Genomic DNA, 117415 nt, shown 5'->3' on the forward strand with positions numbered 1-117415 from the left:
TGGTCCACTACCTGCAAATACAGCAATAAGTCACAGTGGTGACACATCTAACATAGTAAACACACTATATGTGACAGATTTGTGTGATATTTCTGCAGGATCATCAGTAAGACCAAATTCACTTTAAAGGTGAATAATAAAAACATACTCAGCTCAATACAAAAAATCTGAGTACATCTGACAGCTACAGACCAAACCTAACACAGAGGGAACACCACTGGTGACAATCACCAGTGTGGAGCTTTAACAAAAAGCATGGCAAATCCTCAACGAAGTCAGAGTAGCAACAATAACTCCAATAATTCACCAAAGCCCAGTCACAATCAATATCACCTGGTTTTATCCAAGCATTATTAAGGTACAACTCACCATTACCAACAGGAGACCTGGAGCAAATTCCACAGAAAATGTTGTCAAGGACCACAAGTCTCAGTGACAAGGCCATATTATTTTGTAAAATACCTACCCAGTACCAAACAGATAGCCCAAAATACTACTAAAGATCAATACGACTTGTTTTTTCTGGTGACCATATTTGGATTTAAGGGCACAGCTGAAAAGGATATCTTCACTTGGACTTACCACGCCCTAAAGCATACACTGCTTCATCATCTATTTTAACGTCAATGGGACCATAATTGACTAAATGAACATCATAGTGTTTTGAAGAAGACCACAAACTTATAAGACAACTGTTCAACCGAGGTACTGAATCAAGTGAGAAGTAGGGTCTTTTTCTCATAAGCTTACAAACAATCCCACTTCTTTTTTAATGGCCCCTTAAATGCAGGTTAAAGGGGCTTCTGCATTTGCTTCACTTTTAAGGCCGGAATGCTGCGCCCATATTTTTTTTCAAATGTAAAATTAATGGTCTCTCTTGCTAGAAGATTTTGGCAAAAGGTCACACCAGAGCAGCGCTTGTGCAAATCAGAGGGGTATTTGAGACAAACAAAGAAGCACCTGGGGGGCACTTGGACTTTGAGGTGGTTTAATTTGAGGCTTGCACTTGAGTGGTCCAAGTGCCCCTCTGCTGTGAGGTGAAGCATACCCTGGTTAAATGAATGGTTTTACATTTGCACTTGCTCACCCAGAGCAGAAAAGGCAAGAGGCAGTTATCCTCCGAGTAACATTTCAAAGTATTATGCTATAGATTTAACCATAGTAATAAGAACCAACCACAGTTGAAACCAAGACGATAGTCCATCTGTCCTGCATCTGTCCCCATACTGTTCCATGTACCCGCAGATAATCCAAAATAAAGCAGTAAAAACTGGTGCACGGACTCCCATTTTACATCAGCAGTCATTACATCTCATTGTAATGGCACTCATGGTCATATGACAACAACTTGCACTGAAATGCATTCATACAGCAATGAGCAATCATCACAACAGCAGTGTTGTGGGTAACGCGTTACAAAGTAATGCGTTAGAGTACTCTAATTACTTTTTTCGTGTAACGTGTAACGTAACGCGTTAGATTCGTGTGTCAAGCAATCAGTAACTTCGTTATTTTCTTTAAAAAGTAATCCGTTATTTTAAGAATTTCTCCGGATAAGGAAAGGAAAATCCCGACTGCAGCCTGCTTTTTGTCAGACAGTACTGTGCCACCTGCGGATGTGTCAGCGGAGGCGCAGCGCTGTGATGCGTCTGTGCCCTGCTGCTGACCTACGTTACCTGTGTGTGTGTGTGTGTGTGTGTGTGTGAGTGTTTTCGAAACCCCGGCTAGATGGCAGAGAGGACAGCTTTTGCATCGTGGAAGTACGCACATTATTTGCAATTCGCCAGCGAAAAATGCACACTCTGCGTTGGTGAAAAGCTTCTGTCGACTGCAAAAAATTCCACTTCAAATTTAAAAAAACAAAAAAGGCTAGATGACTGATGTTATTTTTCATTGTCACGACTTCTCGGTGCATTTAAAGGAGGCTGTGTGTGTGTCAGTTAAGTTGCAGCATGTGCGAGGCGCTGCAAACGGCTTTTAATTTTTGGTAACGCATTAGTACTCTAACGCTGTAACGTAACTGATTACTTTTAATTGATGGTAACGTTGTAACCTAATTAACTACTTTCCAAAGTAACTATACCCAACACTGCACAGCAGATAACAACAAAAGAAGCACAACTAACCACTGACACACTACACACACGCACACACACACACAGTGTGTTCCCGATGGCTCTTAACTAAAACAAACACGTGTACTTTCAAACAGCACTTGTTGATGTAAGCCGCCCCCCTGTACAGCCATAATAATGAATGATAAATCAATTTAAATCAATGTTTCATCCCTAAATGTAATTATTCCATATTTTGTTTCATGGGTAAGATATGTATGTATTTTTATAGTGTATATCCTGCATTATTGTACGCACTTCTTTTAATATAGAAAGCAGTTAGGACTGGTAGTTTCTTGAACGCCTCTCTTCTACTTCTGCTAGACAGACTGACATAATGTTACCAGCCATACCTCCTACAAAAAGGAAATGCATGTGTTTTTCATGTCAGACCTTGACAACACTGACAGGCCAATATCCATTCACATTACCCCTTACCATACTTCTTATTTCCTCTTTTCTCCATCTCCTGAGCATTTTGTTCCAGAATTGCCTCCCTGCCCTTTGCTTGACTCATCTGAAAAAAACCTTATGTGCTACTGCTGTACCATCCTTATCCTTCCTCATTCCCTCCACTGTGTTATTCCTTTTCTGTCCCTTGCTCTTTTCTGGCATTAGTTGCTCAGCAACATCAAGTGATATTTGGTGGAAAAGAAAAAAACAGATTAGAAGAAGCAGCACATTCAATGTGAGGGGTCTTTTGTCATTCTGCAGAGCCAGTGGGTCTGAAAAAAAGTACTTAAATCATTGAGTGGACCTATGCTTATGCAGTCACTTTCTGACTAAGTTTTTATATGGGCAGTTTTAAAATATAACAGATTATATTTAAAGTGGAGCTATTTAATAGTTTCTGACCATGTGTGGTGCTGATTTTTTAAAGAAAACCTATAATGTTTTTATTTTTTATTTATTTTTTATTTTTTTCCTTTCTTGGGGCGTGTTATATAATACTAGTGCATTGCCCGTAGGCTGTGTTTGAAGGTGGGACGTCAGGGATATAATTGGCTGTTTTTGATTATACCATTATATGTCACCTTAAAAACTATTTACCTTGCCTTACTTGGTGTAATTATTTTTAGCACAACCTCACATGTGTGACTGTACAGTTATTTTTTCATTTTAAGGTACTATATTAACACTATGGACCTAAAATCACAAAATAACATAAAATCAGAGTAGAAAAAGCAGGCTATGACAAATATGTTTAATGGACCAATTGCATTAGTTATAATGCAAATATAAATTGTTGTTTCCTAAATTGGTTCATAAGTTTTTGAAATTTACAAAGCTATGTGTAACTATTTACATTTAAATGCAGGCAATGCCTCAGGCTCAGCTCATTCCTGCCTGTTCCACATTCAGCCGTCTCCTCCTTGGTTTGCCTCACAACACGACTCCACTACTCACTAAACACACTACACCAAACACTACATAACACACTAACTATACACTCCAAACACGCTGTATGTCACAAATCTCTCAACTCTCAAAACTCACTATCTCTGTCGCTGTCTCCAACACATCACTGCTGCTGTCAATCATCCGCCGATGTCCCTCCCACATCTTCCTGTTCCTCAACAACCAAACTTGCTGCTTGGACACTTTCGTGACAAAAGCACATTTTTACTGTTTCTTCCTGCACCAGACACAAAGCAAACGTAACGGCAATATTCGCGAAAAAGCGTGTTGGACATTATTTACCCTAAATCCGGTTTTGGACGTGCCGGTGCGCCCGCTCCGTCAACTCGGTAGGTAACGTTAGGCCGTGTGGGTCGGCTAGCGGCTAGCAGCTAGCTACACACAATCATCCACAGATTCCGATTCCGATGGACTTGTTTAATCTCATTATAATCCACAACAGTCAGTTTAGATGAACAGAACAGAACAGAATGGGACCGAACAGCCGGCAAAATCCCGGTCCAGCTCGCGCCGCTGCAGGTATAAATCCGCTTGTGACAAAAGCACATTTTTACTGTTTCTTCCTGCACCAGACACAAAGCAAACGTAACGGCAATGTTCGCGAAAAGGCGTGTTGGACATTATTTACCCTAAATCCGGTTTTGGACGTGCCAGTGCGTCCGCTCCGTCGACTCGGGTGGTGGGCCGTGTAGCTAGCGCTAGCTAGCGGCTAGCGCTAGCTACACACAAACATCCACAGATTCCGATCCCACTTTGTTGTCCGCGCGTCTCCGGATCTCCTCAGACCCGAACAGACTTGGACTTGTTTAATCTCATTAATCCACAACAGTCAGTTTAGATGCACAGAACGGAACCGAACCACCGGCAAAATCCTGGTCCAGCTCGCGCCGCTGCAGGTATAAATCCGCTTGTTTTTTTAAGGTATGTCGTGGGCTTGAACTCTGCAGTGATTGGCTCTGGTGCGCACGTGGCCACGGTGTGCAGTGGTTGGCTCTGGTGCCCATGTGACTGTGGTGGCTCCGGTGGACAATGCTTGCAGAATTTGTAAAGCATTTATGAAATAATTTATTCACGCTATCATTGCAGTCCAAGCAAATGCTTATTGCACACCACTGAACCACACAGCAGCCATGTTGAAAGTCTCAGGTCAGTCTGATCCTGATCCGCAGAGATATTTGAGGAACACACACACACACACACACACACACACACACACACACACACACACACAGACAGACAGAGATTCTTTGTATTATAGATAGATAAGGACTTGTGCAAGTGAAAAGTCGTGAAAGTCAAAAAGGTCAAAACTTGCACAAACAGAAGCTCCTCTTGCCCGCAGAAAACGCTGCTCCTGAAGTAACACCTCGTCAGCTGTCCTCTTGACGTCACACTTTGTCAGCATGTCAAACATTTGTATAATCTATAACTAGTGGCTAGTTTTGCACACAAAAATGAATTAAGCAAAGCTGCTCTGTTGTTGATAGTGGTACTGATTTAGGTGTGTGCCTGCTGACCAATTAGTGCAGACTGGGCTTTTTTTTAAATACTCAAAAAGTGTCTTGCGAGGTTTGTTAGACCTTGATGGCCCTGCCCACTTACACAGGTGTTTTCACCTCTGGCTAATTAAACCTGCTCAGGTTGAAGCTGGGTGGAAATACGCTGCAATTATGTGATGATTCCAGACTCCGTGGACTACCAACTTTAATTGCTCGCCCTGTGCAGCAGGCTAAAGAATAAAAAATACCATGTCTCCCAGGATAATTAACAACACATAGTAATACACACATGTTTCACATAGATTGTTCCCATATGGAAAAGGAACTATGCTGTCTCTGTCAACATGCTGTGAAAATAACATGTCTTCACAACCCACTGATAAAAAAAAATGAAACATTATACCTGCTGCCTTATATGCTGCCAGCATTTCATCTCAGCAGTGGCACCCTTGCATGGCAAAATTTAGGAATGTCGTTGGAGGCGCAATTTGTTCCTTTCTAACAGATGCAACAAAATGTACAGGAGAGTCAGAGTTCCAAGTCCAGCACAGTTTATACTGGCCTGCACAGTTCTGAGAAGTCTAATAACCTGAAGACAACCAAAATCTCTGATGTAGGTGACCATGGCCTTGAAGGATTAACACAATATGATCCTTTCGGAGAGGGCTGTTTTTGAATTTCAGTGTCACTTAATAATGGCTGAATCCCATTTAGCTGTGTCAGTTTCAGGGCCTTGCTGACATGCTGTTGACAGTAAGCCATTCATTTCAGCATTCTTGTCTGCACTTTCTCTTTTGTGACATGCCAAAATGTCTCCTTGTGAAATTGTTTTTCAGGGATCAAGGTGTTTTAATAAGTTGAATTTAAATCTGTCTTGGTTTACATAGAGACTGACAAGATACCTGTCATTAAAAATTATGTTTTTTGAGTTAACTATTTGAAAATGTCAGACTGTCAGGAAATATTTGTCAATAAGAGATTTAGTCCCATGTAGAGCAAACTGAGGTTCATCTTTTAATACCGCTGACCAAATATATAATTTTTGGAAATATTGTGGAGCACTACTTTTCTCCAATGTGCTCAGCTAATTACAATGTACAGTGCACCAATTAGCTCTTATATAATTGCCTCTTGAATGCTGGAAGTTGAGTGGCCTCTGGAGGATGACGCCTCCTTTGTTTGAACCAAATATGGATCTCTTTATCATCCCCTACAATGCAATATGCCTTTGCTTATTAGTCACAGTTGATATCTAAGAAAGGACTGGCCACATTTTAATCTGACTGGGGAGCTTAATGCATTCTTCCTTTGCATCTGACACTTACAAGATTATGCTAATCTAGCCAAAGAGTTAGAGCAATTAACTGAAAACCAAACAAGCATTTTCTACTTTAAGCTACTGTAATGAATTTCTGTGTATGTCTGGGAGGAAAAGGCAGGATTCTCCCTCTAGATTTCCTGAAAAATAAATACTGAACCACAATAGAATGCACATAAATATAGTAGTTACATCAGAATAACTACTGTGAAAAGATGCACGGTAGATTGCACAAACAAAAATACGTTTTGAGTTAATGCTTTAATTATTAGCAATTATTTATTTATTTTATAAGAGTTTTGTCATTTGCTTGGTAAAAATCACAGTCCTGTTGCTAGTTGATCTTAGCTGCATGGCCAACTGTTGTACAAAAAATTTTAACATAGTGTAAAATATGTCATCAGGAAGAGTTATAATTCAAACAGAAAGGAAGTGTACATTCAAAAACACATTAAAATGTGCTCAGGTTAGATTTAGGCACTTTAATATCTTGGTTAGGGTGAGAAAAAGATCATGTTTTGGCTTAAAAAACCTGTTTTGTGTCACAATGTCACAAGGTCTTGTCAAAAACACCTGTTTTTTGTAGTCACGGTATTTCCCCAAGGTCCAAATATCCAGTGGTATAACACTTACAAATGTTGAAGTGCAGCCTTGAACTGTGGTCACTGGCTTGGCATCCCTCTTATCTTGCCTATAACCCCACCACCGTCCCCTCCACATACCAATATGACAGTAAGGTCATAAACATGTTATCTGAATGTGATATGATACGTTTTGTGGAAATGTCAATATGCTACGTAGGCCTTTGAAAGGGACCGATGTGTATATACTGTAAATGCTGAATAAGGGTGCTTAGGCTGAAGTGTTATAATTACCATTACTTATAATTCAAGTTCAATGAGCACAAGTTTAGCCTTTCAGTGGTACCCCGTGGGTTTTATCTTGTTCAGAATGTCCACACAGAGAAATCTGCATAATGTGCACTCAACCAGTCAACCTGAGATGACCCTGTCAATGTGCCCCCACACGATGAGGGCAAGCATGCTGTGGGGGTTCTGACATAACCAGGGCATGAGGGATGGCTTTGTCCACACATTTGACACTGGATGAACGAGGTGTTAATAGCATGACAATGCATTCCATCAGCGGTGGTGCTGAGTCATAATAGACTGAATACAGCAAATGTAAGAGGCTTGTCTACAGGCTTGTCTTGTTTCTATCTTCTCTCTATTCTGGTATGTCCTCTCTTCAGGTCACTTATCTAGCCATCTTGCTGTTTTTCCTCTATTTGACATGATACGGTATACAGTATGCTGCAGAGCTGTACGGCCAAACAATCTTACTGCCTCCTTGCATGACCAAGAAGACTTGAGGAAATGTCAGCTTGCCGATGTTGAACTACAAATACCACAATAATTCTCTGTGCATTATAAAATGCAGCAAAAGACCATCATTTTTTAGCTATAAAAATTTGAATATTGAAGCTACTTATAGCCTTCAATGACATCTCTGAATAACTATAATCCAATATTGGCCAAATACATCAGTCGGATATATTAGGCATCCAATTTTCGCCTCCAATGCAATGCAACTTAAGCATCCTCAGAAACATCAGAATCCAGTAATAACCACCTCTCCTCCGCCAAAACTCTCATTTACTTGTTTTCTGCTATTACCAGCCCTCCAACTCTCCCAAGCTCCACTTTTAATCAAAAACTGGATACGACAAGTTGATGCCTAATTTGTGGGGACTGTTGAAAGTCACTCTTAGAAAACAGAGGAAATCATCCACGGAAGTAGAAGCAGATAGAAAAAGGCTACAACAGCTACAAACTACTCCATAATTTCATCCCAAAATGACTCTTGGAATATATTGATCATCACACGCTGATCAAATCTAAAAGCCGAAGGTTATTCAAGGGTAGTTGTTTCCATTGTAGCTCCAGCAATATTTTCCGCTGCTGATAATGATATTTGCGGGATCTGATAAAACTCGCCCCATCTTCATATGGAGATTAAGGATGGAGCCGTTGAGAGGTCAACGAGGTGAACATTAAATTGTTATTAACAGCAACTCTTCATGTTAATCGTCAGCTCTCATCCATGTTGAATATTCTACTCTAGTGGTAATTCGCTGAATAGATGCTCTGACTGTGTTGTTTTGTGGTTTGAGGGAAAATGTAATCGTTTTTAAAGTGGATGGCAGTTGCTTTTTGTCATCCTCTCCAAAACCAAACAAAACCAACAAGAGCAAAAGTGTAAGGAATGGATCTGTCACTGTGTTGATCTGACATAATCGGCAAATGACAGCTTTTGCAATTTACTACTAAATCCAGCAGGAGCCTTATATGACTTGGAAGGTCAGGGGCATTTATTCTACAAAATTCAGAGCGAGAGGTTGCATGGAGAAAGACAAAATGATCTAAAAATCCACTGTGTAATGATATTTCTCCTACCTGGAAGCCTCAGTTTTTTTAAAAAAATACTAAGCTAGCTACCTAGTGCATTCTTATCATGAACCTAACTCTATGTTGCTTTGCTAGCTGGCTACAGTTGAATATGCCAGTGGAAGTTTATGTTTCACTTGAAAAAATAGACTGTCGCTGTCAAAAACTGACCGGCCTGCTTTTGCCTGCCTCTGAAATCAATCCCCCACTGTTTATGAAATCTATTAAGAAGAGTAAACACCCAGAGCCACGCCTGCCTTCACTCGCTAGCTCACGGCTAGTGTACAATAAGGTATTCTGGCCACTTGGAGCGATTTGCCTGCAGTCAAATTTGCACGAACGAACACAAATAATCTTGGGAGGACACTCACTTCGCCTTCTGTGTGGAAAAAAAAGCATTAGCTTAGCTTGTTAGCGGGAGATAGGGTGGTAGCCAGGAGCTCTAGGATGCAGTTTCTCAGTACCCAGTTATCATTATTTTTCTTCGCCCTCCAAAGCACGCCAGACCAGGTGTCAAACTTGGTTGCGAAGGATAGAGCATGCAGTACCTTTGGTTTCCCGGTTATTTCATGGCTTCAATAGCACACATTCTTTCAGAGTGTGTCAAGTGCGTGTGTGTGTGTGTAAAGGTGAGGGTCAGTTCATTCTCTAAAAAAGCCCAGAGGAAAGAAGAGCCGCGACTCCCTCTTTGACCAAGCCGCACAGATGTAAAATTACCCCAGAAATGTGTCATTAAAATGTCAGCTCGGCTGGCTTGTGGTCAAATACACAATAACAGTCCATTTTATCTCTGCAGCTGAGGAACTCTCGGTTCACCACTGTCCCTGAGTGTTTAATTTCCTCTCTCAATGGGAAACTGCCTCCCTAGTTTTTAAAATCTAAATGCTGAAATATTCTCTGCTTATGGCCGGAGTCTTCATTAACTGGAGTTTATTGTCGATAAATACAGTTACAGGCAGGGGTAGAGGGCTGTGCCTGTCTTTATAGCCATCTTTAGCCAACATTGGCTTAAGTGATGAGACTGTTACATGAAATTCACAAAGTGCAAATGAGCTCGGTGTGCTTTGGAAATTTCTATGGACATAAAAGGTTCCTCCTCAAACTCAAAAGAAGGAATAAAAATATCTCTACATTAAAGACCGTTCAGGAGTTTTTTTTTGTTTTTTTGGTGTCATGTACTGTAGTGTACTGAAGCTGAGTGAGGATGATACGCATTATGGGGATTTCAAATGACAAAAAACACACTGTAAGTCTTGGGCAAATTGTTTCTCTGACAGTACCACCATCTCATACAATGCAAAGTCATAGTGGGTTACAGCAGGCGACCAAACTCCCAGAGTGTGTACTGGATGTATCAAACCCCATATACATTAGAGCATAGTGTACAATCAGGCAGCATGCAATCCAAAACACACTGTGCTGCCTTGGTGGGCTTTTTCAACTCAAAGGATTAGACCACTGATGTGTGACATCATCAATTTTCAGCTCAAATAAGGAATTTAGCTCAAATAAGTATTTCATCGCCTGGTCAAATAGATGTGCAAAACAGTTGCCTCTAACCACGTCTGGTTGCTTGTACCAACTGTTCAGTGTAAATTCTATGGATTTAATATGGATTGTTAATGTGAGTCAGATGACTGTGAGCTGGTTTTGAAGCCGCAGAGCGAAGCTGCAGTGTAATAGTGTACTTTTGAGCATGTTGTTATTTCAGATTTCGATGCCGAGGCAACCTGTTCTGCAGATCAACACAATTTCAGCCACAAAAAAGCATGTTGCAATGTGAAATAGAAAGTCTCATCATTTTCAGAAAGTGGGAAAACTAAAGAGGGTTTGGACATAATGTAATAGCTGCGAAATGATGACAGCTCTTTGCAGGTGTATAGTTGATTTCCAAATGAAAATGCCAATCTTTCAGGTAGAATACTTTCCCTCACTGAGTGTGACAGGACTTCAGATGGCTGTGATGTGAATAAGGCTGTAGGGGAGATGAGGGCTAAATATCAGATCCATCAGAAGCAGGTCGATAGGTGTAACCTTGTGTAGAACATTCTCCGCAACTTGTCTCGGAGGGAACAAATTTCTCATCACTGTGACAACAGAGGAGCATCCTTTTAGGAGAGAACTGCGGATGGGATGTATTCCTTTTAGATTTTACGGCTCCCCTTATTGGTGTCAGCCATCCGGTGTTTGAAGGATTTGAAATAAAAGTTAGGGATTTAAAGCACATTTGAAAGTACAAGTGGCAAAATTAACTCAGTAAAAAAAGTCATCATGATCTAATTATAGATACAGTAAATTATAAGATTACTAACACTGATGCATCAATGCAAAAAGAGATGGAGCCAGTTTAAACCATCTTAGTTTAGTACAGTGGTGAACAACGTAGGAATGAGACTTTCGTCATATGCACGTAATTGCCTGACAGCAATTTTGCTTGTGATTAGCTCTGCTCATAGAGATGAGCTGACATGTCATCTGGCAACAATTATAAACCATTTTTTCACATATGCAAATTGAAAATGCCCATGAAAAACACGTGGATGAAAACACAAATTAACTCAACCACCATCAAGAGTGCATGCATTTAGTTGACCATAAGCACTGTAGAGCTGGTAAATAAAATCATCCCTGTGGCTGACAAGTGATGGAACTTGAACATTTGAGACAGATGATGTCAGCAGCGCAGTGTGACGATATTTAAATAACAAGTAGTAGGGTTTTAGACAGCGACGGTGACTATAATGGATAAGCACTGAGCCGGAGAAATTAAATGAGTACCTAAGGGTTTTGTTGAAAAAACAAAAAACAGAACTGTTACCAAACCGACCAGAATTGAGTTTCACTGCTCATAAAGTATTTGCTAATTAAATCCTGGCTTTATCTTGTCTAACAAACAAACACTGAGAGAAAAGGTAAATGAAAGACTGGACTAATACACACATGCACACACACTGTACACACATAGGGATAATTGCCCAGCCAACTAACCACAGCATTTTCAGAGGATTAATTATTCACAGAATCAATTATACAGCCAGTCGCACAGAGACAAGCAAGGTCTGCTTCAAAGTCCATCAGCCTTCACTCATCATAATTTTGCTTAAAATACACCCACACAAGGCAGGTGCCAGTTAAACCAAAGCCGCGTTAGTAATTTATTATTAAGAGAGTGACTTTAGGCTTCTTGTTTTAGCAGGATGCAGCTATTCTCCATCATCAGATGTGTCTCACATAATCCTTATTCAAACATAATTAATTAAATATGAGACCTATCCCCTCCTTGTGTTGCCCCTTCATCCTCCACTACATTCATTTTCTTGAGGTCTACTCCTACCCTTTCAAGTAAAGAAATGGCTTTTGGAAAGTCAAGCTCTTAAATGTTTTAACAGGTGCTGCCAAGATCTATTCTGCAGTGTCTTCCCCACCCTGTGAGATTTGCCTCCCTTGTCCTTGGCTGGTAAACACAATCTTCGCGCTTGTCCCTTACCTGCTATTTAAGAGCGCACCGGCTCACTACCTCCCGGGATATGCACCAGAATTTATTGGCAGGGAGGTCAGGGAGCCCGCTGTCCTGTTCGGGATTCATTGCCACGCACGGCTACGATACCTCATGCACAGGATGGGAGAGTGCAGAACAGGGCTCATCTGAACTTATTTAAATGAGAGCGCGTCTTTGAAGCATTGCATGTGGTGAGCTTTGTTATGGGTCCCAGCGGAGCAACTGTTGACGATCTCTCAGGTTTTCTAACGAGGGGAGCTTTGGCATGTGCCTTAGGGCTTGTTCACAATCACTTGGTGTGCCCCTCTGATCACTCTCTCGGCTTCTTTATCTCTCCTTTTTAAATATGGCCTTGAAGTGCACTTGAGGATTTCGAAAGGAAAACACAGAACAAGAGTATATACACCAGGTACTGGTCCAGGGCTACCTCAGGACTGCCATTTTGTCCTCTGGATCATTAAGAGGAGTCTGAGGTTTGTCTCTGAGGAGGTTCTGAGAGTGACTGATGCCTGGAGTCTGATCCACTCTGATTGGTCTCACATGCCTCTTTCCTGACAGTCCCCATCTATCACATGATTGTCACCACAGGGACCGGGATATTAATATAGCTGCCTGATGATGTACTGCAGGAAGACATTGTACAAATGATGAACAATCAGGGAACCATTATTGCATAAATATAATAAAAAGTATGCCTGTGGCTTCGTCTCTTAAAGGAATAGTTCAACGTTTAAGATAAGACTCTTAATCTGTCACCGGGAATTTTGTCCAAGGGTTAGATGAGAAGTATGACATCACTGTCATGCCGTTCTATTGAAAATGAGCTATAGTTAGGAAGCAGTCAGCTTAGCCAAGCATAAACACCTCATATGGGGAGAAACAGTTGATTTGGCTCCGTCAAAACCAACACATAAAGCTCCCTAATTAAAATGCATCTTGTTTGTTTAATCTTTACAATAATCTAAGTGTGAAAATGACTAGGCTTGATTTTTTGGTGGTAGTGTAATGTCAGCAGAGGCTCCACAAAGTCACTGAACCCCGCCAAGACATGGTCGAGTAAATATGAAGCTAATGGTAGCAGCCGATTAGCTCAGTGTAGCACAAAGGCCGGAAGGCTGTCTCACACAGTCCTACTGGCAGTCCTCACTGTCATTTCTTCATCTTACATTTGGAAAGATAGCGTATAAGTAGTCCCCAAAAAGGTCAAACTGTTCCTTCAAAGGTTTAAGTACTTTTATCACTGCAGTCACTACAAGAAGCTGAGTGCCCAAAATAATAGGCGCAAAGGGTCATGAGGTAAACTAAATAAGCCAATCAGATCAGCAATTATCTGAACGACAGTCCATGTCGAGGGATACCAAAAAAGACTGTCTCTAAAAAGACATTTCGTGTTGCACAATTTCCTTTACACACTAACTTGTCAAAATCATTGGCTTACGTCATGTTATTCTGTGAAGACTATGAGTCATGCAGCATCATTACAACCCCAGGGCTCTATTGCACCTGTGGATATCAGTGAAATGTGCCACCTTTGTAATATGCAGTTAAAGTATCCAGCTACAACAAAGAACCGACACCACAAAAGCAATTTATTTTGGATGATTATGCACGAGTGAGACCAATTTGGGTAAGGTGACAAATTGCAAAAATGTGATGGATATACAGTGTTCTGCATATTGTAAAGCATGAAAATGCACATAGCCTATGTGATGTAAGTCTACACAACATAACTGATTCGAGTAGTGTTGGTGCCTAACACTAACCAAACTGTGACCATTTCACTTGATATGTACTTGTGTACAGTAAATCTGAATTAATCTCTCCACTTCCTCATAAGTAATGGTTGGTTTGTGTTTATCTGAAGGGTTGTGGTATTTTATTTTCACTTGAAACAAATACAGCCTTACATATCAGGTGGCTGATGTAATGATAGGGAAATTGTTTTTTGGCGAAATGGCATATCCACTTAAATCCTTGGAAACCCTTTTTTGTTTGACATCTTTTTCCTCTGTTTTGCCGCTGCCCGGCCCTGGAATGTTATGAGAATTTTAAGCAGGCAATGACGGCACTTTTCACAGCAACTTCACGTTTCTGTGTCCTGTTCAGAAGTTGTCTGGAAACTTTGCAAGGGTTTTCTGAAAAAGGCAAATACATAACTGCAAGATCTGCTTTTGATTCACCTTATTGGAGCCTTGCTCTTCTACGACTCTGAACCGGAGGCATAGACAGCTGGAACAGCAGCAATTCCATGCGGACTCAGAGCAGAGACGCGCCACTGACTTATGCACATGCAGTTGTCAACCATTATGAAAGCTATTTCAGCTCCCTACAGTAGCGGATCAGCCCCTGCATCTCTTCTGTAGACAATACAGTAGCATCAAGCCGCTGGGCCTGCTAATTAACTGAATCGCAAAAATAGCTCAGAGCATTTTTCATCCATACTCAGTTTACTAAGAACGGTAACAGTGGTTGGGAATTGTTCCCTTGGGGTTCCCAGTCCAGAGTATTGAGCAGATTTCCCAGCTTCCCTTCTGAGGACTGCATGGAGCTGAGAGCCAGGATCCTGCTTTAAAATGATTGCCACTCGATCCTTTTTTGTGCTGACGGAGCACTCTGCCTGCATGTTTAATGCACTGCTTTGGGGTTGGTGGGTCATATAGGAATAGTAAAAATGAAGTGTGCGCGTTGTGTTAACCCATCTGTCATGTAGAGATGATCCCTGCTGTATACATTCTGGAGCAACCCTGAAGAGGAATCCATCTTTGAAGCATATGTATATGGATCATTTGAAAGTTGGTACAGGGACACATGCACATCAGTGCATTTATGTGGGGATCATATTGTTTTTAATCATGCCCCTTCACTGGCGACAAATGTCTCCAGAGGCATTATGCTTCCGAGTTGTCCCTCCACCCAGCTTCACCCACCTAGAAAAATGGCTGTATAGGTCGTCTGTTCAAGCAGCCTACTGTGACCTGTTTTGATGTTAGTTGTTGGTGGCGACCTCCAGTGGCTGTAGAAATTATGAGAGGAGCAAAGGAGGAAATCGGGTGACTTAGAACAACAAGAGTGACAGTCTTGAGGCCGGTGGTTGGGACAAACAAGCACAGAACTTTCACTATGGACACCGCTGTTTAAGTCCTGTACAAAGTCAAAAGTCATCAGTGAGTTTTTTCAACTTACATCACATACGTCTCTTTTCCATTACTTATATAGCTTGTTTATTTTAGCCCACGATCATTTCCTAAGCCTAACCAAGTATGTCTGGTCTGGTTTGCCTGTCACGAGTGTTCATCAACTGTCTGTATGTTGTAGTTGTGTGTAGTCATGTGACATTTTGGGGATCATCAGCAGTTGTCTTATACAATTGTTTTAGCTATGAGGATGTATTTTGGTCTGTTTTCTGACAGGGAATTGCTTTAGATTCATGTCCACTTGGACTCAAGGATGAACTGATTAGATTTTGGTGGCCAAAGATGAAAGGTCAAGGTCACTGTGACCTATGTATGTCCGATTCTCGTGAACAGGAATACCTGGAGGGAATTTCATTACATCTGGAACGAAAAACCACTTGTACTCAAGGATGAACAATGACATTTTGGCTCAATGATGTACAAATGTCACATAAATGTCTAATTGGATGAAACGATGAAGTGGTTATATATTTAAATATCCAAAACAACTTCACATCAACTTCACTGACATCATATTGTTCCATAAAAAACTTTTCTGGCCATTCGTCAACACCATACTCAGGAACAGAAGGGCATGTTGTGATCATATTTCACATTTGGTTGAATGAATTGGAGAAACTAATCTTGGATGCCCACTTTGAAACCATGTGGTGGACCCCCCACGTTTTAGAATTCGTTGCTTCTTTGCAGCAACAGCACGAGCTGATGAGTTTCAGTTAATTGTTGTAGCACCATGTGACGAAGCTCTCTGTCAGTCCTCTGCAAATACAGTCTCTAAATGTAGAGAGCATGTTTCTCACTGGAAATGATTCACTGAGGCAATCCATGTCAGTTCAGTAATAACTTCATTTTCTCCCCCCAAAAGATACACTTAATCCTAATTCCTGGACAGACATGCGTGTAAACTGCAACTTGACTGGGGTGGAGCCGTTCAACCGCAAGGAGGTTATTCTATTTTCCAAAGCCAGTGTTTTTTATAAGAAATCCACTTCCCTCTGGGCACTCTTGGATTAGCTCTGGTCAGCAGCATTACAATTTAACTTTGGTCCAGTTTGCCACTAGAAAGTGTCATTTGTACTAGAGCCAGAAAGCCTCCACTCATCTCGTTTACCTCATTTGAACCAGAGGAGCGTTTGCAGCAGTCGGCCAATCAGAGCCCCCTGTTCTCCTGCTCCGACGCTGACAGCTCCCAGTCTTCAAAATGTATTCAATTAAAGCCCTTTTAACTAAATTGCATTTATTTGTGGAGCGTCATGAAGAACATTATTCTTGTTCTACTTGAAAACAAAATTATGATAATTGAGTCATACAAAACATTTAATTAATTTTCCAATACACTCTCCTGGTGTGACTCAGTAAGCCATCAAACCCCAACATTAAACGCCTCGGGCTGTGTGTATTTGCTGCTGATATTCAGGCCTCTTTTCAGCCTCTCTTTATCACAAATTGCAAATGGCCAGAATTACCTCTTGGAAAAAAAATGGCAATAAAATGCTAAAACGCTAATAATATCATAGACAAATAGAGTCTGAGTCATTCTGTCGTTGGTGGAGTGTGGCAGAAGGTGATTTTTTTCAGTTAGACTTCAAATATTAAACCTGAAAGAAAAGACCTAACAAGCGAAGAACATCTTCTTGCTGCAGAATGTAAATTATTAATCTGTTTTTACCGCTGTAAGCACACCCACACCCACTCAACAAAGAGCTATGAAGGTGTTCCCTTTCTGTCTGTCTGTCAGACTCCACCCAAAAACTCAGATGTATAGACAAAGTTAAAGGTTTCGTGGGTCCAGACCTTTGAATCTGTCAAATCCACCAAGCTGACGGATTCGTCTGGAACTGTGACATGAAAAACCTTTTCCTCCTCTGTAAAAGCAGACGATCCAATGTCGAGCTGCCAGTTGTGCACCAGCACCAAGGAGGAGTGATAACAGCAACGGTTGTAGCTTTTACATAGATGGCGTGTCCTCTTTATATTACTCGACTTTGTTGCTTGTCCTACTCTGCTGTGATCCAGTGTGTTGGCATGGTTACGCATCAGTGTTGTCTTAAATCGATGTTAGATTCAGGTGGATTCATTCGGCTCTAGTGATGGAAAATTCAAACACGCCTCCCCCGTGGAAACCAGTGAGAGTGGAGGCAAATGCTTGTCTGCAGATGGAAACAGAGAGTAACAAGTTGACAGTTTAGCTCAGTCAGGACAGAAAGGTACTGTCGAGGGTGATTCAAATCACCCATCATTCATTCCAATCTATGCTGCAGCGGGGATATGATGGTGAGATGATCTGTCTGCATAGAACCCAAAGGATAAAAAAAAACACAACAGCCTCCCCAGCAACCTGTTCATCCTGCTGCCATCTGGCAAAAGATACATAAGTATCCAGTGCTGAGCCACCAGACTGGCCTGGGCTACTATATTGTAATTTTGCATCTTGATGTACTGTACAAATCAGTATTACAAGACAGGACAGGCTGGGGCCAGCTTCAGTAGATAATGTCTGCTGCGCAATATATAAATGTCTATGATTAATACTGTTAACGAATATTACACGGTTAAAACCAAATTCTTAAAATCTATAAGTACTGCAGACACTTTGGTCTGGACTAAAGTGTCTCAACAACCATAAGTTAGATTGCAATGATTGATATTAATGTTCTCCACTTGATGAATCAAGTCAAGTGACTGTTTTTTTAGTGTTTTGTATGAGATTTTTGTACGAGCTGCGTTTCTCTACTGACGCATTTTCAGTCGCCGAACACGATCGAACTTGATTTTATCCCCATTGTTGTGTACAATGCTTTTGTTAAATCAACTTTGACCTGAGACGCTTTCTGTGAGAAAAGGCCTCGTTAAGTACTTTGTCTCAAGGTGATGTGAGGCGAGTTTGATTGTTCCTTGCTGGGAAGAAAAGCTGCTCTTGTCGTTAGATGAGTATCTCAACTACACTTAAAGCCCACTGTGACTGTTAGGTCACGGTGTGATCCCTGGAGTGCTGCGCAATCCCCTTCACATCCTCTGATCCAGAGGAAAAGAGGTGCAGCCTGGATAGCTGTGACTGGGAGTGTTGCTGAGGACTAAATGGTCCATGGGAAAGACGTCCTTGTCATTGTCTACATCATGGACACTCAGCTAAAACAAACAGTCATCGGTTACAGTCAGTAAAACAGAGCACTGTAAGGTCATGCAAGAGGTGGAGAACTTGAAAATAAATGAATTGCTTGTAAAGGTGCAAAAACTTTTGACTAGCCCTCTTGTCGAACGAGTCACTGAGATCTGGACGGTAGACATTAAGGTGAAGCAAAGCTGAGGTGCAGCGAGGGTGAAGAGGATAGATACTGGAGAGTCTTAAGGACAACCAAATGAAATCTCTTCAGAGTGGAGTTTGTTTGATGTGGGTTTCTGCCACGAGACATTTGAGTGTAGTGTCTTTCAAGTTGCACATCCCCTCTTTGTCGCTAACCAGCTATTGTTGTGTCTCTGCACCCAATTTCCCAGCAATGATTGGTCTGATGATCAGTTTGACAATTTCTTTCCATCAGTTTTCCTGCTCACAAAGGCTAGTGTCTGTCAGTGGCACTCTTTTTCTGTTCGGTTCGGAGGGTTTCGCTTATGGAAGGACCTACCGCGCAGTATTTGGTTAGCAAACGCTGAGGCTCTTACAATGGATATACTTCAAGTCGCTATTGTGTTTTTTCATCCGGTGATCGAGAATAGCAAAACTGACACTTATTTATATGATAATGTAGGAGATTATTGTTGCGATCTTCCACAACAATTCAAAGAAGTTTGATTGCTTCATTTAAATGAGCCGTGCATTGTGAATATGTAAAAAGAGCTATTAAAGATGCAAGTAATCTCCTGAGACAAACACTGTTAAAGGACTCAAAAAGCAGGCTGAAAGTAACATGAGTGTGGAGCGGAATTTGCTTCCGAAGCCACGGGGGAACATTTCTTGATTGTTTTCCTGGAGTGTGTGCTGTTCCACATGAGTATTCTCTTTGGTAGCTTCTCTACAAAGACCCCCACTCCAAAGAAAGAAAGATAAAACGAAAATACAAAGTCCATTTTCTTTGCTGCATAGCACGGACTTGTCAGTTGTTATTATGTGAATTTCTTTTTGCACTCTTGGAAGAGAAAATAAAAGGTTCAGCGGTGGTCAATCCTTTGAAGTGACACAGGCCATCGCTAACATTTGTTTCAAGGAGGCTCAGGAGGGCTGAATACTAATTAGGTTTTTTTTCCCTCATAATTTCAAGGAGAGAAGAGGAGTTGCAGAGGTTTGCAGCGATCTGGCTGAAACAATCTACACCAGAATCATAATTAGAAATACTGCGGATACTTTCAGGATGAATTCAATTATAGTTTTAAGATAAAGGGGCAGAAATGAAAACTTTAAGCAATAGTTTGGCATTTGGGGAAATCTGCTTATTTAATTCCTGGCCAGTTACCCTTTAATTTCTTTTTAATTTATCCTGAAAGTTTATTTACAAGATTATGTTACAACTGTGCAGATAGTCTTCAACCAGGTAATGCAAATCCCTTTCCCTCCCCTGAATTGAATGAATAAAAAACATCTGTCCTCCTGATCTTCCTTGTAAAGATTGTTAGCAATAGTCTGTGTTACTCTGAAGGACAGACCACAGGTTAACCTGGAAAGAACCAGAAACCTGAACCAAGAAACATTCGAGTGCGAAACCTGCTGTAGAAATGCTATTTGTTTGTTTTAACATCAGCTTTTCTTCAGACGAAACAAACAAGATGTAATATGTTAATTGGTCACATCAGTCTGGTGAACAGGTCTTGTTGCCGGAGCCAGACTAGGTGTCATTTCCAGTGTTTCTGCTAATCACAGCTAACAGGCTGATGCCTCCAGGTTCAGATTTACTGTATCTTATCACCTCTGTGTGACTTTGCATGTCTGAGAACAAGGTTCAACTCACACTTCCATTCCTGCACTTAGATGCAGACAGTTAACAACCTCTTTTCCACACCAAGCCAAACAAAACTGTCATACAGTTTTTCTGTGTAGAAAAAACTTAAGACTTGGGGGTAAATTAAGTCATTCTGAGTCAAATGGAAGAATCTCAGACAGCTCGGTAGCTGAAAAACAAACAAAAAACCCTAACATTTGTCATACAAGATTAAGACTAAGATTACTGTGCTAAAATCTCTTCCTACTGTATTGAAGCTTTTTTATCCTTTTTGAATAATAAACCTGGATATTTCCCTCTATCTGATTGAAAAAAACACTTTCAATCGGTTGTGTGTGTGTTTGTGTGCCCCTTGAACAGGCAAACACTCACTACACTCAGATCCAGTGAAATGTCCGTAGCTAATCTGTCTCAGAGGAACACAGCAATAAGAAGCCATACTGGAAAATGTATTTATGCATGTAATCTTTTTCATTCTTCCTATGACAAACCAAATGAGATATCTTATTCACATTTCCATTCATGTACTCAGAATGAAAGGAAATTATTGTAAGATGGTACTTTATTGGTTTCAAGAGAGATGGAATTGCACCAGCCCAGAGTCTTAGTCAAATTAACATAGCTTTGATTTAAAGCATCTGACATTTACAGTAGTTAGATCTACTCCAAAGTCATCTAACACAAACCATTGAGACATTCAGCTCACTGTTGTTTAGAATCCAGTTTTTAATATTTAAATGAACTATAAAAAGCACATTAAAACATTTTCTCATTTTAGTTACAAAAATGGGTCACCTAAAGGGCTTCTCATTGCATTCACAGAAGGATTTGAACAGTGGATGTTTAACAGTTATCGTATTTCTCTCTTAAAAAAAATCCCCACCCAAAATATATAAACTTAATTGCTTAACCAAGGTATATACAGGGCATAACATCCTTGCATCGTACAGGTTATCAAGAAAGTTTGAGGTATACAACCGAAATAAAAAGCCTGTCAGGAAACAAAACAGAGAAAAAAAACAACAAATAGAATTAAATAAAGGAAAAATGAATGCCAGGATTGCTTCCTACTAGCACAGGATCACAACATTAGTGGGAGATGTTGCCGTATACGTGTTGGTGTGATACTTCCAGTTGGTTCACCTACGGTCACAAGGGCAAAACAGCAAATAACCTCAAGCTTTGGACTGTCAATATATACAAAGGGCATACAGTCTAATTTAGCAATAGAGAATTGTTTGAATGCTCACTTTATTTGTGTCATGACAGGTACACAGCATGTGTTCAACAAAATAAAATACCAGAATTATAAATTTATTTGATTGAATGATGTCTTTAACTTACACTGTATGTCTAACCAACATTGAAACATGAGAGCTGGAAGCAGAATCTGATACACATGCAAGTTTTGAAAGTGGATTCAGAAATAACAGTATTGTACAAAATAATAATTACAGTTTTTTTTTTTATAATTATCAAAATACACCTTCTTTCTTAGCACCTCTTTATACTTTTTGTGTTTTTTGAACAAGCACCATTGTAGTCGTTTTCATACAGCACCTGGAGTATCCAGAGAGGAGGCCTGTGTCCCCTCATGTCTCCTGACCCCCTCTCTTGGTTACCTCCGATTCACCCTCCTCTGCCACACCTTCAAATGTCCTTCACCTTTGCTCCGTAACGTGGTTAAGTCATGTGGTTCGAGCCCTACAAGGGCAACAAGTATTTTCCTGGGTTACACGTACATACATGGAAAGACATGTTTGCTACACCATCTCTTATTCAAAACTTGCATGTGGCATAGAAAAGGGTGGGGAGCTAGAAATGGGGTTTGGTGGTACCCAAAACGTCTCAACTTGACTTTCTTTGCTGGCCCCATCAAGTCCTTTTTTTTCGTTTTTACTTAGCCAAGGAAGCAGACGGGCCCAACTTCAAACCCAAACTTCTGGTTAGGGTCCCCAAAGTCAGTCAACATGACATCGATGATTGGAACCTGATCGATTTTGGGAGTATTTATCTCCATCACAGTCTTTCCATAGCCCTTTCTCGTCTGCAATAAGGGAGACACAGAGATGCAGAGGAACCAATTAGACAAGAAAACACCAGAAAAATAAACACAAACACATCTTGCTCTCCAGATTAAAAAAAAAAAGCAGACTTGTTTGATCCAACAAAGTCACATCATCATTATTTTAATAGTTTTAAAAATCATACTGGAATCATAACATCTGTCAAAAAAATAAAATGATTTTTTACAATATCATGCAGCCCTATTTTTGTCATGTTTATAACTGTAAAAAGGCTTTTACTGTGTGTTCATCATCATAAGGCCAGTTTCATTTCCTTGGCCGGACCTGCTTGGAAAACTTTGATAATGTGTGCCTGAGAGAGTTGTGACAGTCATCGGCTGTCATCAGCTACACTCATAGCTTTCCACTCTTCTTTGTTTAACAACTAACTGTATTTCTTTTCAGTAGTAATTGTTGTATTGAGTGCCAAATGGATGAGAAATTGATTATAACCACTCAAAGTCTGATAGTTAGGTTAGTATAGGTTTTCTTACTAGTGGTAGAAAGTTAACTCATCCAAAACATGTTACTTGAAAGACAAGTTCAAGAGCCAGCACTAGAACGTCTCCATAACAGTCATTTTGAGTGGTGCCAATGCTTACCGCACATCCATCTGAGAGGGCCTTGATGTAAGGGTTATTGTCGTAGGACATCTCCTCATCGTTGGCGCCCAGGAAGCGCAGTGCCTTGTCATAGCTGTCGCTGGTGGCGTCATGCCACGCCACAGACTGGTGGCAGCTGTAGGTGAAGTTTTGCCTGGCTGAGGCTGTCAGTAGTCTGAGGAAGGTCATCTGTACCATGTTTATTGAGTTTCCATCTGCGTCAACATAGGAAAGCTGTTGTTGGGGCAAACAGAGAGACAGAGAGGTCAATGTAAAGAAGCAAACATGAGTCTACATTTTCAATTCACAGTTGCACTTCTGTTAGAAATGTAAGAAAGAAAGAATACATAAAATAATAAAAACTTCCAGTAATAACCAGAGTCTGTTTACAGTTCTTCGATAGACAAACAAAGATAACAGACAATGCTCATGTTTGAGCTCCCATAACCAGATCAATAACCAAACTTGTATTTACATGAACAGTTGGCTGCATTACTGAAAAATAAAGCAAGATGAAGATACTTTGACTTTCTGGTACAGGATGTATGAATTTCTGAATAGGTTTAAGATAAATTCATAACAGTTTGGGGTGAAAGAATTACATAAATAATATGAAGACTAGAGTTTGTAAATGCTGAAGGAATTTAAAAGAAATCTATCTTACAGATACAACTGATCTAACTAGTTTCCTTGGACATTAAGAGTAGTAGAAGTATAAGAAATTGGCTGATCTATAAATACCAGTTAGACAGAGGTTTTCCATTTGATACACAGTTACCATTGCTGCCTATTAACCAATCTAAATTACAAAGCAGCGTTTACAGTGCTGGCAAAAATGAAATGCTGATTAAAGCTTCTGATGTGCAGGCAGAAAAAAAAATCAGATTCCATACATAACTGTACAATCTCTGTGTTGTCTGTGTTCTCTTATATCTTAGTTTAATATATAAATATATTCTGAGAGTTAATTTCAACTTCATGTTTCTTTTTTAAAACAAAATAAACTACAGGACTGTACAGAACACATTTGACCCTGACGAGAACTTTGTGTGAACCCTTCCTAAAACGTGCATTACCAGGAGGTGTACTGTACTTTTAATCCCACATTCTATGACAGTCAGGCTTTTAAGTCTGCATCTGTCGAAGTATGACACCAGTTTGATGGAGCAAGACAAGCTTGTTTCTTTTATTTCTGACTACAAGAAACAGAAGCTGATGTTTACTGAGGGAATTTTTTACTGTTCAAGGGCAGAGTGAGAACTACTGGAATGCTAAATTCTGAGGCATTCTGCTTGAATTCTCCATAATGTTTTATTGATGCTTGCTTCTTTATATGGAATCGTCTAAGAATTGCAATGTTGTGACAAAGAAAATGAAGCACTAGTTCAAAAGGAGTGAGATTATTTAACTAAAAGTTAATCATACTTGTGATAAAAGAATATCCATTGCACTTTGAATTCTCTCTGCTCTGTCGTCTCTACAAATGAATGCTAACTCATTTGTGTAGCCTGGGATGTTTTTATGAGGAGCAACTTTGGGTCACTGCCTCACAATTTTATGGGTAATGCTGCTATTTGAGGCTATTAGCAGCTTGAGTCTCTGTACAGGTGCAGAGGAGAATGCAGAAAAATAGGAAAGATGAAAAAATCCATTTAGTGCAGCACTATAGACTTACTATTTTACCACGCTTAAATTCACTGAACCATGACCCAGGGGCTTCTTTTGGCCATGAGGATATTCTGACCTGTGGAAAACAAACAGAGCGTATTAACAGCAGATATTATCATGGGCAGTATTTTCTGTTATAAATCATGGAATGAACATAAAAAAAAAAACTTGTTGTAGACAGCACTGCCTCAAGGGTGGCATCAAAGTTTATCATCTGGGAGCAGAAGATAAACTTGTTTGTTATTTTAATATCTTTGAAATATCGTTTTCAAAAACTTCATACATTCAAATCATTAAATTCCATTTGCCTTTTGGTGGTTTTCCTGTTGTTTGCACAAAATTGAATATCAAATCTGTACAAGCTGAGCCCTGAAGCAAACCAAATGGCTTCTCCTGGCATCTTCGGCCCAGTGCTGTGCTGTTTGTTGATGTATTGCTCTGACATGATGGCTTAATATTTGATGAGAAATGATGATTACAAAGAGGGAGTTATGAATCTCGTGGGTACAAATCCAAAGCCACTTACTCCATTGGACTTCTTATCCGGATAGATGCAGGTTTCGCCCTCGGCGGTGAAGTTACAGTATACTTTGAAGGAATCTCCTGAGCAGCCTTGGTTTGGATCAATGTAGTATTCGCCTAAGGAGAGCAAAGCAAACTCAAACATCCTGTTTAACTTATGTCCACAGAAAATGGCTCAAAGTGTGCAAGAATCCTTCATCCGACTGTAAGTGAAACTCAGCTTTATGGTAACTTACTTACTTTTCATATACATGTCATTTTCTTTCAGCACTCCTGATCTGATTCAACTTACCATCAGGGAACTCTGGGTGACAGAGCTGCAGATCTTTGCATGTTCTAGCCGGGTTGTTTTGTGTTCCCATGGGGTACTTCATGCGTTCAATGTCCTGTTTGAGGTTGTTGAGTGAGCCAAAGATGTCCTCCATGCCCTCGCCATAGTCCATCATGGCTGCGTCTGATTGCACATCACTGGAGCGCTTGGTCTTCTTGGGTGACTGGATAGGCAGGGGCTGGATGACTTCACCTGGTGGGCCCTGAAGGTTGTGGCGGGAGAAACAGATTTAGATTTCATACTTAGACATTTCATGAACTTAGACATTACTTCACTAACTGTGACAATTTTCACTTAATGAAAAAATGGTGGTTTTAAATACTCACAGGAGGACCAGGAGGACCAATTGAACCAGTATCTCCTTTTGCACCCGCGGGACCCTGGAATAAACATGAATAGAAACATATTACCTAAGATACATCTAACATACACACAGTGGCATTATGTCTTTAAAAGCACAGATAAGTACTTACAGATGAACCCTTGGCTCCCTTTGGACCTTGAGGACCCTGCGTCAGACAGGACATAAACACAGCGATTTGGCAAAGTCATTCTATTATCAGTGTAGAATCTAAATGAATGACCTCATCAGTGAAAGACTTACAGGCAGACCAGGGGGACCTGGGGGACCGAGCGGACCGGACGATCCACCAATACCCTGTGATGTGATAAGATGAAAGCAGATATACATTAAGGAAACACTGGAGAGTATTATTGTGAGGCTTGAATAATGAGTGAAAAGAAAAAGCTAGAATATAATGGCACAGTGCCAGGGACATGGAATGAATACTTAGTTTATGAGCTGAACAGATGCATAATGGTAAGAAGCTTTCACATGGAATTATGGAGATTTTTTATTAACTGAGAGAAGAAGTAGCCTTTATTTTGGAAGACCAAACACTGCACTTGTTGGGGGGCCGATTGGTTGAACCCAGCGATTTACAATCTTGTAGCTCAATTTTGTCAGGAAATGAAGACAAACAATATGAGGCCTATTTTCTGGCCCTAAAATAGAAATGGTAAACTGAGAGAAAACTTTTCAGAAGCCCTTGTTCTCTGACAAAAGACGACATTATGATTTCATTAGGCTTAATCTCCAGATACTAAATCCAACTCATCACCTTAAATCACTGAGTCGGGGCACGCTGAGACCCACAGCAGGACAGAATAGCATATTCAGTCGTTCTGCAATGTTTATTCAAAAATGGATGAAGGCTGTCATCAGCCCTTTATTGAGACCAGGTTTTAAGCAGCACTGCCTTGTGTTCAAGTGGAGGCTTGCAGTGGTTGAACAAAATATTTTAAGGAAACTCTTATCAGTGTTTTTCATGATGCAGAATATTATATTATCACAGCAGCATTAGATACACAAAAATTACCACAATTCAAACAAGTGTTAAAAAGAAAATCTAAAGTGTACAGTTCAAGGTGTTCAGGCTGCTCACTGGAAAACAGGAGAAATGGAAAATGGTTGGATGTTGAGTGGAAAACTAGAAATATGTGAAGCTCTATTCACTCAGAGCAAATCTGTCCAAAAACAATCAATGGAAGACAACTGTTTACACAAGATGCCTCAAACCCACTCTTTTAAAAACCAAGCTGGAACCAACAGAATTTGTTTGCTCACAGCGGATATGGGGAGTAAAGATGTGAAGCGCAGTGCAGGGCTCAGCTGCAGTGGCTTTTAATCAACAGCAAGCAACTGTGGCAAGACCTGTGGCCACAGTGGAAGGGCAAATGGGCTAAAAGATGGCCCAGAGGACCAACGTGAGAACAAAATCATCAATTACTTACACTGTCGCCCTTGCCACCGGGAGAACCTTGGGGCCCGGGCAAACCTCTGTCTCCCTTTTCTCCTTGCTCACCAGGGGGTCCAATCAGGCCAATCAAACCTGGGTGACCCTGCAGGGCGAAAACAATTGTGCACACACAAAGAACAATCAAGGATAACAGCAATGTTTCTTCGCGTGCTCAAACTTTAAAGCTGCTGCATACGCGTGTAACAAAAGCAAAACTTTAACAGCTTTTTTCCACAAAATTTAAATGCACATGGGAGGCTGGAAGGACAGAAGTTTCATTCAATACAAATCCTCAGAAATTATAATTGAAATGACTCCCCTACAACAGACCCCCCCCCCCTCCCAACAAAACAACGGTTCACAACACAAAGATGATGAATTTGAAATAGGCAAGCTCAACCAGGCCTGCTGATTTGACAGCATTCAAAATGCACACCAGCCAAGACGGTGCCTCTATTGTGTGCTTTTAAACTGCTCTCTCTCAAGCCGTCATGTCGGTGTGTGGGAGGAAAATTAGATAGAGTAATGTGTGCTGTCTGAATATCGTTTGCAGTTATATTTCACCGACAAATTTGACAGTGGCAGTGAAGAAAAGAGCATGATTAGACAGATTAGAGTGATACATCACATTCAGCTGCATGTTTAACCCTGGAAGAGTTTTTCTCTTACAGCAGCTATGGCAAAAACTAATTCCGTTTCCAAAATGCTAACATAAGCCTTCATTTCATCAGCTGCAAAGATGAGAATATTTGCGAGTAGAGAGCAGTCATGACTGAAGTCTGAACTAAGATCGGTGTTCACTGTTTTCAGGTTTATTTTTCAGCCTATTTAGAAGGTGGGCAATGAAGCCAGCTTCCAGGCAGACATAAGAAAAAGGGCAAGACTCACCTTTTCACCTTTAGAACCAGGATCACCTTTCAAACCAGGAAGACCAGGAGGACCCTAAACAACCATAAAATAAGTTAAAAATACATTTCACAGATGGAGTACAAAGAAAAGGAACAAAAGTAGCATCAATTATACAGGTATATTTAGAGAAAAGCAAGGAGCATGGAAAAGCAGAGATGACAACCATGTGCATATTACATACACTATATGTCTTATGAGGAGAGTCTAGCTATTGGGAAATATGCATATCCAGAGACAGATGAGATGATTTACAGCAATTTCATCTATGTATGTTCAGTACAGAGAAAGTAGGTTTGGAATAAGACTGAACTTAAAGACTTGGAGCAAGGGTAAACCTGACTCTGTTAAATGGGAAAGAATATCTCTCAACTCCAGTTAGATAGATAAATAATGAAAGTGAGCGGGGGAGAGAAAGGGAGATATTGTGCATACTAACCATGGGACCAGGTGGACCATCTTGTCCTGGGGCGCCGGGCAGTCCTTGTTCACCCTGTGAAAAGCCGTTCAATTGCAGTGAGCATTATAGCCTGCTGTATTTCTCTGGCCTGTCATTGATTTTCTGTGCTCAGCACGATGATTAATAGCCCAAACAGGGAAAAAAAGGGTGCTGGAATAAACAAGCGAAACTAAAGTATAAGCCAAATGGATGTATTGATTATTCCATGAAGTCTATCATCATGCCTTTGCGGTGTTTTTTATGTGTACACTGTGTGAGTGTGTCTGAGTTTGAGCACGTATGAATGTATATGTACAGACTTACGACAGGGCCAGGGATTCCACGCAGACCTTCTGGACCGGGTTTTCCTGGAGGTCCCTGGGGTCCAACTGGTCCTGTTTTACCTGCTGGACCCTCAGCACCTGCCTCACCCTGTATGTGGATATGAAAGTATTGTTAAAGCCTGACTCAGCCTGAAGAATTTAGCACAACTAAGGAATTTGAGCTTACTGTACCAGGCTAAAAGTAGAGTTTTGTATAATTTTAAGGTTAATGACAAAGACAATGGTAAATGTGGTTCATTTCAAAAATGTAAATAAAACGTGTTTGAACAGTAATGCTAGGTTTGGTAATGGGATAGAATAAAACCTTCTATATGTGTATCTTGTCAGGTTTTTGTTTTGGAACCCTTTCAGTATCTCACAGTATTTTTGTCAGAATTCAGGCTGCTTTTAGCTTTGAATTATGCTGAGACAGTATGCAGTGAGTAGATCGGGTAAATGGGGACAAGTAAACAACAGTCTAAGTTATCAAGTGTTCCTGTTAGTCCAAATGAGGTTTAGAAGAGGGAAAATAATAGATGGTGGTATAACCCTGCCATGTTTTTCTTTTTAAGGTAATGAGGAAAGTACTATGGCCTCAAGATTAAAGTGTGCCACAGTTGACCAACTTTAATCTGAACTACATCAATATCCACACAGACTAGACAGCGCCCATGGAAATATTGTATCAAGTTTGAGCTGCAAGGTGTCTACAGATTACAGGCTTACTGCAAACTGCTTTAACTAATTTATTCAAACTAAAGTGTTTTACAGCTTCACTTTCTTTCTTTTGGAAGTAAGAGATAAAACTCCAAGAATTTAAGGCACATATTCAAGGACGATTTGTAATTTTCATAACATGAACATATTTTATAAAAGGTGATTATCTTTGAGTGCAAATTTTTATAAAATTGCTTTAGTACTTAAAGCAGATATCTTTAGCACAATATAGTGGTATAGTATTACATGTAAAGTAACCAGTGGATATGCTGAGAAGAAAGCTATATTTTTGTAGTAAATGTGATTTATACTGAGCATGCACCAGCTAGTTCTAATTGTTTATGTCAATGCTCAAAGAAACAGATCATTTGTATAGATTCAGATACTTATGAAACTAGATTTGTGTAAAACAAGTGCCATCCTGGAGAACGTCATTGGGGCCGAATTCTCACCTAAACCAGTAGAGTATGATTACTGTGAATACCTGAGGGCTAGAAATAAATAGCGTTTACTCCTTTGTCAGTCTTGAAATTAAGTCACAGCACAATGCAAGAAACAAGTGAATCTTAGTTTTACTCAAACAGACTGTGTCCATAAATTTCCATCTAATTTAGGCTGGAAATTAAATTACTTCCGTGTTTTTGTTTTTTTAATTCAAGATGGGGAACAATGTGGGTATGGTGGTGGGAGGGAGCGGCCAAGGGACTTGCTGAGATGGCTCTACTGTGAGGAGGATGAATTGATTTTGTTACCTTAGCGCCCTTCTCTCCTTGCCTGCCCTCTGCACCAGCAGCTCCCGGAGGTCCCTGAGGGAGATGACAAGACACCACTTTAGCATTTCAACGACAGAGCATCAACACACACTTACTGTTCAACAAGACTGTACACACCAGGGGACTGACTTTGAACACCGTTTCTGAGGCCAACCAAATGATCAGTGAGCAGAAACATTTGTCGTGTTTCAGTGTGTTAGTTAGATGTGCAGCATATGTTAGCTGAATGGATGCTATGGTCTTGTATGAGAGACCAAGGATATAGTACTGTAGTTGTGGATTTTTGGTTAGTTTACATCTTATTTTAGATTTAGTAGTCAGTTTAGTAGTCAGAAGTATGTAGCTACTTCTGACTGCTTATCTGAATATAAGTATATATTTTTCTATGTGCAGCATGAACAGGCTACAACTTTCATTTCATTGTCCACCCTTGTGTAGCAAAATAACAACACATGAAACCTATACCTTATATACTACTAAAAAAACGTTTTCACTGCTTATTTTAGAATAAGTTTCAGTTTGAGTTTACATTAACCCTGCACTAGACATTTTGCTAGGCCTTCTCCTCCGGCCTCTTGGCAATTCACTTTCCTCTTATTTGATTTCATATTGAACAATTGTCTTGCCTGATAAATACTCGGTGGGCGGTGTCTTCGAACAGCGATGATAATCCAATGCCCTTGAATGTGCACTACCATAGCTATGTCAAGATCCATTTAAGTGAAATGCCTTTGTCCGCCCACACAACCACAAAATTGTGCTGCCATGTACACATGCACACAGACACACACACATAGCCATCTTCAGTCAAGGGGTTGGCAGGCCGTCTTTCCTTTCAGGTCAGGATCTCTCATGCACACAGTGATTTCTTTCAACTCCAGCTCTGGTCACCACTCTTCAAGAATGCTCTCTATCCAAATTCCACTCTCATCTGGCTGACTGAGGCCTGAGAGCTATTGACTGAGAGCCTATAATGTCAGCCTGCCTCCTGTCTTAGAGCTTTCATCTTCTCCTGTTCTCTATCTTTTACTGGTAGTGAAGAGGCAGGCTCTTGATCAGCACAAAGGGGCCATTTCAGTTGTAGCATGACAACACAGTGGCTAGAGTCAATGTGTAGTTGTGCTCTTGAAGTCAAGGTATAAAACACAGATTATTTATTTACAGAGAATAGTGACCTATACCCAAATAAAAATTACTTAAAGCCAGATGAGGTTTATTAGTTTTCCATATGTCTTAATCTGAGAAGCAAAGTTGAATACTGTTCAGTATTAAGGCATTAAGCAAATCAGATTAAACTAAAAATGTTGCTATGCTAAATTGACTTATTCAGAATCAGTGGCTGTGCTGATGAAAAATGTGAGGATTGATGCAAATGTATACAGGCAAAATGCTGAGAAGACACAAAACAGGCCCTATAGATCCTAAACAACTCTTGCTGTGAAATTGTGTATTCAAAGGAGCAACCTGTTGGAGACTAGCAGGGATCATCTCAGGTCCCATTTTTTCTTAGTGATTAAAGACCTGTGTGTGATAAAATAGCCCTTTTCCTTACTATAATCCTGAGGCCATTTAGGTGCAGCATATGCTGATACCATGCTAAATACTCAGAATGTAAATTACATCGGGCACATTAGCAAAGCAATCAGCCCTGGTTTAAAATGCTTGTCATGTCGTCCCCCCTCACTTGAGATTGTGGCTTTTTTTTCAAAGTCCAGAGAATGGCTGCTCATTTTCATGTGGACTTTGAGCTTCACATCATATTGTAAATATGTTAATGTTCCATTTCGGATGTGTGCATTCGAAAAGCAGATTACTGGCTTTAGACTCTAATACTGTGTGTTGCATGAAGAAGATCTCCTTATTGTATGAAGTGAGAATGGACATCAAAGAAACAGAAACTTTTAATCTCTTAAAATCTTCTCAAAGTAAAAACCCAGATCCTCCGGTCAAGGCTGACAGAAATCTCACAATCAACACATTAAATGATTTAAGGTTTCGATTTAATTTTTATTTTCTTATTTTTTTTTGGGTGGACCAACCCTTCTCCTTTCACACCCTCTTAACGACTTTACCACGTCCATGTTATGCCTTTGTTTTGCTCTGGCTGTCAGTCAGCAACCATGGATCAATAATGTGTCAGACTTGCTATATCTCTCTCACTTTCTTTCGCTGCCACAAGGACGTAAATGAGTTTGGAACAGACGCCTCTTTTTTCCAGCTATTTTTTGGTAAGCCTTTTCAATTTCTTGCTAAGAGAAAAAAGAATGATTTTCACATCTTGCCATTCATTTCTCAACGGGCTTTAAGGTGGATTTCTTTGCAGACAGCGCAACGCCTTGACCCCTTAAATCTCCCACTTTGTTTTCCCCACTCTACTTTTAATGAAAATGAATCTCTCCTGCTTTACTGCCAAGATTGAGTTGTTGGGGGGGGGGTTTAGTGAAGTGGGGCAGGATCCTGGTCTGTTGGAGCCAGAATACAATGCCAAAAATACACAAGGCATTCATCTGTTTTAGAATAGGGCTAAGGCATTTCATGTGGGCTTGTTCAGTCATGATATTTTTTATCAGAACGATTCACTCTTGCAGTGAGTCAGTCTATGTTGGATTATTGCAAAAAGCTCACCAGTGATACACAAAAATAAAAATATGGTTGTAATTTTAGCTCTTATGGCCACAGACTTACTCTCTTGCCAGGTGGTCCAGGTGGGCCAGCTTCTCCAGATGGACCTGGAGGTCCCTGAAAACAAGCAAGGAAACAGGAGATGCAGAATACTATTAAAGAAAAGAAAACAAGTACTACAAACATATAAGCGCTTATTTGAATTTTGATGAGAGAAGCTCATTCTTTTGTTATATTTGCCAAAAATGACAATAACCACCATACATTGATGTTTAGGGAATATTCAACCATGGGATAATATAGAAGAGTTAAAAACCAAAGTTGGATGAGGTTCTACACTGCAAAAAAGTATACATACTGGGCTGCCTGAGACACTCGTCCAATTATCTCAGAGTTAATTGCAAGCAATCAGACAATTCTTATCATAATTTGCATAGGTTCTCCTTTCAAAGAATGCCTAGTCACTCTACAAATGCATCATGGTTTAAGATACCTTCTCAACACTGTTTTCATTTCGTTAGAGCAAATCAGAATGCAATCAGTGTGCATAAACAAAAATTCAAATATGTAACATTCATGGAGTAAAAAAAATACTAGTGTGTTTTTCTTTGGCAATGATAAAGGCTCATTTACATTTATAAATATTAATAAGCGTTGTGATTTGCTGTACTCTACACACGGCCAGCACATTAGTGTTTGGCTGTTATTTCTAACCATACTTAATGAATCTGCAAAGCAGATAAGTCCAGTTACCGTACACCCAAGAGTACAGAGCAAATATCATGAATTAAAATGCTGCAGTCTATATCATTTACTGACTAGATATAATAACAGCTTTTACTGAAGGCGAACTTGAGGTGGACTACGACATTAATGATAAACATAAACAAGAGATATTCATACTCATTCATACACAGTGACAAAAAAGCAGATTATCAAGATTCTATTATAATTAAACTATATCATCCTCTTATAAAATGTCCCTCAAGTGATCCATATACAGTACATGATATATACTTGTGAAGTCCGAATACTGCGGAAAAACGTACCGGCTGACCAGCCTCACCATCCTCTCCCTTCTCTCCTGATTCCCCATCAGTGCCCTATAAAAGAGAAATGTACAGGTTAGATATTTTTTAATTTAAAAATATCCACCCTATTAACTGTAAACTTTACTTAAATGTCATACTTACAGCAACACCTGGCTCTCCAGGAGGGCCAGGGTCTCCAGGGAATCCAACAGGACCCTTTAAAGAAGAGAAATGAGATGCATCAGTGTAGCAATAGAAACCTGAAGTGCTGCTGCTGAGGCACATCTCCCTGGATACAGATATTAAGGCAATGGTAAGTAATTTAGACAGTGATTTAGTCCTGGTGTACCTGGTTACAACCATTGAAGGCAATTTGATGGACTTAATGATGATGTTGCAAATCCATGAGAAAAGGCCTCACTGCATTCCATTACCATGCAGGCATAAAATATAATCTCCCTCAATAAAAAGGCTTTTTAGCTCTTGAATATGTTCTAGGATAAAACTGCCCACCTCTAGGCTGGTGGGGGACATTTCCTTTAAAGCAGTACATGTGAGCCTGATAGACTGAGTGCTGGAAACACTGCAGATTTTCAGAGTATCTGGCAGACTTACAGGGTTCCCCTTTGGACCGTCATCCCCGGGGGGTCCTTTGGCACCAGCAGGTCCAGCAGCTCCAGGGGGGCCAGCCTCTCCTTTCTCTCCTCTCTCACCTTTAGGTCCCTATAGTAGTCGGGGCGGGCATTCATTACATCAGTACTGCAGGGGGCAGCATTTTTTAAAGAAGTCAACTCTTAATTGAATGTGGTTCAAAAACTGACATGGTCAGGGGCGGCTGAGAGAAATGGGATCCAAAACTGATCACAGCAACGGAGGAAAACATCTTTGAAAGGTCAACACTGCTTATATGTGATTTCCAGCTAAATGAGCCATTGAATATGATGTTACTGTGTCAAGGCACTCCTGATACATATGGACCACTCAGACTAACGTAAAAAGTACAACATATAACATTTACAGCTTTCATGAAGACCATGTTTCCTAGAATCATCATACTCCCTAATGAGAATAAAGTTGGTGATGACTTTCATATCAGGTTTCATTATTACTGTAAGAAACTTTGACTTTTCCAGCTTCTGTAGCTCCATTTGTGTTCATAAGAAGGTGCGTGAAAAACACTTGGAGGCTAGAAGGAATTCTACAGATTATATGATTTAGTTTCAGACTGGTTGATGATTTCAATAAGAGATTGCCATGTATGTCCCGTTTGCTACACTGCATTTGGGCAGTCAGCTTTTTCTATTCATTGAGTGGAACTCTTTAGCAGATGAGAACAAAGAGCTGTAGTTTTTATCTGCTGTACAGCTTTAAAGCCATGTTAAATATTTGGGTAAAGAAACAGTTGAATCACAGTTAATAAAGTTTATATGATGTTTGCACTACACACATACTTAAGCTTCTTTGTGGTGTTTTTGTTATTTATTGTATATTTATGGTGTATATGGTTCAGCACTGTGTGTGTGTTTCAGTTCTCTTCAATGTATATCATTACTGTGGGCCTCCTTTTCAAATGGATGAGGATGATAATTACCCTTTTAGTATTAAAAATCTGAAAACTCTTATTGCAACCCCTGTGTTGAATATTATACATTATGCCATAAAAAATTAAGTAAAATACAATTTTAATGAAGGTAAATCCAATCCAATATTTTTTCTCAATACCATATCTTTTTGTAGCGAAGGCAGGTTATCAATTTTGCCACTGCCATCAAAACTAAATGTAAAAGAATTTAAAAAATATGTGAAAGGCAGTGGGTTGGGCTGTGCTGATGGGGACTTAAGCTGCACATTGACTTTGAAAATGTCAATGACACCAGCAGTATGATGAGAAACTAGTAGGGGACATTATGAATGCTGGTAATCACGCTTCTCTGCCACTCCCACTGGAGAAAGGCCATCTTTTCAATCTGCTTTTGTGCCTCAATAATGATGAATGAGGCAGTGGGGCTAATAGAGCCATCAATGATGGTTGTCTGGTGAAAGTTAAAAACAAAAATGTCATAAATCTCTGTCTGGCAATAACACAGGTAAGTGTGTGGATACGGTACATTAACATGGAATTTCTGAAAAGGCATTTAATATTATAAACCCCATAGTAGAATAAGAACAATCTATATACCGGGTAAAACTTGTCCTTCACAACTGTCCCATTGTAGCAATTAAAACAGGGCAAACCACAGCTAAATGCTGTTTTGGTGTTTTGATGCTGACTTGATTCATTGCATTGCTGTTTAGGGCAGACGCACCAGGCGTATCCTCCTGGTAATTATGTCTTAAGAGTCTGGGAGGAGACTCAATTTGGCAGGCCATGAGGACATGGGGTGCAATGTAGAAGAGCCATGCTGAGCTGAACTACCAGTCTAAATGTGAAGAGCAATTACTTTCAGTGTGATGAATACAAAGTGACAACCCAAAGGAAAAAAAATGTTGGATTGGATTTTGTTCAGTGTTCGCCTAAAGCTATCCATTAAGCAACCGTTTTTCTGTGGATAACCTACAAATACATGCTGCTGCTTGCTGGTACTATTGTGCTGTAACAAAAAAAATACTTGACCACCATAGTGAGTGGTGTCTACACTAAAGTCATGTAAAGTTGCTTTTTTAAAAATATTTTTCAACTAGAGTGCTGTTAAGCTAATAGTAGAAATGAGTGTTGATAAGTAGGATGTGCTGTACATGTGACACACATATGGAGGCACATACATATAGATACCGACATAAGATATTGCTGCAAAACATATTTAGTTTGACAAACTATCAAAACACAAACAGAGCTAACTTACCCCAGTTCCGGACTCTCCAGGTGGTCCCGGGTTTCCAGCCTCACCTTGTTCACCCTGTGGTTACACAAATGTCAGTGTCTAGACAGATAAGCCTTAAACCTTGCACATGGAGAGCTTCCAACTTGAGAAAAAAGTCACATATACGCTAAAAAAAACAGTTGTTACATACTAAGACTTAATGATGTTATTAATACCAACAAAAGTCAGACATTTAACTTAACTAAGACTACATCTGTAGCTGAGACAAGGGTATTAAAAGTTACTGTATTATGAGTGCCCTCTTAAAGTGTTGGTAGCCCTTCATGTTTCATATTCCAGAGTCACTTTAACAGCCGTGGTGCAGCATTAAGTATTTATAGTGCAACTGTCTGCCAAATGGCAGTAAAATGGATGAATCTTGTTGGAAGCATTGTAAAATAGACATTAATAGTGTCAAAGCACTAACTCAGACAAAAAGCTGGGGTATATGAAACGAATAGACTGCAGGTGGTAACAAAGGGAGGGCGGCCGAGTCGTCTGGAGTGGGCCAGCAGTATTTCACTCCCAGTGCCTAACATCATGCTTAGCTTCTGACTCTTACCTTCTCACCCACAGATCCCATGGGGCCCACTCCTCCTGGTGGGCCTTGTGGACCCTGCAGCAGGAGAGAAAAAAAGAGATGAGTCATCATTGATCATATTCGAAGAGGAAGCCACTTAAGATGTAGTTAGATGTATGACATAGTATTTCAAATCCTTTTTTATATATGAAGGCTATATAATTGTGTGTATACACATTGTTATTAATTGGCCATACATACATCAGCTCCACTAGGACCCTGAGGACCTCTGGGACCAGGGGGACCAGGTGGGCCCTGCAGAAAAAAAATGCAGTGTTGTTAAAGTTCATCAAACCCTCAATAAGAGTGCATACAAAAAGCAGATGTGTCTCTTACCATGGGGCCAACATCACCGTTCTCTCCCTTCTCGCCAGGAGGCCCAGGAAGCCCCTGAGGATGACAAGAATGAATAAACAATTATATTAGCGGAAAAGAAAACAGTCATGTTACAAGCAACAAGGTGCTGTTGCTCGAATGAATGATGGTGTTCTTAATGATTTAATTTTGTTTGTGCCGTTAAGTGCATTCACAACAGCTGTTCCTGCCTGAGATTTAATTTGCCATTTGATTTGACTGCTGTGAATACATTGCTGTGATGCACTGAAATATTAAATATATCTGTGGGCCAGAACATGCATAAATGAATCACTTGAATCCATGTTTTAACTGCAGTCTAGTCCTATTATCTGTTTAATGAAATATTCAATGAATATCTTTCAAGTGAGGTCAAGAACAAGACTCTCACAAGATGAACCAGAGACCTTCAGAAAACAGTCAATCTTGTGCAGACAAACTGAAGAAAGCACTAACAGAAATAAATGTAGTGCAATTTATTGATGGCAGGAGACAATCCTTTAAGCAAATATACACAATCTTTCAAAGCTCTTTGAATGACATATGAGACATGGGGTACCAGAGAATTTTAACAATAATACAGTACTCAAAATAAGCACAGCAGAAACGTCAGATATGCCAGATTGTTTATATCCAGATGTAACCACACAACAGGACCCCTGCACAACAGAGGTTTAAGCTTCCCTATAAATACTCAGGTGAAAGTGAGATGATTTTATTCTACAATTCTGTCATTGGCTCTGCAAACATGAAACACAATACTCCCTTTTTTCCCTTGTTGTCCGACTCACTCATGCATGTTAAATGAGCAGCGCGGTTAAGACCTCATGTGCGTTTGAACCCTGACATTTCTACGGGTAATTGCTTTGATTTAATTGCTGTAGCCTGCTTTACCTTTGCATGAGTGTCTGTTTCTTGACTCAGTGTGTCACCCGTTTTGCAAGGGAGGAGATCAAAGAATTATTCCTTCTCCATGTGCTTACACCAACCTAAAACACTCACAACAAGGGCCGGAGAAAAAATAACTCTTTGCTAACTTTTGTCAGTTTGTGTGCACTGTCATACATCTAAGCGTGTGTGTTCCTTCCTTTGTTTGCAAGGGTTTTCCGTGAGTGCTAAAAAGTGTGTGTAGCTGCATGCTGATTCCTGCCTTGCTGAGAAATCTCATCTGTGTAAAGGTCTCCTCTGGGCTGAGATCGTTACCGGTGCCACTAATTATACAGCATGGTAAGTGTGCTCGATGAGGAACTGACTATCCGAGTAGGTCTGTCCACACAATTAATGGAATCGCAATGGGAAGGGAATTACTCCCAATTAAAAGTCCATTGAATACCATCCTGCAGAGACAGGATAGAACCTCAGAATGATGAGCAGTAGTCTATGTAATTTCATCAAGACAATGACCCCAATCCCTGTAGTAAACTCTTAACGTGTTTATCTTGAGAAGTTGATTACTAATAAAACAGATAATGATGAACAAATGGGCTACTACTGAGGTGGAGGTCCGACCTTGTTAGATTATTATCATGCAAACATTATTAAGGCTAGTTGTAGCACAGATTGGTTTTCTTGTAAATTCTTTGCATTAAGCTTATCTGCCTTTTAAATAATTATTTTCTGGCTTAAAGTATTCCTTGGATGGGCTCTGTACACACCTACATGTATACACACTTATGAATAACTAAACAATTAATATCATGAAGCAAAGTGCAACACTGATGATAATACCTTTTTCTAAAGCATTAAACACACTGATAAGCATTGTCGGTCTGAGGAAGCATGCTTACTGGCCCTCCTTAAATGTAGTGATGAAGGTAGGATGTTGTCAGCGAGTGGAGGTTAGAGTTGTAATTATTGCAGGTCAAAAGCTTGGTCAGCACACAATACACACCACACACAACACAGATCCAATTTCAGAACTTTCCAAGTTCAGTGCCATCTGTGCAATATGTGTTGGTGTGTGTGCCTCTGTTTGCACTGTAACATGGTGTGGGATAAATGTCACACAGTGTAACCCAGGCTATTTAGAGTAGTAACTGAATGATCCTGATTCTTATGTATGGCATCCCATGACACTGCCACTGCTACTGCAGACAGAACAAGTCAGAAAATAACTGAAAAATATCATTTCATTACTCGACTGCAGTGTTCTAGTCCATTAAATTATAATATAAGAGATGTATGCAATATAATACAGTGTATAAAACAGACATTTGAGAAAAAAATACAATGAATGGCTATACCTTAATACATTATAATTATTTTAAATGCAGTTTGTAGTAGTCATCTGCACTACATTTATTGCATTTTTCTTCTTCCCAGCTGTTGTAGAAGCCTTTCCTTCCATAGCAACATGTGATTATTGTAGAGTATGGTATTAGCAAAGCAGTTAATTGAATGGCCCCTGAAACTCTCTTATGCCTTCAGAAAAACAAGACTTAAAGAGTCTAAAACACATCTGATCTCTCAGGCTAAGCACTAAGAGGGACATGACTTGGTATGTCAACAGGGCCACACAAAATATTTACCAAAATGTAAAGTATATAAAATGAAAATGAAGTTAGTCGCTGGATCTGAGATTCTTTTGGGTGCTTTGGCGAGAGATTTTATACCTGAGGAGCCAATATCTCCCTCCATGTATGGCTCACCAGGAAATGTCTTCTTTAACATCATCTTTATGAAGCTTGAACTACGGCTCATAGAGGATAGAATGTGTTTATACAACAATGATGAGTTTCTTCTAACCCAACGATACAGGACTACAGGACTACAGGACCCTCAATAAGCTGTACAGAGCTCACAGGGTGGGACAGTTGTTGTGTCATGTGAATAGATGAGGTTGTGGAGGCAGGATTTGCCTTTGGTCTAGCTTCCATTTGTCATTCATTTTGTGAATTTGTGCTGCCTCACCATATATCTTTACGCAATAATTCTTATATGAAAATGGTAAAAATTGATTGCTATATTAAATCAGTTATACACAATGTAGTGCCTGAATTTCTCAATGTACCATAACTATCAACAAAGATAAATGTGACTCTTGAGTACTACTGCATAATGCCTCTTACTGTTTTCATGAAGCGCACTTGAATACTGAGGGATACCATCATGGCTCATTGTATGGGATTACTGCGGGTGTCTGTATGTATTTTTTAGTATCTGCACAGGTGAAAATGTGTGAAGGGCACCAACCTGCAGGCCGATGGGACCAGGGGGTCCAGGGAAACCTCTGGAGCCTTCATCTCCCTTCTGTCCAAACATACCCTGCTGACCTCTGGGACCAGGCTCTCCATCAGCTCCCTGAGAATGAAAAACACACACACTTTAATTGTTTGTTTGTTGGGATCTACTACTTCTACAGATATAACACATTGTCTAGAAATACAGAAATTCAGAAATACTATAGATGTATCTAGCTTGCATATATCTTCCAGCCTGTCTTTTCATTTCATTTGTGAGATTCATTCATGCTTTTAAGGGCATGTGTACTTACAGCAGGACCTGGGGCACCTATGGGACCTTGGAGACCAGCTGGGCCAGGAGGACCCTGAATACAAACAAGAAAAAGTTGTGACCACATCATCCTACTGTATAAAGGCATTCAAGTATAACTTAGCTTAGCACGGTGTGATAATGGTGTGAGCGTGTAGTTCTGTGAGTAGGAATCCATTCAGAAAACATCACTAACTCCTTAATTACTATGAAAAAAGGTAGTAAATATGAGTGCAGCTAAGGAATGAATGGACTTTGTTTCCATAACGCACCTGTTCTCCCTTGTCAGCTTTGCTTCCTTTCTGACCGGGCTCTCCAACCTCTCCCTGGGAAAGAGAAACACAGACACAAACACACACACAAAGTGTGGGCTCAGCTAGCTTTGTCTCTAAATGTTAACAGTTTATGAAAAATCATTGAAAACTCTCAGCGCAACATAAACAACCATCATCTGTAACCATAATCTTTACAGAGTACTTTATGGATGCACAAAAATTGCATTTTTTTTCACCATTTAGTTCACTGCACAGCAAACCTCCAGCTACAGTGACATATGTTTGGCAGTTCAATAGAAGGCCTGGTAGTAATCTTAAGGGGTATAATGATTGCAGAAGATGAAAAGAGCTACAGTATTTCAATTTAACATCTCCTCTAATTTCATTTGCGGACAAATGTGGTAATGAAGATGGATAGGCTACAGTGAAGAGAAGAGACAGACATATTCGATGCAGATGGCCTAAGTGGGAACATGAGGATGAGGATTGATTGGCAATCTGTTTCAGTCTCAAAACGTATCCCACTATGGGAAATGAGAGGGATTGTAACTGGGCCAGCAGGACGGGATGGGTGGTGGCGAGTACGGCTGTCTGACCTTGTCACCGTCCTCTCCGGGTGGACCTTGAGGTCCAGCAGGCCCAGGCAGGCCAACAGGACCCTGAACACCATCACGACCAGCAGGACCCTGAGGCCCTTTCTCGCCCTAGAAGAACAGAGACATTTGTTTTAATTACATTTCTAAAACAGAAGAAAAGATAACAAAGAAGAAAAAAAGAAACAGCTGCTGTGGGAAAGGAAAAACAAACACTTACAGGTGCTCCCTTCTCTCCCGCAGGACCTGGGGGACCCTGAGGACCAGGCCTACCAGACAGGCCAATTGGACCAGCTGCACCAGCGGGACCCCTCTCCCCAGGCGAACCCTGTGTGTGTGGGAAAGAGAGAAAGATGATGCGCGAAAAATAAAAGGCAGAAGCCATGTTTTGTTCATTCCAAAGAGGAATGGACACATATTTAATAGTTTTGTCAGTCTGTCCATAAATACGACCTGAGTATGCGCTACAATAACCACTGTCATTAAGAAATGTACAAAGCAAGATCCAACTGAGATGCACTGCTAATGGATCAACACACACATCCACACTTACATTCACAAACATTTTTAAAGAGAAAAACTGCAGCAACAAACAGTGGCAGGTGGCTTTTCAGTTCTAATAACACAGCGCTGCTCCTTAAAAGCAGCCAGCATTATGTGCTGTATGTCTGGGAGCTGACGCCTCAGTGGCTGTAAGCTCTGAAAATTTCACTCCTGCAGTTGGAAATGCAGTTCTGAATGAAAGAGGCTGCTGCTGTGTATCAGTGCTCACATACAGGAACACACCTAAATCCATAAAACATGATGGTGAATGATAATCAGCATTTCTTTTTTAAAATCTCTGTTGCACTGAACTGACTGTGTACCTGCATGTGCGTTAGCTTCATGTTCCCAGGAATACATTACACTATCAATACCGAGCAAAAATACAAATTACGACTGTTTAATGTTCTGTGAAATCAAGAACCTAATTATGGAAGCTGTGTTGTTCATATGTTGATATTTTGTGCCTATTTTGGTATTTACGTACTGATACATATTGGAGCTAGCGGAACAGGTATTTGTTTCATTTTGGGTATGTTAATACTAATAAAAGTAAATCTAAATATCATCATCTTTTCATCACCTCTTACATGAATGAGAGTATTCTGTGATCCCATCTATGTCAAAGAACATGCAACTGATTCTACATTGTTCATCCATCAATCAATTTTCTACTAAATTACTTTTTCCCCCATGCAAAGGCTTTTCTATTATGTTAAGAACAACAATCACCGGGAAGAACAGAATATGGTAACACTTCACATGAAAATGACTCTTAAAACTCAATAGTGATGGAACCCTATGTTTCCTATTCTGAAGTGTGAAATGACACATCTAACATCATTCATTATCATCTCTGCAAAAACAATGAAAACAGTTTTTGGTTAACATAGTCTGAATGCACTCAGGGAGAGTGAAGGAGGTTATAAATACTATGTCTTAATATTTCCCACATCTTGAAGCACCAAAACTCAAAGGTTTCTGTTAAATTAACTTTAGACCTACTCTATGGTCTACAATACAACTAAATGTAGAGTGCAGGCTACTCTTATTGTGGTCTTGAGTAGGACGTTATGAATGTATTTATTTCCCAGGGCTGCAATTACTGCAGTGGAGTCACATTGCTGCCACATTATTCTAAACACGTTCAATCAACATGTTCATGTATATGTACAGTAAGTGCTGAATGCTAGACAGTCAATCCTCTAGAGAAGGAAACTGCATTCTAAAGAAAATTAAGTAAACATATTCACATTATGCAGAAACCTGATTTATACTGCAGTCAATAACATATAGCGTTGCAATTGTAACAATGTATGTTAATGTATAGAGACAACGTAAGGGCCAAAAGTTCATTTCAAGTTTTTACAATGAAATGATTAATTTTTTAGCAGCATAGGTGGGTGCACCATGAAAAATGTCAATTTCGTGATTAGGAGGAAGAAAGAACTCTGTTGTGACAGCAGCAGCCCATCATGTCATTCAATTGCTGTAAGCTTATTTATGTGTCTTACAAAGAAGCTCTAGAGTTTCAGTGACGAAGAACATATGGGCCAAAATGCAGCCTTTGGGACGGATGAGGGACGTGCAGGAGCAATGCCCAGGATGACTAGAAACTGACTCACCATATGGATGCTTTCCTGGCTGTGTGCTTTTTGCTGTGTGTGTGTTTCTTTGTTTGGTTCTGTCTCTGTGTGCCAGGAGGAAATGGAGCAAACATTCTTGATACCCAGCTACTCTAGCGCATGATCGCTCCTGTGACAAATCGCTGTGTGCAGTGGGACGGGATAAAGTTTGATGACTCTTTAATTGGAAAATTAATAATTAAACACTTATGATGTGACCATGATGGCTTAATGAGATTATACATTTATACCTATGTTTATATTTATAAGTTAGTTTACTATGTTTGATTTTTCTTCATGTGTGCCTTTAATATTCGCTGTGACTTATTTACCTTTACAACCTCTAATTTCCTATAATCCCGATCTCCTTTCTCTGTGGCAGTTGTGGTGACTTCAACAGAATGCACGAGTGTGTATAAATTCACACATTTTCAACACTACAAAGCTGAAAAAGGGCATCCTGCTCACCAAACCTTACCTGTGGTGATACAAGTTTAAAAAAAAAACTGTCTCTCATTTAAGTTTCAGAGCTTTGCCTCAAACTTCCTGCCTCCCTGGTGGTGATGTTAAATGGAAAGCTAGTATAAAGATGGCCTAGCAGTTAGCCAGGGTAAATCGAGACCATTTTTTTCCCTGTTCAAATAATGTAAACAGCACTCTGGTGCTTGGCATATGAGGGTATCAATAAAACATGACATATGCTATACAAGCCAAATCAAATATAGAATGTCATAAAAAATGTTTTAAAAAATCCAATACGGAGAGGACAGAAACCATTTTTACCCAGTGGTACTTTGATCTCACATAAATGTATACTTACAACAGGACCAGGTGGACCTTGTGGCCCCTCTCCGCCCTTCAGACCTGCTGGGCCCTGAGGAGAAGAAGGAGAAAACACATGAGGTCTTCCTTGACATAGCTGTTAAACTCTGTAACTTTCAGCCTATGCATTTGCTCTTCAGCCCTGCATTTTAACATGTCCATCATCAGATGCCCATCCAGCAGGGACTGTCTGCTTTCGTTTACTCATCCATCACTTGGATTTAACCTCAGAGCACTGCTTCAAGAAATATCATTGCTATTGACATTTTCATCTGGGTAGACCACCAGCATGAACCCAAGGCCAAAAGTATAGTGGGTGACAAAAAATATCATTCGTTATAATTCGTTATTCACAGGAAATTAAAAAAAAGACACCTTCCCCCTTAATAAAGGTGCTCCTATAATTCATACATACAGTATATAGATACATAAGTTGTACGTATACAGGACTGTGAGTGTGTCTGCATGTAGGTGCCTATAACTGTCATTGGGCACATGCAAGCGTGTGAGTTCTTACATGCAGTGTTGTGTATAATATGTAGTATGCAGGTGCGCTTTCCTGTATATTTGTCATTGCCCAAAATGTGTGTGTCTGCAGCTCCCTAGTGGGCTACAACAGAGCACATGGTAGTATCAGTAATGAGTCTCTGCTGGCTCTGGCTGTGTGCTGGAGTAAATTACAATGGCAGAAAACAATCAGCCCCACTGCTGGCCTGCAGAGTCTGACTGACCTTGAGGATGCAGGCAGCAATGCACTTCTTCCCCCTGACAGTATATCCATTCCCAGCCACCACAGCCTAATTGCCAACATTGCCCACTTAATAATTCATTGAGTAAATAATGCATATAAAAACAAAGAAAATAACTTTGCTGCCCCCCCAAAAAATTCTAGCAAAGAAATACAAAAAAACAATTCAAGTCTTTGAGTTAAACCAGAGAATAACTCACAAATGGATCCCCAACCAGCCTACCTCTATAATAGAGGACCATGATGCATTGCGTCAGTTAAAACAGTGGTGTCAGTTGTGGCGGAGCGATGCAGAGGCACGCCTGTTCATTTGTTAGATGTCGCTTTGGATTTCCTCTGCACTGGATTGATTGCTACGAGTGAATTCCTGGGCTGGTGTCTCTAATGAAGTGAAAAGCTCTAGATCGACGCCGGTCCATTTATTATGTAACAATGTTCTGTCACTTTCTACTAGCAAATGCATGTAAAGAGAAGCTATGATGAATAGGTGCAGGTGGATTGGAGCTCTTACCGTAGCACCGGGTAGACCTCTTTCTCCAGGGAAGCCTCGAAGGCCAGGGGGACCATCTTTGCCAGTGGATCCCTGTGGTCCGGGGTCACCCTAAATAAACAACACCAAATATCTGTGTTAGTGTGGTTCGGGATATGTTCATCAATACAACTTTGTAATAATACTAGCAAACTTTTTTACATCTAAAGGATTTTGTAGACTACAAGATTCTGGACAAGTCTGGAAATTTTAAGAACCAACCAAAAGTAGACAAGTGATGAGAAAATAGTCTCCTACATGACCAACCCTGTAGATCAACTATTCAAATCAGGTGTCACAATGTAGAAATAAAGCATGATGCTGCATGGCTTATAGCTCACCTCAGATTAATTTTTTTGGTTACACTATATAAAAACTCTGTTTCTTGAACAGCTGTTGTGTATTCAAGTGTGAGAAACAGAAGCCATGATTAATAACAAGTTGTGCTATCAACCAATCAGGTGAAAGAAAGTTTGTCTGGATTTAGGAAAGAACTGTCATCTACTCTGTCGACTACCTGCCAACTGAGCTTTGCCAGTCAACAAGTTTGAAGTTCTAATATTAAGAACTAAGTAGTATTCCAGACCCTTGGGCAGGTCTGTATACAGCTGAAGTATCCACATAACAACCAGCTTCTTACTGCAGTTATACAGGAAACTGGTGTATGATGACCTTCGCTTGACATGTGTTCAACTTTTGTCCCTTTACATGAGACTGCTGTCACTGATGGGTCACTGGTCTGTTTTTACAGAGATTCCACACCACATAATTACTTTACATAAAAAAAGTTCGAAGGGAGGTTTCAGCTTAGCCTCCTTCCTTATACTGTGTCTTAAATGGTCTTTATTCTTCAGTCATTGCTGCAGCATTAGTAATGCCTTATAGTGTCACAAATTCAGTTTTTGCAACAGCAAATTGAGAGCTTGGAACTTAAATATTTTAGACGCCTTTATTTTTCTTTTACTGTAAATTTAGTTGTCAAAGACACCATACACAACTTCCGATGTAACTTTATTGGTTGGTGCTGGCATGGAGTCAGTATTGGTTTTAAGATGCAAAGCACATGACAGATAAATCATGTAGTTGAGAACTGCACAGCACTCAGACAGATCCTTGCAAATCAGAAGTTAAGAAATGCCCGTCCTACTTAAAGATGCTTAACATCTTCTTCCTCTCAGCCCTCTGGTGAGATGTGTACATGCAGCTATCTTTCGGAATTTATGCATTTAAATAAATATATCACAATATAAAGCTTGCAAGAGAACTTTAAATTCCTTTAAGAAAATATCAGTTTGAAAAGTGTGTACTAATGGCTTTGCACATCCCACCAGGATCAGAAGTGTACTTGTTTTGTAGCCAACATCTGTCTTAATGGGCCATTAACTGCAAATGGTTTGAAGCAGGTATGTTTTCTGCGGATTCATTAACAGTGTCACCACACAGTCAATACATAAGCCTCAATTCAATCAAAACCAAGGCACTACTGCTTTCAAATCATAAAATATAATGATTTCTCTCTTCTCGCCAACCTCATTCTGAAACAAATGTTTCTGTTGTAAGGGTTACATAATACATTTAACAATTCACTGCTTAAAGTCTCAAAGCTGAAATGTAAAAAAAAAAAAATCAGGTGTGAATCACACCAAAAACATACTGAGCAAGATCTTTTTGACTGAACTAGCAGACGGAGCTTGACAGTAAGAATGTGCAAGCAAAAATCTGTTCAGCTTCTGCAACTGTTGACATGCTCTCCCCCTTCCCTAACCCTCAATTCAGACAGCTAACTTTTTAAGTTACTTTGTATTCTATCTACAAGAAAGGAACATCGCCAATAATTGTAGGGCAACGTCATTTACTTCCTAGTTGATTTTGTGCACCACATCCCTAAAACAAGGACATTTGACTTCAGTAAAAGTAACTTCTGGCTTGGTTCTCCTTTCTTTTGTATTGGCAGGCTGACTTTATCTGCAAACAGGGAGGCACAGAAGAGTGGGCTAGAGAGGTATAAGAGGATTTGGGCTCTGCTGCCAAGACCTCCACAGAGTGTCCCTGGCATACTGATGCGCAGGCCTGAGCAGTGTGTGGAAGAAAGTGGGGCTGTGAGTGGCGGAGGGTTTTGGAGTTAGCCGACGGACTTGATTAAACTGTCTGTTCGGGGATGAAAATGAAAGCAGAAGACGTAGGGGTTTGAGGGAGAGGATAGTGGGCGGGGGATGCTGAGTGGTCCTTGGAGTCGGGGGCTGAGTTTGGAGCAGCCCATACTTCTAGAAAATGGTTACTGTCTGCTCCTAATGGGCACTCAATTGCCAGCTAAGAAAAGGCCAGGGAGGGAATGTTGTTCTGTGCTCCCAAATCTCAGCCACTGTATCTTCAGCAGTCACCTGCCAGAGTCTTGAGAAGACCTTGGTATTTGTGTGTATCTTGGTGAATGTATTGCCATAGATTTATTTCTGCTTATTCCCAGTCTTATGTAAGCAATCCAGTAGTCTATTGAGCTTTGCATGCCCTCCAGAAATATATCTGCTTGTGAATGCTCTGGCTCAATCTGCAAAATCAAATCATGTACTATAATTGCAACTGCATAAGTTCAATTTGCAGCCCACCTCCATAATGCTGATCTCTCCATCAACCTCCCTGGCTCCCTCTCCTCAGTGTGTCTAACACAAATCTAATGCAGCCCATGAGAAAAGCCAAGCCCAGTCTTGTGAACAAATTACTTTGTGCATTTGTTACAAACTATAGAGGAGATGGAGAGCAGTGGGGTGATTTCTAACATGTTGTGCAACTATAGAAAAACAAATTAGCATTTATTGATAAGAATAATTGTTGGGATCGCCTATGGTTTTAAGAATTCTGTATGTTAAAATCATGGCAACATTTGTGTATTCACCCCTGCTTTAATGTTCTATTTACTTGCCAATTCATTTGATAGTATATTGTGTATGTTGCTAAGACTGGCTTCGTTATTGATATGTATTCTTTGTTTTGATTGAAAACCCTTGGGAAAAACTTTTGGCACAACTATATTCATCCCTTAGTACAGTACTCCGGACACATACCTTTGATCCCTCCTTGCCAGCAGCACCAGGAAGACCCTGTTCTCCAGGTGGCCCAGGGGGTCCAGGGTGGCCTCTCTCACCAACGGGACCGGTCTCTCCAGTTGGTCCCTAAGAAGTCATCATACCATTAGATATTATTTACTGTTTAACATTACAACTACACATTATGGCCTATACATTTATACAAATCATGTGATATCATGAGGGCCTATTTGATTGATAACTTACACTAATACTTCAAAGTCCATGAGTCAGTGGGTGTCTGAAACCCAAATAAATAATTGATCTATTACCTAAGTGAGAACAGATCTTCCAAATTCTGTTTAAAGGCTCAGAAATATCCACCTGCACTGTTATGTTTTAGATACCTACATTATTTATTTTTCTAATAATCTATGATGGTGGTTCACAATACCACACTGCTTGCTTTACATCTACTGTTGATCGCAAACATTAGTCAGATAACTAGCTTACTACTGCTGTATCACTTTTTGCTGAGAACTAAGCATTTATTGAGGAGAATTACAATTTCCCATTCATTAAGTTATACCTGAATAATATATTTATCCTTTATTAATACATGTCTCTTACCTGGGGCCCGACAACACCTCCAGGGCCAGGTGGACCAGTTTTTCCTTGGAAACCCTGAAAAAGGATTACAAAGACATATTTATATGCTTCTTGATAATAGGGTAAACACATAGCTTATCTATTAAAAGTAAATAAAGCATGGAGATTCCACTTGAATTTGTTTTCAGCTGATAAGCAGCCATTTAGGTTTGGCATTTTCCTATAACAATACAATGCTGCCTGCTAGATAACTATAGCTAAGTTTACAGTCTTTTGTTATTTCATACACATTGAGGACTTCATTCATTAGATGTTAAAATTACATGATGCATATTCAGGACTTTAAGCCTTTACTGACAGTCAAAAGTAGGTACAAACAGGAAAACACAGAGAGAGAGACATGAGAGCAGTACATGTTTCTGGCTGGAATCAGACCAAGGAGACAGTGCTATTCATTAAGTATATATACCTAACCAGAGACAAGACCTTTCTGTAAAGCAGAGTACTTTTCAAGAGGTATACTTCATGGATGTTCAAGTACTAACAATGAGCATAGCTAAGAAGCTCAACCACCACTAAAGATAAACAAATAAACGCTCTTCTCTCTGGGTGGTTTGCTTGTAATGTCGGGTCATTGACAATCAAAGCTGATAAAACCACATTCGTAAAAAGTAAATGAAATGTTATTGAAGGTTCAGCTTCTGTTATATTGAAATATTTAAGAATCTTATACATTTTGAATCTTTATTAAGCATCAATTTTGACATGTCAGTATGTGAAAATGCCAAACCACTGAGAATTTCAACCCAGATCCTTAGCTCTTAGCTGTTTTTAGATTTAACTTTAGAGTCATTGGTTAATTTTTTTTTTGGCTTGCTAATGAGGAACATGTGGTTGAGTTTGAAATAATTCATATTAAATTATAGGCAGATGTTTCTATCAAACAAGGTCTGGCAAGCTCAGCATCAACAAATGAAGAGCCAAGCCAAACAAGTAACTGGTTAAGAGAGAAAAGCATCTGACAGCCAAAGATCCCTTTTATAATTTTCTCAGAGAGCTGATGAGCCAAACCATAGCTAAATGACCAATGAATATGAAGATGAAGCAAGACGCAGGACTCCAATGGAATGATAATGTCGCTCTAAGTCTGTTCAATGTTTAATTAGGCATCTGCTGGCAATCACCTTTGCCACAACTTCATGAGGCTGATCTTACAGTACAATCATTCTGTCAGCAATTGCATGCAGCTTAAAATTGACACTTTTTTTAAATTTTGATGACTGTTGCCGCTGTAAAAATCCAAATGACTGTGCCATGAGTTTGTTTCCAAAACTAAAGAGCAATTTGAATACATTAATAACACTTACCCCTAACCCTTTCAGAATTGTTAAATTAAGTTAAGTTTAAATGTTTGCACACAATGTTCTCTGGTGTAATATAAACCAATTAGTTGTAGTAAACTTGTTAAAGAAGTTTATATACACAGTGTGTGGTCGATCTTTTAATTGCAGTGTTCCCAACTGATATGCTTAAACAGATCAAACAGCAGAACAAGACATGCCAAAAAAGATAAAAGTTCTGTGTCTCAAGCATTCAATCTAACAGTGCAGCACAAATCCAATGAACTTCGTCTTCAGGGAGAGGAACAATCCAATCTGCATTGGCTTGAGTCTTCTTCCAAGTACTCTATATTAGCCCTAAATATTAACCCAATGTGATGCTTAGTAGTCCAGCCATGAAGTGAATAAACATAGCAGGAGTGTGAATATATAGAATGACTGGTATCCTTTATGTAGATATCATTTTATGGAGACATGTCTGTCACCTTTATCTGGGTTGCTAAATACTGATGTATTTCCAGACATGACAGGATGAAAAGAGTGATACAGTTAAACTCTATCGATGCCAGAGAGTGATTAGCATAAAGCACATATCAAACTCGAAGGGCAGTGCACAGTGCAAACCGACTCTCATTTTGGAATTCACCGGTTTCAATTGGTCTCTGCATCTCTCAGTCATCAAACTCCAGCATATCACATTTTCACTGATGCATTTAATTCATAACTCATTTAATTTACAACTTCTTATACCACAACTTAACAAAGTTTTCAAATCCAAGCTCAGAAAGCCAATTGTGTTTGAGTTATGACTCCAGGCTTATTGATCCCTATGTTGTGATTTATGGTGATTTACTACTCAATGGAAACCCTTAGGCCATGCTGTTTCAGCATCGGCCCTGACTCAGAGACACAGACTCAAATCTTTATTTGCACTTCCTCAAATGCAAGTTGTGTTGCCAGGGCTGGGCGCCTATGAGCATGTTTATTGCTGTGATCTATTATCATATTGGGTGCTTGTGGAGCCTGTTCATCAGCGCATAAATCTACAGCCATAAACACCTTAATGAAGACTCTATCGTTGTTGCTGGAATAGAAGCAAAGGCAGAGAAGCACTCGTGTGTGGTGTATCACGTTATCTATAGGAAAGAGGCAGGCGGAAAGGGAAGCTTTAATGATAGAGGCGATGATCTGTCAAGCTTTTAGTAGAATTTATTGCCCTCTGAGCCTCGTCAAACCAAGGTGCACTGATGCATACCAAGTGCGGAGGAATCGAGGTTGGGAACAGGGGATTGCAACTAGATGGGATCAAGTCAAACTTTGCTTTGTTTTGTTATTTCTATTGTCATAAATCTTATGTTGCATGGGATACGACATCCATGAATTAATGCATCTTAAGTGCAGATTTAGTACAGCCATTTCTTATTAAGCTCATGAATCTGTTTTGACAAAAAAGTACATGAATCACTGTTCTATCATGCAAAAACAGATTTTATGTCTGCTAGTTTGGTTGTACCTCACTTATAAGTGCTTGATTATTTAAGACCTGACAGTGCTACAATAGAACATCTTATTGCACCTGAACAATCTAAGTTCAGTGTCCTTCCTTTGGATATTTGCAAACAAAAAATAGAAGCTGCATCAAAAATGGTTAACCGACTCCTGGTGTCCACCTCTATGACACGGGAGTCTGAGCAACCTGGATTTACTCAGACAGAGTGCAGCATGTGTGTGCGTGTGACTGGAGACAAGCAGATAGATTCAGACAATGTTCACAACGGATTTGTCTTTCGAGTTTGGCTTTAACAGACATGTCTGTCACTTTGGCTTCCCACTGAGATGTTGTATCACTGATTGTAATCTACTGCATACGAGAGCATTAGAGATTGGATTTGGAGGTGGAAGGGAGGGTGGAGTCAATTGAAGTGCAGCTAACTGACTGGGAGGGATCAGATTTGTTCTGTGATCAGTAGGCAATTGAAGAAGAAACTGTCTTTTTGGCTTTTTTAGTCTAAATGGCACTAAGCACAGAGACTACAAGCCATTAACACACAAAAAACTAATTTGTATGGGTTAAAAACATGATAAGACTGAGCATTGAGAGGAGAATCAAAATCAAACAGAAAATGAAAAAAGTTATGAGGTGTCTCATTCTTGTATTGGAAATATGCCAAATCTGCCCAAGTGTCGAATATTAAGTTATATTAAGTTTCTAGTTTGACGTGATGTCTTCTGTCTCTGCACTCAGCAGGAGGTTAAAGGCTGAGACTAAAACGGCGCACACAGGTTACTGAAAGCACAAACAGGATATTGCATCTCTATGACTCACCGTCTCTCCACGCTGACCAGGGTGTCCGGGCAGCCCATCCTTTCCAGGTGGTCCCTGTTAGGTGCAAATAGTACATTCGTCACCATCACATCCATATCTGAAGTGAATCATGATACTATGAAATTGGCCCCATTGCTGTAATAAAGGTTTATTTTACCAAGCAATGAGATTATTCCAGCAAATGCTTTGTAGGCACAATATCAGTCGTACAAACATCATTTTCGGACTGGCACAGTCATAGCTGGACTACTGGAACACTAATGAACAAATAACAGGTTTCTATTATTTTGGTGAAAGGAACAACATGACTGGCTGAGGGCTAAGAGCCAGCTATGAATCTATTCTGAATCGATAGGTGGAAATTACCACTTGTCTCCTACCTGGACTGGGGAGTGAGAAAATGGGTTCTGCTTCAATAACAGTTAGACTAATGATCCCTGCACAGAATTAGGGATATTGCTATGTATTACTGCACCCCATGAACTCCTCGAATTAAATCAATTGTGACTTACATTATAATGTTTGCAAACAAGGCTAATTTGCAATGAGACAGTTGAAAGGACAGTAAGTTCTGAGAAACTGATTTTACAGCCCATTTAGATTTAAAGCACACAAAGTTCAGGAAGGTAAAATACTTACAGGGGGTCCCTTTGGTCCAGGGAAGCCCACTGGTCCCTGAGGTCCTTGAGGCCCCTGCAGTAGACAAACAAACAGTCAGTGCTGCATTATGCTAAAAGGAAACACATCAACATAACAGTAACAGGTTTGAAGAACTTCATGTGGACATATGAACATTTTCAGAGTAACTTGAGAAAGCACATCCAAGTTATTCGATATAGAAAATGGTGTAAAATCATTATTGTCAGTCATTGTTCAACAGGTCATTATTGTGAGCCCACTCGAGTGGTGACAAAGCTTTGGGCACAGTGCCTCCATTATCCAGCTATAGAGGAAAGTAGTGAGTGTGGAGTTATAAAGATTCTCTGAATGTTTTCTAATGATACTGTAGTCTTCCAACCAGGGTGAATCTTCGAATGTTATCAAATGTTTGAGAGGTGATGTTTCTTGTCTAGCTAGACATTTTCGTTTAATTTCTCAGAGAATGATACATGGATATTGATGAAAATCATCCACAGTATTAAGGTGGCTGTTATCTGTCAGTAAGAGTCTGGAGTCTGGAAACGGTAACGGTAAGAGAAAGATATCGGCATGCCACTGACAAAAATGTTCATGTACTGAAGCTAATGTGAAATTTGTTGATCAAGTGTAATTTGTCTTTGGAAAGCTACTTAACAGTATATTGTTGAGGTTACACAAGGGCCTGGAATTCAGGGAGATTAAATATAACTCACATTTAAAATATCTCCTTCAAATCTAATCTTTTGCATTCTAATGTAAATATGGCTCAAATCTGGCTTGATAACTGAAGTTTATCTATAAATCAATTTCATCTATCAGATTTGAGTATTTTTTAGTTTCTGGGGTGAATTATGATATCTGATTCTCATGGGATTTTTAAAAATATTTTGTATTCAAAGGAACATGACCAGCAAAAGCTGTTAAGCGATACAGAGTTCATGAACTGATCATTTAAATTTCACAATTTTGAATCTCTCAGATTTGCACAGTATGTGGGCACACACTGCCCACATACTGTCACGAATCACAAATTACGAAATTCAAGAGCTGCGTATCAACATTTGATACAACATGCTATCGTATATTCTGCACTACTAGGAAGTACTGGTGCAGAGGGCACACATTATGCACTCAGTTTATCCAAACTTAAGCTCTGATACTAAAATCCAAAACCAACGTTTTTAAAAACTAAAATGCATAGTCTAGATAGAGGAGCACAAACTGCTATGGGCAGAACTTCTCCCTCACAGAAGTATAAAACTAGTGGAATTTGAGGATGATTTTACTTTATTAAATGATACCTGTGATTCACACTGGCCTTTGATATAGGAAAGACTGAATGTGACTATTTTAATGAAGCATGATGAGTCATATGCTGTGTAGCTAACCGTGGAAAACAAGAGGTTTTACAGAGTTTGGTAGCTGTCCAACATTGTTGTTTCATCTAACAGAAGAGAGGTCATGTTTTCTGATTAACTTACCTTCATCGTGCTCTGCCAGAGTTCTAATAAAGTCATTTTCTCCCCCGTAGTGTCAGGAAAATGCTAATGTCACTTGCTGACTTGCATGACTACTAGATTCCTTTCAATGTTTCACATTTTCTTTGTCACACAGCAAAACTAATTGCACTTAAACACCACTGGAAATCAAACAAAATCTAATGAAAGGTATTAAATAAAGTGGCAATGCTGGAGGGCCATTCTATCGTTGCTAATGTTTTTAGCCACCTAGGACTCATTGCTCAATAAAAAATGCTATAAATCTTGATCTGCACAATTTTTGTATTTTATTTTTTGTCATAAACAAATTAGCAAACAGTAAGATTTTGAATGACTGAATCTTTTACTAAACCTTACTGGTCTTATTGTCATTCCAGGAAAACTGCTTCAGTGATTAAAACACTGTCATCTTGTTTATTAACCAGTCAGAGGTGAGGAGGACAACTTTGACAAACTGTGACAAACTTTTAACCGTTTGTGTATTTACATGTATTATAACCATCCCAGAGTGAGTGTGTTATGGACTTACTCGCTCGCCAGGTGGGCCTGGAGGACCATCATTGCCTGCTGTGCCCTGTTAAACACAACAAGAACAACAGATCTTCATCAGTCAATATGTAGGTGTAAATATTTTTGCACAACATATATTTGGCATTGGCAACGATGGGAGCATTGTTCCAAAATCTGTCATGATTTCATTCGAAAAGTTTCATTTAATTCTAAATTAGATGTTGAACTACTTGACTGACCAGCGAAAAGCCTAACATCAATGCAAGGGCTGTGTTTTGTTGTGATTGCAATAATTAGTGTACCTTGGGACCTGGTTTTCCTGTTGGACCTCTGGCTCCTCGACCCCCACGAGGACCCTAGAAAAAGACAATAACTAGTAAAACAATGTGGAAAATACACCAGTCTACTTAAATGATGACATGTGTATATAGGATGAGTCATCAATGAGTGAAAAAAAATACATACTGTTGGACCTCTTTGCCCTCTTGGACCAGGCTTGCCAGCAATACCCTGTTAGATAATCAAAGGCGAAACAGTTTAAGCACTCACACAGACTTCCTGTGTTTCATTATTCAACATTAATTCACTTCTGACAGCACTTTACCCTCTGTCCTTCAGAAAAGGGCTAAAATCACTTCTATAGTGTCAAACAGTCACAGAACAATTCGCTTCCTGTTTTAAATTAGCACTGTCATTTTTTAATTTCAAAATATAAATCAAACTGTACTTGTGCTAAATGGCATTTTGATAATCTTTCAGTACATTGAAGTGCACTCCGACACATCTCACTTACCTGAGTCTACTTAAATCTCAAAAAGCACTTTTTGAATAACAACAATTATTTTTGCAACATAATATTTCTACTGGTTGGCTGACTAAAGCAGCAACTTGCCAAGAATGCTAGGAAAATATTTCTATACTAGCTGGAAATGGCTTTCTGGCTTTAAAAACTAAATTTGATTTCATGAAAAAAGCAGTGAGTGTTTCATTTTGGCAGGTAGCCATGGTCATTGTAAGTGAGATAATGTACTTCCAAGTGTCCACTTAATGATTCTGATGTACTCAACAAGCAAAAAGCAATTTTCTCTCCACTACTTTATATATTTAAGATCATCTGAAATTGATACTTTTTTTTAACATTACCTCTATGAATCGACAGTTTTAAATAAAGCGAATGGACAGCGGCCAGGACTATTTCATAGGTGTTATTAGTAAAACCTGCACCTTGATCTCTTTTCTGCATCAAGACTATGTGAGTGAAACTTACTTTTTTCAAGCCAAGTAATGGGGAGAGGTGCTCAATGAAAGCACAATTGTTTCCACATCTTTTGTTCTCTCCCCTACATTGATTTTGCTGCTTATTTTTTGTGCCAAGTCACCATACAGAAGTCTTTATAATAGCAATCAATTTTCTTTTGTGCTGGGATACGATGGTGTGGTGATTTTCATACACAATCAGGCACAGTGTGTGTATCTAATGAGAGTGTGTGTTCTTACTCTGGCTCCTTTCTCGCCGTTGGCTCCAGGGAATCCAGGGAAACCGCTTGAGCCCTGTTAATGTGAGAGGGCGATATCATGGAGGGAAATGAGAGAAACATGAGAGAAGCAGAGTGGGTCAGGGCATGCATGATAATGAATGATTTTTTTTATAAATCATCATCGGTTACTCTGTGCCATTTCACACTGTTAACACTTAACACCATGGGCCTTATGTAACAATCCATGAATTTAAATTAGGTTTAAAATATCCAAATGTATCCCTCCCATGACCTTAACATGTTGTTTCTTCCTCATCTGTCAATGTTATATTTCTAAAAAGATGTGTCTACTTCAGTTGGATAAACCACCACTATTAAATATAATGAATGTGTTTTAATTTTGAACACAGTTACTATATTCCTATGAAGTGAAAGTTTTACAACAAAATAACATTGTCTGCCTTCAAAAGAGAATATATCCAATTCACAAACTTTCCCCACTCTGGTATCTCTAGAAATGTTTATCAAGCTGGCAGAACTCTGAAAGTTTCTCCGGAAAATTATCTAAACTTAGTATGTGGGGAACACACACACACAGACAGAAACATCTTGGGAAGAACAAACAAGCTTAGCACAAGACCTTTGTAAACACAAGACAAAGGTGACGCAATTTGTTTCTGCAGTCAAACTCTGTGAACTGGGGATTAAAAAGCAGCTTACCCGTTCTGCAGCATCTCACCATACGTTGCATTGGGAGATTCAATAAAAAAAAGTAATCAATGATATCTCACTATTGCTTGGTTATGTCTAATACCTTATTTCTAATAAGTCATTTTAACTGTAAATACATTTTGTGCTGCCAAACTTTGATTTACCACTTTAGTTCATTTTGTTTTTTACATTGGGTCATTTTCACACAGACTAATTTAAAAAACTTGTGAATTCTAAATGAAATACTTTGTTTTGCTCAACCTCAACATTAGAGACATGCCATCAGCAATAAAATACAAAAGGGGCATGAGCACTTCTCTTTGCAGTATTCTGGTGAAGTAGAAACCCCTATAACAAAACAGTATTCAGTGAATGTGAGCCCTATGGGCAATGCTTTGACATGCCTCTGGCATTGCTTCATCACAATCTGAGTGGGCAGCAACTCTTAACATACACTCATGTTCACTTAGACAAGTGTTTACAGAAACTGGTTCCACAGGATCATCAAAAGATTGTTGTCTCATCTCCTGACATGAATAAATCATGTCAGCAAAAACTGTAACACATTTGGTATGACTCAACTGATTTCCAATGAGAGAAACTGAGACCACTTTTCTTTCTCTTCTTTTCATTTGGCAGCAAATGTTGCATTGCTTTACAGCAACAAACAGAAGGGGGAGCTGTTTCTCCAACACAATGACTGCTACAAATTATTGAGTTTGTGAGATCGTAAAGAGCAAATGGGATGGGATATGTGTTATTATTAAGAACACCAGAGCAAACTACTTGATATTGAATCTTATTAGTTAACAAAAATTGTGCCAAAGTATTTAGGCAAAAATGTATTGACAATAATTGATGTTTAAAAATTCTATAATATCTTCGGATAAGATACCCTAAAGGGTAAGTTATAACTAATTACTTACTGTTTTAAACTTCCATTTGGAAATAATGAGGCAAAAAAGGTTTGGAATGCTTGTTGGTTTCTCACTTCTAATGAGCCATTAAGTCTGCAGTTAAAAAATGTTGATATGTGGTTAATTAATGTATTTTGATCCGCAGCACCTTCCCAGACGGTAAGTGGTTTAACAGTCAATCGGAGTCTTTTTGTTTCATTAATTAGCTGAAGAGACAAACAAATGTCATGCTGGAAGAGGATAAACACAAGCCAAAGGTTTTATTACCACCTGGCAACCTAAAAAGTTGTTCTAGTTAATAGATTATAAGTGATCTATAGAACATTACATGATGTATTAAAAAATGTAATCAATATGAATATATTAATAAAAATACCATTTAAAAAAGCCATTAGTTATGTTCACCTTAATTTCAAGAACAGTCGCTTTAAAATGATTTCTTTATCATGTAAAACATGTAATGCACAAATGATCAGCACCAAAGCCCTGCTCCTCCCCAGGGATGCAGGGTGCACTTACTGTAACTGTTTTAACCATCACACAATTTTGCATTAAATAGTTTATCCTACCAGCTGTTTTTACTACATTATTACGTACTACAGTTTCTGATTATTTTATTGTGAGTCACCCATTTACATGAAACCATTAAGCTGTATAGTGTGGATTTTTTTGTCCATCATTTTGATAACCAATGAAGCCTTAACAGTTCTGATTCTGAGCGGACTGATGCAGATTCATTCAGAAATAACAAAAGACAGCATCTTTCATTGTGGTGAAAGTGACATCAATTTACCTTAGGTCCTTGTCTTCCTGGATAACCTGGCAGTCCCGGAACGCCCAGTTTACCCTGAGAGACGTTAACAGCACAAGCAAAAACAGTTTAAATGAAACTGAAATGAAAATATGGTGAGATATGATTCTTAAATTGGGTTTGCCCATTACTTTCTCTCCAGCAGGACCAGCAGGACCTGACTCTCCGTTGGGGCCAGAACGGCCTTTAGGACCCTCAGGACCATCCTCTCCACGGGGCCCAAGCAAGCCAAGCTCACCCTGAGACACAAACACAAACAGGGAATATCAAAATGATTGTCAGTCACTGCCTCCATGTAAGGAATACAAATCAGAATGGACATGCAGGAAGTTCTTTCGATGACAGATCATTAAATTTCAGAAATGCTCCTCACCCGATCTCCTTTGATTCCCATGTCACCCTTGAAACCTGGGAAACCATCCTCGCCCTAAATGAAGACACAAAGAAGTTGCCAATGTTCAGTAATTTCATGATGTTGTTGTTTAAGGCATTTCTTTTATTCCTGCTAAGAGACATTGAAAGTGACTCTTTTCTCCATTTCACTGTGCAACTTATTAAGTCTCTTGATCATTTGTATTCACTTAACATCTGTTAAATATTCAGCCTGCTTATGTTCACTATGTGGATCACAGAACTGATGCTGCTATCTGCTGGCCAGACAGTGGAACAACATATGCAAGGAGCTGTATTTGAATTCTGGTAGATGAGCTGTGCTACATTTACTTTTGCTCTAACTGTCGTACCTGCACCGACTGATTCTAGGAATTTAGGATTTTGGAAATATCTATGCAATAAACATTTTTTAAATAATTTAAACAAAGATCCACTGAATTTAGAATTCATACAATAAAACAAAATAACAATTTTGTGAATTTTGTAAATGAACACAAAATGTTATCCTCAAATGAATGCCTAAGGATACTTTCCACTTCAGCCAGACCTCTGTTGCTTTCCTCTGACACTTTCTCTTTCTATTCTGTCACCTGTCCATGTTTTAAGCCCTATCTGATGCATTATGCAGCACTGAGTATGTCTGTTGCCAGAAACTCGCATCACGAAGACCACACACACACACACACACACACACACACACACACACACACACACACACACACACACACAAACACACACCTGAGGTAAAGCACATCCTTTATTCATAACAAATCCTTTCTCCTCAAGGTTTGGCTTTTGAATCTCTTGCCATAAATAATTCAGTATAAAAACTGATATGAATACCTGTCATTGTGGAGAACAACGTCCCTCAGTCAGATAATAGATTTTATACAGCAGCCTAACTGTATCGATCTTACATAAATGTCACACATATTAAAAAGAAGCCTAGTTTAAATTCCAGATGGTGATGCACACAGTTGAACACTTCAAAAGTGTTTGAGATGGATTGCAGTGTTCTTTGAAAACCAAAAGCCTCGAGCATGACAGCTTTACATTCAACACCTGATTGAGGGTCACTCCAACAAAGTGTCTGTCTCCACTGAAGATGGCTATCGACTGACCTCTGCATGGTACTTTGAGGCTGCAGCGGCTGTCCACTCCAGTTCAAAAGAGTTCAAATGAATTTGGGAAGGCAGATAAACAGAGTATCTGTGACATGAATATATTTACAGGCTGTTCCTAAACTTTGTTTTGCAGTATTCACCTTTGCCAACAAGTGAAGTTTTGTCAACCACTGTCAATTTGGAGAGCAGCAGCCAAACCTTGTCCATATAAACCCACTGGATTCAGTCTGTTGACTCCACTTGGCAAATCTATCTTATTAGTACAGCGTTTGAAATAAATTGTTTCCAGTGTTTTCATGGGTCAGAATATTTAATTATATTAATCTTTGTTGACAAAACTGCATAAATCTCAGTCTAATCTCACTGGCTACAATCTGGGTGGTAAACTGAGAAATGATGTGGAAACAATTCAGCATGTTTATAAGTTTATACCTTCTCTCCCTTCCCTCCCTTGAGACCACGAACGCCGTCGGCACCCTGTTGGACAGGAAATTGAGATTAATGAGCATTACAAACATAAAAGAAAACAATACAATTAGGCACAATAGATCAAAGGGTGGGTTTTTATAACTAGCAAGGAATTAATAAGGCTGGTGAATCAAATTTCCACACGATCTAAACTGTACCTTGACACCACGAGGGCCAGGATAACCAATAGGACCCTGTGGACCAGAGGGACCCTGGAGGAATAAAACATATTGTGAGGTTATTATAGTAATGCTTTATGGTAAGGTTGGAAGAGAAGGTGTAGGTGTTCAGAGACCACAATGCACCATTGCATGTCGTCATGGGCTTAAAGATGCAGGAGACATTTACTCTAGCTATTGTCACTTGTAACAATACAACTGTAGTTATCCAGTTGTTCAGACACATGGACAAATGAAATACTTTGTCTTGAATTGGCTGTGCTCTCCATTAAAAAGGCCATTAATATATTTACATCAGAGATTGGCCAATGAAAAATATTTCATCTATTGTATGTATGTAAAGTAAATGATGAGAAAATTAGATGTTATTGTTAATCCATGAGAGAAGCTGCAGGACACAATTCTTGATCCAAATAGAAACAAAAATATGAGATTACTTATTTTAAATGATTGTTTTCTGTTTCTATCAAAGGTTTGTTTAAATTACAATCTAATTACATAAAATGCATATGTTTCTTTCAAACACTTAATTCACATGTATTGTCTCCAGATATATCATTTTTTATTTGCCAACTAACCATACTGTTATCATTTGTCTTGTTTGAGCTAGTTAGTTAAATGTAGCCCATAGTTTGTTAAGTATAACTAAAACAAAACATTGCAGTGCTTCTTAATAATGGGATTGAATGTGTTATGTTACTGTACAGTAAGTGAGTAACATAAATACAGTTAATTGCTGCAAATTTTTGTTAACACTTTTAAAAATACTGACTTTGGTACTTAAACTGCACTGATGCGTTTTTGCACATAATCTCTTAAGCACACGTACCTGGGCTCCTTTCTCTCCAGGTGGGCCCTCCTTACCGGGATGACCCTACAAAATGAAAATAAAAAGACTGAATAAGGACCAAATTAATGTTTTTCAGCTAGTTGAAGCAACAATTTATGATGTTGAAGCATCAGTAATGAGAGCTGGTGTCACCATATTTAGATAGAGGGGGAAAAAGCCTTTGTGTTGTCTAAGATTGCTGCTATAGATGGCATGGAAAAGCAACAAATCTAAAAATAAGAGCAAAGGGGAGGCTGACATGTTAGACGAAAAACTTGTTCACAAGGAGCTAACAAACCAATGAGCCTCATTGTTTAGAACTTACACCGAATAAAATGCTTTTAAAAGCAAAGCTGACTTGTTTTGATTCCATATTAAAAAGGTACAGCATCACAAAAACAACACAGGATTCCCCCCTTCTTCTCTGTGCTGAGTGACAGACATATCAATGTGTGCTATATGGTGCTTTTATCTGCTGTGTGTTCATCAGTGAAAGAGATGGTGTGTGGTCTTTCCATATTTGTATGATTCAAGTATAAGGAGTAAAACTGGAGTAAAACTAACAGTAAGTGATGTTGTTTATGTCAGTCAAGCAAAATATTGACTTTCTCAGTGGCAGGTTGAGGCAGTTTAATAGCCATGGTGTGGCTTGGTGGCCATTGGTTGTGTAAGAGATTGGGCAGGTAGACATGCACATATGCAAACAGCTCGATACACACCCTCTCATACACATATGGAAACCTTCAGCTGCGAACACCTGGAACTTCCCATTTGAGATGTGAGGCTAAGGTAGAATGCTGTAAATCACCAGGCTCGGTCGCCTGAGGGCAATTAAGGGCTGCCTGCTTCTTGAACTTACACGCCTCTCCTAGCGAGGGCAGAGACAGAGGGATGACAAGTGACTGCAGGTCGAGAATAACAAGACTGAAAGGGGCATTATTATATTTCTGCTGATGAAGAATGCCGTGAGAGATTTCCAAGGAACAGTTTAGCAGTACACTACACAAAGGCTAAAGGGATAACCCATCGATATACAGTCTCCAGTCTCCACAGTACACTGACATCCCATCAGTCACTTGTGTGATCCACTTAACTTTAAGAGCTTCAAATGTCTATTTGTAATTCAAAGGTACTAGTGTTATTTCAAAGTCACAAAAGTAAAGATACGAACTTCATTTTTCTTTCAGTGTCAATATGACAGATTTAATTATGCTATGCTGATATCTGTGCAGATTCATTTTCTTCAGTATCTCTATGCATTTTAATGCAAAGAGTTTGCCCAACCTTAAAAATAAACAAATTATTTATTAGAATGTCTAAAAAGCATTATTATTACCAAGTAAAGGCAGCATATGTAAAGTTACAGAAATGTAGTCATATAAAATCATTTGAATGGAATTCAAATTATAAATCTATAAATCAGTGGAATTTTTCTATATAAATATGCTTTAACCCTTTATTATGGCCAGTGATTACATGGACTAAAACCACAGAACTTGGCTGTAAAATAAACAATGTCATGTTGATGAGGATATCTCAAGTCATCAGGTCATAAACAGGTCAGCTCTGTGTTGGTATATGCAGGCTGAACACAGTTACTAGACTGACCACATTACTGATTCACTCAAAACTGGTTTATATTATAGTTTTAAGGCTGTCAAACAGAAATCGGGGAAATTGCTAACAGGGAGTTTCAGAAACTGAAGGTCTGAGTGTTTGAGTGTATGTTCTAGGAGTAAAAATGTGTCATGTTTCTGTTTCTATGTGTTTGCGATATTGATGTACTGTATGTACGTATGTAGGTGATAAGAGCACGCACAGGAGGCCCATCAGCTCCAGGTAATCCAGGCAACCCCGACCTGCCCTGAGGTCCCTGTATAAGGAAAAGAAAAAGAAAAAACACGGTCAAAGATTAGAGGTAACAAACATGTCTCAGAATTCTGTAATACATAGGCTGCAGAGTATCTGCTCTGTCTGCTGTATCTGCTTCTGAAAAGTCTCACGTATAACATTTTGGGACTTTTACTTAGTAATTTGAAGTTGGAATTAAGAGAGCAGTCTGTTCCTGATTAAATATCACTTATCAAACTTGTTTCACTACACTTTTTCAAAAATAAAAGGCAGGAAATTACATTCCAACCAACAGAATGGTCAGCTGTGTTTGGTTTAAAACATAGGAATCAAATGTTAATGATTTTGAGATTTATGAATTAAGTAAACTTGACTTACTAACCCTATTTTCTATCAATGGACAAGTAGCAGGGAAATGGTGTGACATGGTGAAAAGATTTGTTTAATGTATCAAACTAAGACATGTAAATTAAGTTTAAAACTTTATAATTTAAATATATATCAACTGTTTAGATTTTGACCTGCAGGAACCAAATGACAAAAGATGACATTTAGCTGAATTAGCTGAAGTTACAATATAGGTTATACTGTAGTACAGGTCACATACTTTTTCTCCAGGTGGTCCAATGGGGCCTTGAGGACCAGGAAGACCCTATAGCACAGAGACACAAAGGTATAAATGAGAGTCTGTTGCCATAGCAACAACAAGCATGCTCAAACACACACACTCACACACACACATACACATGAGCTGGATAAACTGAAGAGTTTGTTGGAACTGTAAATAGTTGAGCTGGAGAAGGAATGCTGTGTCTTTCTGTGTGTGTGTGTGTGTGTGTGTGTGTGTGTCTGTGTGTGTGTGTGTGTGTGTGTTTGTGTGTGTGTGCGTGCGTGTGTGTGTGTCTGCTTGTGTCTGTATGTGGCCATATTAGCATCTAGTATGCTTGTGGTACTGCAGACACACTTAAGTATGTGTGCATGCGTTCCCATATATGTGTTTCTAGTAGGCTACCTGATTTGTGCAAGTGTGTGAATGTGTGTATGTGTGTGTGTGTGTGTTGCAGGCTAATTTGAGGGTGTGGCAGCTTTGCAGGAATTCCACCAACAAGACTAAGATGCTTTTAAATGGATCAACCCCATAACACTACCCTTCAAAAGATAACTCCTGAAAAATATTTGAGACATTTTATCTCTGCAGGTAGAGAAGGAAGGAATAGAGGAAGGGTGGGTTGAAGGGAGGAGGAACAAAATAAAAAAATCTAAATGAAGATGATCATCTTCTTTGACAGTTTGACTTCTGATTATGTGCCTCAAAGTTAACTGAGTTCAACATTGCCTTTTACACCTGGAAAGACAAACAACCTCTCACCATGCTGTCAGAATAGAGCTGCTTAACTGTGCATTTAATTCATGAGCTCACAAGCTGTCAACAATGAATTCAAAGTAAATCTGCTTTCCTCAGTGTTTGGAGTTTGTGATGGCAGATGCAGGCAGCAACTAAAACAAGTGACTCTTTGGCCATGGTGCATGCAGCTTCCACTCTGTACTTTGTCTTTGCTGCTGTAATGGATGTCATGAATGTATGATTGATTCATTCACCTGTGTCCCGGGGATTCCCTGCTGCCCTGGTGGGCCTGGTTCTCCTTGTGGGCCCTGAAAAACAAAGGAGGCTGTTGAAACTAGACACTAAACACTAGTCTAAGAGGCAATCCTCTGTCCCAAATACTGAAACTTGAATTGTGCACATCAGTGTTATTGTCACAAAACAGGCATGTTCCATTCAACCTTCCAGTGCGCAGTAAACAATCACTCTACAGTTTGTAGAAAATAAGTCACATACAGATTTAGATACAGTAACTAACTGAATTAGAAATCAAATATTCAATGGCACCATTTATGTTTACTATTGTACAGTATATGGCCCTTTACACATGTGAAAAGGGTGAGTGGTAGGGCAGACATAGTACCATTTCCTTTACCAGTCAAAATCAAATGTGAGGATACCATCCAGCAGTGTATACTCGTACTCTATTTACCATCATCAAACTAACTGGGGATAAGCTCATTCCAAAAGTTATTTGATAAAATAGTTACAGTGACTTTTTAAAGAAATGTTTTTTTCTGTATCTACCCTGCTCCATCTAGTCCAACATGAACGCTGCTTCTTAGCCGCCTGTGACCTTCTGTATTCCATCGTATAGAAAAACCCTAACTGACACAACATGTCATGTAGTTGTTTTGAACTGTGCAGAACTGTGTGCAACTGCCTCTTAAATGATGGATTTCTTTCTGACTAAAAAAATCAATCAAAAAGTACTGCTGACCTTTCGGGTTACTGCTGTCTCGTTAAATGAATTTAAGACCTTGAGGGTGCATTCTTGAACCTTTATCTACATTTTATTCAGTAGCTGATGTAAATTTCACACCTAGCCTATTATTAAGCACTACCTATTATATAACATTCATAAAAAGGCACCATCACAATTTATCACTCGCTCCTGTGCTGCCTTAAAAGAGACTATTCCTCTTCTCATGTCCTCTGAGGCATTGGAATGACTTTTGACCTCCCAGCTGCATCTTAAAGGGTTTTTTAACAACCTTACTTAGACAGTGTAAACGTATAGAAAACAGTCATGTACAGTGTAGGTAACTCCCTGAAACTCTGCAGTCTTAGGAACTGATGGAGCAACTTTTAAGTCAGTTTACTGAGAGAAAGTTGTGTTCATACCATGTTTCCTTTGGGACCTGGAGGCCCATCAACTCCAGCAACACCCTGCAAAAAGACAAGTGAGAAAACTAATGTACACTTAATTTCAATTATAAGAAGTGATTAGAGGCAATGACGATAAAGGTAAAGGTACATACAGGAGATCCAGGGGGTCCTGGAGGACCACGTGGTCCCAGCAAACCTCTTGGACCCTATGAAGAAGGAGAAACAATGACTTTTATTCTATGCTCAATGCACTGATGAATATCTATCAGTAGGACACTAGTAGTGTTCTGCTGGATACTAAAGGAGACATCAGAGACTACTTGAAAAGCTAGATTAATGAGGATATTGCTGCATCATTTTGGAAACCCATATGTTTGAGATATGGCACCAACAGCAGAAAAGCCTTACACTCTCGCCAGCTAATCCTCTGGGCCCAATCTCTCCATCCTCGCCCTAAGGGAAGAAAAAGACAAAAGTTTATGGAATTATGCGTTTATACTCTCAGATTTCAACAAATAAAATATTAGGTAAATATTGGCATGATGTATTGAAATGTTAAATGTCAGCTGTCATCACCTCTAATCTCAAACTCTCCAAAACCTGTATTAGCCCAGGATTAATCTCAACTATCAGCAAACATTGTTTAATGTAGCAACTGCCTGGGGGTTGAGGTGGGGGTGGGGGGTGGGGGGTGAGAGCATAGTTAGTTTCAGGGGGCGGAAAGGTTAAATACAAACCCTCCTCCCTCCCAGTTCATAGTCCCCAATCAGCTGCAGCTGCCTGAGGGCTCGGCGTGTGGACCACAGCTGATGTGACTGAATGAGGCTCACCTGAGTTGAATGCAATTTTCTTTAAAGTCAGTTAAAAGAGGAAGTACTTACTCTCTGTCCATCCTCTCCGGGGGCTCCTGCGGGTCCCATTGGCCCTGGCTCCCCCTAAGGTAAAGAGAGAAAGAAGATATGGAGAATGGAGAGTAGAGAAAGAGAGACAGATGAAATTAATTAGTTAATAAATTAATCTTTTGATTGCGAGAATTCTCAACCAGTCAACTCTGGGCTGGTTTCATGTGTAAAACTTCTTCTGAAATAGATTTGTATACTGGACACATTTTGCATCATTTTGATGCTGATTTTATTTGGAAACCTGTATTTCGGGCCTAACAAATTTCAATCATACAGTTGTACTTGGGGACTTGTTGTGTACGTTAAACCCTTTTTGTTTCTTCTTTCTTATAAATCGCTGAGTTGTTTTTATGTATAAATTTCGAGTGCATCTGCCCCTTTCTGCTAAAAATGTATGTTCCTAATACACGGTGGTTCATTACATTGGGGTGAGAGGTGTATTTGAAATGCTGGATTTGATTTTCCTTACATACAAAACATTTTGTATGTAAGATACAACGCCCTTCAGCAAATCATGGTAATCTAAGAAGACAAATCCCTCATAAGTAAGGGATTTCATTTCAATGTCAGTTTTTTGACTTACCACAAGAAGAAACAGCATTTTGCCCATAAGCCTGAAAGCATCTACAGAGTTGTTTCTCAGGCAAAACAATACCCTGTTGTTCACTAGGACTCCTTCAAAATCCAGTTCATTATACACTCAATGGTCAATTCTCCCAGTGATTTAACTTCAGAAGAATCTACAACAGGGAAGGACTAAAAAGCTGTCTCTGACATCAAAAATGTCATTTTCCACACATGATTTTGACAGAGTGAACTTGTGACAACTCACTCTGTGTCCCTTTTCACCAGGCAGTCCAGGGAGTCCATCAAAGCCTCTGTCACCCTGTATAGACACACATCAGTCATCAATATTCAAAGTCACCAGGGGCTATAGAATGCTTGTAGCAATACTTTATGAATACAATACACTTCTCATTCGTAATATGTCACATGACCAGGAAAGGTTGTGTAATGCCATACGGTACCTTGCTGCCTGGTTCTCCAGGCATGCCACGGGCCCCATCAGCTCCAGCACGGCCCTAAGAGACAGCAGAATGACACATACAGATAAAGACCTACATATAGCAGTAACCGGTAATTTAAATGACTTTGCTGCAAAAAACAACCTCGTCTAAAAACTGCTAAAGCTTTATAATTATGATGTGCCCTTCATTTCCATTCTATTTTCAAATACTGACATTTTAATGACACTTGTTTGTTTATTAATTTGGATCCCCTTTTGCTGTTACCAGAATGAAAATTACTCTTCTTAGGGCCCAGGTGTTTTGTTTCCTTGTGCAAAATGTTGTTAGTTATAAGAACAATGAAATATTTTAAATATGAATCAGTAATCAACTGTGTATGGAACCTGAAGTAATAAACAATGTTGGCACCACATACAGAGAAGTGGAGCGGGAATAATGCTGAATGACACAAATTACTGGCTGATAATATTTCAAACAGCAATAAACAAAGAAATTAATTAAGAAATCAAGAGGTGGAATTAAAGAGGACTATAAACTGATGACAACAATGTAGGAGAAGTTCTCACTTGATAACTATTGAAAAGATTACTAAAACACTTTAAGAAATTAAAAATCTTCTTTTCATGTTGCACTGATGTTTGTACAATCCATTTTTGAAACTATAGTCTAAAGTCCCACACAGTAGTAGATGAGACATTTAGCTCACAATAGTCCCATGAATCAAATTTGTATTTCAACTTTGCCTATCACTGGTTTATGCTTATTAGTAACCAATTAGGTCAAGACGTTTGGCCCTCCACAATGACTGCACCTTGACACTAATTGCGTCCCAGATCCAGAAACCATTCATCTCATTTTGGCATTTTCAGACAGATTAACTGGCCAACCATTTATCCGAGGATTGGAGGCAGTGCAGGCCTTTAAGCACATATCAAGCAATTGTTTGTTGGACTGCAAGTAAGCCTCTCAGAGTTTGAGCAGTGACCACAAGTACAAACAACCACACAACAACAAATACAGAGACATGTGAGCACACACACACACACAGCACAGTGAGAGGAGCAGGTCGTTGAGTTCACTCACCCTCTTGCCAGCTTTGCCAGGTTGTCCTGGAGGCCCCTGGATGCCACGGGGGCCCTGTATAGACACAGGAGGATCACTTAGTGACGAACAGAACTTGTAACTTGGAATGTGGCCTTCATTCACTGGTGAGGGTTATTTTCATGCATTATTATTCAGATCCTAACTTCTTACTCACCTGAGGACCAGGGTCTCCACCTTCACCTTTCAGTCCAGAATTACCAGGAAGACCCTGAAGAGAGATAAAATAAAGCAAACATAAAGACGCTTCATTCAAACTGGGACACATGCACTGTCCTAGGACAGAGGGGTAAAAAATAAAGTAAACAGCAGATGGCGATGTTTAGCTAAATGTGGACACTGTTTCTGCATGTTCATCTGCAGAAAAATGACTCCACACATTCCTTTTACTATGGACACATAAATTACCTGTGTACTCAAAGTCACCTGAAAACAATAAGATCTCCTAAATTGTCATAAATGTTATCACTCTCCATTTTTCTTTAATTGTAGGTTATGTGCAGCGAGCTCAAACACTGTTGTTTTAAAGGTTTGTAATCAGTCATAAGCATCAGCTTGAAAAGTTTTGTAAAAGTTTATCTTGATAGCTGAATACACCCCTAGCCTACACTAAAGACATGCAGGCACATTAACAGAACTAGTTGTCTTTTGGCATATACTTAAGTCTAAAAATGCAATGTTAAATTGTTGGTGTAAGCAGAGATTTGGGGCATATACTGTAATCTGTCTGCAGACAATGAAGATGGATTCAAGACTGGTGATTACCAATTGCAGACAGTCATCTTAGAATCATAAATAGCTTGAATGAATGAAACGCTGGGTTTTAAACATGCGATCAATCAAGGAGAGAAACATATTGGAGAATTACGTTTGCAGTAGATAAAAGCCAAATATCCACCCGTCTTTGTATCTACTTATGCCATATTCATTTCAGATTAATATGCTTGGCCTTTAGCCAGAGAAGAGCAGATTTTACAGACGGTAATTCTTTGTGTCTTTTGCAGGGCCTTTTCCTGCTGATAAATAGTGGATCGTGTATCAACAAGCCCAAGAGAGAGGAGGAGGGAGAGGGGCAACAACAGAATGAAATTTTCTTGGCAGCTGGTAGCACCAAATAGACAGGCAGGGTGGCAACTGAGCCACCAAGCGCTGATGCAACAACATGTCCAAACAAGTAATCTGGATTCTGCTGTGTCTCTACCAAAAATACTATTAATTACAAACTTCACAAAGAAGTTATTTTCTTTAAACATCGGTGCAAACTCACTGAATTTAATTGCTGAACTCCAAAAAAGCTTTCTATGAAATGTCAGTAAAAAAGGCTCATACTGTCACTATATGTATATGCAAAAGGTTGAATAATAGACATGCGTTGGAAAAGCTCTGTTGCCAATAGAGTAAAGAGCCAAATACACAGAAACAACCACAAAATAAAGACAAAAAACAAACAAGCAGACTCACCACTGGCCCAGATCTTCCTGTCAAACCCATCGGCCCAGGGGGTCCCCTCATGGCCAGCTGTAGGGCAGGCACACACACAAGAACCAGGTCAAAAACCACTCAGTATAATCAATTTTAAAAAATCTACTCTATGTGTACCTACATATTGTATATATAGCAGATTATGTGCGCTTGTAAAATGTTGTTGAATTGTTTTCCTTTCGTCCTGTGTCATTCTTAAATTTTAAACATTACACCTTGTTTTTGTGAAATGCTATTTATTATCCATGCCATGGTATGTTTGTCCTTGCATGCTGAACTGAATTTCATTTTCAACACTCATTTTAAGAGCATCTGGATTTTTGTGGGTAAATGACCAATCATATTACATATTCCCAATAACATTTTAATTATATTTAAAATGTAATGATAAGTTGGCATAGCGTTCTTAATTCAAAATGTTTGTGCATACTGTGTACATGCTGTATCTTTCTGTAATTGCTTTATTACTGTGTTGTCTAATGGTACAGCAAACTCAAAGGTTTACTTCCATGCTTAATCTTTTTGTTCTCTGAGGTCTCTCACTGTGCAGTTAATGTGGGATATCATGCAAGAATCAGACATGACCCCCAAATAACAAGTGCAGATTTTCCCTTTTCTTCTAACTGCCTGATCCCACACATAGACAAAGACATTTTCTACACCTGTTGGTTTAGCCCACACACAGGTCAAGGGCCCCTAAAGTATTTTTAACAGTCTCTCCTGTCTGTCCATCTGTTCAAAGTGGACTTTTTTTTTTTGTTGCTCTTCAGCCAGCTCGGCATGTCTCCTTTTAGCCTTGCAAGGCCAACGAAATGCAGTGTGTCCCCCCCTCCCCTCCCCACCAAAATCCTTCATCCTTCCCCTCCTCTCCTCCTACAGCTGTGTGGAGGAGCAGGGCGGGGGTTGGGGGGTTTGTCCACAGCCTTTGAGCTTCTCAGTGGCCTTTTTAATGTCCCTTCTACCTACTCTGGCCTGGGAGAGGATGGCCTGGGCTTGAGCTTCTTGGGCCGACACCACTGGACCCTTCTCACCATCTCCACCAAAACGGAACTGTTGAACACACACAGACACAGGCTTTTAGTTCCTATTTCTGTTTGTCATCACTATCAAATACCAAAGAAATTAGCTTTGTAATGGAATTATATGAACAAGGTGGCTGGAAGGTAGTTTTGGGGTGTTTCATTCTGAGCACTTACTGGCAGCATCAGCATAGTACCAGGGGGCCCTGCCAAACCATCAGCACCAGGAAGACCAGCACGACCAGGTGGACCCTGCAACACAGAAGAGACAACACCACAATAATAAAAAAAATGGAACATTAAAAAAGGAAAACAGGACGATGGGGATTTAGATTTCCTCTGTCTGATTGACATGTAATGTATACGTTTGTATATAAAAATAGCTCAATCACAAAAATAGATGGATTAAACTAAAGCTTCTCAACTGCCTACCCTTCTTTATTGGCTATGTTAAATGTCACACATATACATTACTTGTGGTTTTCAAGTAAAACTTTGCATGTGGGTTTAATCTGAACAAATTATGATGTGTGGATAACTGGTATCCTTCTTGAACACTGTCAGTTCGATGACCAAATGACAAAATGTACAAACACATGCTGTGACATTGCTTTGAAAAATGTGGCTGTGCCTGAGTTCTTTTGATTTTGACTCTGAAGTTGTGCCACTACAGTGGCAGTAATATGGAAGGAAACACAAACACAACCACATACTTTCACATGCACACAGATGGAGCAGTAAATACTGGAGGTGTGCTGTTTGTTAGTTTGAATAACATGTGCTCCTCCTCCTCCAGCACACATAGACTCAGCCTGTGCATCTGTACACCACGCTACTGTCTACAGTCCAAAACCAACATCCTTTTCCATGAATTCTGGTGTGCATGTTTGTGTGTGTATGAGTGTGTTGCATGTCTAGGGAACAGAGAGGGTATAAAGAGGAAAGTGTTAAATATGGATACCTCTTACTGAGGGAAACCCAGGGCAAATATCACTCTTTATAATCTAATCCTTCAAAAGTTTGACCATAACAATTGACCTGTTTGAGCTCATTCATATGTCACACCTTTAAGGTCTCTATATTCTGCTCTACTTAGGTCTTTATGCATGAGCAGTAACACTAGTCAATAATGAAAATAATGGATGCTCAAGCATGCCACAACACAAAACTAATTAAGGTTCACTTCACTGACTCAATTTAGTTCTATGTCGAGACACAGTTATTTTGCTTAAGGGAAGTTGCAAAAACCTGGCTGTGTTCAAACTGGCATCTACTTCCCAGAGTTTGTTTTGAATTAATTTAAGTCATGGTTAGTTCAATTTTAACTGCATCATATAAAGCATAAATATTGTTTCCCTCTAAAATGATTCTTTACAGCAGCAATGCATGTGGCACCTGCTGTACGGAATAGTCTTTTACCTGAATACCAATCTTTTTTGTGAAAATATAATCATCAATCAAATTATTTATTGTTGCCTAATAGATCATATGTTGTGGTGTTGCATGCTCACACTCAATAGTAAGTTACAAGCATTATGTCAAGGTCCTTTTCGTAGACGATGGCTAACATTTTACCTACGACTTATACAAATGTCATTCAACATGAACGTTTTTGCATGGTGTCGTCAAGTCATTGATATTCCAATTCCACTTTTCTTTGATTTTTGTTGTCTGCACTTTTTGACTTAGAAAGCTGACCAGTGGGTTGACCTATGATTTGATTTTTTTCAGTACCTTGATTTTTACAGACTAGTCTCTTAGTTATAGTCTAAAATGCATAGTTTCCTTGTGTTATAAAGAAAGTCTAGCCCAAGTTCCTATGTGGTCATACTGTGAATATGCACAAGTACTACACTGTATGTACAACTCAGCTGACAAATTCTTCATTCATATTTGTTTAACACACTTTTATCAAATGAGTGTCTATCTAAGTGTCTGAGATAGCTCTGCACCATCATTGATCACATGAACACACATTATACTGACAGTATACACATTTTTTAAAGAATAAACTGCTGGCTGGTTTGGGGACATAAATGACAACTTACCCTGTCACCAGGATCTCCAGAAGTGCCTGGGGGTCCTTGCAGGCCTGAGGGACCTGGAAGACCCTAAAAGACAAAGGATATGCTAGCAGACCACCAATAGGCAAGCTCATTACATTCTGAAAACAATGGTGCCTAAATATGCTCAGGTTTTTAACAATATACTCACAGCTGGGCCAGGGGGTCCTGGTGGTCCTTCAATCAGCATGCCCTTTCAAAAACAAACACATTGTTTCACACCCTGAACACTGTCCTGTGCAACAGCAGTACAACAGACACATTCAGGGTGAGTCAACAAATTCTGTTGCACCTTTGGGTGTTTGACCAGTGCTTTAGAAATGGTCTTATAGGAAGAAAAACATGAAAGCTGTAGCTCAGGAGTTAGCTTGATTGCACTTGATTGTAAATAATGTGCAATTCACAATAAAAGTGTGAGAATAATTCAACCTAATGGGACACAAACATATTACTTTATCACATCAACATTGACTTTTTGGGCCTTACGGGTTCAATAACAGCTGGCTCGCCCTTTTCTCCCTTCTGACCAAGGACTCCTCCAGCACCAGCAACCTGTAGTTACAAAGCAAGCACAGAGGTGACATTCTTCACACAGCAGCTACAGTCCACAGGTGAATGGACAGCAATGATGAGCAATGGGGACTGAAGAGACCTCAGCCAGTGAAAAGAATGTGTGTTAGTGCTTCAACAAATTTTATACAGTCATACAATAATCGTATACTCAGTTGAAAGTACTGTAGCTACATCAGAGGCAAAGAGTGATTCATGATTTACACAAGGTGTGATAACATTATGTAACAAATCAGGCAAAAATGTTAGTCATGATGAGCAAGAATAGACCTCTATGTGCTTGAAATGGAGCAATCCTATCATTGCATTGTCATTGTGCGGCGAGGTGACGACATAAAACACTAACAGGTCATGCATGTGAGCAAACATCAAAAAACAACACAGAAGGATACACATACAGAGACAATAAGAGACGATGTTCTAAGTGAGGTTAAGTGTCTTCTTTCTGATCTTTGCACAACATTGATAAAACTGTGATTTCATTAGTGCTAGTGAATTGGTTCAGCTATTTTGTGTATTGTGTTTTGGGAGAGAGGGTGGGATGAGATGAGAAGTGGATGGGTGGTGGATGCATAGAGTGGCAGTAAAAAGCCATTTAAGACCAAAAAAGTCCTTGCCCTCACATTGTAACAATACCCAAAGGCATACGGACACACATGTTGTATTTGGTGATGTTCTGACAATTGGTAAATCTTAAGAGCACTGGGGTCAAAATAGCTAAACATAAAGACAAAGTGAAGAAAATAATATATGTTAAATATTTATATACTGTTACAAGCTGTGACTGTTGACTGTGCGGGCAGAGATCAAAAGTTTGGGCATGAGAGGAAGTAAAAAGGAATCCTCCCTGATATGTGTGTATGTGTGTGTGTGTGTGTGTGTGTGCTTGTTAAAACTACAGAGGAGAAGAGGGAGGGACCAGACTGCTGAGAGATGAAAGGGGTGGTGGGGTGGGGACGACGTGTCTTGCTGGGTATGTATGGGTGGGCTGGAGTAACCTGATTGAAGGCTGTGTATGACGAAAATGGAAGAAAGAAGAAAATATGTGCGTAGCCGTTTTTGTATATTTCAAGCAAATTTGATGCAAAACAGTCACATTTGCATCTATGATCAATAGAAGTAATCAATTAAACTCTTTCTAAGAAAACACAGATGCAAGCATTGTTCCAGTCATAGCTGTCAATCCTTAAAATACCAGTCACACACCAGTGAGACATCAGCAAACCTCCACACTCAACATGTCAATGACACATTGCCAAGCAACCAACTAGGAAGGCGTGCAGTGGAAGACAGAGTGAGTCCATAACAAACACAGAGACCCTGACACGTGCGTGCTGTTCATGCTCACACCCATCAATCACCAGGTCAGGGTGTGCTACTTACGGTGCTCTCAGAAACGTCGGTTTCAGCAGCAACCCCGGGCCCCACCTCATCATTGTAGTTTGCCGTGGGTTTGGAAGGGGCCGTGCCATACTCATCATATGCCCCGTAATCATACAACCTGTTGTCAACCCCGCCCAAGTCATACTCCTTTAGGTCATATTCCTTAAAGTCGTATGCACCAGTGTCCAAGTTGTCCACTGTTTCTGGGACAGTGGTGGGCTCCGGAGCAACGGGAATGGCCTCGGTGTCATATGCACCGACAATATCCTCCTCCACAGCCTTTCAGGGGTTTGCAAGGGGGAAGCAATGGTGAGTAAATACAGATGTTAGTTAAGCAATTAAGGCAAATATTCTACATTTAGATGTTATTAAAGCAGAACATAATTCAGCAATTTATGCTCATTACAACATTTAAAATAGCAATGGTAACACCTTATTTATTCCAAGTACATAAATCTTAAGGAATAAAGAAAACATCTGGCAGTTACTGGAAGTGTTGTGTGATTGTAATTTGAACATGGACAGCCATTTAATAATCACTGACGACATGTCTAAAAATAGGGCTAAAAGCCAAAATATGCAGTGTGGGGCCTTTTTGTATGTTTTTTATATTGTAATTATTAAGTATCAGCATTAACAAGAATAGACACTGGCGTTAAATTCTACCGACATGATTTTGTTACATTTAATGCTGCTGTGTTAAATCATGAAATACAGTAATGCAGTGATCCCTACGGCACAATTCAGTTCAGTAAATATGTTATAATGCAAACAAATAAATAAAATGTTACCATATTGACTGAATCAAATCATTAACGTATGATCCAAAGTGTGTTAACATGTCAAGACAGAGTTGATGCTGTCTCAGCCTTCTTTTCTTTCTCATCATTCAACCAGACATGATATACTGATACAGATAGTAAAGAAAGGCTGAAATAGATGTCTGAAATGACACAAACAGCAGCTTACATTAACCATCATATTGTAGTACCTGTCCATATATACAGAGTATACATTTACACAGATAGAAAGAGAGTGAGAATCAGCTTGAATCTAAATTTGTTGGTCAACAAATCTGTTTTGACTGAATATGACTTGGACCTCCTGTGAGTATGTGCTGGTACACTCTGTAATTGGCACAAGTACTACAACCACAATCACTTGGCAAAATGTTTATTTCTTTCATTCCAAACTGTGATCATTGTGGATTTAGCTTTGGAGAGCAACATAATGGATGCAATTACACAGTTATTATTGGCAGTACTCCATGTGGCCAAATTATATATTTAAAATTCCCTGTAGAATCACATCCACTTTGTCAAACACTGCAGCACACAATGCACATTCATAGCTCGCTGTGAGGAGTTTTTAGCCTTTCTGATCATAGTTCTTAAGAGTCTTTTAGCAGAACTAGTGATCAAAACCAAGCTTATTATGTGATGGACAGGGCATATCGTTAAACCGATAATCTTCAGTATTATTTGCTGTCTGTGACATGGATTGAGAGTGGCTCTGTCATCATATCTATATATTTTTTTCAATCTTGGATAAGGCTCCAAGTCTTGTCAGCTCTCCCTTCTTTGTGTGGGTAATAAAAGCAGGCAAGCCAGTGTGACTGAGGCAAACAGCACTGTTTTCAATATCAGAAAACATTTCTGGCACTAGGTCAAGAAGCACATGTTATTTTACTTTAAGTCACAGTGAGAACAAAACTCTCTTCTAATCATAATATAAACATAGAGTAAAGTAAGCATGGCTCATACTATAGTGCCTCATACTTTTAAGTTACAATTGCTTCCATGTGCCAAACATTTTTAAACAACAAGGTTAACTGGCAGTGTCACAATCAGCAAATGCATTGAAGAACTTCCCCTGTCCATCCGTTCTGCCACACACCAAAATCTTACTAAATCAAAAGACACATTGATTCACTTGAATGGTTGTGTCTTTGTCATTTCATACCAGGTACTTCCTTGGGTAAAATCTTCCTGGCTCACATTCCCAAAAAACACTTAACACTGTTTTTTTAAAAGTAGGTGAGAATGAAGGTGAAACTTACCTCACTGGGTCTGCTCGTGGCATAGGGAGACTGAGTTTGAGTAACATCTATAGTTCCGTAGTCAATGTCTGTATTGTAATCTCCTTCTAAAATGTTTGGCTGAGTCATGTTGAAAAAAGGAAAGAAATATAAAGCGAGGGTTAACACAAAGGCTCAAACCGGAGGTTATTGCTAGGGGTCCTTTCAAGCTGGCTACAGTCTCTGCTACTTCTACACAGAAGAGGTTAGGGAGCTCTAAGTCTGCCATCAGAGATTTTCCTTTTAAGGCAGGAAGATCTTGATGGGATCTGGTCTTTTCTTTACATGACCGTTTACCCTAAAATTGCCTCGGGGTCGTGCTGGCGCTGTGGCCTGGTAGCCAGGCATCTGTTGCTTCTTCTTAGCTGCAAACTTTTTAGCTGGTGATTTTTTGGAAGCCAAGAAGTTTAAGGGCCTGGCCTTAGTTTTACTGAGGGACTTTCTGGTCTTCTTCTTTTTCATGGAGACACTACGTTTCTTTCTCTGGAAGAGGGGGCGGCGACAAAGACAAACATGGAACATTCAAAAGTGGAAATGATTTAAAAGCACAATCAGTGACTGTTGTACAGAGTCTTTTCCAACCCAACTGTCAGACCCCATGGGCTCCATCTTCCAGGATTAGCCCAGTTAGAGGAGTTGCATATGGTATATTCAAAAATGTTGAAAAGGTACACCAACTTTCTTAGGTGCAATCAGCAAGCTGACCATGCTATTGATTAAGTGACAGTTGGACAGAAAGGGTGCTGTACAACAATGAAGGACCGGGCCTTCCATGTGACATACAGGAGAATTGTGGGGCACATATAAGGATATTTCTGGGACAGATGCAAAAATAGAACACAGGATTTGCCTTTCAGCAACTCTTTAGAGCTATTGTAATAATAATAATAATAATAATACTATTATACCAAGTAATGTATACAATAGTTTTAAAGACATGCTGGAATGCAAAAAACACTCAAAGCAGGTGGAATTTTACCAGTCAGAGAAGGCAGCAGCTTCATAAAACAGACACAAGGAGGACTGTTACAGTATGTGTACATGCACACTCATAATTCTACCTCTGATGCCTGACTGTAAGGTCATAATCAGAGTAGGCATAACCAGGTCAGGACAACTAGATTATGCCTCAATCTTTCAATTTAGCAGGGCAAATCAACACTTAAGGCGGAGACATTCTAATCAAGATATTATCATGAAGCTGACAAGTACACTCCCAGTTACTAGAGTGTGCACATACACATACCATTTAGACACAGAGACAACATACAGGACAGACTGAGGGATGGGATAGGTCACTGACAATAAGAGACATTATAGGAGAAATATCTGTTTTTCCTTTCCTTTTTTAATTTACCTGTGGTTCAGAATACTCATCGGTTGGAATGATGTCTGTGGCTCCCTCAGAGTAATCATAGAACTGAGAATAATCTAAATCATCAGTAGTGTACTAGAGAGGTCAAGAGACAGAGTGAGAGACCGAGAGAGAGACAGAGAGAGACAGAGAGAGAGAGAGAGAGAGAGAGAGAGAGAGAAAGAGAGACAGAGAGAGAGAGAGAGAGAGAGAGAGAGAGAGAGAGAGAGAGAGAGAGTGGGACGAAGAGAGGTTTAAGCGTTAGCATTAGCATAAAGGATGCAGGCTGCTGCTTTAGCAATAAGATGATACATGTAGTACATATCATCCTGAGCATGTTACAAGTTAAAAGCACTTACAAATGTAAATTATTATTATTGCCAAAACATATTTGAATTGTGGTAATAACTGATGCAACTGAAAAATGGTTAGATGTTGAAGAATGGAAATGTGCATTATAAATCTAAACATTTTATGAAACATTACAAGACACAAAATGTATTGCTATAATGTATTAAACTGTTTCATTTATAATATATATCCTTTACAGTCCAATAATTAAAAAAACATCTTAACCTTATCAATAAACAGTCTTACCAAGTTAAATAAAGCTCTTAACATGTAAACAAATTAGTAAATAAGTGCTAAAACTGTGCATGTGGATCTCATCTGACAAACATGTAAGCAGATGGGCTGTTTAAAAGCTCATAAAACAAAGGAAAGCAACAGGGAAACCTCAAAGACAAAAATACCAGCTGCATTTCAGAGATATCGTAATGGAACTTTCTCACTGCAAGCATGTAAATTACACGCTTCAGGCCTTTTAAGCCCAGCTAGATTAGAGGGGTATGATTTGAAGAAATGCACCCTCCTTTAGTTATGTAGTTCTCCAGCAGTTCCTTATCAAGGAAGCTAAAATGAAACTATACAATATGAAGTGTAGAGAAAACCCTGAGATTTAGTCATTAAGTTTGTCACTCCTTGCTACAACTTGGAAGAGAAGCCTGATGATCACATCGTGTTTAACATATTGAAAATTATAAAATGAAAGTTATGGTATTTGGCACCATGTGTATTTCTGATTATCACATTAATCAAACAAAGATGAATCTCTGAGATTAAGCTGGCACTGACTTAGGCTCATCTTCCACAATTCAATTTTATGACTGGTCAGTATCCATGATTGTTTCCCCTAAAAATCATCTTAATGATTAATGGGCAGAATTAACACAAGATTTACTTGTTTCGCGTAAGTCTCATGCAGATTTAAGTCAGTGAGTACTTAAAATGGCTAATACATCTATGGACAAACAAAGAGATACATATATCGCACTGTATCCTTGGCTGCTGCTTGGTCTTGTCTTCAAATCTCACTCACAGATAAGAGATTTAGAACAGTTGGGGTTAATAGGCGTTTATATACTGCATCCTTGGGTTTTTTAAATATACAACTGAGAGTCAGAGAAAAAGATCGGAGAGAAGCTGTTGTCCAATCAGCATCTTTCATTATAACTTGAATATTTTACACTGTATGTTGATCAATGCTGATTTTTACTCCTCAGCTTCTGCACTATGATCAGTAAATTAACCAACCAATCTTCATGTTGGTACTTTAAATGGTAAATATACATTAAACATCACAGGTCAGACAGCAGCTGTTACCCTGCTTACCCTGGATCAAACATGTTTAAACAAGGTGTACATCTTACCCCACCTCCCATCAGGGACATTGCAGCAGGTAGTTTACTTTTGACAGCTGATGGAGGACACCTGCTATGACATCACTTATAAGGGTGTGGCCAAATAAGCACCATGAGATGATTCAACTGTTGCTGTTATTGTTTTAGTGCATATTTACCATTTAAAGACAATACACAGGAAACTATCAAAACACTTCATTTATCCCTTGAAGGAATTCTCAAGATGTCATAAATCATATATCAAAATGCTCCAGCTTTAATACTCATTAATTGAAACACTTAACCCTTTTAGAAGAAGTACAAAATAAGATTAATACGGCTGCAAAATGACTCGAAATTGAGACTAAATGAACAAAAAAGACATAATGAACAAATAAAACCTGAATGTGTATTTTGCATTTCTACTTTAGGTATAAGCAATAAGCAATACCGAGATGGAAAAGAAAACACTTGCATCCTTATCTTAGAAAATTGAAATTAATCAGGAGCCTTGATTGGTTCTCCCCCAATCCCCTTGGTTGACTGACCTCATCCTCTGGCTCCTGGGCCTGTAGGGAATCGCTGTGGGGAGTGTGACAGTCTGGGCTGTAATGTTCACAGTAGTCGTATGCTGCTTTTGAATCCGCCACAATCAGGAGTTGCTGGATGTCACCCTGCAGATAACAGAAAAAGACACTGGAGTCAGTTCACCATCTTCATTAAGAAAGAATTACACCTACTGCATATGTAATCTTCCCTAACAGATTCAAAAATACACAGCTGACATCAGAACTCACAACGTTGAATTATATTTACAAAGGTTGATGAAATCAGATCACCAGCGACAGACAAGACAGGGCAGCACAGACAGGAAGGTCGTGTCTCATCTTGCTCACACACATACTGGGTGTAGCATAAATGTAAATCTTAAATTGCAGATGTGTTCTCTCGGGTCCCATACACTTATAGAGTCTGGTAGTCAGTTAATCCCCCCTTGTATGATTGAACAGCTTGACACAGAGCCCACACTCACACGGTGCAGGGAGGAAACTTAGTTCAGACACCAGGAAAATTATTATTATCAGCGCTAGGGTTTACCTCAGGAAATCAAATAAACATGTATCATCAAGACACAAGCAACACCTGGCATGACCATGGGTGCTAGAAGACTTCAGTCTTAAGTTGTTATGAGGAACAGCAGTAGCCTTTACCGGATATGAGAATATCACGCAAATGTGCTCGTATAAAACACATTGGCCCACACTAATGGCTCATATTTCATATCCTAGTCAATATGTCAAGTATGAATTTTGGCAGACAAACAAGAAATTCCAGTACATCAGTGACATATATCTCATTTTATGTGTATTTCGTCCTTAGTCTTCTTAATTTTTACACTTATTTTCATAGTGTTTGTTTGTTTTACAGTATTTCTGTTTATCTAATTAGGATAGATTTTCAGAGGATGACTCGTCTACATTTGCTGTTATATCTACCGCTGCAGTACTATTTTATAAAGTTTTAGTTCAACTGTAAAATATCCTGCTCCACTAAATAATTTTGTCTCAACCTTCTAACACACAAACTTGAAGATTAAGCCCACAAGACCACATGGTTAATTATGGTGCCACAGGTGATGAGTGTCAAAGGTCAGGGAGTGTGCTAAAATGAACTATTTCAGAAAATGTAACTTAGAAAAAAAAAAAAAAAGCAACAATAAGCAGTGCTTGTGTCAAAAAAACACAAAATGGTCCACAGGAAAGAGTAAAACCTTTAAACTATCAGACATAGATTGGGAAAGTCACTCAAACCAAAAATTTCTCTCTGTGGTTGGGATGGTATACCACAACCCCTGACACCGTTCCAGCACTGTCTCGCCTTGTTATCAGACCTACAGCCAAAGCATACACTCTCTGCAAGACAGCGACATATTGGCCAAAGCATCTGGATCTGTCTTTGGAGTCTGTAATTGATTGAAATGAGTTCCTGTAGGCTGGTTTTTGAGCCTCTATACACATTGTAAAGACAGTTGTGGGGGGTTCTTCTTTGAGGCGGTGGAAGGGGCATTACTTTGGTTAGGAGGTTTGGAAGGTGACCACACAGATACATGAGCCCAGAGGTAAAAGCCTAATGCAAGTGTCAGCAGGGACATATACATTGAAAGGCAGAATAGGCGATTGGGAGTGAAACAAGAGAGAAATGAAGCAGGCTGAAACTTGTCAGGAGAATGTGTGTGTGTCTTTTTTCTGTTAAAACTACATCTATGGATCCTTAACATGAACCTCAGTATAAACATCCATGTGCTAAGGCTTGTCCCATTGAAAAACAAGCAGCGCTCCTTGAAAACCTTCTCTGTGTAACCATCCATCAACATCTCCTTGCACAGCTTTGGTTTGGCAGTGCAGAGATTTTATCCTGGGTGTCTCTCGGTGGTTTGAGTGCTGCTCTAACTGGATTCCTCTCACTGGTGGAATACATCTCCGGCAGTAAAAGCGTTTATTGTCAGTCAGTTAGAAGTAAGATCCACTGCAGACCCACCACATTTTAGGGTTTTAGGCCCATTCTTCATATTTTCAAATACTTCATCCTGTCTTACTGTTGTGCCAAGTTCCAGCCTTTTAGTTTAGTGGGCCAGCCATCTGATTTCATTTTTACAAAAATGACAACTTGCATCTAAATTGGGTGAACATAAGCATTTGCAACGAATGAATGTGAGCATTATTAAAGGTGGAGTCAGCGATTCTAGAGAAAGATAATTGATTTTTGAGTCTTATTTCCAATACAGACACAAGCTAGGAACGAGTCACCAGTATTTGATTACACAACGATCACCTGTCTCTCTCCAGCATTTCTTGCTCTAACTTAAACTCCCATAAGAGTTAACAACGCACACAGACTGTTTTACGGCCTGGCAACTGGCAATTCAGACACAGTCATTGAAACAGCTGAAGTTAGTTAATGTGAATATATCACTACAGATTCTAATGAAAAAGACCATAAATTTTTCTCCAAACATCAACCAGATCAACAACAAATGTGACCACACATTAAGTTAAAGCATCCTGCCAGTATTGGGAAATATCTGCTTGTGAATGATAATCACAAAAAGTGATTCACAAAGCCAGAAACAATCAAAGTCAGCATCACAGCATTTTTGACTGGTTGCCTTCATTTCTCAGCAGTCCATGGACAGACTAGACAACATTGTACTAGACTAAATAGTAAGAGATCTGCAGCAAATTGAACTTGTTCATCAAAATGGCTAGTTATCCTTAATCATGGCATCATTCCACTTCACTCACTCCTGTCTGAAACATCAGCTGAGATACATTTTCTGTTGGCGTGTACACTACCAGACCAATAACCCTCTAATATCTCTATGGTAAGTATGAGTCAACAGCAAGAAGCTGGTTAGCTCAACTTAGCATAAAGACTGAAAACTGCTCACAAACTCAAAAGCTCACCAATGAGCTTTTTAATCAATATATTGAAAGGGGCCAACAGTAATACCACACGGAAACTGCAGGACTAGGGAATTTAAAAAGTTGTCTGTTTCTGATTTAAGTTTTGGTGCCTAAAACAAAACAGCATTTCAGGCTATGAAATTATGAGCCAACAGGTGTTTTTAGATTTTCAGTGTAGGAAGAATGATGATATGCACCACTTGAAAACATTTATTATACTGAACAAGAAAAGACAAATCTGACCTGCCAAGTGGGCATGGGTAGGTAAACCTAGGTGCCAAGTCTGAAAAGGCCTCAGTTAAGGTGTGTGTATGTGTATGTGTGTGTGTGTGTGTGTGTGTGTGTGTGTGTGTGTGTGTGTGTGTGTGTGTGTGTATGTGTGTTTGGGAAGGCTCAACAGAGAAAGAGAGATCAAGCCTTGGCCTGAGTTAAGTTGACATGTATTACCTCATGTGTCACCCTAAGACCAACAGTGAATGCTTGAACCCTGACTAGAGTCAGCTCTAATTAGTCCATGTCTGAGAGCCACCCGTCTGCACACAAATAGGCTGTGGAGACATGGTGTTCAACCCCCCAGACCAGATCAGCTGCACAACTAGGAAACAGTTGACTGTTTCATTGGAGGGCATGAGTTACATGACAACCCATTCAGTGATAAATGGAAACAATAAAACCAATGATCATGCCTGGGGGAGCTAATGCATGAAAACAATCAAGTCTAAGATTTAAAAGATACAAAAACATTTTATTTTAAAGTGTTGAACTTGAAGAGCACCTATATGAATTAGATAATCATCTATTTGCTTGCCATAACTTGTATTATTTACAGTTATAATTATTTTCTTCTAGGAAAGGCAACCCTACGGGTATGTTTCCTTCCCTTTAATGGTGCATTAACCTATGTTTACAGTCAAAATTGAAGCCAAGCTACCTACCAAACAAGACCAAACTCACAAATGGGAGAGGAGGCACAAGAGAAACTGATGTCAACTCAGGAAGGGAACACCAGGAGTTCTCCAGAGACAGACAGTCAGGGATTAAGAGAGAGCAGCTGGTATGGTAAAAGATGTTTTGTGCTGGGAAACACCTGGGGAGAGTTATGCCGAGGCTGTGGGCCTGTCTTCCATTGCAAACTGCTGAAATAAAAGCCCTTGGCAACTTGGAGCAAGGCCAGGGCTCCAAAACATTCCCCTTCTGGCTACAGTGGAGCTCAATGCAGCACAGAAACAGGCCAACGAGGCTGTGTGTTAATGACTGTAGTGTCAGAGGTCAACAAGGAAAAGAGAGAGGCAAAAGGAGAGGACCAGGGTCAAGATCAACGGCTGAGACTTGTGAATCATTTGAGAAATCTCTCTACCTGCTATATCTGCTGTTTTGTCATACATGCTTTTTCCACCATAAGTGGAATTTAACTGTTTAAGTGCACCATCAGCTTTTGAAAAACATCCAAGGGCATGACAATTCTTAAAATCAGAGGATGATGAATGATGATTATGATGAAAATCTGTGGTAAAATTTAGTACATGTTGGAGGAATGTAACTATGTGCAATTACCACTGCACAAAAGCACAATTTTGAAGTCCATGTACTTTATTTTAGCATTTAAATATTCAGTTACTTGAATGGTCACTCCAATACATTTTGGAGGCAAAGGTTATACTTTTACTCCAATACATTTATTTGATAGTTATTAGTTAGATTATTGAGTATTAATAGGCAATTGATCCTGACATGTAGCCAATCAGATTGTGTTGTGGGTGGCACAATGAGTAAGACCGAGTGTGACTACGGATGGAGAGCGGTAGCTGCGTCATGGCCAAAGTTGCACATTTTTAAGTTGTGTCTGCTCAGAACTATCAGTGCTTTTACACATTACTAAATCTGAAATGTGTGAACTGAATACTCTTACTGCATTTAATTTAATCAAAACTCTGATGCTTTTACTTACATTGTGTTCATCACCACTTAAATACATTTTTCAATCTGTTTACCGTCAGGTAGGTACATTAGGTTGCGATAACATTGGCCTTGAAGTGCTCTGTGATGCAGTGCTAACAGGAACAGAGAAATGAAAAAAGGAAAACTGACAGTACAGAGCTCAACTTCCTTCTCTATAAGCACTATCTACCTTGACCTCATCCTGACCACAAGGCACCAGGGGATATAAATACAGATGGAAGGGGTCAAAGGTTACAGCAGTGCATGGTATAAGCAGATAGATTTGTGATAGACAGCTCGGTGAGCTTTTCTAGACTGAAATCCAACTGCATGCTATAATTACAGGGTGAGTGCAGGGCATCACAAGAGAAATCAAAACACAAGTAGTCATCACCATCAGTCCTTTGACATACCTTTGCCCAGGGCAACATACCTTTAGTCCAGCAATAGCTAACTGTAATTAGACAGACCCACAGGACAATTAGTCACTCCCTTAAAGTCTATACAGTACAGTTTCCCTGAGAAGAGGAAACAAAAACATCAACAAAAGGCAAAGGGAGCTCAGCCAGACAGTTTTAGGTCAACTGTCCAAAACATGACCTTAAAGGGTCTTTTGTGTGGCATCAAGAAACAGAACACCTCAGACCCATCTTGTCATTAATATTAGACAGATTGAGCTCTGATGACTGTTCACTTCCCATAAGTAGATGGAATAGGAAGGTATGTAAATGAGGGTGCTCAATTAAGACAGGTAATGTCAGCCAGCCATGAATAGACGGTCTCATGGCTTTAGCACAGTAGGGAGGCCTCAAGGTGGGGAGGGTGGATAGGGAGGGGGAGGTGGTGAGCAGGGGAGAATATGCAGGGAGGGGAGGGATAGAGGAAATGAGGAAGGCCTAACGGGGCAATGAAAGACTCCCATTCATCCAAACCAGATCCCTTTGCGACGGTGGTCGCCTCAAACCTGGGCCAGGTATGGTATGAATAGACGCTTATGAAAAATGCAGGTCAACTTGTGAAAACAAATCTGAGTTTCAATAAGAAAGCAAATGATTTAGTATTATTGAATTCATTATTAAATCTACTGACCTACCACAGTGGCTAAAAAAAGGAATACACACTAACCTTTAGATAAAACTGTATATAAATACTGCCAAGTCAAATGAACTGTCCACATATTTCTTACATTCCTGCGTAATTCTTATACGTAAGTTATAGTGTAATCACATCAACTATAGTGACCAATTAAACAAAAAAATCTAACATACCTTTCAACAAAACTAATTTCACCTATTAATTTATTTTCTCTGTATAACCAGAGGCTTGAATGCTGAAGGCCATGGTATTTCCTTTCCCTGTATTTCCCAGCATGCATTAGGCCCTGTGGATCTCTGAGGAGAGCAGGGACAGAGAACAGACAGGAGACCTGTTCCAAAAACCACACAGAGAAGACCCTGTTAACTGACTTATGGCTCCTATTTTCAGCCCCTCCACTGGCAGACCTCTGAGTGGACACACTGTCTCATACAAATGTTGGCTTCAGTGCCCTCTCATAAATCTAATCAAAACTAAAATCAAATCTACCATTAAAACTTTGCCCCTAAAAAAAACTGTCAAACAAACTGATTTATTGTTTTATCCTGATGTTTTTTTTATTTTTATTTAGTCATTTATTTACAATTATAATATCCATCTGTTTACCTACACTTCATCAATGCACACATGCATGTCATAATCCAAAAGACCTTAGTGTTGCACTTGGTCAGTGAGAGCAAAAATACAAGACAAAAATCTGAAGTACAATTTAATGAGTGACATAGAGAGACTCATTGAGCACACACACACACACACACACACACACACACACACACACACACACAATATTAGGGGCTATCCCTGTGGTGAAGACAAGGCCTGCCAAGAAAATATGCCTGCTTTAAAACATGAGTGGCAGCATCAATCATTCAAACGTTGTGTCAGAATAAAGCCCAGTCATTCTTGCTGCCCATAAACAAATCAGCCCTCTCTCACGGGCACACACAGCCCCCACACAGCCTTAGAGTGACCTTTACTTCTCACCAGCGAGGACCACAAGCGTTGTGACAATTCAGCCATTGTGAATCATTATTTACATCGGCTGAAAATCCCTGACTAAGGAGATGATAGCCATCTCTAAATCTCATAAAGTTATAATGTAAGTAGGTAATGTAGGTTTGTATGATTTTGTTCCAGTTATTTGTTATTATTGAAAAATGGTCAGTTGTGTCTTACATGGCATTGAGTTTGTGGTTTCTGTTGGCTCTATGTCTGTTAAGTTGTTATAGGTACTCATGTCAACAACCCAGTTCTACTTATTCTTGTGTCAAACAGCAGCCCTCTAAAAGAGCCTGACTTTTTCAGAATGCTGTTTTTTATTTCAGCTCACCATTCAATACAATCTCAGCCATGAACCTGCTTTGAAAACTATACGCTCCAGACTACCACACAGCAATTGGATATTGTACTTCCAAACAAACAGACCCCAGGCAGTTCGGATTGGCTTCACACCTCCTCTACTTTAGTGTCCAACGGCTGTGTGATCAGCCCCCCCCCTCCGTTCATGCTATACAGTATATGACTCGCAGACATTGAGAGAACTCGTAAAGTATACGGACAACACCACCATCATAAGCTGCATTACAAACAACGATGAGACGTCATATCAGGAGGAAAACAATAATCTTGTACTATTCAATGTCCTGCACCAGTTTCTTGTCAACTTCACAGAGGAGCAAATATAACACGAAACTAGCATGTTACATGCATGGCTGAGGACAGGAAGACTTTGCAGTGGGTGAGTAAACTATTGAATCTACTGAGCATCAGTGATAAAAGTGAAGTGAGATGTCTGCACAGAGCCTAGAGGATACTAAATGACAACACCCACCCAAGCCACGGTCTGTTTGCCCTGCTGCTGTCTGGCAAGAGATACAGAAGTATTTGCTGCCGTACCATCAGACTACAGCGCAGCTACTTTCTTCCGGCTGTGAGACACCTGAACTCATCCTCCACCATGAATTGATTTTCTAACCTGATATTTAGTTATAAATCAGTCTGTGTATGCTTTTCATTATAATTCATCATGCAACAATTATGCATTGCATAATGACAAATAAGTTAATCTTGAATCTGGTCAGAGAGCCAAATTTGCCAAATAATGATCATTTTTACAAACAGCGAATTATATAAAAACAAACTATTTTCTATATCAAACATACAGTACATGTCTCTTCTATCAGAGACGCTACGTCTCCTTGAATCACAGTAAATGGATGTATAGTAAAAAAAAAATTGTATTTGACTGGAGACATCCTCAAACATGTCAAACCACACAACTGATCTATTGTGAAAGCAGCAGTCTTTCTTCTCTTGTGCCAAGTAAAACATACTTACATGACAGGATCATAAAATGTTTCCCAACTAATATGTAAAGTAGAGATCAACAGTAAAGATAAATACAACTACTATTGCACTTGCCACAAATTTAATAAAGTCAGAAATCCATTCATTGGTGGTAACCATTTCACTTCAAGTAAATGCAAGCCATCAGATTAAAAGTCAATCCAGGAGAATATTTCAACAAGGCCAGTTATTTTTTGGTAAACCTATTACACGTGAAGTTTCGGGTGGCACTAATTGTCTCTAATTACAAGGTAAAGAGAAGCTTTAACAAAGGATCTGAGAAGCCTGAGAAGTTTACCAAAAGCTCATGTGTGCTTTGCAGCAAAACTCAAACAAACAAACAAACAAGCAATAATAATGTACAAAGGGCAGCCAAGTGCAACCGCTTTGACATGGCTAAGGTCCAAATCTCAGAAAATATCACAAATTACATTAACCAAGCAAGAAAGAGTTGAAGCCATTGTATCATTGTCCATGTACAGTTACTAACTGTTTGGGTAGATGAACAGCTGATGAACCTCAGCTGATTCGTCACAAATCCCAAATCCATCAACCAAATCACATTAATATGTGTGCTTGTTTCCAGTACTATGATTTTTATTCATTTTTCATGAACAGTACTTAAGTTACGGTAAATTAATTTGAAAAGTTCAGCTAGGACTCTTCTGCCTGTCGTCAAACTACACTACTATCCACCAGCCTGGATAAAAGGCCTCAGATATCTCAGTTCTATATATGTTATATATGCAGACCTCATCATAAAATCATAAGAACTGAAGGTGTACAGATTCACTCTGGTTTCTATCATCTCCATATTCCTTGGCAGCATCAAAGCGTCCGACTCAATGGGACTTATACTAAAAACCCCTTAGGCAAAGCACTTCAAAATACTGCAACCTCCTGTAACATTTAGAATGTGGACACACAGTAAATGGCACTGATTTTCAGGGCACCTCATCAGTCACAGAGGGTTGCTGCACCAGTTCTAATCAATATGTCAATACGCAACATAGTAATGACACCATATACGCAGCTTAAGCAACTCAATCACAATTAACAGGTTCCTACAGTCCTCCCCACTGAAAATACTTCACCTGGAAAACCTCCTCATCCAGGATCCTAGTGCCGAACACTGTGATGCCTTTGGTGTCGATGGAAGGGTGGTCACTCCTGAGGAGACTTTTGGTGATCTTCTTCTTACAGTCTACAATGATGGTGACCGTCTTCTTCTCCACACTGATGGCCACACGGTGCCACCTGGTCAAGGACACAACAAGGAGAGGTAAAAAAATAAAAGAAGCCAAGGTCAGAAAGGATAAATATCACTGATAAGAACACATTGTGAGTGTACCATATCAAATGTAATCATTGAAACTAGAGCATGATGTAACATAAGCGACATTCAAAAATCAGAATAATGAATACTTTGTAGGTCAAATGTTTCTGTGAAACGTGTGATTTTATTCTATGAGTACCTCTAATGAGATTATAATCCACCTATAATACGTCACAACGCATTACACAGAGAATGAAACTGAATACTTTGTTGTACAATTTGGTTCATGACAGAAGTAAATGCTCAGAGAAACTTGAACTTCAACTTATGTTTGATATTTTTCAATGGACAACACCTATAGATACAAAGGGTTAATCGGTGTCACACGTGAGTCTGACACCTCCTTTGCCTCTGGACCGTTTGCCACTGCACTTAAGGGCTATTGCATACCAGGCAGCAGTGGACCACATTCCTGGCCCCACACTCTGGCCCTGTTTAACACGGGATTACACTCATTAAACTCCAAACTTAATCCTCCTTCTGGGTTACTCGGCATGACAGACATGGTGAACATTGTGGAAAGTGTGTGTCAGGATCCAGGAAGGCCTGCCTTGCCAGAGCAGGAGACACACAGTCAAAACATTGTTCTGAGGTGGAAGATGAAACCTGGCACAAATGCAGCTCAAGATGGCAATATAAGAAGCATTTACTACAGGCACACATGCATATGCAATATCATATTAGTATATGTTAATAAATTATAAAAATGAAGTCCTTTCTGAACACAGCTACATCATATAGACACATTCTAGGGCATGCAATGGGGATCAGGAGGAAAATAAACGTGCAACAATCTCTGGGTTTAGCAGCACAACAGGAAGGATTACTAGTCACCATATTTGGCAGAAAAGCAAATGTTGACTTCAATAGGTTTAAACAATGTCTACTACTGAATTGCATTATGATCAGGAGACGAAGAGTAACAATGCATTTGAAAAAAGCAAATATAAACAAAATCTTTTGAAGAGCATGTTTAAAGAGCTTAAATGCTGCATAATTGATGGTATACAGTGGAACAGCTCACTAGAAATCTTTCTATTCACCTCCCTTTCCCTTTAAAGAAAGGGATTATGCTCTTTTTCACCTCATCAATATCATCATTGTGCTTCTCTTTTCAAGCTTGGCGTATGCTTCTTAGTAACAATGAATACATCCACAGGGATTGCAGGCTGTACGCAGCCTGAGCTGTAGTCACTAAAGATTTAGACAAGGCCTGGAGCTGGAATGCATCCAGACCAAGTAAAAGAGTTAAAAATCCTCTACAGAGAACACTGCTCCTTAGACAGTGGGTCACAAAAACTACAAAATGGACAAAACAGCCCAACAAAGCTGGCTTTGTTGTAACCTGCACATAAAGCAGAGTTATTGCTGACATGAGACTCTTGAGGGATTTATCAAGCCTCCATCTATCATGATAACTTTGTACACACTAGATTTCATTTTAAGCCAATCTGGGTCACAAAAATATTGTGACCCGGTTATGACTTCCTTCAAGAGCTCAAAAAACAAACTCTCCTCACATAGCATGCTCAGCAAGTGCAGAAAACTTTAATAACATTGTAAGACACTATAAAATACTATTTTGAATAGGGCATTTTCCCAGCAGCCTATCTGCTTATTTATACCCCAGTTGCCCCTGCACACAGGCTCATGTCAGCTAAGCTGAAGCTCTGAGTGAGAATTCTGGGATTTCTGGACCTGGGAGCAGATAATCAGGTTTATGCGAAAAGGTTAGGAGAGCTGTTTCTTGTTGGGTGAGGTAATCCATGGGGGCAAAAAAGAGGTTTAGGACAGCCCCCTTTCTCCTCTTTCCTTTCCCCCTCTCTAAAATAACAGAGGCAGTGAGTTCATGGATGGGGTCAGGTTGCCCATAGCAGTCCCTGCTGTGCCCCAATAATCCAGTGTCTCCCACTCTCTGACCTGTCTCTGTGCCCGTGGACCCCTGATGTGATGGATAATCCGGTCATGAGCACCTGTGGTGCAACACTGAGAAGATCTTGGTTGTTTTCTTGCTTTTATCAAGAAGACGCACTCAGTGGAAACCTGTACATTTTGGAGTGTTCGAATGCTTTTGTGATTAAACTAGTTCGAAGATGATCAAAATGCCATTAAAAACACTTATTTTCATTATGAATTAATCATTATAATTTTTTTCAAGATTAATAGATAAATCATTTAGTCTATAAAATGTCCAAAAATTGTCCCATCACCCATCACAATTTCCCAAATTCCAAAGTGACATCTTCAAATTGTCATCTTTAAATTAAATGGACAAGAAAAGCAGTAAATCCTAACATTTAAGAGGCTGGAACCAGGTAATGTTTTCGTAAATATTTGTACTTAAAAAATGACAAAAATAGTTATTTTCTTTTGATTAAATAATTACTGCAGCTCTACATAGCATGGGCAGGTTTTAAGTCCCGTTGGATTACACTCGGTATGTTCCTTTTGCACCACCTAGCATTTCTAACTCAAAGCCTCAGCTCCCTCCCCTCTTTACTCCCCTCCCTGCATGTCACAACACAAACCCATTCCTTCCGAATCAGAATTAAGTGTGTGCCAGTGAGAATCTGATGTTACTAGAGTGAATGTTTGATTTCTGACGTACTTTCCGTCAGCGAGGTTGAGATTTCGGAATAGAGGGTAGTCCTCCGGTGCTGGCTTGCCAGTCTGATCCTCATACAGGAAGACAGGTGAGCGTCCCACTTCAACACCAAGCTGCTGGACCCCCTGCTCGCTGTAAATGGACAGTAAAAAGGACTGGAGGCCGGACTTGGGGCGCACTGTGGTCAGGATGGAGAAGTCCTCAGGAAAAACACCACCTGTACGTTAAAAAGAAATTGTTTTATCAAACTGTGTCATTGATGTATAACACAATACAATGATGTGGCATACAACTACTTTATAAAAGTGTTGCATACTTATCTTCATTGATAAATGAAATAAAAACACTTTGAGAAGATGTCAGGTAGTATAACAGTGTTGTGCACTTCGAAAAATAAAACGTAATTAAACATCATCTAAATCAAAAGTCTAGTTTAGATCTACAGAAATAATGTACATGCATATGACTCCTAAAAAACAACAATCAAGTGGAGAATCCACTGTCAAAGGACACCTTTGAAGTAGACAATTAAAACACCAGTTTACACATGATGGTTGAAAGTGGTTAAAGGTTGAGAAGTTCATCTTACCAGGGAATAACTGCGTGGTGGGGGCACTGATCTGGACCTGCTTGGCAACTCTGTAAGCTGAGTCCGGCTTTGATGCTCTTCGGTTTGTGCAAAATCCTGATATTTTCGTCACTCCTTCAGGGTAATTTTGAAATTCTAATACCTTTAGCACATCCACTGGTTCTGCTGATCAGGGGAGCAGACAAAACATTGGTTAGGCTGCAGCACTGGCATTTGTAGAAAACATTTGGTTACAGGTGTGCTTGGTATCCACACCATGACCCACACATGGATGACAAAGGTGAACATTAAATGCATACTATACCAAAGCACCCAACTTCACCCTCATAATGACCAGTCATGCCAGTACCAATAGTTATTTCCCTGTGTCATCAAAATGACACTATGGCACATTTGTATCATCAACACTAACACCCTATCTGTGATTAACTTGAACTATTATTCAATAATAATTACTCATTTATAAACATTCAACAACACATCTACATAAAGTTTAGCCGGAAAATGCTGCTTTCTTGTGGAAATGTCTCTGTCAAGACCAACCAAAGAGCATAATGAACAATGTGCCAACACGGATCGACTTCTATAACACACCTGGATGGGTTTACCTTGATAAGGGTCAGAAGAGGGTTATTTCTGATGTACTTTATATAAAAGGTGCTTGTGTTGCCTAAGACTAAAGTGCTGCAGTATATTGACCCTCTGTTGCGTCTGCAAAATGAGAACATAAACGTTACCTAGATACCTCCCTTTCGAAGAATATAATCTCTACTAGTGCTAGTGTACAGCCTTAAGTGTGTTTTTCTATTAATATATACCACATTTTGCTGAAATAGTATTTTGTTAGTGTATAGTAAGTGGTAATAAGATGTATTACTTCACGCCACAGAGCAGCATCTGACTAAAATGGGCAATACAATGGTCAACTGTTAAAGGTAATAATACTAATCTGTTTTGTGGGGTAAATAAACTGGCCAAGGTGTTTAAAGGCATCAGCAAGCCTTTTTCTGGCAGCTCTATAGCCACTGTTTTGGTTGGCATTTAGAGGTCATATCACTCTGAAAGTTTTGTTTAACTTCTTGATAAAACGGGATCTCAAAAAACGTGTGATGTTGCCCTTAATGCTCTCTGGTCAGAATTCCAGCTGTGGCAGGGAAAAAGCAAATGAAGAGCCTTTGAGCCTTTGTTTGTTTCATTCAGTTCAGAATATAGCTGGTGGTTTGGGGACAAGTTGCTGTTTCAATATGAAATGAATATGAAGGTGCCTCAAGCATTGGTCATACAAATGGTTTGCACAAGATCATCAATTAGTTAGAGTTGATTAGAATGCTGTTTGATTCAGACCTAGAAGACAAGAATCCTGCTGTAACTATGAGTTTTTATGGAAGGCAGTCAGGATAACATATTGAATGGTTATTTTTAGTTATCTGTCTTTACTTTATCATGCTAAAGACGCTTTCAAGGGCCTGGCCTACATCTGGCCTCCTTCTCTTATACAACACCTGCAAGGTACCAGATGCAGATCATAATGATGACAAAGGAGCGGGTCTCGATCAGTCGGTAGTACAAAACTCTGTACGCAGTCCAAAAATGCAAAGATTTTAAATAAAAAAAGAAATCTGCAGAACTCTACCAACAAGCCAACAATTGGGGAAATTTGTGTGGCATGATTGAGTCAGAATATATGAGCGTCCTCGGTGTCAATCCAGCTAACTCCCATTTCAACCGAGGACAGAGAAAATAAAGATAAGCAAAACTGTGTAAACACATCCAGAAAAAAAAAACGTTAGGCTTAGAGCAAAGTCAGCAAACTGTTACTCCATAGGAATGCCAGTACTAAGGACAACTCTTCCATTTTTGTAGCTTGTGAGGATGAACCAGCTACTTTCTTTGGACAGTGAACTGAGGACCTCATTGTGAGTTCCTGCAGAGCTGCTTTCAGTTCAAACTCCAGGACTCATATGTTCCAGATGTGGCAATTTGGCCAGGCTACGACCCTCACACAGAGGTGCTGAGAAAATGTCAATACTGGCCAATCCATTAAGGTGGCCAAATGAGTGTGCACAGGTTTTAAAAGAGTGCATCTGATGAGCTGGTGTGAGTTTGCCCCCAGGGCTGAACAAACAGGCCATATGGTTACCAGCAGAACTCCTGGACCTTCTTCAGTGTGGCGCAAAGAAAAATTCTAGCCAGCCCTGAGGTCAAGCAAGAAGGCATGTATTGCTCAGTTATTGGACCATCTGAATATGAATATGCAAATGATAGAAGCAAACAAGGAAGGGAGGAGCAGCATGACACATTACCCTAAGTCATAGATTGCCTAATTTGATATCATCTCCATCATGTTAACAGGTGTACTTGGATGTCAAAAGTGTGTTCCAAGAGATAACATAACACCATTCTCAGTACAGAGGCCAAAAATTCTCTCTCAGCTCATGACATAACAGAACATGTAAGACTTGAGCATACTGATATCATTAATCCCCCTTCCTCCGTGTCATTTTCAGCCCTTACAACTTCACAGAAAAGGTGAAATTGGCTGGTAAATGGAGGAGGACCTTTTCACCTGCAGCTCCCTGAGACTCTAATAATATCTTCAGCCAGAATGTCTCTCTCTATATATCCCCCTCTCTCCCACTCTCCCTCTCTCCTTCCTTCAACTTCCACCATGCTGCCGGCTAAAACAAGACAGCTTTATGCTGGTGTCATACCAGAGAAACTTCAGCGAGACCTACCCAGTTTTTCAAAGCATTTTTTCCCTCTACGCTTCTCCCCTTGCTTTTCCTCTCTTCAAACCCGTTTACTGTATACCTACATATGAATATCAAAGCATGTTATCACACAGTGTTCTGTAAATCCCCAAAAGCTGTGTAATCGAAAAAGCATTGCAATGTATAGGATTTGAGTTTGAATTATTTTGAGCACAATTTCAAGTGTGTTGCGTTAAGTGGAGGACGAAAAGCTTGCCTATGACTACATAATACATGACAGCTACACAGGACAAAGGTCCAGCGAGGAGCTGATTAGCTGACATTCCCGGTTGTGCACATTAGGAAGAGGACTCTGGAAATGCTAGCTTTGTCTGCTGGAATGCACATCTGAGCCTGCGCCCCGGGGGCTGAGAAAACGTGTCTGTACACTGCTAGATGGAGAGGGCACCCTGCAGAAACAGCTTCGGCTGACTGAGACAGTGGAACACAGAGCCTGCAGCGGAATACTTAACATTTAAAAAGAGAGGCAGGAGCTGATGAGATTGGAAAAGTGCAATTTCTAATTGGAAGTATGATTCCAGTCCAGCCAGTCCTTCAGAACTATCAGGCTCTAATCCCAGCAGGAAACAACGGACTATAAAAGCAAGAAATTGTGAGTAGGTAAATAAATAGAGAGCGAGGCAAACTGATTTGTCTTGTGTAAATTAAAATGGCAATGACACTATGTTAACCCTTTTTTCTTCCTTCAGTTTCACAAATTATTTGGTGCTCATGAAGTATTTTTAAAACCCATATCAGAAACATACACCCATGTTAATTAAAAAACAAGGTCGAATTTCCATCCTGGAAAATTGTCATTACGGAGACACAAGATGTATTTCAACTCTCTGCGTGTATCTTAATGCAAAATAGATCATTAGAGAGCTGTCTATAGGCCCATGTAATCCCGAACCCTGTGACTTGGGGCCATTATGGCTGCAGGCTAAGCCCATATGCAGGCCTGCTCTTTGAAGGCTCTGAAATCATAGGGAAGTGCAACAAGGACCATCATCAAATAACTGCTCAGTACTTAGAGGGGAAGCATTCCCACCGCTCACACAACACAGCCTTGTCCTGCAGCCGACCAAACATCTAAGTGCAAAGTTGAGGGGAAGAGCGAGGGAACTGGGTGGGGGGGTGCACAAGTCAGCTTTTGGGCTTCAGTGTGGACCAGGGCAGTGTGGAGATAGGGTCAACCTGTCTGACCACTTAGCCCCCTGCAGACCAAGAGGGGCTTTGCACTCTGCACTGACAGGTCTGAGATCCACTGAGGCCTTTGTAAAAATGCACTTCACTAATACCCACTTATTATCACACTTGCACAGTTCACTAACAGAACATCCTTTTGTCTGCAAAAATGTGTGTGTCTCATAACCTTCAATTGACCATCTATCCTGGATAGTCTACCCCCCTCTTCACATTTCCAGTGTAGTCATCTGTGAAGAGTTGGCTTCTTATGAGTACACAAAAAAATCAGGTCAACATAAAAAAGATGGACAATATCACAAAACTCATCTCGACAAGCAATATGTTTGCAAGTCAGTGAGTGACATCCGTGGTTTCAGTACAATTCAACTGTAAGTGACATGTCATCCGATCCAGGGTCTGACATAGATGTCCTGTGTAATCTGACTGAGGAAACCCACCCTGCTAACCGTGTCCACATCCACCAAGCGGACCACGATACGAACAAGAGCTTTCTTTCAACCTCAGTCAGTCTTAAAATGCAGGGCTCTAGAAGCACATACCAGAAGTTTGGGATGAATTTAATTAGGCGAGGTGTTTCATCCTCGCGGCGGATAGTTTCCATTCATGCGTAAAAGTAGCCCGCAGTAAGGTGTATGTGAGTGAACATGGTGTTTTGGCCAACAAAATATGTGCACCTCAAGCTATTCCGCTGAGAGCATGTGTTGTCTAAAACCGAGTTTAACAGCCCACTTCCCTACAGGAGTGAGCAGGGTACACTTTTACTGTATCTACGCTTTTGTTTGGAGACTTCCACATAACGCTCGCTCATATAGATGGATACGGCACAGGTGAACTGGCACTGATGTAACTACTTTGATTGAAGAACGGGAAAATCTGAACTGGACAGTGAACATGATGCCGCTGTGTCCAGGTAAATCTGTTACGCCCCCAAGCTCCATCATCAGTAAGCGAGTCTCCCCAGCCTGTTGCCGCTCCGTCCCCTTTCGGCCAGATAAAGTTCATTTGGTCTCTAATAATCTTACCTGCTGTGACACTGGCAGCCTGTAGAACCAGGAATAAAGTGATGAATGCGGTTACAGTGGAATCCATAAGCCACCTTTTCGTTTTCCACCTTGTGGACCACCTTTGCATCTCCATGGTTGAGCGCCCACAAGTGAATAAAACTTTTGGGCGACTTCAGGTGATTTTTAAAGACGTCCCGTCCACAATCCCAAATGTTGATGGAAACTGTCCTACAAAAAAGCCATAAGTGAGGAGTTTCTGCCTCTTCTTTCAGCCACACAGAGGCCCCCGATCCTCCTTCCCAGTGCCCAGCCTTCACAGTGAAGGTAGTCGGGCTTTAACCGAAGCGCAAAGAGTGCAGCCGGTACACTTGGTGCGTCCACAGACAGGAGGGCTGGGCAAGCTCCACAAACCGGAGCCACGATTACAGGGAAGCGACAAGGAAACCAGCCCCCGATTAGCAAATCACGGGGCTGGAAATTCTCCTTCGGGTCCACCCATTAGCTTTGTCATGCGCCCCCACGTCTCTCCCAACCAGCAAATCAAAGAGTGACAAAGTTGGGAATGATTTTGGAATAATAAAATGGAAGAAGTGGGCATGCAGGGTCTTTCAGTGATTGTGTCCTCAATCCACTAATCTCACACAACCTGAGCTGGCAGATAACGGAGGATACTTGCAGGATAAATACATTATTAAGTCAGCAAAATTATTTTTATTAACTGTTTCAGTAAAACATACTCCCCCACTACTCCTCACTGACAGTGAAACACACATTTAATAAATCTGTGCAGACATTGGATCAGCTATATTCCAGTTGAGACCTGGACCTACTGCCACAGATCACAGATGTTTTTTTCACATATACACAGGATAACATATTTCATTTATGTTGTAACATTTTGTATCACATTCAGCAGTGATATAACCTACATAACAATCATATTACATTCTACTTTCCCACATTTTAGTACATTTTAAAATACTTACATGTTAGACATTGATTGTATCCACGGCAGTCGAACAATGGCAGGTACGACATCATCACTTGGACAAACCACACGCAGAACTTCCATACAACCTAATACTACAACTGATAGTAATAATAATGGCAGTTTGATACGATCAGTTATGATTATGATTTCCTAATGATTATTTTATCATTCTAGAATCCAAAGCGTAATTTTTTCCCAAGCCTAACCAAAAAATTCACAGTATGTCATGATACATGAAGTGCATGTCAACAAGCTTCATTTTGAACGTCTTACCAGATGTTGCATATGTATTATTGCTAACTTAAATGCGAACCCTTAACATGCCAAATTAATACTAGAGGGGTAAGTAGAGCATCATAGTTTAAAGCTTAAGGCAACTGACCAAGTTGCCATATTTGACAATATTAATATTTTTCATATCAGTATATTGGGAGGGGGCATTCAGGGTGTAGTCGAATCTCCGGGGAGGATGTGACCAGTCATCCAGTCATGCAATAACACTGAGCATCCTCTCTGATTCCATTTTTAAAAACAAAAAAATAAAAAATAAAATCAGATCTATTTCTTTTCTCTTTACTTACACCATGCTTTTTATTCATTTATTTTGTGAATGACAACTGAATTTATTCGTTTCCTTATCATCAAATAGATCTAAAGTGTAACAATGCATTTAAAGTTACCTGCTATGAGAACTGCAATCATCTGCCAACAGTGTAAGATAACTCCACTTGTTCCCAGTGGTTTCTGATATTTCAACAGTTTCCTGCAAATGACTGAATATCCTGAAACATGACACAATAAGGCAAGTTGACCAAAACACACTTTTGGACAATCCAACAGACTGATTGCTGGGGGACGACGGATTCCAGGGTTCCTCAACTAATGGCCTTTTAGAAGCAGGGGTCAGTCCAGAAGACAGTCAGCTCCTTGTATCTCTTGGCTCACTCTAGTGAAGGCATGGATCCCGACCAGGCTTCGTCTGTCAGCCAGCTCAACCTTTCTAGCCAGCCAGACTCAATCTGTGTCCCGCCAAACGATATCAGATGCTCGTCCTGGATGCCCACTGGCAAAAAGTAGAGCCATTTCTGTGCGACGAATCAGTGTCTGGGCAGAGCAGGTTTCATGCTACATCTTGTCCTCTCATGGTTCAGAGAGCAGGGGCAGTCATTTCCAAACTGACTTCTAGTGTGTTCCAGAGGATCTTGCGATGATCCGAGACACCAGAAAGATTCCTTTACATTTCATTTTAAGAATGAAGAAGTCCTTGGCATTGCTTTTACTTTCTAGTTTCTAGGAGGTTGCACTTTCTTACAATAATCTGCCACATTCTGTTTTACAAAATAATTGATAGGCTTTGCTTTGAACAGTTGGGAATGTACTTCAAAGCAGATATTAGTAATGGTGAGGCAGTCAGTAAAGGGTGATGCAATTGAAAGTTGCTAGGGTGACAGCAGCAGATGGCAGCCTCAGGGATAGTGAGACGTGCGTATGATTTAGAGTTTACTGGTTTGGTTTCCTGTCAGATGGGGAAAATCTAGACAATGACCAAGTCACATTTCCCCTTTATTCTAGAAATGCTACCACCAAATACCCCATAACGCATTGTTTATTGTGGCCAGAAGTAGAAAATTAGAAAATACAGTTTAGGAAGCATTGAGATTTATAAGACCATTTCTGGTAAATTACACAAGTAGATACAGTGTTCAAGAGTGTCACAGTGATGCCCTGCACAGTGAACATTTGACAGTCATTAACCTAAATTCTTTTCATTTGACAAGTAAGATTTTAACAGTTTCAGAACTCTAGCTTTGTTAGAATTATTTCAAGTCTAAACATTTTATTAGTAATTATTTGTAACCAAATATTCTCCAATGATTACTGCCAGTATGTGCATGTAATTGTTATTAGCTGTGATTACAGTGACAATCAGCCTTTGTCTAAAACAGTTACGGTCTTCACTAATGAGATGGCCCAAAAACCAACACATAACTAAGCCAACTAACGGCTAACAGAAAAGTGATGAATAATCTCTCTGGCTATGCTGTCTACACACTTATTATTGTAGCAGTTACAATAAGTGATTCTGTACAGTAACTTGTGTTGGCTAATGCCTTCAGTAAGGAATAAGTTACAGTGTGTAGCAAGTTTTGACCTGCAAAAAAACATTTTTTTGTAACAATGGTGCTTATCCATCCTGCTGCACAAGCCAAAATGTCCAGTTTCTAAGCAAAGATATGTGAAATGATGTTACATACTGAACCCAATCAAATATTTGAGCTAGCTCTAGCAAATAGCTCTAGCTAATAGTGTCAAAAATCTTGATATATCAACACATATATATTCTTATCTAGCGCTCTCTTCTCTCCAACAGTAAGTTGACACACACATCAGTTTAAAGGCCTAATCCAAAGAGGAAAAAACAAATGTTCTAACAAGTATCATACTTAATGTTGACAACAGTCATTCTGCTGTCCCCTGCTACTAGCCAAGAGAAAAATCATTATGGGTTGTAATGTAATAGATTTGTTATATTTACCCTTTAATAATAGTCTAAAATTCTATGTCCCAATTTCTCCCTATGGTATCAAAATGGTATTGAATATCATCATGTCAATTGCATTGAAGTTGGAAATTCCAGAATTGTGACAACACTAGTAGCTAATAGTGAAAGTTCGCTCTAGCTATTAGCTACTCCTAGCTGGAGCTGTTGAGAACAGCCAATCAATGGTCACCTCCCTTTGAAAGTATTCTGGGCATGACTAATGGGAAGACAAGCTCAAGGCATAGACAGACAGCACCCGAGGACCATCCAGGATAAGGTGGAACAAGGAAAAAGGCAGCTCTGTTTGTTGTGTTTGCCACCAATGACACAAACCTCGTGGTTTTTCAATGTGATTTCTTAATCACCTTGAAAATATTGATGGGTGGAACATTTCATAATGACTGAAACACCTATTTTTTGTTATTCATTCACATGAGAAAAAAAAGCAGGAGCAAACAGAAACTCTAAAGAAATTTTAAACTTTAAAGAAACTCTGGTCAAGCAAGTTTTCAAAATGAAAAGACAAAATACTTTGTTGCTCCATGCCATAACCCTAACCTGAAAACAGCAAGTACATTTTAGCATTTTCTGAACTGATGCCACAATGGTTATGGCTAAAGTTTGGCTAAGTTATTGCACAAACGCAATTTGGTTAGGGATAAGGAATGATATAACCTGGCACGCTAGATGGTTCCATATAACAAAACATTGAAAAGTGCAACTACAAACTATTTTGAAAAAAAGAAGGCCCTTTTCAACATACGTGGCAGGTGACTGGACAAACTTTTTATCTATCACTGTCTAACATGGGCTAAGTTTAACCAATCAGAACAACAGTAAGAGTGTGCTACCACAACTGGAGCCCCATGAATAAATAAAACTGTTAACAAAGCCAAAACTTATTTTCTGTTGAGAAAAGATTTCAGTGTCATTCTGTTCTCAGCAGGAAATACGCTCTCCAGTTCTGCTTTAGCAACCTCTACGCTAACCCTTTGAGGCGTCTCCATTCTTGTTTTCGAACTAACACATGCCAGTAGTTTATCATAGGACACTTATCTATTGATGGACTGTGTATGGCCACAAGTGGGATTTGCAAGAACACATGATCACAGGATCTTGGGAAGACAGGTGCCTTGCAAGGTAAGGAAACATAAGGGTTAAGGTCAAAATAAGAACTTGGTTAAGATTAGAAAAGTATTGCAGGGGCCTTCTTTTACGTGGTTACAGTACTAAATACATGGTTACAGACTTAGCTAATAGAAACCAGCATTTGACTGTTGGAAGCGAACAGATCTTTTCAGTTAAAGTTTGTTGCTGTGTTGACCCATCCATCCACCCCGACCTCCTCCCTCAGTGTACTTTGTGGCCTTTTTTTGGCCCAGATGGACAAGAGACATAATTACTACAGCCATTAGCCATTGTTGCTAATTGTTTTAATACGACAGACAAAAAAAACACTGGCCTCGGCCTGCATGCAGCTTTTACTGAGGAATGCAAAACCTCAAACAGATTAAAAAGGGTTTAATGCCTCAATGTTTGGACGGTTACCAGTTCATTGTTACATACTGTCTATCTATATGTATATCCAGGCCAGGTAGATAAAAATGAAGTGCCTGGTTGTTGTGCTTTACTGTTCAAATGCATAAAGCTTTATCATTTAGACTGATTACTTCATTGAGAGACCTAGAACCTCAACCAAGAAGGTCCTGATAAGAAGTTGAATAGAGGAATAGGTCAGATGAGGTCCTGTTCATTTGATCTATGAGAAAGCTAAATCTTTGATATCAGGAAACTATATGATGATATACAGGAGGATGGTGGTACACTGTAGTTGGTGTGCAGGAGGTGGAATATCATCTTGCAAAAAATACTAAAAACTAGTGAACATCCACTTAAGACAATTTATATCAACTAGCCACTAATGCTGTTTGGTAATTATGTAAGTAGGGGCAAAAACACAGATCACTGGTCAGGATTCTACATCAACTGAGTTGATAGCTGGCAAAGCCTCTGCAAGACATGAAATAGGGAGGCCAATGACATTTAAACATAAAAACACAGGACCTTTGTGCAGCAAAAAGAGACCTGGATTCAAAATCTGATATTTATTTTAAGTGTATGCTATAAGACACATTCAATGGCTTCTATATGAATGTTAAAATTAGAATAGTTCATCTACTTCTATGAGTTTTACCTGACATGGTACCGAAACACAAGCACTTTTCACAGGCACACTCAAGCCAACCACCCGCCAATGTCTGTCACTGTTTACACACTGCACAGAGGAGAGTATAAAGAGCTCTTTATACTCTCCTTTAACTAACACCATCAAGAAAAAGTTCTCTCACTTCACTAACATTATTTTTGGCTACCACAGTATTTCATATGAATAAATTAATTTTATAATCTTCTATCAACTGGTAACTTCAGTCATCATGGGACTGAAATGCTTTTAATAGAAGCCTAACCTGATAGTGGGTTACTTGAGGTAATCTATGGAAACCCAGGGCTTCATTTGTTTGAGGCCAAGGTTTTTGGTGTTCTGGGGATATATTTTTGCCACTAAAATGGCTCTTCGTTGTCATACACAGTGACAACCATGTATTTTCAATGTGGTCTACCATGTGGCACACCAGAATTAAATGCTAAATGCTGCCTCCATTTTAAGATTTCACATGCAGGCCCAAGATATACAATTACATCAAAATAGTGTAGATGGGCTTTCTGCTTATTTGATTTAGAAAAAATATAGAAATATGACATAAATAGGCCTGTGCGTCAGCTAAAGTACCAATATCTTACTCACCTACATTATCAGACTGCCCTGCTTAATTTCCAATTGGTACACATCATTCACAGCAGTATTGTAATGTTATCTGAGAACATAAAGGTTTTGTTTCATCTCTCAAATGCAGATAATTCTGTTATTTACACATGTGTGACAGCTGTGTGCTAAGTTCTGATAGGTGAATGTGGTTTTCAATAACTACTTCACACACATGCATCACACTCATTAAAACTAGCAGCTCTGTCTTAACCAAAAAAAAGTCTGTGTTGCTAACTGAAGTTAGCCCTGCCTGGTCTACAGGTGTTTGTAATGGGAAGCAGACTGATTCTACAGTGCACGAGAGAAAGGAAGCAGCAATCTTACAGTCAGACATGCAACAAACCCTTTATATGTCTCAGAAAATCAGGAATGTCCTTTCGTCTGAGCACGTTGTCGCTGACAGGCATCTTTAGTAAAGTAATATCAGCGCATGTGCCTATGCAAAATGACCATTGAAAAATACGGTTTTATTTATGCTGAATGATTAACAGTATGCCACACTGTGGAATAACAATAGTTGGTATTCAAACTGGCCCTATAAAACTAATCTCCACTTTGTGATCATAAACTTCCGTCAGCCACAGTAAAATATTTCTTACATGGCAATTTTCAGCCATAACATAAAAATTTAGTTTATGTGAATTTGATGGGTCTTTTGAAAGTTGCAAAATTGCTGTGGAGCACAGCACGATAACTCTATGTGATAGCTTCATGGACACTTTGAGTGGTACACCAATTTCCCTCCCTTAATAGAATAATTTATCACCTACTCAGCTGCTGTGCTTTCAGCCAATCATAAAAAGCTGAAGCTAGAGCTCTGTGTTTGCACCACCTGGTCGGGGCGGATCTCCAGCGAGCCCTCAAGACGAAAATGTCGAGCTAGAAGAGATGCATGACCTTGGTATGTGAGGCTGTGGCTGGTAAAACACAGACAGCAGACATACTCTGCAGCAAATACACTGTACACTTTATGTTGCACCACTTTTTATTACAGGTTGCAAGGTGAAAGTTGTTTAGACTGATTTAGGACATAAGAGCAAAAGAGGTGAAGAAAGCAGGGAAGCACCCTGGCTGAATGGGGCGACGGTGGGACTACTAAAAAGTGAGGCTGGGTGTGACTGTGTGTGTGTGTGTGTGTAGGTGTGTGTGTTTGTGTGTGTGTCATCAACATCATAAACAGCATAATGTGGGCATAAATGAGACAGTTAACTGTATAGTACAATGTCACATGAAGACTAGATTTACATTATGACTATTATGCGCAGATGAGCACTCCAGTTTCAAGGTGCACCTAGTTAAAACTAATGCAGTCTAATACAACCATCCTTTGATAAATTCCTCCTTTATTAAGGTTAAAATGAACAAATTTAATTGAAACTGTTTTAAGTTTTGTTCCACCCATGTATTTGAAATGTATATAAATGCTACACAGTTCAACAGCACCACAGACTACATCCTCTAGAATGATCACACAGTTTATACAACACCTCAAGAACAAAACACTTTTAACAAAAAGCTAAGTTATAACCTTCATTAATGAAGGCTTTATTGCAGGTCTGTTGTAATCAAATGCATAATTTATTGCTAGGTGTACCCTAATAAACTGGCAATTGAGTATATGTTGTGTTTTGTATGTCAGATAGAAGTATTTCTCTAACTTAAACCCACTAAACTTAACCCCATATTTAATGCAAGGCCAACTCACAAATTCTGCATGTGACAAACGTTAAACACCTTAACTCACTGAATCCTGTTTTAATGTATTCATAAGACTCATAAAGTGGCTGAGCAGCACACATGTTACCAATATAGAGCAGGGGTTTGCTCTTCTCAGCCTGCGCGGACTAAAATCTTCTTTTACCCATTTCCTGGTTTGCTCTGTGGGCAGTGGAAGTCCAGCCTCATTCACAGAGCTCCTTTTCATATGTCTCTCTCTCCCCCTCCCACCCCACTACAGAGTTGATGAGAACAGCCCTGCAACAGCATGCAGTGTTCACCCACAGGGGTGGCACTGAAATACTGTGGCCTCTAAATGGTAGCCTATAACGCAGGGTTCACAGACTGGCTGATTGATACATTGTAGGAGGTATACTGTATGTCACTATTCATATTACAAAATGACAGGGTGTGTGCGCTACTGTAGGCATTTGATGTGGCGCCGTTTGGAAGCATGTTTGATGCAAGTCTGTCTGTCTGTGCCCAAAAAGGGAGCACTCATTTGAACACTACCAAGCTATTTTCATTATCTCATTAGAGTCGTTTTTACTGTACCCTTGGATGACCCTTACAGTCATGTTTGCTGTTTTAACCCATAAACAGTATCCTACATACTGATCCATGGTAATGAATCCCCACACAGCTTAAACCCCAAAGGTTCTTTGTAGATACTGCCAGAACTAAAAGAGAGCATAAAACACTGGTTTATACAACACTGTTTATAAAAGTAACCAAATATAGAATGCTGGCTTGTGCTGAGCTACTCCCATTTGCAAATGCGTATACATGCAAGACAGAGCATGCATGGCCAAGATACACTCGTTTTTGGTGTGACAATATGCACTCAGAAGACTGGGTGATGACACTGTTCCCTGTGATGGATGTCAGGCAGGTGACAAATATCTGCAAGTTTTTGCTCATACCACACAGTCATGACCAGTGGCTGCCTGAAAGATCCATTAGTTCAAAAATTTAAGTTAAGTTAATGAATCTAAACACCTAAAACAGATTTTGGAAAATAAATTGTAGTAGCCTATTTGTATTATTATGCATTAAAAATGCAACTTCTCAATTCATTCTCATCGAGCTGAAGAACAGTCAATTTTGAGTCATGTTGGAGCTCTGTATGAGTTCCTAGCTCATATGCACTAACATGCATGCATGGCTAAGCCAGGCTGCCAAAACAAAGAACAGAGAAGCTCCAATCACAAAACACACACAACATATTTAGGAAGTAAGATTTCAATCCATTCTCAGGTGAACTTAATGACGTCTTTGCCTCGCTGCCTGTGCTTAATTACATTTTTTTTTTTAAACTGACAAGCTAATTTAGGTCCTTCATTCCTGATTGTGTAATCAGCTGTGATTTGGGCCAGCAAATTCATTAACTCACTGTCAGGGGACTGATTGAAAAAGGAGAGGGTGTCATGCTGCTGTTGTGTGCAGCTGCCCTGTTTGACCTTTGACCACTAGGGGAGTTTGGTGAAGAGGTCACAACATAGCTCAAGACGAGTCATGTAGCACTCACCTCCGACCAGAGCTGCCTGTGCTGCTTGTGCCTTCTTTTTCCCTGTCAGGCTCTAGCAAGTTATCCAACACAGCCCCCCAAGGCGAGCTGCCAGTACAGACCCTTGGTGTTCAGGTATGCTGTGGAAAAGCATGTCGGAAGAAAGGAGGGGAGGGGAAGTTCAGTGCAAACCCTCTGGTGATTAGAAAAATGTTTCAGCTGTGCTTTCACTCAGTCCATTATTAGTGGATGTTCTAACGAAGCCTTTAATTATGAGATTATTAATGGAAAAACAGATAATATTTCCCTACTGCATAACTTAGCTGTCTCCTCCTAACATATGTGCTTTAAAGGCTCAATTAACTAAGGCGGTATCATAACATGCAAACCAAAAAAAGAACATTTTAAAGCACTGGGGAATTCAATTAAATTACATTTTAGGAAAATATATTCATAATTGTAATAATAAATGCATTCCATTTAGGCATGCCTGTCCCAGGACTCTGATATAGACCATTTTCAACAAAAGGCTTTTTAGCTAACCGGCAGAGCAAACTGACTCACCTTGATGTAATGGAGCCATTTTTAAATCTATTAGTTACTCCTGTACATTATCTGCTTTAACAAGACAAAATGTCAGAAATTATAGCCCTACAAGGTTTATCTAGCTATTTCTTATTACCAGTGAATGAAACTGTGTCCCTGAAACATTAGCATTAGTGAACAACAACCAGAAATTAACCACTCTAAAGGAAAGGGTTTTTTTTTTGCCACTCTCAACCTAAATTTGTAGCTAGTGCGGTCACTTTAATTGTAACTGCTGACATTTACATCTATCTGGAGCGACGCAGTGTAACAAATGTGTAAAAGAAAAACATTTAAGCTCGCTTGCCATAACAGAACAAAACCAAACACTGGCTGTGGCAGTTAGCTTAAGTAGCTAACTGCCACATAAACTGTTAGCAGAATGCTACCTTGCCAAGCGTAGAAGCAAACAAAGCAAACTATATAGTAATACACTGCTGGAAAAGAGGTAGTTACAGAGGAACTAACTCAGTACTTAACTTCACTTCATGTAGCTTCTGTGTCTTATCTTTGACGTAGGCTGCTGTCCATGTCGAGCCCCAATGACACAGCTGTGCTTCATTGATGCTTGATTAAGTCTGTCTTGCTGAAGATGACTGTCCAGCTGCTCTGACGGTTGGACAAGACATAATATGAAAGGAACCTCAAATGATAGCTATTTTTAACAATTTGCTCACCATTTTGGCAATGTTTCAGTCACAACAAAAGCGATGTCAGTTACCAAAGAAAGTTCCATGATTTTTTCTTCTCCCACAGCAATACAACAGATTCGGTCCAACTTTGTTCCGACTTTGAGACACCCACATCTTTAACTGTGAACAATAAAAGCAATAAAAGTCCAGCTCTTGTGTAATACTGTATTTGACCAGAAACACTTGTCTTTCGCCGTGACCATACGGTTAAGAAAAGAGAGCGCCTGCTCTTTTATGGCGATATTTGTCCAGTTTACGGCTATTTCCAATCCGCTCAAGGCAGCCAATGTTAGTTGTTTATGATAGCCCTAAAAATTCCATTTTAACAGTAAAAACACATTTACAAGAGCGATTTCGTTGAGTCATTTTAACTTTTTTATGTACTGCTGGTGGGTTTAATCTACATCAGTGCATTTTCTCAAGTAATTATAATTGTTAAATAAATGTAGCGGCGTAAAAGACATAATATTTCCCTCTGAAGGTAGAGGACTGGAGTTTCGTCTCAAAGGGCCAGGTAATGAATATACTTTGTATTATGTACTCTTTGTGCATTGCTATGATTTTTAAGGCACCATGTCTCCTTCCGTTGGATGCCGACCTTCTATAATTAAGAAATTGCAGTCAGGCAATAGAGGTGTTGGATCATAGCAATCGAGACACGGGAAGTTGTGGGAATCGTAATGCCAGATTCTAACATCCTCCCCACACCTGAACGATTGAATCGCGCTTAAATGGCCCTTTGACTTTAACCTTGGTGCACTGCCGACCTCTCATTATTTAACAGGTATATGAAAGGCGACGCTTATCATTCAAAGACTGTTTGACACTTGCCCGTGAGGCTAAAAACAAGAAATGTTCACATGAGGAGAAGAGATGATCACTGATGCACCACTTGTAGTAAATCTGCACAATATTAGGCGTGGGTCTGAGCAGGGCCGCGGCTGGAATCACTTAGAGATGTGAATAGTCTCCACATGTGCAGTCTTTTGTTACCGATGCCATTGTGCTCTCAGCTGGCACATTATTTGGCCTGCTCAGACGGTGTCAGTGCAATGTGGTGATTAACTTTAACTTTATTTTTTTATTACAGGGCTCTTTCTTGTTGTGTACGAGATTGAAATCAGTCAGTGTTCTGCAGAGATCCAGCTGGAGAAGTAATGGTAGAATTTTTGCAAGGTTTTTAAGTGTTGACAGCTCTGTATGTTTACAGGGAGCATTTTGTGGTAATGTCAGAACTCAGTGGAGAAGCAAACATTGGATGCATGGAGAGTGCTCACCCAGGGCCCCACAGTTGCTGCTTTATCGGCAAAAACCTAAACTTTTACATGCATATCGCAACTGCTGTGTGGCCATCTCACAGTAAAAGCAGCTTCAAAGGATCCATAACACTGGCAGAAAACATCAGTGGAAGAAGCCTGCTGTAGTCAAGCTGTGCGCCTCCATTCACGACGTGGTCCAGTCAAGCTCAGGGAGGTGCCCGAGCATTAGAGAGATAATTAACAGGTTGGAGAGGGCAGTCTGGCTGAACCGGTGGATTGGGGTGATGTGGAGAGGCGAGACATCAAACAGGATGGCAAAGTAGAAACACAGGGTACAGGCCTCTTTAGTAAAATTGTGATGTGCCGAAATAGAACGGCACTGTCCGAGCATACGTTTTGGCTCCTGTCAGGCGAGTGGTCTAACTTGCTAACTTCGAAGATAGGAATGTTCGGTTCTTGATTTTCAGTGACAGCAAGCAAAAATACACTGGATAACAGCTGACTGTATATCCATTTGAAGATCTATTTTCGTCTCGCACCATCACCACTAATTTCCTCGGGTGGCGAGACGAATCTCCGGTATCTGATTATTTTTGGCAACGTTACTGCTGCAGAAAGAAGCCGTGGGCACAACGTTGGCAGGACTTGTCAGCAAACGGTCGCTTGTCCGTTCATCCATCGTTCTGGCCGCTTGGTGAATAAATCCAACGCTGTGCTCACTTTTAACTTCGAGTCTCTACCAGCTCCCGGGGGAAATATCCGCCGTTTTAGATGTTAAATGCTCCCCCATGTTCACCAGCTAGTCATTAACTGCGTCTGTCTGCCATGTGGTGCTTAGCAGGTAGTGTTCGGTTTTTGTGGTTTATTCGAAGAAAACAGCTGTCTGTTGCGACCAAACAAAACCTCATGCGAATGGTGAGAGTGATGTAAAACAGTAAAGATGTAAGAGCTAAAGAATGAGCTGAAACTCGCTATAAAGCCCCCCCAAAGCCCACATTGTACTCCACATGTGATTTGAGTGTGTGGACAGTCATGATCTGAAACAATAGCTTGCTGAGTAGCTCGCGTTGTCTTTGATAATGAAAGTCATCTTTGATTTTCATGAGATTGATTCTTTGTCAATTGCGGGATCACAACTAGATCATCTGTATCTCCGCGAGTGGCACTTCCTGCACGTGGTGTGAATTCACTTTTTGGACCCGACCCCTCGCCAATATCACTCACCCTGTAACTTTGACCCTCAGCCATTACTCTGCAAATCCATCGATGCTATCTCTGTGTGGTCGCCGGTTTTCAGTGTTCGGGGCTGCAGGCAACATTCCAGGCATTCTGCCTCAGCCCTGGATCCCTGACCTCCTTTCACCCTTGGCAGTCTCCTTCCACAGTGGGTGACACCGCGTTTGATCCCCGCACACGTCTTACCTTTCTCCACCGTGCCGGGACGAGAGCACACGAGTGAACATGTGAACTGGTTTAAACCTGTCCAATGAGAGCGCAGGTTGCATTGACAGAGGACCCTCACCGTCATTAATCACAGAGGGGGGTTATGGAGCGAAGGTGTGTGCACCGACGTCGATTACCTCTTGAGTTGGAAGTCTGTTTAGGTGCATCATTGGATGGATGGAGGACTCTGGGGTTCAGGCTAACTTGTGGAATTACAGAAGATTTCTATCTTCTCACTCAGTTTTAGACAGTGATTGAAAACAGGAAACCAGGCTCACTTGAGTCCTGAGACTGACTATGGTGGACTAGATCCCTCAAGCTTGAGGCGATGTCTGCCGTGAATGAAGCTGCTGTTCGCATCATTTTGGGATGTCAGGTGTAGACAAATTCATGTTTGGGTTGATGCTGGACCTAGATATCATGTAAACCTAACGGGCTGAACTTAGCCATATCCTCCATCAAATGCTTTCTGGGAAGTGCTGATTAAACAGAGACTGCACATAATTCATATTATTTCTTTCTTTGCCTGGACTCAGGCAAAGACCGAAATAAAGACTGATCGGCTGAGAATAATAGGTTCAGTGCCTGAGATGCACTGTTATCAACCTCTGTGCTGTCCAAAGTGTGCATCTTTTAAGTCTCCGCACCAAACCTCCCTTTTGGAAGCATTGTTTAAAAAAAGGCAAAACAGAAATTATTTGTTATTCCTTCCAAGAAATTATTTGATTTACCAGTGCATGACTACACAGATGTGAAAGAGGACATCCAAAGCATGACCAGTACACTTTTTTCCCCCTCAAAATTAGAACCAGACAGTCACAACTATTAAATAAATTATCATGACAATGAAATTATCATCGTAATAGGTGCAGCACTGCACATCTGTAGGCCACATGAGCCTTCAATACAGAAGTGGCTTCAACGGCTTCATGCAGCACATCTGTCAGTGGGAAGGCTCTGTCGTCTGTTCTGACATGAATTAAACACAAAACATTTGTGCCTTTAATGGTTTTATGTGAGACAGCATGTTAATACTGTTGTGACTGGTTGAAATATAACACATGTCACATGTACAGTCAGCTTGGGACTATATGAATTGCTTATCAGTATGCATGCAGGACATTTTATTTAATCTTTGAAGACAAATTGGTCTTGTTAGGATCAGACGAGATATGCATATCTCTTTTAACGGTACTAGCACCGTTGGGCATCCTTCTGTAAGTTGGCTAACTACTAGTTTGTCCAGGTTAACTGCAGAACTGAGTTGTGTTTTTTGGAGAAAATACAAGGACTGAGATAGAAAACAATTCACTAGCCGTATCGATAAAATACTGCAGATATGAAAACATATAGTCATGCGACCACGACGTAGGTCGTTTTTAGCCTGAGGCTAGCCTTTTACTCCTGGAATTTGTGTTTACACTCCAAAAATCATTCACTCGGTGTTCATTTGTGAAGATTACCTTGCTGAACAAAACCCACAAACTTATATTCTGCAAAAATGCGAAATCCAGTTGAGAAATCCCTTAGGCTTTTTGTCGAGGGAACCAGGGTGATGCTAACCTCTGGGTTAGCCTAGAAAAATGTGTCATCCCTGTCACTGTCTATATATTAGTGATCATTGGACAGATTGCTGACATCTCTTTCAGATATTTAAAGTCCCTGGTGGATACATCCCATTGACTTTAGTGATCCCCTCACCTTTAATAAAGCATTTCTATTTTTTCCCAATAGTTTTTTTTTTACAATATGACAAAATAGGCCCACCTGCAACCTGCTGATATTCTTTCTAGTGCCAACTTGCAATTGTCACGGTGCTAACGTGCTACTTAGATGGTGAGCTTGGAAAATATGCTGTGCTAAACATCAACATGTAAGCATTGTCACTGGAGTATGTTAGCATTTAGCTCCAAGCACCTCTGTGCCTTACTTCTGTCACATAGACCTGACTGACTCCTGTTTATCCATATGTCAGAGAAGAGCATTACTGAAAGACTTCCACTGATGTGACCAGCAGCTGTAAGTGTAATAAGCATTAGTAATAGTAGCACATGACAATAACAGTTTTAGTAAAGAATCTAATAAAAATCCGTCCACCCAATGGCTCCTTTCTTCGGGAGGGTCTCTGAATTTGTGTTAGTCACAGCTAACATTAGCTCACTTTGTGCAAACATATATGTAAATAGCCTATTCAAACAATCAGCTTGGCTTGTATGCTACTGCAATCATGAATGCCGAGACTGAGGGATCACTGTCTCCAAAAGAGAGTAAAGTGCAGCCTTGAGACCAGTCACCGCTTTCTGGCATTCCACACCAATCCGAGAGATGGACTTTGTCAAACACACACACATGAATGGTGTTAAACAGACAGACAGGAAGAGGAAGGGATGTGGCTGCCTCTTCCCGATGCTATTGAGATCATCAATATTAATGTTAAAGGAAAAGTTTTGTTTTCTTGGAGAGAGTTAGATGAGAAGATTGATCGCTCTCCCACGACTGTCCGTTCATTGTGATTAGCTTCCAGTAGTTTAGCTTAGCATAATGACTGGAAACAGAGGGGAACACCTAGCGTGGCTGTCAAGGTGGCAACCAAGGTGCAAAAAACAACGTGGGGGTTTCTGGGTGGGTCTGTTTCTTGGCCGGGTTCAGAGGCAGTAGCTAAGAAAATAAGATGTAAGCCCCAATAAGCCCAGATCTGTTTCCCTCTGAAATAAACCAAGTCCTGTATTTGACATATTTGTAGAGCCACAATGGAGGCACGATATGCTCCGCACCTACGTTTTTCAATGCAGTTTCCATG

The 117415-nt window shown here is 39.8% G+C and overlaps 1 protein-coding gene across 8 annotated transcripts; it reads right to left on the reverse strand.

Moving 5' to 3' along the window:
- Window positions 1-21123: 21123 nt before the first annotated feature.
- Window positions 21124-101453, reverse strand: col11a1a (collagen, type XI, alpha 1a). 8 transcript variants are annotated; one of them, XM_030398456.1, is made up of 67 exons: window positions 101072-101453; window positions 96091-96252; window positions 95505-95718; window positions 92655-92817; window positions 83266-83391; window positions 81042-81134; window positions 79667-79765; window positions 77608-77886; window positions 76141-76206; window positions 75806-75847; window positions 75640-75702; window positions 73769-73843; window positions 73539-73622; window positions 72552-72608; window positions 71248-71301; window positions 71073-71126; window positions 69990-70043; window positions 69794-69847; window positions 68941-68994; window positions 68468-68512; window positions 68212-68265; window positions 68075-68119; window positions 66946-66999; window positions 65954-65998; window positions 65315-65368; window positions 63496-63540; window positions 62646-62699; window positions 62452-62496; window positions 60876-60929; window positions 60634-60741; window positions 60485-60538; window positions 58083-58136; window positions 57051-57095; window positions 56888-56941; window positions 56605-56649; window positions 54577-54630; window positions 53938-53991; window positions 50293-50346; window positions 49702-49809; window positions 46625-46714; window positions 45364-45417; window positions 42596-42703; window positions 42379-42486; window positions 41780-41833; window positions 41509-41562; window positions 41208-41315; window positions 37998-38051; window positions 37863-37916; window positions 37644-37697; window positions 37064-37117; window positions 34836-34943; window positions 34383-34436; window positions 34239-34292; window positions 33253-33306; window positions 30547-30600; window positions 29079-29186; window positions 28755-28808; window positions 28298-28351; window positions 27405-27512; window positions 26215-26268; window positions 26084-26119; window positions 25937-25990; window positions 25572-25812; window positions 25284-25396; window positions 24765-24833; window positions 23090-23323; window positions 21124-22468 (listed from the first exon to the last, which is right to left on the reverse strand). In XM_030398456.1, exons 1-67 carry the CDS (start codon window positions 101184-101186, stop codon window positions 22322-22324), a joined length of 5421 nt encoding a protein of 1806 aa, XP_030254316.1. In that variant the 5' UTR covers window positions 101187-101453; the 3' UTR covers window positions 21124-22321. The 8 variants fall into 8 exon arrangements, with proteins under 8 accessions (XP_030254316.1, XP_030254314.1, XP_030254319.1 ...); XM_030398454.1 differs by having other exon boundaries at window positions 96091-96255; XM_030398459.1 differs by lacking the exons at window positions 77608-77886; window positions 79667-79765 and adding an exon at window positions 79982-80167.
- Between the last annotated feature and the right edge of the window lie 15962 nt (window positions 101454-117415).

This window comes from Sparus aurata, chromosome 19, assembly GCF_900880675.1.
Source record: "Sparus aurata chromosome 19, fSpaAur1.1, whole genome shotgun sequence".
Taxonomy (NCBI): domain Eukaryota; kingdom Metazoa; phylum Chordata; class Actinopteri; order Spariformes; family Sparidae; genus Sparus; species Sparus aurata.

What these genes read in the sequence shown, in the direction of transcription:
- col11a1a (XM_030398454.1), bottom strand. Translation starts at nt 101,186, where the DNA reads ATGGAGATGCAAAGGTGGTCCACAAGGTGGAAAACGAAAAGGTGGCTT. An exon ending in CCGGTGGCAAGGGCGACAGT is followed by an intron (nt 26,269 to 27,404) that starts GTAAGTAATTGA and finishes ATCACATCACAG; the next exon opens with GGTATTGGTGGATCGTCCGG. An exon ending in AATTTAAGCGTGGTAAAATA is followed by an intron (nt 23,324 to 24,764) that starts GTAAGTCTATAG and finishes CCCCAACAACAG; the next exon opens with CTTTCCTATGTTGACGCAGA.